Genomic DNA, 119,265 nt, shown 5'->3' with positions numbered 1-119,265 from the left:
ATTTATAAAATAAAAAAATCCATGTTTTGGTTATGAACATGTAGCCACAGCCATGTACAGTGTGTGTGTGTGTGTGTGTGTGCATGTGTGTGTGTGTTTGTGTGTATGAGTGTGTGTGTTCGTGTGTGTGTGTGTGTGTGTGTGTGTGTGTGTGTGTATGAGTGTGTGTGTTTGTGTGTGTTTGTGTGTATGTGTGTGTGTGTGTGTGTGTGTGTGTGTGTGTGTGTGTCTGTGTGTGTGTTTGTGTGTGTGTGTGTATGTGTGTCTGAAGGTATATCTGGGGTTTGGGGGGTATGCAGTCACTTTCCCTTCTCTGCGACCCATCGGCCCCTCTCAGCCTCATAAAAGTCAGAGAGTTTGAAGTCTGTCCAGCTCATCTCCTTCTCCATGCCCTGTGGTTGGTACAGGGAGAACACTCTGGTGGGGCAGTAGATGTATTTCCCCGGCACTCCGGGGAAGCTGGCGTGAATGTGGTGGCTGTGTGGGCTCTGCTTCAGCGGCTGGTGACAGAACCTGCACAGACGACCTGTAGGCAGCTGCACCGCTGACTTCCTCTTCGCTCTCTCTTCTACCACTCTCCTCCACTCTGCGCCTCGCTTTCTGGCACCCTCCAGCTCCCGCTCAAAGAATGGAGATGCTGCAAACTCCTCAAAAGGCATCCGCGGGTTTGTGAGGCCTTCATCTTTATATGTCTTAAAGACCCTCGTGGAGCAGTAAAAGTACTTCACGGCTGTTGCCTGATAGAAGAAATTAACTGAAGAGCCGTCGCAGAGATACCGGGACTTTGGCTGACCGCAGGCTAAACAGTTTCTGGTTGTTATCTTCTTCTGCTGCTGATGTTGCTGTTGTCTTTGGAGGACCTCACTCACAATCTTCTCCACTGTAGCCCGACTCAGTGACTCATCCTGGGGCGCAGCCACAGGTGGAGGGTTAACAGGTGCAGGAGGCAGGGTGATGACAGGCACACTGACCGTTTGACTGCCTGTGGTCAAACTCTGCCACAGCTGCTGTCTTTCAAGAACCTTCTCTGTGCTTGTGTTGATGGAGGAGCTGGTGTTTTTTAGCTTGGCCAGATGTTTTACATATCTTGAGATATGTTGCCATGTGGTTGGATGGAGAAGGCTGTTGGGGTCGGTGCAAGTCCTCTGGACCATGGCAGCATAGTCTGCATCCACCCGCTTCAGAGTGTCTTTCACGCCATGGTGTTTAATTAGAAGCCCGTCGATGGCGGCTCTCATGGCTTCTGGCCACCGGCCGTGATCCAGGACCTGAATAAGACCTCCAGTCTTTATGGGTCCGGTGCTGGTGGCCCTGGGAGACGAGGCAACAGGCAGCGGTGCTACCCCTGGCAGATTTAAACAACAAAGCATATGTTTATCATATTGTTTTTTGAGCTGTTCAATATGTCACATTTATTATATTTTCCCTTCATTTTCGCATTTTGCATACTTTAGCTTACTAATTCTTACTAATGGACAAAATCTAAATGATTGTCATGAACTCTATTCCGAGCAAACTGTTTCGAACTGTTTTTAAGTGTCACCCACCTCCCCTCCCTGTCTGAGGGAGGGGAGGTGGGTGGTATGAGTTACCTGTATCTGTCAAAGACTGAGTCTATAGTTTGGCTGTGGCAGGAGCTGGTGTCAACGGCTGCTGAAACATGGGAACTGCTTCTGATTGCTGCATAGACAACAGGACAGGTGCTAATCCTCCTGGATCCTCACTGTTCTCCTGAAAAACAGCATCAATACAGTGATTCAGTGGGCCAGTCTGCAGGTCAGTCAGTCAGTGACAGTGAGTCATAAACCTAGATTACCTGAGAGTCCGTGCTCACCACAGCGGCAGGGCAGGGATCCTCTGTCTCCATGGCTGCAGCAGCTGAGATGTTGGGCTGTGTCCTGTTCTTGTCCCAGTTTAAGAACACAGGACGACAGCCTGGCTCCACATACTGCAGTCCAAATCTCTCCCCTGTTTTCCTGTTGGTTGTCTGCAGCATTGAGTATTTTGGCCTCCCTGTCACCTTTACTGAGACTGCATTCATCTCTGAAATCAACAGGGGGTCAAACACAGCTGGCAGCTCCACATCAGGTAGCTTCAGGTCCACCAGCCTCTGGAAGTTCCAGCGCACCACTCCCGTCATTGCCTGAGCCTGGAACAGTTCACAGGACACCCGGTTGCCTGTGACCCAGTGAGCCTGGTGAAGGTGGAAGCCCTCCTGCTGAGACGTGCCTCTCACAGGGATCCAAACACGTACAGCAGCTCCTGCGCCCTTGGTGTAGTTGAGCTGCAAGGTTCCACCAAACCTGTACAGGGTTCCCTCCCCTACCTCTGGGTCGCTCAGGCAGCCTCTTAGGATGTGGACACGCTGGATCTGCCACACCTTCAACATGGAGGCCTTAAAGAGGAGCACATCATTGGCGTCCTTTGAGAGGTGGAAGTTATGCAGAACATCTTCCACTCTCTGCAGCAGTTCTCTGGGCTCCGGCACCCTGGTCCTACAGTGCTCCCGGATGTGCTGCTTGGTGGGATTAGCAGGGGATATGCCACAGAAGTTGTACGCCTCCCGGAACCTTCTCTGGTCTACGACAAGGAACGCTGCAGAAAGGAACTGGCAGAAAGAGCTGTACACAGGATGGTGTACAGCTGTATCCCAGGCTCTACAGAAGAACTGTGGGAGACTGGCTTTCCAGGTGCTTTGGAAAAAACAGACACCAGATGTTATCATTACTTCACATGAGTGTTAGACAGTATAACACATTGAAAAACTTGCTTCTGTTCATCAGAATAACAGGGATATGAATGTGGATATGAATGTGAGACACACATGTAGAGGATACATACTTGGTCTGAACACACTGGGTGGCTGCTCTTCTATCCCCAGCTGTGTGGCGAGGGCGAGCAGCTGAGGAGGGACAGGCAGCGGGGCCTTCTCCGTGGCTGTGGGATTAAAGCGCAAAGGCCACACTGTTTGGTCACAGAGCACGTGCAGTAATAACATCACACAACGTTCAGGGTGGTTTTAAGAAGTGAACACACAATAACCTTTGAGAGAAGTGACAGTCACAGAGGGGACGTCGGGGTCAGCAGGTGAGGGAACAGTCGCAGCAGCTGTGGGCTTCGTCCTGTGTGCTGTCAAACATATTCACTGTCAGTGTCATCACACCGTCAAGTTTGTTTCTGCTTCACAATGTTTCTGTCACTAACTGCTGCTACACACTGAAACTACAGCTGCTGTTGACTGTGAACTGTGATTTATTTCAAACGTAAAAGCACAGAAACATTATCAACAGATACTGTAATAATCACACCAGCTGTCCTTCAAGGATGTGGCATGGTAACCATAATACATCTTAGATAGATATTTCACATGCCAGATCCTTGAATGACAACCTGAGGAAAAGCATGCAAAAAAAGAAAACACTTACCCTCATCGCTGACATGTTATTTCCTTCAGTTAGTAGGAGAGTAAAAGAACACAAGCATCAGAACAGGCCAGAACACGGCCAAAATAACAAACGAGTTGACGGAGAACGGTAGTAGCAGGAGGATTCTGGTGAAACAGAATCCTCCCTCCACAGTGATGGAGAAAAACCTGTTGCTGGAGGCAAAGCCGGGGATCTGGAGACTGCTGCTGATGGCCCTGAAAGCACAGGGGACATAAGACTTTTATCATGTACAGTAAGACTTTAGAAAACTCTTTTTATTAAACTAGATCCACCTACTTGGTTCCGTGTCGTATTTAGACGGAGACATCTCTAACATCTCTCTCTCCAGCTCCTCGTCCTCCATCACTAGGGGATTAAACAATAACATTTATGACATGTTAGGTACATTAAATGTTCACATTAAATCAGTATGTGCATGGTTGTGAACTGACCAAGTGTGGTGGATGTCGCTGTGGAGGCAGCTGATGTGGTGGAGATAGGTGCTGGAGAAGACTCGGCCGTCTGCTGCCTCAGGATATACTGCTGAAGCATGTCCATCCTACTGTTCTTCACACACTTCACCCCCAGAATGAAGCCAGCAAACCCATCTGCCCTGCTCTCCCAGACCTGCCTCCAGGTGTCCTTGGCCCTCTGTCCGAAACCAACCACGTTGTCCCCCTCTGAGGCCACGGGGGGAGCAGGCTTCCTGGAGGACAGATACTCCTTCAGGTCCTCTACTTCCTGGAAGCTTCTGGCATAGTCCAGAAATGACAGCAGGCTGTCTTTGCTGGCTCCCTGAGGATTGAAGGTCCCACGTTGCTCCTCGTCTTCTACCTTTTGCATAAGGTAGATGGTGTAGCCAACGTCGTTCTGCAAAAGCCACCTGAATGACTTCCCCTTGTATTTTCCGAACTGAAGTTGATACTCCCCCATCACCTCCTGTCGGTCCGACACATCCCCGCCCCGCTGAAGGACCACAGTGAGGGCGTTGGTCCTCACTAGGTCCTGTCTCTGAGGTGGAGACTTGTCTTGCAGTGAGGGATGAGTCTTCATCCTCATGGCTTCATCAGAGGGGTCCTGACGCAGATGGCCTGATGGGCCCTTTCTGAAGGACACCGTCATCTTTCCTGGAAAGAAGCTGAAGATGTTCTTCTTCATTTTCTCCTGTGCATAGAAAACCACAGTGCATACTATATAGTAATGATTAAAAATGTATGCACACTATTGTAAACATGCACATTTATATATATATACACACACACACACACACACACAGAATTGTATCATCAATCATATAATCATTATTTAGCATTTGTTTTGACTAGGTAACAATAAACAGACAGACAGACAGATGATAACTAATTATGTGTTTCACATACAGTATTATCATTTATGTGTTACAGAGCAGTTCGACCTCCATCTTACATGTAAGCTTTATAACAGACACATACTGTAGTAACGTTATTTACACTGCTCATTCAAAGTGTGCACCTGTACAGTACAGCAGACAGACACAGACGTTATACACACTGCTCATTCAAAGTGTACTGTTATTCCCCAGTATCAGAAATATTAACGACAGTAATGAACTTACACAAGGAAAGCACGAAAGCCATTAGTTCCCAAACGTTTTAAATAGAAAAGACGATGAAAGAGTGTAGATAAAGTTAACTAACGTTAACTAACAAATGACAATTGATGAATTTAAATAAGGTCAACTAACGGTGACTGTAAATACAGTTACAACCTGTCGATGCTATCACAAAAAAAAACTGTTAAAAAAACATTTCCCGGTAATTATAACTGAAAAACGTTAATTTACTACTATGAAACATGAGCCCCACTTACCTTTGTCGAGTCAAACCGTCACTAACACTTTAGTTTGTGATAAAAGTCCGTGTTTATGCCAAAACTCCGTGCACTGATTGTTTTTCTGCTGCTGCTCCGTTTGAAAAAAAATCAAACTCCTGACTGTTCCCAAAGGGGGAAACAGCGCCCCCACAATCACGCTTGTGGCCACAAATATATGGCAGTCGTAGTGATAAGAACTACCATAGAGAATGAATGGGAAAAGATAAGAGAAATAAGGACTACTATACGCGGTGCCCAGGTTCATTGATGACTCTAAATTGCCCGTAGGTGTGAATGTGAGTGTGAATGGTTTTCTGTCTCTGTTTGTCTCTATGTGCCCTGTAATAGACTGGCGTCCTGTCCAGGGTGGACCCGCCTCACGCCTGATGTCAGCCTGGATCGGCTCCAGCCCCCCTGCGACCCCGACAAGGACAAGAGGTGTAAGCTGCAACACCTGCAAACTATAACTTTACGGAGAGCAAAAATAAATAACACTGTGAGTTGGACACCAATCTACTCGAAGCATTATTTGACAACAAAGGCTATAAAGGCATACACACACACTAACACACACGCTGGCACGCACGCACGCACGCACGCACGCACGCACGCACACACGTGTGTGTTAAGTCTGACTAAATAAAATTAATATATTAACCCTCTAAAGGGCACACATTGAAATCTTCTAAATTTGAACCTCAGAGAACTAATGGGGGGTGTTACAGGACATTTGTTTTTCTAAAAAATTATCAATATTTTTCCTCTTTGCATTGCAAATTAAGGTCAATGAAGTTACTGTATATGAGCACCTGTCTCAGGGAAAAAAAATTATAATTTATTATAATTATAATTTAATAAAAATATGAGAAACTGCATAAACATTTATTTAGCGACATCTTTGTCTGGAGGTTTTTATACTGGCTTGACTGTTCATACAAGAAAAACACATATTCAACAAATACACATACTGTACACAGTATCTGGAACCGATAACAAGCCCACTTGTTAGCCCACAAGTAAGGGTCAAAATATTGCAGAATAAGAAGTAAATACATATTTAATTTTAAATATAATAATAATATATACATATTTTTTATTTTTTTACATATTTTTTTTTCAATTTTACAAATTGTAAATAAATAATAACAACTGAAACAAACTTTAATATTGATCAAAGAAAAATTAAACAAATCATAAATACTTGATGAATACAAATAATCCCACAGAACATATAAAATATCATCAGGATCAGGGTTAAAAATAAAACACATTTTGTTTTTTAAAAAGTGCATATATAAAAATATAAGAACAGTTTCTCCTGAGGAACAAATGCTGATGTCAGCAGACATGGGGGTAGAGCCTTGGTCCTCAGTCTACAGCAGGGTTGCCCTATACTCCGCTCCTGGAGGGCCACTGTCCTGCATGTTTTAGGTTTCTTCCTAGTCTAACAACCCTGATTCTAAAGATTTTCAAACCTGTGACGAGTTTCAGCTGCTTGATAACAAGCAGAGCATTACTCAGGTGTGTCAGAGCAGGGAGAAACCTAAAACATGCAGGACAGTGGCTCTACAGGAGCAGGGTTGGGCACCCCTGGTCTACAGGTACTGCAGTGACACCAAGATAAAGGAACAAGTGAGCTGTCCATATCTCACCAAGAGCTATAACATAAACACGGGAGGGATTGACAAGAGTGACATGCCGGTCCCCCTCTTGTGCACTCCCTTGAGAGCCAAGAGATGGTACATGCAGCTTTTTGCATCAGCCTCACTGATGCCTTGATAATGTATAGGCGTGACAGCACGGCTCTAGGTGTGAATGATGGCCTGTCATGCACTTTTTAAAAAACAAAACAAAATGTGTTTTATTTTTAACCATGATCCTGCTGATATTTTATTTGTTCTTTGGAATTATTTGTATTCATCAAGTATTTATGATTTATGTAATTTTTCTTTGATCAATTATAAAGTTTGTTTCACTTGTTATTATTTATTTACAATTTCTATGCCAATTTTATTATGTATTTCTTATTCGGCAATATTTTGACCGTTACTTGTGGGCTAACAAGTGGGCTTGTTATCGGTTCCAGATACTGTGTACAGTATGTGTATTTGTTGAATATGTGTTTTTCTTGTATGACAGAAGACAAGACAGAGATGTCTCTACTGGAAAAAGTACTGACATAGAAAATATAAAAATACAATAAAAACAGAAAATACAATTATAATTACTGTGTGTACCACTTATATTTGCTCATAATTGTGTTTTATCCCAAACCAATATTGAATAATTAAAATCAATTCACACAGAACTAGGCCTCAGACTAACAGTAAGCACCTGTGTATCCCATTTAACTATAATAAAAAACATACATTCATAAGGCATATGTCTAAAAATAGACACTTGTGCCACTCATGCCAGTCTGAACGGGGCATATGATCAAATATGGTGCATTTAGTTTTCACTCAAACATTAAGCAAATTTTTAGAAATTATATGCAAATAATTAAACACTTAAAAACGATATACTTTTTATCATTACTTTTTTTTAAATTCTGACAGTCCTGGGCCATAAGATGTGCATCGGCCCATTGCCCGGTATGCATGAAGTACATTGTTCATTGAGTTCCAGAGACAAATAGTTAAACTTTTGGACACTGTAAATAAGCTATTTTTAGTATATATAAACTATTTAAATATAAAAGCCTATATTGTAATATATCATTTTAACACAGTGTTTGATGTTGTTAAAAAAGAACAGGGCACCACTGCTGTAGCTTACAGCATGATATACTATTAACAACATATGATTGATAATAATCATAATTATTATTATAATTATGTTAAAAATGATGATTCCATTTGAGCTATTTTAAGGCTATTTTCGATAAATATTTCAGTTTGGTGAGACACGTTGCTCTCCTAATGTTACCGTCATATTCACGGCGTAGACTGCGTACTTGACGGCTAGTTTTCACGTTTTCAGTCTATTTCAGTGACTAACGTTCTTTGTGTTGGTTCATTCATAGCTGAGCTATGGGCTAATGTTATGTTTTTGACACAGAGACCTGGGTGATCTGTAACGTTAACGTAAGTTATTTTGTGAAGTTTGAAGTTAGCCTGTGGCAGTCATTGTAGATCAAAGCTGGAGAAAATAACGATACTGTTCCATCATGTAGTCGTTGTAGCAATGACATCAGTTGCGTCGTTGTATAAATACCTTGGTATCCCCATAAATGAACAGAGGGGATGTAGCTCAGTGGTAGAGCGCATGCTTTGCATGTATGAGGCCCCGGGTTCAATCCCCGGCATCTCCACTCTTTTCACTCTGCTTGAACGTCCCGAGTCCAGTATTTTAAATTCTTCCACCAACAACCAAACGAACTTTACGGTAAATGTCGGCTCCGTCCGCGCTTAAATAGCAATGACCACCTAGCCTGACAGGAAAATGTCTGCTTTCATGTTGATATTTTACTACCAGTAGGTAGGTGAATTCGCCATGAATTTTATGAAAACAAACTCTCTACTATAAAATAACTTCATAACAATATTCAGGACACTCTCAAGAGTATGGAGGTAGGATTGTCTGAAAGACACACACACACACACACACACACACACACACACACACACACACACACACACACACACACACACACACACACACACACACACACACACACACACACACACACACACACACACACACACACACACACACACACACACACACACACACACACACACACACACACACACACACACACACACACACACACACACACACACACACACACACACACACACACACACACACACACACACACACACACACACACACACACACACACACACACACACACACACACACACACACACACACACACACACACACACACACACACACACACACACACACACACACACACACACACACACACACACACACACACACACACACAATCGTCCCCACAAATGTGATGCTCCAGATACTCAACTAGCCCAAAGGAAGGTCAGTTTTATAAATTCTCTAATCAGCTAAACTGTTTTCAGCTGTGCTAACATAATTGCACAAGGGTTTTCTAATCATCCATTAGCCTTCTGACCCAATGAGCAAACACATTGTACCATTAGAACACTGGAGTGATAGTTGCTGGAAATGGGCCTCTATACACCTATGTAGATATTGCACCAAAAAACAGACATTTGCATCTAGAATAGACATTTACCACATTAGCAATGTATAGATTAGTTTAAACTTAGATTAGTTCAATGCACTGTTTAAAAAACAGAACAGAAAGAAAAGCTTTTCTTTCAAAAATAAGGAAATTTCTAAGTGACCCCAAACTTTTGAACGGTATATATATATATATATATATATATATATATATATATATCAAAATTTCATGTATTAATAGAAAATATTAATACATATCAAAGTTATATGTATTCAAATATATTTATAAATAAACAAAATACAGATATAAAAATATAAAACGTGACATCCAAATAAATAAACTAATAGTAATAAAATAATAGTACAAATATAAAAATATAAAATACTTTTAAGATTTGAAAATAAATATGCTTTAATTTGTTTTTGTATTCTGCATTTTTTGATTTTTTGCTTTTCTCTGGATGACGTGATTTTTGAGACATCTTACCGCAGATCAGATTCACAAATAAATGCTGCTGGATTTGAACGTGAACCCACCCTCCCTGTTCAACCAGCAGGGGGCGGTGTTGGAAAGCTGTTGATTGTTGTTGTTAACCCCGATGATAAACCGTGATGAACATGGACGAAGCTCAAAATCAAGGATCCCCCAGCACACCACAGTGTAGAAGAGGACACTAATGACCACCTCCCGCCTGACATTAAAAAAAACCCTCCTCCTCCACCTCAACACAATCCCCACCTCACATCACCACAGACCAGTTCAGAGGACAGCTGAGGAAGCTCCGGCCCAGGAATGCAGCAGGCCCGGATAAAGTGTGTCCGAGAGACGACTGAAGACCTACACTGCAGAACTGGGGGAACCACTACAACGGATCTTCAACCTTAGCCTGCATCTAGGGAGAGTGCCTACCCTCTGGAATACATCCTGCATCGTTCCATGTAAATTTACCTCCCCCTACTCCTCCTCCTTACAGACTGTGGAGTTATCCCACATTTGTTGTAATGTCATAGCGACCTATCTCTAGCTCCGCGTTAGGTTATATGGGGCGGACGCCTATTTTTTAACTGATTTGAACTTTGAGCGCAGCAGCAGAGGGGCAAATCTGAGAAGTGCACGCCTACTGCCTCCTCCATGGGGAATGAATGGGACGGCCTGCGCAAAGTGTTTTTATCGCGTATCATGTGTAGGGGCCTTTATACTATGTCTCATGCTTTCAATACGTACAATACACATGCAATTAATACATGGAGTACACACAAATTAGTGTGCATTATTTTTCACAGCCTGGGTAGGAGCAGATCAGTGGCGATTGCTCTCAGACTGCAGTGGAAGCTCAGCTTCCCCCAAAATGTGGTGAAATATGTACTGCTATGAACATTTCCTTGACTAAATACGAGCTAGAAAGCCTTCATCTTTAGTTCAGAATCAGCTACTTATCACAGGTAACCAGAGCAACTTCCTTCTCATTCGTCCCCACAGCTCCACAGCACTTTACACAGTCGGACGCTCAGCTTCTACTGACTTCAATGGGGAAGCGTAGAGCGAGTTGTTCCACTGCAGCCAAACTAGATGATCATTGGATAAATGCTGGGCTTTGTCTCGCTCATCGGACGCTCAGCGTCTTTGGAGGTCCATGGGGCAGTGGGCTGGCCCGGACGCTCGGCTTCTGCATAATGATTCGATGAGCTGTTTGAGGCGGAATCCTTTTTTGATTGACAGCTAAATGAGCGAATCAGCGATCTTGCAGAATAAACATCCAGTGGAGCATTTTCCAAGTTTTTCATTCCGTTGTTCTGAACTGATCCGGAGACTTTACAGATCCCCAGAGACTTTGTCTTTGTTAAAAACGACTAGCGTTGTGTTTGGAGACTCTGTTCTGTCACGCTGCGGTTTCTTTCCCCAACGAGCAGCAGCAGCTGTGGAGCTTTTCCCCTCATCACTCACACTCACAGGCGGTCACACTTCACAGTAGCCTGGCCCAGCAGCTCCAGCTGGACCAAGGCCGTTTAAGCAGCCTAGCTCTGCTGCCTTTGAGAGGACACTGGTCAAGTCCCTGGAAAAGATCTTAGTTGATACAGCAAGGTCACAGATCATTTTCTAGAAAAGGAACGAAGGGTAGAATTTTGTTATAAATAAACAGGGTTAAACACATTTACGATGTTGGCCAGCTTCCCCTCCTTGAAAGACCAGCAGCCGCCACTGGAGAAAATGTCTCTCTCTGAGGGATTAGCTACTTACAGCACAGTTACATTGCTGCACTATGTGGTATACGAATGAGTAAGAATATCATCACTGCAGGCTTGGTCTAGCTAACTGTGTTTCCCCAGGTAGGAGAACATGTTTCCAGGGCATAAATGAAAATGTCAGCTGTCTTGTTCCTTTGATAGTCTGTTCTACGTCCATCATTAGATAGAGCATACAGTCTACCATAAGAGGTGAGAAATATGTTTTTGTCTAATGTTCTTTAATCCTTGTTTACATGATAATGCATGATAACCATCAGTACATCAAAGTCATTTTGTATAATGGAAGATGATCATAAGGTCCATGATCAAATTCCATCTGAATTCATTCTCAACTGATAATTGAGTAATTCCATAAATAAGACCACAGATGCACCTCATGGCTGTGCCCTCAGCTCTGACATCCACATTAGTGCTCACAGTTTAACACTGCTCTCTTTGTGGAGCAGCATCCTCAACCTCTTCTCTCCTCCACCCAAAGCTCTGGTGGTTCACCACCATCTGATCAGCAGCCACCACAGGTCAGCTTTGTTAGACCAACATCAGGGCGAGCCATTGTCAGTAACACTTGTGTACTAGCCTGTTAGCTCCTGGCAAATTGTTCTAGTTCTAAAATACAATTTTGGTGCACCTTAAGACACATCAGTGTTGACACCTGGGCTCATCGGGTGTATCAGGTCTCACAACAGACACCCTCGACCAGGGGACCCAGCCGGGGTGATCAAGTCCCGGCTTGTGTCTTAAGAGCATTCGCCCACGACTCGCCCCGCTTGATCCACAGCCATCTGGATGCCTTTTCTGCTGCGTCGCTGATGTTTTTGATGGCTCTCCTGTAGTGCAGCCCCTCCACACCTAGCATTTTGAGCGCCCTGATGAGAGACTGGCCAGCGAATCCTCTGCATCTGGCCTCAATGGGGTTGCATCGGGTCCTCCATACCCTGCTTCGGCATTCACCTGCCAGCTACTCATACTTGGCTCTCTTCCTCTCAAAGGCCTCCTCCATCCGGTCTTCCCATGGAACAGTCAACTCCAGTAGGACCACTTGCCTTGTTGTCTCCGACACCAGGACCATGTCTGGCCTGAGTGTGGTCACTGCGATGTTCTCCGGGAACTTGAGCTGTCTCACTAGGTCGACCTTCAGCTTCCAGTCTCGGGCTGTTGCCAGCAGCCCCCCTGCTTGACTCCTGAGCTGCTGTGGCTTCTCCCCAGCCCTCATAAAGGCGATGGACTGCCTTGATGGTTGTTGGTGTTTGCTAGAGGAAACGCTGTGCTGATTGCCTCCGCAATGACCCGTAGCACTTGGTCATGGCGCCAGCGGTAACGCCCCTCTCCTAGTGCTCTCGGGCAGCAGCTCAGGATATGTTCTAGCAATCCAGCTCTCTGGCAGAGAGGGCACATTGGGTTCTCAGCCAAGCCCCAGCGGTGGAGGTTGGACGGGCTTGGGAGGACATCGTAGACCGACTGGACGAGGAACTTGATCCGGTGTGGCTCAGATCGCCATAGCTCTGACCACGAAATCTTCCGGTCAGCTGCCTCCTCCCATCTGGTCCACGCCCCCTGCTGCCGCATCCCTACTGTCCTACTGCAGTGGGCTTCCTCCACCCCTGCCCGAACCTGCTCCTGGATCAGCTGACGCCTTTCTTTCTCCTGGGCCTTGTTGTAGGAAGGTCTTGGGTTGCTCCCGAGTCCTGCCCGTCTGGATGCAACTGTTCCTACCAGCTCATTGTGCCGCAGGCGGGACTCAGCCCGGTCGACTGCCTCTTGAGCACACCACTTCCTGCCGGTCCTCACGTCTATGCCAGCCGAGGAGACTTTGATGTCGCTACAGATACTTCACCATCAAATACCAAAGACATTTTCACTAAAATTAGAATTCTAGTAGAGACACTGTTTTTCCTCTTTTTTTCTTTAAAATGTTGTGTATTGGAGCTCCAACCTCTATCTAAGGGTACTTCCACACGCTCAAAACAGAACTTTTTTCCCCCATTGTTCTTAAAAAGTTTTCTGTCCACACTGCCTTGACTCAATAAATAACTTCATCCACAGGAAACCAGTGAAACCGACTCAAACCACTGTAATACACATGGATGTGGCACTGTAGCTGCCACAGAAATACACCAACAACGGAGAAGAAGAGACCGGGAGACGCTGTGGAGAATGCAAACACAAATCTGGAGACTTCCCAAATCCTCCTCCATCCTAGAGAGAAATGTGTCCCTGTTTCTGGTGTTAGTGGAGACTTTTGTGCTGTTTTGGACTCTGATGCACCAATCATTCTGCAGTTAGTGTCCTCAACGAGCAGAGGGTGCTGCTGGGAGCCCCTTCCCTGTCCCAAAGCACTCACAGGCTCCACTTTCTCACTACATTTAGAGACTTTTCACACCCTCTTAGAACTTGATTTAGAAAAAGAGACTAGAGAGCAGTTTAGTCCCTTATTCAGAGCATCAGGGAAAAGGGAGAAATCTGTGCTGGGCCTAATTCATTCCCATGCATGTGGCTCAGAGTCTATGGGTCGGTCTCTCTCCTCTCAGCAGCAGCACTGTTGTTATGTGACGCCGTGGGGAAGTGGGGCAATGACACCATTGTTTAACAAAGTATGAGGTTTCACCATCCAGACCACAACGGCATGGGGGGCGTTTTCAAATCTTCCCACTCAGGGACCTGGTTTCAAAAGATCCAGGTTCAGGCTCCGATAACGGCGGCTGCGTGTGGATGGTCGGCCAACACTATACTAAAGTTGTGCGGCTACAGGAAAACACGTCTCCGTGTGAACCGCCCTGATTGTCTCTTGCTCTGGCTCTTACAGCCCATTATGAGGCGAACTGTAAGACAGATGTGTACAGAGGGATCCTCTGGGGACAGGACTTCAGAGATGTTAACAGAGTCACCATGCAGTCCAAAAAGAGCATTTTTGTTGCTATGGACAACAGCAACACAAACCCACACAGTCCCAGACACACTGCTCCATTCATATATTTACCAAGATCCCCACCCAGCATCCATCATCCATTACCACCAAGTAACCTTTGACCTGTCCCAGTAGCTGCATTCATGAGGAAGTAGCCTGTTGTCAGGGTGACGGATGAAATGCTCCGTCTCCATTTACCCCAAGAAACTTTGATGTTATGTTTTCATATGGAGTTATTCTGAATAAAAAGGGAAACACAGAGTGGAATGTTTTAAAGAGTATCCCAGTTCTCAGTGACTTAAAAAAGAAAAGTGTTATTAACATAGATACAATTATACACGTAGGCTAGTAGCTGCCTTATTTCTCAGAATCTTGGCCATTTCCAAAATAAATTTGTTTAAAAGTCTGGGAAGTTTTTTATACAATATAATATATATTTGAAAGACCTTTTATCCTGACATTTCACAGTGAAAAGTTCTGTGAATATTATGCAATTAATCTTATTTCCATATTTATTTGGTATTTGGGCCTGGTTGTTTAACATTTTATTCTGAAAACTGAAAACCAGACGTTGACACAACAAAAATATTTTGGAAGCAGAGTTTTATACTGCAGAGTGAGACAGAATGACAGTAAAGTGTTTACCTTCATGCCAGAGTTTTTATACTGCAGAGTGAGACAGAATGACAGTAAAGTGTTTACCTTCATGCCAGAGTTTTTATACTGCAGAGTGAGACAGAATGACAGTAAAGTGTTTACCTTCATGCCAGAGTTTTTATACTGCAGAGTGAGACAGAATGACAGTAAAGTGTTTACCTTCATGTCAGAGTTTTATACTGCAGAGTGAGACAGAATGACAGTAAAGTGTTACCTTCATGTCAGAGTTTTATACTGCAGAGTGAGACAGAATGACAGTAAAGTGTTTACCTTCATGTCAGAGTTTTATACTGCAGAGTGAGACAGAATGACAGTAAAGTGTTACCTTCATGTCAGAGTTTTATACTGCAGAGTGAGACAGAATGACAGTAAAGTGTTACCTTCATGTCAGAGTTTTATACTGCAGAGTGAGACAGAATGACAGTAAAGTGTTTACCTTCATGTCAGAGTTTTATACTGCAGAGTGAGACAGAATGACAGTAAAGTGTTTACCTGCATGTCAGAGTTTTATACGGCAGAGTGAGACAGAATGACAGTAAAGTGTTTACCTGCATGTCAGAGTTTTATACTGCAGAGTGAGACAGAATGACAGTAAAGTGTTTACCTGCATGTCAGAGTTTTATACGGCAGAGTGAGACAGAATGATAGTAAAGTGTTTCCCTTCATGTCAGAGTTTTATACTGCAGCATGAGACAGAATGACAGTAAAGTGTTTACCTTAATGTCAGCTCCTCTGAACAGTTTCAATGCACCCTAAATGTCAGAATACGGTTGCACTACAAATATAGGGCCAGGAGGTTTTACCACGGAGAAGTGAATGACGGCTCTCTGGACCGCAGTAGGCGTTCGTAGTGTTGCCAAAGAACTTGACTTTCATTTTGCAAACCTTGCATATTGAATGAGTTGTGTCAGCTCCGTCTTCCCTAGACACTTGCCTTCAATGACAGTGCATGACTGCTGACGAACCGGAAGCTTCCTGCCATGCTCTACGGAAGCCGCGAAGTGCGCACGGAAACTTAGAAGATAGGAATCGCGGTTTTTACATGAATCAAATTTTTTTGCCCACTCCTGCTCTTGATCTGTCTCTATGTATTTGTGTGTAAGTGTGTTTGTGTGTGTGTATGTGTGTGTGTCTGTCTGTCTGTCTATCTGTCTGTCCTGCTACAGAAAGACAGGTCTCAGGTTTCCTGTAAATACATCACATTAGCCCAACATGTTTTTACAGTCATCAGTCATTGTCCCTCAGCAGACAAAGAGAAGATTAGGTGGAACCTAATGATCCCAGTGGGACGCCCCAGGAACAGCACTCAAGAAAGAAAGAATATTAGTATTGACCTGAATCAGCCTATGGCAATATGGGAATGTGAAGTAGTACAACATACACTTCTAATATACTCTTGTCAGTCTGTCCAACAGGTGATTGTGTGCTTTTTAGCTTTCTAGCTGATTTGGATTGATGACTGTATGAGAGTTGAGTAGAGTCAGTTGTACTTGGAGAGGGAGCTCATAATGTTGAGTCTCTAACAGTTGGTCCAATAGCTTAAACACAAAGAAAAACACGAGTATAAAAGAAACACAGATAGAGAGAGGCAAATCTGTTCGTCTTCATTTTAGTTTTTAATCTGTGGCGTTAAGAGGATTGTGTGTAAAATGTTTCTGCCATCATGAGAGAAGATACACATGAGCAGGCAGATGTTGCACACAGGGAAACACGCACACACAAAATCTAAACCCATCTTTTCTGTGTAACACTCAGTAATCCTCCCTGGGTCAAACGCAGGATGCCAGACTCAGAGAGTGCTGTGCCGGGACTAATTGTTTTCATTTTAGAGCAGAGGAACGATGTAAAAATCAAAGCATGTTAAAAATTTGTCGGGATGTGGAGCTTACAGATGGAAAGAGGGAGAGACAGAGCAAACTAAGTCTGAATCTTCTTAAGTGAAAGAAAGGCTGCTTCTGCAAACACGCAAGCTTACATTTGTCATGGCAGTGTGGCAGTGGGTTGGGTAGAGGGTGGGGAGTGGGGGCTAAGAGCTGAGCTTTGAGGGAAGAAGCAAGAGAATAGAAAGGACCCATCTGTTCCTTTAGTGGCAGATAAAGAGAGAGTGAGAGGGAGGACAGGGGCAGAGGACGAGCAGGAAGGTAAGCATGAAAACACTGTCTTGTTTAATGCCGTGTGCACTTTAGCATGTGTTGTAGAGAAAGGTGTTATATCTCTGAGGCTGGTGTGTATAGAGACTGGGCTTCTGTGTAGTCTCAAGTGAAAGAGGAAAGTGAACGTTTTGGAATCCGTGCGGTAGCCAGGGTTTTAGAAATACTTCATGTACTTCATGAGTCTGAACATCCCCAACACACCACTGGAGAATTTATTTTAGTCTTTTCAAAGAAAGTCTTTTAATTATCCCATTACACAGGATTTAGATTCAGTTTATAATGATCTTCTGATGCACCTAGAATCATTCATTTCATTCATCAATCTTTTTTTTTTTAATGAATTAATTGTCTAGGCCTAAGACTTGACAGTTTAAGCTCCATTGACTAAATACAATTGTGGAATCAGCCTAAAAGGACTCTTCTGTCTCTCAAAATTGCTCCAAAGTTTTGTTTTTTTTAGTGATATAAGGGGTCACTTTTCTTTGGTTTACGTGCTCATGTGAATGTGCTGCATGTTGCACGTTGAATGTTCTGTCTCTCATTCTGTATTCTTTATTTGGATCCCTGTTAACTTTTACGAGGTCATGAACATATACAGTAGATATCATGGATCCCAATCATCCATAGGTGAAACAGAATGACTTCCATGTTAGTTTTGTACTTTTATCCATGATTACTGGGATTCTCTATATATGGGGTTGACCCACACCACAGGGTCCAGACCTCAGAATTTGCCCACTCCACAGAGTTGACTGATCCGTCTGGCATCTTGAAAGGAAACTTTGGCTCCTCAGTTCAAAAAACATGCCACACCACGGGGGACTGATGATTAGCCAATTAGCGCCACGTGGTGGTGGAGGGGGGGACACCCACTGGCCAAATACATCCAAGTTAGCTAAACATGCTTACGCCATAGGCTCCGCCGTGATCTGCCGTAGCTGACTCCATTGCTACTATGGAGTCTATAATCACTACTGTTACAGCTGTAACGGTGGATAAATTGTTTTGAGTGTCTCAACCCCCGCAAAATGACTTGTTTCACTGATTGATTCAGTCACCGGATTTAATTACTTCCCCCCCATTCAAGTTAGCATAGCACTAAACCAGAAGTTAGCCTGCACGACCCAAAAGTCTCTTGTGATTGGATTGGAAAAATTAAACCCATATCAAAGTGCAGGCGATGTCAGACTATGCCTGTCAGGATGACAAATTTTGTGGGGAGATTACTTGTCCCAGAAATTATTGCGATAAGCAATAATATCGACGTTTTGAGACCATTTTCAACTGATATAATGATAATGGCATCATAATGCAAGTACACCCTTTCAAAGATCAATAAATGTTTATTTCTAAAGAATATTTAACATAAGCACTGGATACATTTTAAATATCCAAAATAAAAGCAAACACAACCAAAACAATAAATAAATTGGATGGTAACTAAATTGCACTTCAAAAAATATAAAACAATTAGGCTCAGACATAAAGAGTGATACATTCCTTAACAGGCAAAACTGCCAGTTAGGACTTTTGTAAACAGCTTACAAACCTGCAGAACCAGATGCAGCAGCCAAACGTTACAGACAAAATGTGTGTATCAGGTCTCTCTGATGGAGAGACACAAGGAAAAATGGAAATTATCGCGGCTGGCAAAGTTACCGAGAGAGAGAGTTGTTGCTATGGAGATGGAACACCGTCTAGTCTTGTCTCATCGGTGTAAACTGGCAGGAACTAGTTTGGAAAGTGAAAATCCCATTCATATTTTGCATCAGGATTTTAATTATAAGCAAAATGTAGACTAACCACGTTGAGAAAAAATGGTTTCTGTCGAAGCCACATGTCCGTATGATATGTACCTTGTGTTAAGGAAAACAATATTGCAATCTCATGGAGGATTACTACACTATCCACAATCCTAAGTGTTACAGCGACATCTCTGATTGGTGGAGCTGGCTGTTACCATGAAAATGTAAACCGCCCCTTGCAAACGGCTGGTGAGCTGCTACCACTGAACTCTACGGTCGTTTCTGTACAGTCTTGTCCCTTTGCCTTTTCTTCTGTTTTCCAAATGAATTGTTTCAGCTTGTTTCATCACTATCTTTGGTCTGAGCTGGGCTTTATTCCCGACCAAGCTTTTTCTGTTGTTGCTCCTGGACTCTGGTACAGCCTCCAGTCCCACATGAAAGTGAAATTCCAGCGTAAAATAATCCAATGGTCTTTTTCAATACTTTCACACATCAAATAAGCCATCGAGACAGTTTTTTTTGGTGTATGAAATATTATATCCTGGATAGTTGCTAACAGTTGCTAACAGTAGGACGTGGCTAACACTGATTAGCTCGGGGTAGTACGGTGAAGGCATTCAAACATCTTTTTTAACCACTAATACTGCTGAAAATAACAGCAAACCTCTGTAGCAGCATGAGAAGAGTCCCTACACAGAAAACAAAGCACCAACAACGTAGTTAGTGAACCCAGAGTTCATTAAAAGAGTGTTTTCAAGACTTACCTACTGGCCCCTGTACCAGCTCCTCTCATAGTAATGTTCATTCAAATGGATAACCAAAGTCAATCCAAAAGGAAGGAGCCCATTGGTGCTTTGTTTTCTGTGTAGGGACTCTCCTCATGCTGCTGCAGAGGTTTGCTGTTATTTTGAGCAGTATTAGTGATTAAAAAAGACGTTTTAATGCCTTCACCGTACTGCCCCGAGCTAATCACTGTTAGCCATGTCTGGCTGTTAGCCACTCTACTGGATATCTCCATTAATAGTTCATACATGAAAAAAAAAGTCTCGACTTATTTGATGTGTTCAAGTGACGAAAAAGACCATGGGATGATTTTACGGTATTACACTTTAAGTCATGCTCCTCCAATGATGATTTTAAATCAAGACCCACCTTTTTCCACAGTCTAAGGTTGTCCCTTTTGTCAAGTTCCTTCCAAAAAGTATTGCTAGTGTCCTCTTAATGCTTTTAAATCTGTTGTTAGCTCTATTCTATTTCTATAGAATATTCTAATTTTTAGTGGTACCTTCTCTTTCTTATTGGTTTAATACTGGAACCGTTTGTCTGGGATCAGGATCAACTCACTTGATATGTCCTCTGACAAAAAACTGCTGCTCTTTCACAAAATAAATGTGTATTATAAAAATCTATTTTGACGTATTAGGTTAATATTGCCTTTGATTTTAGCGAGCATGTTTGTTGGTTTATCAGTCTTCCCCCTTTTGACTCCTGCCCTCTACTCTCTTTGTTGCTTTAATCACATTACTCTAACACTGCCATACTCCTCCAGTCATCCTTTCTTCTCTGCCCCCCATTCTTTAACTGAATTAAATGAAGCATCTGATTGACACAGACACACACATTCACATCCAGCAGTGTCCTACAGCAGTCAGCAGGGCCCTCCCCTCCATATTTTATGGTAATTTCCATCCATCTTCTGATTGCATCTGGTATATTGTCTCCCCAGTGGGAATACAGTATGGATGTTTCCCGTCAACTTCATTCACTGACTGCATTAACTCATTCATGCTGTCGTGACACTGGATATCAAGGTGTTGGAGAAGAATAGAGAGATGTTGAGCCAAAAGATTAATTTGAGCACAAATAGTCAAAGCAGGTTAAAGACATTTTTTTATTATTTTTCTAATGTTACTGAAGCACTAGAGATGAGAACCGACTGAATAGTAAATCCCCTGGTTGGGCATATGTAGGGAAGGAACCCGGAGTTGTTGGGTAAAATTACATGTTTGCACAGATCTGTACATCAAAATGTTGTACTAAATAAAGCAGATTTTAAAGACAGCATTCAATGGTTGAGTGTGTAAAATCACACCATGGTCTTTTTCGAAATTTACATACATCAAATAAGCCATCGAGACAGTTCTTTTGTGTAACAACTATTAACGGAGAAATCCAGGAGAGTCGCTAACATTCTGACTTGGCTAACAGAGATTAGCTCGGGGCGGTACGGTGAAGGCATTCAAACGTCTTTTCTAACCACTAATAGTGCTCAAAATAACAGCAAACCTCTGCAGTAGCATGGGAAGAGTCCCTTCACAGAAAACAAAGCACTAATGGGCTCCTTCCTTTTGGATTGACTTTGGTAATCCACTTGAATGGACTTTACTATGAGAGGAGCGGGTACAGGGGCCAGTAGGTAAGTCTTTAAAACACTCTTTAATAAACTCTGGGTTCACTAACTACGTTGTTGGTGCTTTTGTTTTCTGTGTAGGGACTCTTCTCATGCTGCTGCAGAGGTTTGCTGTTATTTTCAGCAGTAATAGTGGTTAAAAAAGACGTTTGAATGCCTTCACCGTCCGGCTGTTAGAGACTGTCAGCGACTCTCCTGGATTTCGCTGTTAATAGTTTATACATTTGTAATATAGTTTACAAAAAAACTGTCTCCATGGCTTATTTGATGAGTGTAAGTGTCGAAAAAGGCAGTACAGTGGTGTGGTGGTTAGCACTGTCGCCTCACAGCAAGAGGGTTTCAGGCCCTGTGGAGTTTGCATGTTCTCCCTGACATCCAAAGATATGCAGGTGATACATGGAGATATAACGTTAATCCAAACAACGTGACACAACAGTGCTATAATACTCTGTATTTATAGCCTTATCTAGTTTTCTCTTGAGTGCTTTTATTTTTCAAGGGGACAGAGTGGAAGTGTCAGCGATGTGAGTTTGTCTGACTGTAGAAATAAAGTACATCGTCCCATTCAGTGAATGGAGTTTCCCTATCTTTTATTTCTTATTCTACCCAAGTATAGGCGACTATAACCCAGTAGTAAATAATAAAAATATAATAATAATCCAGCCTTAGTTGAACAACTCCACTGCGCTCCACAGTGGTCTGCTGATGTTTCTGAATGCTTCCAAGATGTACGCTGTTATACTTCTACAAGCGATCTGATTGGAGACGAAACAGCCAATCTGAATTGAGCTTTTCTGGTTGATATTGTGGCACATTTGTAATGCTGTAACACATGCAAATACATTGATTGAGCACAGAATAATTTTTATTTGCTCAAATGAAATGTAGTTTTTCTCGTATATAACTTTTTTTCAAAATAGAATTTATGTGCTCGAAAAAAAAATTCTGTGCTCAAACTCTCACATTGCTCCTTCACAAATATGGCTCAAATTTCTGACAAAAACTGATGTGAGAACTAGTCAATCGAGTAACAGAGTCTGCCTAGTTTGGCAGATTGATCAGAGTTTTGTGAGCCTGGTAAGCTACGCTGGACAAAGAGTCATCATCTTAAACCCGCCCCACATGAGATAAACAGTTGTGTTTGGCTTGCTAAGGCTCTGGGATCCTGCTGGAAATCTGTCTGAATGGGACAGGGGACAGCCGTACCTACTAGATGAAACATGACTTTTGCACAAGTGTCTGGTTCCCAGGCTAGTGACGTAGTATAATGAGGCCTAAACTTTGCTTATGGAGGAGGTCGGGGTGGATAGTTATACTTTCGCCCTTGGAGACCATGGTTTGTGTCCCATGTGAAAGTGAAACTTCATAATATAACAGACTTATTTGAATCCAAACCCCAGTCTTTTCATAAACCTAACCAGGTAGTTCTGTTGCCTAGACATAAGTAATAGTGAAGCATCAAAACATGGGCGAGTAGGGAATGAGAACAGGTTGCAGTGGTACATGAATGTTGACATTTAACATATCTGTGGTTGCAGATGTGTGTGTAACCCAGGTCCCATGTAGTTAAAAATAAAGCTAGAGTGGTTAATACTATGAGACTGGGCCTGGGCTCGTTGTAGGAAAATACAACTTTTTTTATGCTACTTTTAGAATGTGTACCTTTAATAATGTTTACTACTTTACTAATAATGACCACCACAACTGTACTTTAAATGCAAAAATAGTCCTTTCACAGGTATTTATTGACAGAAAATGAAATGAGTTGAATGATTTTTAGGAAAAATATATAAAATAAAAAAGCACAGAATTATTCACAACAACACAAAACCTCAACAATTGTACCTGTGGGCCAACACACTCATATGAAACACTTTAAATGAGAGTTAAACCCGTTGCAGGCCTGTTTATTGAAGCTTGTGTGCGGTGGGTCCTAAAAACTGTAATGGCCGCTTCACTCAAAGCTGAGCACAAAATAAAAGCATGTGTATGTTAGTACTCACGAATCCAGGGTTTTAGTTAGTAGGGGTAGAAGGGGAATTGGGGGTGAAAGTCTCATGATGATAATGGCAATGCCGGTGGCAGTGATGATCCAAACACACACTCGCGGGCAATGGCGTAGCGAAGGAAGAAAACACAGCAGCAGCAGGAAGAGGCACGACACAGCCGAACGCAGAACAGGGCAGAAGAACACACACACACACACAACAGGGCCATCGGCTGGAAACCCGTCTCTCTCTCCAACGTCCGTCTCCTTAAAGCATATTATCCGAATTGAGCCACAATATCAAAAGCTACCTCATGGCGAAATAGCATTAGCTTAGCTTTAGCTTCAGAAATATCACAATGCAAAAGCTACGATATGCAGGCACATTAGCACTGAATGCTACCGCTAGCTAGCACGTCGCTAACCTCGTTACACATTCAGTCTCGGTTCACTATAACAGTTAGATATAGCACAAAATACAGGCATACACATTATATTCTCCTCTTGCAGGTCACACATAAGTTTATATCAGGACCACGAGTAGTCGACCGCCACCATAAAACTTAATGCTTCCCACACAACACGATGCCTCCTCTCTTTAGCTCTCTGGTCGATAGCTTCTGGTTCTTTTTTCGCGCGTGCTCCTACTTCACACACTAACCTGCGGCACTAGTCCCGCCCCTTACACGGTGACTTTATTCTGATTGGCTCGTGAGTTTTAACCACCAAAGGTAAAACAGGAATGAAATGATTGACAGGTAACAGGTTAGGTTACACATATAAACACGGCTTCTTCCTCTCTCTTTTTATCTCGGATCACAGATATTTTACAGATTTACTGAACTTAAAGACCTTTATATGAATTTATCTTTTAACTGTAAATAGTCTTATTTATTAAACTGTACATATTATATTTATGCTTTTAACCAGAACACATTTTAACAGTTTTTAACTATTATAAACTCTATTTATTTATGAACTTTTTTAATAAAGCACATTATTATACTGTTAATTACTTTTTATGCTCTGTAACTTATATGATTTTTGTACAGGGCTACATGTGCAATGTCAACTTTTTTTCCCTGACGACTGAGATGCATAGTGTCATATAAGCCTACTGTACACTTCTTGCTCAGCCCCAAACAAGACAAATACTCCTCCAGTCATCCTTTCTTCTAAAGACAAATTATTTCCCTCAGGAGTTAGTAGAGACTAAAAACAAAGTTAAAAGGAAAGGACTTACATTAACCAGGTGGACACAAACATAACACTTACTACTACTTCACTACTTGAATTATCATGTTCCTCTGTAGGTGGCCTGTAATAACAATAATTTATTAAAGATTTTTTTTTCTGCTCTTCTTCATCCTGCAGGACTACTAAAAATATTGGCCTCAGTTGCTGCTACTTTTTCCAACCTTGAATTATGTCTCTTGAGAATGAGAGCCTGTGTCTCAGTGATATTTCAAGTGTAACTAAAGATATTTTCACAGTATCCAAATGTTCAATTTTCATTTCATTATTTGATTTCACTCCAGGGATGGAAATTCATCTCAGACTCTATTGGATTTATAAACGGCGTTGAAGATACCCAGCCAAGATGAAGATGTGGATTCTTTTTCTGTGTCTGAGCAATGGATGGATGCAAACAGCATCTACTGCTAACATAACCCCCACACCCCCCACTGCACCAGTGACACCAACTCAAGATGAGGGCACTCAACTGGTGGTAAAAGAGACAGCATGGACATTTATAGGAGACCAAGGGATGCAAATATTGAAATTGGGGCTGTCAGTAGATTCAAATATTTAATCGCAATTAATTGCATGATTCTGCGAAGTTAACTTGCAATTAATGACAAATTAATCACAAAATTTTATCTGTTCTAAATGTACCTTTAAAGTGTAATTCATACATCAAATAAGCCATCGAGACATTTTTTACCTTTAACTATTAATGGAGAAATCCTGGAGAGGCGCTAACATTCTGAGGTGGCAGTGATTAGCTCGGGACAGTACGTTGAAGGCATTAAAACGTCTTTTTTAACCACTAATACTGCTCAAAATAACAGCAAACCTCTGCAGCAGTATGAGAAGAGTCCCTACACAGAAAACAAAGCACCAACAATGTAGTTAGAGAACCCAGAGTTTATTAAAGAGTGTTTTAAAGACTTACCTACTGGCCCCTGTACCAGCTCCTGTGGATTACCAATGACAAATACAAAAATGCTGAAAGGGCATATTGACATGAATGTAACATTACTTAGTAATACTACCACAGTGTAGTCTGTATCAGCTGTATACTTTTCCAGCAGAGTGTTAATGGAGACTGGATGTACTCTGGTGGTCACTCAGTTCACATGGACAGAGTACCATCTGGCTTTGAAGCTCAACTTGACAAAAATATGAGTGACGTTAAGAGGAATTTACGAAACGTGTTATTAAGGCATGAACTTCGATGGCCATAGTTTTTACATATTATCTTATAAACTTACACATTCAAGTCTATAGTAACAGGTTCAGGGTGGAATGGCTTAGAACAGTGGTTCTCAAACTGTGGTACTTGTACCAATGGTGGTACATAAAGTCTCTCTGGTGGTACGCGAAGGAATCTCCAAAATAAAAAAAGGAAACAAATACTAAATAAATACAACACTTTAAAAAACTTTAAAGATCTGTGAAATGTTTTTTAAAATAAGTTTAGCGTCCCCTGTAATATTTTGTTTCAATATCAGCCTGCTAAACTGTGATGGTAGAAAGTAAGCAGAGGTAAAATGATTGGTTCAAAAACACTGTAATCGTGATTTCAAATGGGAACTATTTGGAAGAGAAGGGCGGAACATGAGGAGAATATTTAGAGCAGTCCTTCGGAAACTGAAGTCATGGCTGAAGACAGTCAACAATAAATAATCTTCTGATTAGGAATAAGCCTTCCTGTCTGTAGCTGAAGAGTGTCGGCCTAAGCTGCTGTATTTGGACATTGGTCTTAGTGGTGAGACTGGAGAGAGCCTGATATTTACTGAGGTGGGATGTCATGGACAGAGTTTGAAAACCACTTGCTTAAAGAAATTGTTCAAGGGTGAAACTGAAGCGGATCTTTTATATACACAGAAACAGATAAACATTTGGCTGATTTTGTCCTCTAATGTTTGAGTGTTACAAGCTTGATTCATACTGGCTGCTATTATAAGCTGCTATATAACCCATATGAATAAAATATCATCATAAAACATCCAGTTAAAAGGAGAAAGTCATAATTAAATACATAAATCATTGGCTATGATGTTTAGTTCAGTTTAAGAAATCTTAAAAGTATACCAGTACTGGCAGTGTAAAAAATCTTAAACTAGTAGTTTACCGACAGTAACTAAGTATGTATGTCATGTATCTTTCCTCAGAGGTACTGTATTTCGATGACTACCTGCTCTTCTTTACCCACAGGATTGGTTGATGAAGTACGGTTACCTTCCACCAACAGACCCCTCCACTGGTCAGCTACAGGCCTGGACAGCTGTCACCAGTGCTGTCAGGGCCATGCAGAGGTTTGCAGGCCTCAGAGAGAGTGGAGTTGTAGGTAAGGATTCCAGATGGTGTCTGTGGAAAGCTGTGTGCTTTACTTTAAGATCCACCACGATAATGTTCAGGCTACTACGTCCTGATCTGGTGCTCTATACTATGTGACTCATTGAGTCTCCTCCAGTTCTTCTGTGTTTGGTGTGTTCAGATGAGGAAACAATGGCATTGATGAATAGTCCACGCTGCTCCCTACCTGACCAGGGTCACCCATCTAAACCACAGGCCAACCAAGAGGGGAGCAACATGAGGAGGAGGAGGAGGAGAAGGGCTATCTCCATGTGGACACGCAGGAACATTAATTGGAGGTTGGACTCAGTTCTCCCAATCTATACCAGATTGTGATCTGTTAAACTGGAACCAATATGAATATTTTCTATTTCCAATAAGTAAAAAAACTTTTACACTTTTTAACAGATGCACATTTATTTCTCTTTCCTTCTGTCTCTCTCTTACACACAAAAACACACTGTCAACTCTTAGGTTGCGTTCATACCCCTCCTCTTCTAATCTGTCCCGGGAAACAATTCGCTCACTGGTCTTTTATGCTTTAAGAGTGTGGGCAGAGCCAACACCCCTGGAATTTCACGAGGTGGGTACATTTGTCATATGCTGCATTAATCACATATGAAAAGATGGTGGATATGAGTTCCCTACAGGCTTGTTATAAAGCCATGTGAGGACAGAACTAAGGCACAGCCACCCATGCCTAGGTGCACACACTGACTATCCTTCGCTGCAGTTTTCCCAAGGAGGTTGATCCCTGCAAGGCTTGATCACTACCAAGCATCCTTTCTATTGCCTTCTGTTTTCAGGTGGACAGCCCAGAGGCAGCTGACCTACAAGTAGACTTCCTCCACGGTTACCACGGTGATGGCTATCCTTTTGATGGAGCAGGTGGTGCAGTCGGCCATGCTTTCTTCCCATCAGACCCTACCCGGGCTGGAGGAGTTCATTTGGATGCAGAGGAGGAATGGGCATTCAGACAGCCAGGTGGAACAATGAATATAAAACTTCTGCAAAGTTCTCCTTCTAATATGATTACATCTTTATTGCAACGTGCCCAGGCTCTAACCACACTCTGACATGATCAAAGGGCTGTGACCAAGCATCCATATGTGATGATTTGGGAATGGGAGAACGGGTTGGTTATTCATACCAAATAGTATAATTTAATGTTTTTACAGTGTAGAGTTGGGTCATTACATAATCCTTCACTTCGTGCCACCTCCAGTCCAAATAATCGTGTTTGTACCAAGGATAAGCAATAGATTTCCATTTGCATAATATTCATGGTCCCTATAGAATTGTCACCTTTACATGTTTTTTCACCTCAACGACTCACTAAGTAATGTTGTCTGGCTGTTATAACATCCTTTCAAAATATGATTTCCAGGTCCAGGTTTCCAAGCCTCGTATTTCTACAACGTCCCAGTGCCGTGTTCCCTGTTGTTTGAACACATCTGAGTTTTTAAAAAACATCATAATTGTCATTTGACCTCTTTCTTATCGATGAAAAAGATGTCTAACTGACGAAAGAGGTGATCGTAATTGTTCACGTTCAGCAGTTGTTGCCTGTTTTGTTTCAACGGAGTGTTTGGAGCGTATTTTCATGGCATTTGTGTGTGTACATCCATGCTTTCCAGTAAAAAAACCTCCTTGAATGAGATTACTCAAACCTGTTCTGTAGTGGCATCCTGAGAAGATAAAAAGCAACACTGTCAGTATGTTTGTTCTGTCCAACACCTCCATCCTGTGTTGTGTAATGGACATCGCATCCTTTAGTAGCTGCTTGCAGGGATGCAGGTAAAATCAGGTTTGCCCCTCATCACAATGAAGTGATAGGAGAACTACAGCTTCTAATTAGCTTATCATTTTCTTATGTGATCGTTTTCTCTTCTTCTTTCCCAGCCTCTGAGGGTACTGACCTGTTTACAGTGCTGGTTCATGAATTTGGCCATGCACTGGGGCTTGCTCACTCCTCATCTCGCCACTCAGTGATGAGGCCGTACTATCAAGGTCCTGCTGGAGACCCTCTCCACTACCGCCTGGGACATCAAGATCTGGAGCTCATCACCCAGCTCTATGGTGAGGCATTTTTTCTCAGCTGTGTGTCTTTTTGGTCACATGATGATTAATACTGAGCATGTGATCGGAGTGGAATAGAGTGTAAGCGTGAGGATTTTGGATGCAGCATAGAGCGGAGGATTGCCTTCTCTCCTAGTCCATCCTGTTCCATATCGCTCTGGTACCGCTTACATCATAAGTTATGGTATCATCGGTCAGTGACCTTCAGCGGGTGCAAGCGGCCGAAATGGGTTCTCAGGAGGGTGGCTGGAGTCTCCCTTAGAGATAGGGTGAGAAGTTTAGCCATCCGTGAGGAATTAAGAGTAGATCCACTGCTCCTTTGCGTTGAAAGGAGCCGGTTGAGGTGGTTTGGGCATCTGGTAAGGATGCCCCCTGGGTGCCTGGAGGAGGCCTCGAGGAAGACCCAGGACTAGGTGGAGAGATTATACCTCCAGACTTGCCTGGGAATACCTTTGGGGTCCCCTGCTAGAGCTGTTTCCCCCACGACCCGGTCAGCGGTTGAAGATGAGTGAGTGAGATGCTGGGATAGCAAATCAGCCTGGAGTGGCTTTAAGCAAGGGAGAGGATGCAACATACTGCTCTGTAAGCAAAGGAGTGTAAATTCCACCACTCCACTCCACGTAAAGCATGTAGCACAAAAATCAAACTACAGCATGAGAAAATTATCAGAGAAAGAAGACATGATGACTTCATTATTATGACGTAAACATGCATAAAACTGGAGCTTTGATGAATAAATGTGGACAGCTGCAAACCACTTTTGTGGACGAACCACTGGTTTGTCATTGAAGAGGTACAGACAGACAGTGCCATTTCTTGTCTGTTTTATTACATAAAATGCTAAGATGAAAGCCTTGTATTGTAAAGAATCAAAGGATCAAAAGAAAGAAATTCTCTGTATTGAAATGTGTGACTGTGTTGTTTTTCAAAAAGACTGGTTCTGAATTCAGTTTTACTTTGCATAATGTATGCTTCCTCCAGACTATCAGCAGCTCTTGTGTATGTGGATATGCAAACCTCTTTTCACATGCATCAGTTTGAGCATCAAGCAGCTGCTTTGTTACTTATAAGTAACAAAGCAGCTGATAAAGTAAAAAGGGAAAAACCACACGAGCACGACACGTCAGCCTTCATCAGTGTATTCTCTTTCATCCACCGACTGCTTCTCCTCCAACACGGATAAACACAGGCATCTACAATCAATTGCTACGCAGCACAATCGCCACTGACTTGACGTAAAAAATAAAAATACAACTGCGGTTCCAAACATAACTTATGCAAGCGGGTTTTGATAAAAGGTAAGTAAAAGGTTGTAAATAAAAAGTGATATAAATATATTTTTTATCCATAAGTGTAGTTACTGTCTCTGTTGTTTTCAATACCTGAGAGGCAAAAGCAGTTGAACACAGAACCGATGATCAATCATTAATTTACACATTTTTAACTCTTTCTGTTATCATTAAGATGTTTAACTCTTTCTGTTATCATTCTCATTATAACCATCATTTTAACTATGACACAGTCCCCTACAGCACAGATGTCGTCCCCAACATCTCAACCAACAGCTGAGAAAATTTACACCATTTAGCTATTGTACGTAATGTCATCCAATCAATCATTCAGCAGTCTGTATACAATCACTCAGCTTATTCAAGCCATCATGGACCATAGTGTGTGTGAAACATCACTTTCAACAACTTGCACTGTGGCTTGCACTGAAGGGGAGGACATTTCCTCTGTGCATTTCTCCATCATCGTCTTTATGGCACAGGGCATTCTTGAAAGACCATCAACAATTTTCTTTGCCTGGACGATACTTGATAGTTAGCTAATTCTGTTACCCGCCTATGCTCTGTTACATTGAGTTTGGCTGTTGACAACAACGTTCAGTAACAGCCCACTTCAATGCTAAAAATTCAAGTTGTTTTCTGCTTTGGTCAGAGTGTGTGATGCATAGGCTATTACACATAGCATACCCTCCTGTTCTTTATATAACACAGCACCTAAACCTTGGAGTGAAGTGTCTGTGTGTAAGGTGAATTATTTGTGTAGGTCTGGGAATCCAGACAGTCAACCAGTCTCTCCAGTATCAGTTGATGTTCATCCGTCCATGTGATCGGCTTGTGTAGGGTGCCCCTATAAACGTTCCTTTCACTTTTCTTGTCATCTGTTGTGGTCATTGCGTTGTAAGAGCATAAAGTGGGCCAGCAATGCGGGAGAAGTCTCTGATATACTGACGGAGGTAGCTTAGAAGTACCATGACTGCTCTCAGTTCTCCCACAGTCTGTGCCCTCTTTTCCTTTAGAGCTCTCACTGCTATTGTCAGCAGGATCCATTTTACTGCCCTCCGCAGACACGATGCGCCCCAAATAGCGGACCTCACTTCTGAACTCTTCCCACTTACTAGGTTTCAACTTTATACCATGCTGACATAGGCGCTGTAGCACTGTCCTCACATGTTCAACGTGATCCTCAAAGGTTCTACTGAAGACCAGGGTCGCATCTCAATAAGGGATACATATGTCATCTCACAGCCCTTCCAAACAATTTTCCATACTGCGCTGGAAAGCAGCTGGAGCGTTCATAAGACCGCAGGGAATCATGATCCACTCATAGAGACCCCATGGTGTCACAAAAGCAGTCAGAGGTCTGCTCTCCCTCGCCATACATCCCTGATGGTACGCCTTCCCTTGGTCGAGGAGAGTGAACCATGAGTTGCCTCCTAAGCCATCCATTATATCTTGCACCCTGGGGATAGGCTGACGGTCAGGGAACGTCTTCCTGTTCACCTCACGGTAGTCAATGCAGTCGTAAACTGACGTATTTTTTCCAGATACACACGACTGGTGAAGCATAAGGGGAGTTAGACTTCTCAACCCAACCCTGAGCGATGAGGTCACTCAGGTAGTCGTTCATTTCCTGTTACAGTGGCTTAGGCACAGAGAGATGCATGCGATATCTGAGCAGCCAATATCATCATCTGTTTTTGAAAATGAGGCAGACTCCTCTCTTAACATCTTACAACTACCTCCTGCTCCGGCTCGCTGAGGTGACTCAGATTTATAGGTGGGTCCCAAACATTGCCATTAGTTTGATCCTTGACGGTGGTGGGTGGGGTGTCTCTAGCATGGAGGCGGGGTAGACTGCCTGCACATGTTGGACAGTCCCAACAACAGTTCTCCCTGCTAACACTATGTTGTGATATGTTTGGTTCTGCACACTTACAGTAATAGAGAGTTTTTTGGTGCCTCTGGCTTCCACAAACATTTGATAGATTGCAATGAAATATGGCACAGACATTCATACCACCCTCAGGATGATCCCTTACATTTTATCTAAAGTTTATGTTGTGCAATACTTTGTTTTATGGACAAATGCCTGCAAACTAATGACATCCAATCAACCTTAGCTGTACTTTGTATTTACTGCTAATTGGCAAATATCAGCATGCTAACATTCTAGGCTAAGATGATGAACATGGTAAACATTATACCTGCTAATAATAACTCACTCATCCCTCATCTTCAACCTCTTAACCAGGATCGGGTCGCAGGGGCAGCAGCTCTAGTAGGGGACCCCAAACTTCCCTTTCCCGGGCCACATAAACCAGCTCTAACTGGGGGATTCCGAGGCGTTGCCAGGCCAGTGTGGAGATATAATCTCTCCACCTAGTCCTGGGTCTTCCCCGAGGCCTCCTCCCAGCTCAGGGGCATCCTTACCAGATTCCCAAACCACCTCAACTGGCTCCTTTCAACACAAAGGAGCAGTGGCTCTACTCCACAGGGTTTCCCGCTGAAAATGTGTTAGTTTAGGTGGGAGGGGGGCACTTCATTATGTAACCTGCCTAAAATACGTCGATACTGATACTGAAACGATACCACGTGGAAAAGTAAAACATCATCACACTTAAACTTAAAAAGTCAGAATAATATTTTGTAAAAGCTGCTGAGATATTATACTGGATTAGATTTGTTTTGTTTTTGCATGACGATAGCAAAGCAAATGCTAACTTCTGGTTGGTTTCCAGTCAAGCTAGCAAGCTAGGCTAGCAAGCCAGTAATGTGTAGTTCATCTTTATTTAACTCTAAGAGCTAAATAAAGTTTTCACACACACAGGGAACTCGACATAACTAAAACAATAAATGATCATACATCTCAATGGATAAATGTCAACTTTTTGTCACTGTTATGACCGGAGTTCTGAGGATGTTGGCGACAAGTTGGCACTGTTTTCAAGACCTTTGCTGACCAGAGATCACTTCAGTTCATTTCAATACAATTTTATTTACAGTTTTAAATCATCAACAAAAGTTATCTCAAGACACTTTACGTATAGAGTAGGTCTAAACCACACTATGACTTTTCATGATTTACCGAGACCCAACAATTCCCCATGAGCAGCCGCAAGTCGCATCAATAATCCATGTAGAAATCCTGAAAAAATGATTGACAAAGAAAGTGGTGGGGGTCCCTACCACAAACACTTTTTGTCCACAAAATCTTTTCTGTCTGTATAATCATTGCTTTATCATTGTCAAAAGTATTTAGCTGCTTTATTGTCATTACGTTTAAATTGATTTCTTTTTGATTCAGGTAAACGTAACCAGCTGCTGGCAACTGACGCTCCTCGCCTCACCCAAGAGCCCCAGCTGCGCCATAGAGGCCACCACCATCATCACAGACATGGGTATGATTTACAAAATAAGCAATATTTTCAGCTTGAAGCAATTCTGTATGAATTTGTTTCATGAGCAGCAACATTTGAAAACTTTATAGTATGAATTAGAAAAGTGTTAATTTTGTCATATTTTGAGATTTAATCTTGAAAGTCCATTTTATGTTTAGTCAAAAAATGAAAATACTTGACACTCAATATTAGTTGACAAAAATGTTGTGAACCTTAGTTAGTGTAGTTTTAGTCAAGATTAAGAATGAGCATTTTAATCAAACTGCTTTCAAAAAAGATTTTGCTCAATTTAGATCAGTAGTTCTGAAAGTTAGCCCCAAAATGACACAAACAATGATACAGAAGAGTTGTATGATGAAGAAAAAAATGTCTTATCTGCTGTTCTTTATCTATGCAAAACATCCAGATATGAAACATTCTGATTTATTTTTGAAGACTTCAGGAGGAATGGAACATGCTATCTTCACAATCATCTTCAACAATCCTGTCACTAGTGATGTCCAAATGCTTCATGAACCATCATTTATATTTTTTTACCCCAAAGTTGGTGTTCAGTGTGTTTTCAATCACCTAATCGTGGTGGAGAGGTTTGTGTGTCCCTGTGAACCTGAGGGCTGTGTTAATTGGAGCCTAGTGCTCCTGGTAGGGTCTCCCATGGCAGAGTGGTCTCAGGCGAGGGGTCGGACTAAGAATGGTTCACAAAGACTCAATGGACAATCGAGGAAGAGGAAGAGAGACCCTGCCCGGAGGAAGCCCAGGGCCCCTGTCTGGAGCCAGGCCCAGATGGAGGGCTCGCTGGTGAGCGCCTGGTGGCCGGGTTTGCCACGGAGCCCAGCTGGTCACAGCCCGAAAAAGTGAGGTGGCACCACCCTCCTCTCCATCCTGTGGGCCAACCACTCGCAGGAGGAACCACTTGGGTTGGGTACGCTGCTGCATGGGTGGCAGTGTAGGTGAGGGGTCTCGACGGATCAGACACGGCCGCAGAGGCTGACTCTGGGGACGTGGAATGTCACCTCTCTGTCAGGGAAGGAGCCTTAGTTTGTGCGGGAGATGAAGCGCTACCAGTTAGATCTGGTGGGGCATACCTCCACACACAGTCTGGGTTCTGGAAGCGTACTCCTGGATAGGGGTTGGACCCTATTCTTCTCTGGGGTTGCCCAGGGTGTGAGGCGCTGGGCGGGTGTGGGGATACTCACAAACCCCCGGCTGAGGGTCGCGGTGTTGGAGTTCACCACAGTGGATGAGAGGGTCGCCTCCTTACGCCTGCGGGTGGTAGGGGGGAAAACTCTGACTGTTGATTGTGCATATGCACCGAACAGCAGTTCAGAGTATTCAGCCTTTTAAAGACCCTGAATGGAGTCCTGCATTGGGCTCCAGCAGGGGAGTCCATAGTTCTGCTGGGAGACTTCGACGCCCACATGGGCAATGATGGAGACATCTGGAGAGGCGTGATTGGGAGGAACGGCCTCCCTGATCTAAATCCGAGTGGTCGTCAGTTATTACATAAGGATGCTCATAAGTGTACGTGGTACAGAGCACCCTAGGCCAAAGGTCAATGATCGATTTTGTGATTGTATCATCTGATCTGAGGCCGTATGTTTCGGACACTCGAGTGAAGAGAGGGGCAGAGCTGCCAACTGATCACCATCTGGTGATGAGTTGGGTCCGAGGATGGGGGAAGATTCTGGACAGACCAGGTAAGCCCAAATCAGTAGTGCAGGTGAACTGGGAACGTCTGGAGGGGGCCCCTGTCCGAGAGACCTTCAACTCACACCTCCGGCGGAGCTTTTCTGGCATCCCTGTGGAGGTTGGGGGCATTCAACCGGAGTGGGCAATGTTCAAAGCTTCCATTGCTGAAGCTGCAGCGGTGAGCTGTGGCCTCAAGGTCTTAGGTGCCTCAAGGGGCAGTAACCCTCGAACACCCTGGTGGACACCGGTGGTCAGGGAAGCTGTCTGACTGAAGAAGGAGGCCTTCCGGGATATGTTATCCCAGAAGTCTCAGGAGGCAGTTGCAAGGTACCGACGGGCCAGAAGGGCTGGAGCCTCTGCTGTGTCAGAGGCAAAGCAGCGGATGTGGGAGGAGTTCGGAGAAGTCATGGAGAAGGACTTTCCGGGCGGCACCAAGGTGCTTCTGGAAAACCATTCGACATCTCAGGAGGGGGAAAAGGGGAACTGTCCAAGCTGTTTACAGTAAGGACGGGACGCTAGTGACCTCAGCCGATGAGGTAATCAGGCGGTGGAAGGAGCACTTTGAGGAACTCCTTAATCCGACTAACACACCCTGTTTTGTAGAGGCAGAGCTGGAGGTTGATGGGGAATCGTTGTCAATATCTCTGGCGGAAGACCCTGAGGTAGTCAAACAACTCCACAGTGGCAAAGCCCCAGACATTGATGAGATTCGTCCAGAAATGCTGGAAGCTTTGCGTTTGGAGGGGCTGTCTTGGTTGACACGTCTCTTCAACATTGCGAGGAAGTCTGGGACAGTGCCAAGGGAGTGGCAGACTGGGGTGGTGGTTCCCCTATTTAAAAAGGGGGACCAGAGGGTGTGTGCCAATTACAGGGGTATCACACTACTCAGCCTCCCTGGTAAAGTTTACTCTAAGGTGCTGGAAAGGAGGGTTTGTCCCATAGTCGAACCTCAGCTTGAAGAGGAAAAATTCGGATTCTGTCCTGGACGTGGAACAACGGACCAGCTCTTCACTCTCGCAAGGATCCTGGAGAGGGCCTGGGAGTATGCCCTTACAGTCTACATGTGTTTTGTGGATTTTGAGAAGGCATATGACTGGGTCCCTCTGGAGATACTGTGGGAGGTGCTGCGGGAGGATGGGATGAGGGGGTCACTTCTGTGGGCTATCCAATCTCTGTACACCCAAAGCATTACTGTATCCAGATCCTCGGCAGTAAGTCAAATTCGTTCCTGGTGGGGGTTGGCCTCGGCCAGCGGTGCGCTTTGTCACCAATCCTGTTCGGGATTTTCATGGACAGGATATCGAGGCGTAGTCGTGGTGGGGAGGGGTTGCAGTTCGGTGGGCTGGGGATCTCGTCTCTGCTTTTTGCAGATGATGTGGTCCTGATGGCATCGTCGGTCAGTGATCTTCAGCACTCACTGGATCGTTTTGCAGCCGAGTGTGAAACTTCTGGGATGAGGATCAGCACCTCTAAATCTGAGGCCACGGCTCTCAGCAGGAAACCGGTGGATTGCTTACTCCAGGTAGGGAATGAGTCCTTACCCCAAGTGAAGGAGTTCAAGTACCTCAGGATCATGTTCACGAGTGAGGTGACGATGGAGCATGAGTCTGGCCAGAGAATCGGAGCAGCGGGGGCGGTGTTGCAGTCGCTCTAGCGCAGTGTTGTGACGAAAAGAGAGTTGAGCCGGAAGGCAAAGCTCTCGATCTACCGCTCATCTTTGTTCCTACCCTCACCCATGGTCATGAAAGCTGGGTCATGACCGGAAGAACGAGGTCGCGGGTACAAGCGGGCGAAATGGATTTTTTCAGGAGTGTGGCTGGAGTCTCCCTTAGAGATAGGGTGAGAAGTTCCGCAATCTGTGAGGAACTCGGAGTAGAGCCACTGCTCCTTTGTGTTGAAAGGAGACAGTTGAGGTGGTTCGGGCATCTAGTAAGGATGCCCCCTGGCACGTCCAGCAGGCCTCAGGGAAGACCCAGGACTAGGTGGAGAGATTATATCTCCAAACTGGCGTGGGAATGCCTCGGGATCCCCCAGTTAGAGAAGGTTAATGTGGCCCGGGAAAGGGAAGTTTGGGGTCCCCTGCTAAAGCTGCTGCCCCTGCGACCCGACCCCGGATAAGCGGTTGAAGATGAGATGAGATGAGAATCCTTGTCAAAAAATAAAGAATATGCTTTATGAAGTTTCATTTGGACATCACTACCTGACACCTCTCAGACTGTGTCACTTTTAGGCCGCAGTAGTAGTGACGTCTTAGACTGAGTTATGTTATATGCATAACTATATTAATTTTTGCATAAAACACAAGTATGAGACAGTTCTGGACAGCATATTTTATCCAAACTTATATTCCACATAAAATGCTGTTTTAATAACTAGTAGATGTTGCAAATAGACTACATAGCAGCATGAAGTTATTCAAAATCAATCAATCTGACTATCAAATATGTGTAGCTGTTATATTGTGCATGCTTTAGCATGGATAACATGTGTACATTCCAAACTCATCAAGCTTGGTGACTTTCAGAAAAATTGTGTTAGCGACACCAGTGGCTGTTAGTTAACTGCTGTCAGCATCATGTTGCATGCTCCTGCATCATACTTTCCCTCCATACGAGCAAGCAGGACCTAAAAATGTTGGTTTAATGCTGTAAAATTATATTAACACTAGCTTGCTGTTCGCGAATCACTCCAGCAACCAAGGCCACAAAATAATCAACAGCAGATCCATTCTACACATCAGAGCCATAGCGAACTTACGTTTCCGTGCGCTCACATTACCAAACAAGCTAAAGTTAGCCAGCTAGCTGTAACTTGCCACAAGTCAAGTCAAGTCAAGATATCTTTATTGTCCCCGGAGGGCAATTTGCAGTGAAGCCAGCAAAAAAAACACCAGTAAAATGCACAATAGTGACACAAATGATAATATGGCGCTAATAATTAAAAGAGATGGGATACACAACAACATGGATGACATGGATGACATGGATGACGTGGGACAACATTAACAATCATCAATCCAACAAACAAAGTCCAACAGTGCCACACTCGAAAAAAACAAGAGTTAAAGTGAAGACAGTGCTATCAATTGTTAAGAAGGCAAATACCCAGTGAACACTGCATAGATCTGGCATGGGTTGCTTTGTAATGTTAGCTTATAAGGTAATTTGCGTGTGACAAGCCAGCCAGATCAGCTCCGGGAGCTGACGTTATCCACTCAAGGCAGTTCTAGTCGTCGGGGAGCATTTGCAAGCAAGCTAGCATCAGCTAACATTAGCAGCTGATACCACAATATATTTTGCATGCCAGCGTTTCCTCTTGGATTTATATCAACACCGGAGGAAAAGAGTCCACACATGCTGTGCCCCTGCTACACACACTCTGCCACTCAGCCTGCAGTCCGCAGACACTCAGCCAGCCTAAACCCCAGCACCAGGGGTCTGATCCTGGACTGCCCTGAGTCTGATTCCCCGCTGTTAAAGGACGGCCGCCAACCTTAGGTCCATCTCTGGGTTGTCGCTGCAGAATGTATAAAAGAAGAATAGCAAGTGTGGACTCAGGGAGCGTCCAAATGGTCACATCCTGTGGAGTTTCTCAGAAAATGCTAAGCAAGTCTCAATTTTTAATTTTCATAACAGCTTGTTCGCCTAATTGGCAATAAAAAACAAGTAAAACATGAAAAACATTGCACACAGGACCTATTAATAAGAGGTTATTTAAATCTGCTGGTCGAGCTACTGACTTTTCTATTTGGTAAATAATGTTCAGTTGTTGTAAGATGGCAATTGAAGATATCTCTGTAAAAGTGAAACTTTAACCAGCTCTGTGTCATCCCAATGTAAGCAATGTGTGCAGATGAACATTTAAGTAAGTCTCGCTGTGTGTTTCCTCCCTTCAGCCCCTTCATAGATCGCTGTAACACAAGTTTTGATGCTGTGGCAAGGATCCGAGGAGAGACTTTCTTCTTCAAAGGTCTGAAAACAGCATACACTGACTTTTGTCAAATTTTAAAAAGACATTAATAAGTTGTTTGTGAAATGACAGCTGACTGGCCCTGGTTATCAGGATCACTTCCATCCCCGTTGCATCACCCTTCTTCTACCGCTTTTCGTCCCTCAAGGTCTGACCATGTGGCGAGTCAATGGTGGGGGCTTGGTATCAGGACGGGGGGCTTCAGTCAGAAGGCTTTGGAGGGGACTACCTCCTGACCTGCCTCGGCTTCATGCTGTGCTGGAGAGACAGTCAGATCATGCCATCATCTTTATCAGTGGTATGATCCAATTATGACACAGTTTTTCCCCAATGGTTTGAACATGTTTTCTGAAAGTACAGCCCAGTTTCTCTAAACTCTAAACACAACACACATAACTGATTTTCTACTAAAACCATACACACAATTTGCATATGAATATCATGCCCCCCCCCCCCCCCCCAAAAAAAAATCATATCATCAGTCATCTATCATAAAGTCAAAGCTCTGTCGAGGCATAAAGAAAATGAACAAGTGAGGCTGTTATCAATGAAATACATTGACAGAGAAATTCTGGATCACATGCATGCATTTACTGTGGACCCCCTGTGTGTAGGATTTGAATCCGGTGAAGGAATGGTGGACTGCAACTAAAGAATGTTGACCATAAATAGTACTGGGGCAGCACTGTCGCCTCACAGCAAGAGGGTTCCTGGTTCAAATCCCAACTGGGGCCCTTCTGGAGTGGAGTTTGCATGTTCTCCATGTGTCTGTATGGGTTCTGCGGCTTACTCCCACAGTGCAAAGACATGCATGTTCATTGATGACTCTAAATTGCCCGTAGGTGTGAATGTGAGTGTGAATGGTTGTCTGTCTCTTTTTGTCTCTATGTGCCCTGTGATAGACTGGTGTCCTGGCCAGCGTGTACCTGTACTTACGCCCAATGTCAGTGGTGGATAAGGTTATTGCACAAAGAAAAGAAGAATACAAGTGTCCAGGTATGTAAGAGTAGATTATTAATTGCACAGTGAGTGGCTCCCACTCCTTCCCTTCTGTCCTCTTTATATCCTCCTTCCCCCCGAGTGAGGAGTTGTAGAGTGTAATGGCCTAAGGGACAAAGGAGTTCTTGAGCCTGTTGGTCCTACACTGCCTTCCACTGAACAGGCTCCTCTGGCTGCTGGTGACGGTGTGCAGGGGGTGGCTGGCATTGTCCATAATTCAATTCAATTCAATTTTATTTATAGTGTCAAATCATAACAAAAGTTATCTCAGGACACTTTACAGAGTAGGTAAAGACCACACTCTATAACTTATTTATGATTTACATAGACCCAACAATTCCTCCGTCGAGTACGGTGGCAACGAAAACCTTCCCTATAAAAGGCAGGAACGTCGGACAGACCCAGCTCTGTGGAGGACGGCCATCTGTCTTGACCGGTTGGGGAAGAAGAGAAGGAGAGAGAAAGATAGAAAAGACGCACAGATGGACAGAGAGAGACAGACAGACACACTTCCAGAGATGCAAGCAACCAAAGCGTAACAGTAACTTCAATAATATCTATAGTAATGTGAATATGACATAAATGTTATGATAGTTAATACAGCAGAAAAGTGGAAACAAGCACAGCTAAGGTGATAGATTATAAAAATGATAGTAATTATGGTGGCAAACATGATCAATGATGAGTAGTGGCAATAGCAGCTACGATACAGTGAGACATACCACTGATGGTGTTTTTATAGCTACAAATGTTATAATTTATAAACTAATGATAGTTTATATGAGTAACAGTGATAATAGCAGCAGGAAGCGTCCTTCAGCACCACGGCAGCAGGCACCACCACGATCAGCAGAGACCTTCGAGACGACAAAGCACAAACAACTCCGGGGAGGAAGTTGAATTAGTAACATGCATTGATGAGACATGAATGATACAGACAGAGAGGAGAGAAGCTCTATCAGGAAAAGTATTGTCCCCCGGCAGACTAGGCCTAAAGCAGCATAATTAAGCAGAACAAAATAATTAAAAGAATAACAACATTGTTATGGGATTGTAAGCCCTAGCTGTAAGCTTTATAAAAAAGGAAAGTTTTATGTTTACTCTTAAATATAGAGAAAGTGGCCCTCATTTATCAATCTTGCGTGAAAGAATTGGTCGTAGGAAAAGGGCTGACCAATCTCAGCGTACGAATGAGCGGGCCTTGATAAATGCGGCGGCTGAATTTGATCGTCATTAACATGTTACGCCCTTAAATATTCCTGTTTCGGAGGCCTCGCCCACTGAGGTCAAACATGGAGAGTAGAAACACTGGTAAGAAAAGAAATTTCTCCGACACAGAGATCGGCATCCTGACATCCGAGATGGAGCAAAATAAAGATGTACTTTTTGGCAGTCTTAAGAGTGGAATAAAAGGGGCCCATAAAAACACTGTATGGAAAAGAATAACAGAGGCAGTCAATCCGAAGCAGCGCTCCACTGTGACCCGTGTGTATGTGTGCGCACTGTTGGACAGGTGTTTTGCCCTATTCAGCACTCCTGCCGTGAAATGCACCCCCTCGCATTATAGGTGATATTCTGGATCAGAAGGCTGTTGTTTCCACCTATAGGAGTAGCTTATATACAGGTAACCCAATTAAAAGCACACACTTTTGAACCTATGAATTGCAAGAAAAACTGGGATTATATTTAGGAAACGCTAAGTCAAATACATTCAACTTGATCAAAAGATCCATTTATTTCATTTTGTAATCATGGCTGCAGTATATTTCCACAGAACATACAAAAAGTTCGCTATTATCCAAGTTTGTGAATTTAAACTCTTTAAAATAGTTTAAAGACTGTAAGTAACCAATGTTCTGACCGTTGTGGGTGACCTGTATATAAACTACTCCTATAGGTCGAAACAGCAGCCTTCTGATCCAGAATATCACCTTAATGGCTGGGGGTGCATTTCACGGCAGGGGTGCTGAATACGGCAAAACACTGGCGCTCTTGCTCTGTAGGGGGGTTTGCCAGCGGGGTTATTAGGTATACCATTAGAGGATACCTTTGTCACCTAGAAGAACCATTCCAATATGTTAATCATCTGATAATTTGTTTGATTTAATGCAATTTATCGAGGGTAGCCACTAACCGAGGAGATGACTTTGGCTCTGCAGTGCGTCTTGCTGCAGCCGCGCGCCAACACATTCATCCTGTCAGGGTCGCGGGGGGCTGGAGCCGAGCTGTTTTAAAATATAAAAGAATCGCGTGTGCCCCCCCCTGGCCACCACGTTTAAAAGCGATAGCTTGGCATCACAAATCACCTGTACATTTATCGAGTGGTAGTTTTTGCGATTGATGAATGCGTAATCATTCATGGATGGTGCCTTCAGACGCACATGAGTACAATCAATTGCTCCAACCACAATTTTTTTTTAAAATTCGTTTTAAGAATCCGTTTTGATCTGTTCTTAATATGTGACTGCTTATGCTTAATGACAGCTGAGGTTTGTTAATTATTTTCTGCCAGATTTTGCTGTGCTGCAGCGCAAGTACACAGGCTCAAATGTGCGTACACGGTCTCAGAACAGACGTGAGTTTTAATCGTAACTCCCGCTCAAGTCCAAATTGATAAATGCCGAAGTTTGCCAGGAAATGGTCGTACACACGTTTTTCTGCCGTACGTTCGTTTGATAAATGAGGGCCAGTGTCTGCCTCCCGAATAACACTTGGGAGTCGGTTCTACAGGAGAGGAGCTTGGTAGCTGAAGGCTCTGCCTCCCATTCTACTTTTGGAGACTCTAGGAATGACAAGTAGCCCTGCATTCTCAGAGCGCAGTGATCTAGTCGGGTAATACGGTACTATGAGCTCTTTAAGATAAGACGGAGCCTGACCAATAAGAGCTTTATAGGTAAGGAGAAGGATTTTAAATTATATTCTAGATTTCACAGGTAGCCAGTGCAAAGAAGCTAAAACAGGAGAAAGATGTTCTCAATTTCGAATTGTTAAAACAGTGAGTAGGTTTATGTACACTCTGACTAAAACCAATCGAATCTAATAGAGAGATAAAAGCAATACTAAGGCTATTATTATTATTATTAACGTCCACGTGTATATTAAAATCTCCTACAATGATTACTTTGACAGAAACTCTGATAATTCAGATAGAAATTCAGAGTACGGACAAGGAGCATGGTACACTATAACACGTATAATTGGCTGCACAGTTTTCCAGGTTGAATGTAAAAGACTAAGAACAAGACTTTCAAATGAATTATAATTTAGTTTAGGTTTAGGGTTAATTAATAGGCCTGAGTCATAAATAGGTGCAACACCTCCTCCTCGGCCACTGCCTCGAGGAATATTAGTATTAATATGACTGGGAGGAGAGGATTCATTTAGGTTAACATATTCTTCAGGACACAGCCATGTTTCAGTCAGACAGAGTAAATCAATATGGTTATCTGATATCAGATAATTTACTAATATAGCTCCTCTTCTGTTCATTTTTGATCTGGTTAATTTAAATGATCGTGGGGCAGACAGCGTTTGTATACTATACTGAGCTGGAAAATGCTCCACAGGGAGCGCAGAGAGGTGTGTAAGACTGCAACTCTGCTTCCTGGGCACCTGTGATAAGGGCAGCGCAGAGAGGTGTATTAAACTGCGACTCTGCTTCCTGATCCCAACAACTGGGTTGTCATGGTTTTACCAAATATCTACGAAGCCCACATTATTTACCGGGCACCATCCAGACAGCCAGCGACGGAATGATGACATGCGGCTATACATGTCATGGCAAGTCAAGTTGGGCAGGGGACCAGAGGAAATTACCAAGTCCGACATAGTTTTTGCATAAGCACACACCAACTCCACATTAATTTTAGTTACCTCCGATTGACGGACTCAATGTCGCCCGCTCTTGCTCCTGGGACGCATTTTACTATGGTCCCTGGTGTCACTAAGTTCACGTTTCTCAGAATGGAGCTGCCAATAACCAGTATTGTTTCCTCAGCAGGTTTGTCAGTGAGTGGAGAAAACTTATTTGAAACGTGAACGGGCGGATAGTTAACCATGGGCAATTTAGAGCTATGCTTTCCTCTCACAGTCACCCAGGAGGACCCTGGCTGCTCAGGGATTGCCAGGGGAGGGCTAGCAGAAGCTAACGCTACACTATGTGGCTTTGCACCGGCTTAAGTTATAGGTGGCCGGTTAACTACCGTAGCGTATGACTGAGCTTCCATGGTGTGGAGCCGTGCCTCTAACTCACTGAGCCTTGCCTCCAACGCTACAAATACACTACACTTATTATATTTACCATTATCACTAAAGGAGGCAGAGGAGTAGCTAAACATACGACAATCCGAGCAAGAGAGAGCAGGAGAGAGAGCGGGGGAAGCCATCACCAGCCGTGAAGCTAACTGCTAAGCTAAAGTGGCTAACAGCGTGTAACGTTTAACACTATAGAATTAGCGAGAAAGCAGCTGAAAGAAGGAGAGCTGTGAGTGCTTGAGTAGAACTAGTGGATGTTTAAATGTTAAGCAGTAGTTAGCCGCTGTGGTGAATATAATAGCAAAAACAGCTGAATTTAGTGAGATCAGCAAACTGTGAAACAACAAAGAGTGACTAACGCACAAGCACCGGAAATTACGTAATACGTCACCGTAACACGTCAGCATGTCTAGGATCGCTGAAGCATCAGAGGCGATAATCTCCAACAGTTTGCCCAGTATCCTCTTCTCTGCCACCATCACCAGCGAGTCCAGTCTCATGCTGACCACAGAGCCGGCCCTTCTGATCAGTTCATGCAGTCTGGAGGTGTCCTTCTTGGATATTCTGCCCCCCCAGCACACCACAGTGTAGAAAAGGACACTGGTGACCACAGATTGGTAAAACCTCCACAGCAGTTTGCTGCAGATGTTGAAGGACCGCAGTCTCCTCAGAAGTACAACCTGCTGTGTCTTCCTGTACAGGTGGCTGGTGTGTGTTGTCCAGTCCAGTTTATTGTCCAGCTACAGCCCGAGGTATTTGTACGAGTGCACAGCCTCCACCTCAGCTCCCTCTAGCAAGACTGGTCGCGGTCTTGGTCTTGACCTCCCACAATCAATGACCAGCTCCTTCATCTTGGAGGTGTTGAGCTGTAGGTGGTTAGTGTGGCACCAGAGAGCAAAGTCCCCAACCAGGCTCCGATACTCCTCCTCTTTGTCACCCCTGATACATCCCACAATGGCTCATCGGCGTACTTCTGTATGTGACACAGCTCCGATGTTGTAGCAGAAGTCCGAGGTGTACAGGGTGAAGAGAAGAGGGGCCAGCACCGTGCCCTTAGGGGCTCCAGTGCTGCACACCACAGTGTCAGACTTGGTGTCCTTCAGCCTGAAGTACTGTGGCCTGTCAGTGGGTAGTCTCTGACCCAGTCCACCAGATAGTGGTCCTGTTCAGTTTGTCCTGAAGTATAGGGGGCTGTATGGTATTAAAGGCACTGGAGAAGTCCAAGAAGAGAATCCTCGCTGTGCCACTTCCCTTATCCAGGTGGGAGTGGACTCGGTGCAGCATGTAGAGGATGGCATCCTCCACACCAACATCTGGCTGGTACGCAAACTTTATTCAACAAAGAGGGAAAGGCAAAAGCAGAGACGAGGCCAGGCAGGGAGTTGAGGAGCCGTTGCAGGGAGTCAAGGAGCCGTTGCAGGGACTCACCAAACAGCTCAGGAGAGAGGCAGACAGAAACCAGGAGGGATTGGACAAAGTTCGGGGACAGAAGGCTGAGGTGATATCCAGGAAGACGACAGGACAGGATAGTCAGGGGCAGGCAGATTAGAAACCATGTAGGCAGTCTGGAAATAACTTGAGAGTCTTGCATGAGAGCTCAGAACAATCTGGCAGAGTGAATTGTGAGGAGAGTCTATATCAGGGCTATTCAATTGGCGGCCCCATATTTACTGGCCCTTTGAGGAGAAGCCTATAAGAAAAAGTAATTCATGGCTGCTGTCCTCTCTCATATCTCAGCGCAACTGTCTCAGCACGTCAAATATCGGAGCGATAGGAGACTTGCTCCCTGTAGGTGCGCGGCCACAATGTAATGTAAATCATAAATAAGTCATAGAGTGTGGTCTTTACCTACTCTGTAAAGTGTCCTGAGTTAACTTTTGTTATGATTTGGCACCATGAATAAAATTGAATTGAATTGAATTATCTTTACTGCTCTTACAATAGAAACCTCGAGGTTACTAAGACAGAGAAGCACATCCTCCACGTAAAGTGAAATTTTGTGCTGCAGAGGACCCACCTGTATGCCACTCACTAGTGGATCAGTCCTAATGGCCCTTGCCAAGGGCTCCATGGCAAGAGCAAGCAAAGGGGGGAAGGTTGAACAGCCTTGTCTAGTGCTCCGCCTCACTGTGAATGCAGAGGATCTCATGCCATTTGTAATAACTGAGGCAAAAGGAGCGGCATATAGAAGCTATATCCATATAATAAAATTATCACCAAAGTTAAATTTAGAGAGAACATGTTACAGGTAAGGCCATTCAATCCTGCTGAAGGCCTTCTCTGCATCAAGGGAAAACACAAGAGATTTTACTTTTGACTGTGTGCCATGTTGTTGAGTCTCTTTACATTATTATAAGAGTTATGTCCTAAAATAAAACCAGCCTGGTCTAATGAAATAATATCCGGGAGAATACTTTCAAGCCTACTGGCCAGTATTTCAGTAAGTCATTTTCCGTCCACATCCATTGGAAGCACGGTCATCATAGTATTGGGAAGAGCTCCAGATTTCAAAGGAGCAGGACAGAATCTTGAGCAAGGGATGACCCAGCTCTGGAAAGCTTTATAGAATTCCGTGGTCAAACCCTCCAATCCTGGGGCCTTGTTATTTTGTAAATCCTTGATAGCATGCATTACTTCCGCTTTTGTTATCGGCCTGTTCAGCAGTCCTGTTTGTGTATCAGAAGCTCAAGGAAGATTGATGGATGACAAAAATGTATTCATCAGGGCCTCCGAATTACAACCTGATTCATCCATCCATCTTCAACCGCTTGTCCCTATCGGGGTCACGGGGGGCTGGAGCCGATCCCATTTTTTAACTGGTTAATTTAAATGATCGTGGGGCAGCATTTGTATACTATACTGAGCTGGAAAATGCTCCACAGGGAGCGCAGAGAGATGTGTAAGACTGCCACTCTAATTCCTGGACACCTGTGATAAGGGCAGCGCAGAGAGGTGTATTAAACTGCGACTCTGCTTCCTGATCCCAACACTGGGTTGTCATGTTTTTATTCCGCTAACAACTGCGTCCAGGTTCTTAGATATGAGAGCGGCACCCTCCAAATAAGGATGAATACCATCTCTCCTAATAAGACCAGGTTTTCCCCAGAAAGACTGTCGGGGTCACGGGGGGGCTGGAACCGAGCCCAGCTGACATCGGGCGTGAGGCGGGGTACACCCAGGACAGGATGCCAGTCTATTGCAGGGCACATAGAGACAAACAGAGACAGACAACCATTCACACTCACACCTACGGGCAATTTAGAGCAATCAATAAACCTAACAAATGCATGTCTTTGGGCGGAAGCCGGAGAAAACCCACACAGACAGGGGGAGAACATGCAAACTCCACACAGAAGGGCCCCAGAACCTGGAACCCTCTTGCTGTGAGGCAACAGCACTAACCACCACACCACCGTATTAGATAAATATTCATAGATATATGAGAATGAGTTGTTAATATTCTTAGTATCATGGACTTTTTTGCCTGATCTGTCTTTTATAACTGGGATGAGATTCACCATTTGCCTTAATTGAATTTGCTAAATATTTACTTGGTTTGTTCCCAAATTGGAGCATTCTTTGCTTTGCAATCAAAATGGAACTTTGAGCCTTCTTAGACAGGAGAGTATCCAGGGCCACAGTAGTGGCATCGATTTGAACTCTCAAATCCTCTGACGGGTTTAGGGAACCGCCACTTTGCCTTGGGGCACTGTCCTTTACTGGACATGACTAAAAATAGTGGTAAGAGAGGACAAATCAATCTGGCCCATCCATTCTCTCTTTAATTTTGGATTTTTGCTTTTATCCGAATGAGTCTCTTGGATCAGAGCTATCTGAACATTTTATCTTTGCTCCCCAGTTTTAACATCCGGATCAACTCAATACATTTTCCAAAACAATATCATTGGCCATTTAACTTACAGCTTGAGTTTTCTTTGATAAATGTGCAGGCAATCAGCAAACTGAGCAGCTAACCTCTCCACGGGCTGTCTTTCTTCAGGTTCCCAGTTCTGGCTGTTCAGGGATCTGTCCCTGCAGGAAGGCTACCCTCAGCCCCTGTCTGCCCTCAGGATGGGAGTGAGCTTAGCTGGAGCAGATGATAATGAAGATGAGGCAGCAGCAGGGAGGCGGGGCCTGGTCTGGGAGCCAGAGGATGGCCCCATGTGGGGGAACCTTGGAGACACTGAGAAGGAGAAGCAAGAAGACACATGGACTCGGCTGCTCAGAGAGGGCGTCAGTGGAATCACCACAGACAGAGATGGTAAGGACAGCAATATGATTGTGTTTGTGGCATGTTAGATGTGTCAGTCCTTCTGAGGACCAAACATGCTGCCAAGGATAGAAAGATGGGGCTGCTTCTCACTTATGTTGTAGTTTAGTTTGCATGGATCTAGCAAGAGTTTTCATATTAAAGATTGAATATGGAGAATGACCAGAACACCGCCATCCAGTGTCTCAAGATTGTAGTTTAGTAGATTATTTACAAAGTGTGCAAATAATATAGTCTATAATGTACATGAATATGGAATTTGGTACCGTCTTTGTGGATCAGAACGTCCTTCCCTTTCTTGAAGATCACAGTCACTCCGTTGGCAGTAGCTGCTTTCACAGATAAAATGTCTTGTGAGTAGGATGGGATATACAGCGCCTGCCTCAGCGTTACGTTCAGGTGTCTTCCTCTGCTGTCGATCAGATGGACTTCTGCATCACCTCTGCGCTCTGCCACGCCCTTGCACCGCGTGCTGTCTTCCAGCACCACGCAGTGTGTCTTGGCCTGGAACCTGTCATCAAACCTCTTTAACTTGGCGAGGTCTGTCACGATATGCGAGGTTGCCCCACAGTCAACCATCAGGCCCCTCACGTCGACTCCTGCTGCTTTCTCACTCACTCTGAAGGCATACTCCATGTCCTGGTAATCTGTCTCCCCGGAAACTTTTCTTGCGTCATCTCGATTCCGGCGCTGTTTCCGTCGGCAGGTCGTGTCCCGGTGTGTGGTGCTCTTGCAGTGACTGCACCATAGTTTACGCTGGCAGGCTCTGGCCAGGTGTCCCTTCAGACCGCATTTGAAGCACACCACATCCGCTGCGGCCCTCTCAGCTCCCCGGTCACCTGTATCGACTGGTCTCGCTCTCTGCTGCCGCACCCTCATTACGTTGTAATCTGTTGCTGCGGCACGCATCTTCTCCATGTCCCTGTAGCTGCGTAACTTTGTTTTAAATTCAGCAAAAGAGATCATCTCATCGCGTTGTGTGACATGGATCGTGAATGGTTTGAAGGACTCTGGCAAACCTTTCAAAACCATTGCTGCCAATAGTCCGTCACTTAATGTCTCACCGGCATTTCTTAGCGCTGTGATGGCGGTCTCTGCCGGATCACGTACTCCGTCACACTTGCACTGTCTGATTTCTGAAGTGAAGTCAGTTCTGTATACAGGCTTATGATGCGTGGCTTTCCTTTACCTTGATAATAGTCTCTTAAAATCTGTGGGCTACCCGTCCGTTATCGGCAGCCTCGCGCATCACCAGCGCCAAACTTTGATCGTCCAGAAACTGAATGAGTTCAGCATAGGCTTCTGCATTTTTCCTCACATCTTCTAGCAGCTCATCTGCGTCTTCAGTGTCGGGCTCTGTTAAAATAGTGTCCTTTAACCCTTGCAAATGAAGGTGGCCCAAGAATTTCGTCTCCCACAATTCATAACTCTTTTCATCTCCATCAAACAGAAGCCGCGACCAGCGGCTTGTATCTGCAGCCCGTCTGCTCATGGTGCCAACAGCATGCTAAACATCACTGGTACACCGGTGGGAACACGCTCTAAAAGTGTCTCTGGGTTTCTCTGGGCCCATAACCTGTTGGCAGAGCAGCACCTTACAGCAGCTACTCGTTGCAACCCAGTTTTCACGGCACCGACAGAACTTGGAGAGAAAACAAGAAACAAGACACATTCTGCTGCTTCTCATGGCAATCACTGCAACCAGACTCAGCTGCGTGCAGGCCTTTGATTAACCACACCCACTTAACAGGTGTCACAAATTAAATCATCATTAATGGAAACAAAATAAACAATCAATAATTGAGAGCACCATTCAACACACTCCCTCACTCATTAAGGGAATTTCTCATCCTCAACTCTACAAATTATTCTTGCGTTCACCATTTACCCCAAAATACAGTCCTAACTTTTGACCTGAATTTTCTGTATTAACAATTGCTCTTGTCAAATATGATCATTTTTAAAATTTGATAATTTTATTGGGAGATTTTAACCTGCATTTAAATGGCTGTTCATATTCTAGTTATAGTCATGCTAAGAATGCCAACAATGCTTATCTTTTTACAGGTTCTGGTTGCTCCAACATTTTTCCAATGAAGTGCTCACAACCTAATACAGTATATCCCTTTTGCTGTATTGACACTGAAGCTGGGTTTATACTGGCTGGGTGGACCTGATATACTTGATTCATGTCGTGCATTCTGATTCCCTTAATTATCTCACAGACTGAATAGCGGGTTGCTCAAAATGCTTGACTCTTGTCGCTCCTGTTTCAACCAGTCAACACACTTGGATTAAATCAGCCTCATGGTTTTTAGATGCATTAGTGCACTTCAACAGAGTTGGAACATACAGCCAAGAGATTTTGCACTTTGCCTGTGTTGAGAGTTTTAGAAAGTATAAACGTGCATTTTGAGCTGCTCGGACATATTTCTCTCACCTGACATACATAGACAAAACTCATCCAGTCTGTTTGACGCCCCCACACAGAAATCTTTGCAAATAGCTCTTTATTCTAATGGTGATAAAGTTCTGAAATTCTTCACATATAAGACTGACTCAACTGGAGATTAAGTCACTGGTCCACACTCCTCAGACCAGTGACGGCTGCCATATGTAAATTCTACCCTTCGTTCCTTTTCAAGAAAATGATCTGTGACCTTCTCGTACCAACTAGGCATCTTTTCCAGGGACTTGACTAGTGTCCTCTCAATGGCCAGCAGAGCTAGGCTGCCTAAACAGCCTTGGCACAGCTGGAGCTGCTGCCCCAGGCTACTGTGAAGTGTGACCGCCTGTGAGAGTGAGTGATCGTGACGGGGGGAGAAGCTCCACAGCTGCCGCTGCTCGTTGGGAAAAGAGCCCGCAGAGTGACAGTACAGAGTCTCCAAACACAACGCAAGTCGTTTTTAACAAAGACAAAGTCTCTGGGGATCAGTAACGTCTCCGGATCAGTTCAGAACAACGGAATGAAAAACTTGGAAAATGCTCAGCTGGATGTTTATTCTTCAAGATCGCTGATTCGCTCATTTAGCTGTCAATCAAAAAAGGATTTCGCCTCAGAAAGCTCATCCAATCATCACGCAGAAGCCGAGCGTCCGGGCCAGCCCACTGTCCCATAGACCCCCAGAGACGCTGAGCGTCCGATGGGCGGGAAAAAGCCCAGCATTTATCCAATGAGCATCTAGTTTGGCTGCAGTGGAACAACCCGCTCTACGCTTCCCCATTGAAGTCAGTAGAAGCTGAGCGTCCGACTGTGTAAAGTGCTGTGGAGCTGTGGGGATGAATGAGAAGGAAGTTGCTCTGGTTACCTGTGATAAGTAGCTGATTCTGAACTAAAGATGAAGGCTTTCTAGCGCGCATTTAGTCAATGAAATGTACAAACATCAGTACATATTTCACCAATTTTTTTTTTGTTTAGGGGAGTCATAGAGCAATCACCACTACCTCAGGCTACGAACTTTTCAATACTTTGGCTTACACAGGCCCTGTGACTCGGACAAGCTGCATCCTTTCACATTTTGAAATAATTTACCCTGAGGTCTTCAACAGCCTGGTAACTGCTTCCAAACTTACAACCGGCTGTAGGACTGCCGGTGATCTCAGCCAGCATTTCTGCCTTTCAGAGGCTTTTGCGGGCTCCATTTTAAAGCTAAATTGAAGGTATTGTGCGTGTGCAGTTAATCATTGATGACATCATGCCACAATGGTGTTTACAAATTTAATAAAAACGTCCCTCTCCCTCCAATGGCTGCCTGCTTCACTGCTGTCCTCCATGTTTGTTTTGATTCTGTTCTTGGCTCCCGTCTGTGGCACACTTTATTTTTCATCCACTTTATTTGTCATTCATTTACAAAACAGAGCAGCATGGGTCAGAATGATGTCAAAGTCCCATTACATGTGACCTGGCTTCAGATTGTGTTCACATAAAAAAAAAAAATCAGATATGTATGTGATTCAGTAGCACATTTAAAAGAGGCCTAATTCTGATTGGAAAACGTCAGATTCAATGGGACTTGTGCTGTTCACACTGTCCAAAGTAAATCAGATATGGGTCACATATGAGGGGAAAAATAGGATTCAGGTCACTTGGAACCTCAGTGGGAACGGATGAATTGTGACTGGCTTTGAGAAGTAACAGGAGGTAATGAGGAATGTCCAATAAATTAAGTAAAGTTAAACTCAAAATGGTTTTATTCCAGATCTCAGGCTCTTTAGATAAAAGTATGAGCATGGCATCAAACAGAACTCAGACTCAGACAACTTTATTAATCCCACCAGGGGCAATTGAGTTCAGCAGCTTGTATACTGGCACAGTACGAAAACACAATACACACAATACATACGTGGTGATAAGTTAATAAAGCAAGTAAAATAAAATGCCAAGGAGTACAGTGTCATCAAGGATCAGCCGAACCAAGTGAATAATACATACTGTAGGTTACACATGTTTGACCAATAAGGTGCACATGGTAAAAAGAATAAAATCATTATAAAGAATTTTAGAGACGGATAGCAGAGGGGATAAAATAATTTTTTTTAAACGGTTCGTCTTTTAGACAGGTGAGACATAGCGACGACCTGAGGGCAACAGGGGGAATTCACTTAAGAGCATGTGACCAGGAGAAGACAAAATATTGTTTACTTTCCACAAAGTTTGTTGGTCACAAAAACTGGTCAGGTCCCTAAATTTCACTCCTGTGATCTTAGAACATGTTTTTATAATGCTGTACAAGCTGTTTTTATCTTTCAGTGTAGGACTGGGAAACCAGCAGATGAAGGAGAAACACAGGAGACTTTCGATAAAAGACTGATTAAAAACGACACAGAATAACAGGGGTGACAGAGAAAGAGTTCAGTTTGCGGAGAAGATGGATTCTCTGTTGCCCTTGCTTCACAATCTCTGCAATGTTCACATCAAATTTCAGCTTTTCGTCAAAAAAGGTGCTGAGATATTTATATGAAGGAACTCTTTCCACAGTTTTGCCATGAATGGTGCTATCTACAGCTGGGATTTTGTTGCATTTAAAATCAATTATGAGCTCCTTAGTTTTAGACACATTTAGGTCTAAGAAGTTTTTGTCACACCATGAAACAAAATCAACAAGAGCCTCCCCATGTCCTGCTTCAGATCCCTGAAGAAGGGACAGCAGTGCAGTGTCGTCAGAGAATTTGACTAGGGAGCTGCCTCTCCTAACGCTTCTGCATTCATCAGTATATAAAATAAAAAGTAAGGGGGAAAAGGACACACCCTTGTGGTGAACCGGTGGACAGAACTAAGGATTCTGAAAGAGATCCATTTACAGAAACCCACTGCTTTCTGTTAGTTTAAAATCTGACAACCATAAAACAACCTGGTGGGGCAAATTATATAAGCCTCTTGAGTAAAAGATGCGGCGGCATCAAATTAAAAGCAGAGGAAAAATCAGCGAATAAGAGCCAAGCATGGGCTTGAGGTGTCTATAGAGACAGTTAAGGATAAAAAGCTTGGCGTCCTCCACGCCTTTCCCTGCCTGATAAGCAAACTGGAGTGGGTCGATGCTCCCCTCCATATTTGAAATAATCCTTTTTCCTCATAATTTTCTCAAAGACCTTCATACACAGTGATGTAAGAGCTACTGGTCTAAAATTATTGAGCCGTTTGGGGGATGAGTTTTTTGGAACAGGGATTATGATTCAGGATTTCCACAAATCAGGTACTTGACTGCATTTAAGGGCGCTCTCACACTGTCCTTTCGCACCGTGCCCCGTGCTTTAGGGTACTTGTCCCCCCCTCCCGTTTGTACTCACACTGCCTGGGCCTCGCGCAAATGCTTCTTGCCTGTCCATACGTCATCACGCCGTAACACGTCACGCGCATTGATGATGTCATCGCGATGCGTCTCTTTGTTTACAAATCTTTCCATAGACCTCGGAGTTTTTGTGCGTCTTGTCCGACTGTTTTTTCAATATTTTCATCCGACCAAATCTGCAGTAAACACTCCACCTCTGCATCACACCAACGTGAACCTTTCGCCACCATTGTTGTTGTAGTTAAATGTCCGCGCATGCTCCGTCTTTTTTTTTTTCTATGTCTGAACAAGCGCACATAAATTGACGTGAGAGCCGCCGTAGGCGTCGTGCTCGTACACGTGCGCATGCTCGTGCTTGTACATGTGCAAAGGCGCTCTACAAAAGCCAACCTCTCTTAAACGGGTTGTGGACAGCCAGCTGGCTGCAGCTAGGCGCGGAGCGGTTGCACTCACACTGGTCAAACGCACTAGGCTTTACCCGAAAAACCTGTTTTGGCGCTGTGCGGAAGGACAGTGTGAGTGCGCCCTAAGTGACCTGGTCAGCACAAAACCTTAATGTGCGTCCACAAATGTCATCTGGTCCACAGACCTTCCTTATATTGACCCTTCTCAGGAGGTTGTTTACATATTCCTCACTGATGACTATACTACAGTCAGTGACAGAGGAAGTACCCTGGAGAGAAAAATTGTCTGAAAGGTCATGGTATTCGTACAGGGAGTCGAAAAAATTAAAAGCATTTGGCAGATCTTCGTTGCTCCCATCTATTCTAATTGGTGCTCTGATCTTTGGATCTTGGATGTTAGTGACTGAGGACATGGATGTAATGCCTCTCCAGGCCGCCCACAGTTCACCACTGCTGTACTTGGGTTCTACCGTGTCTTTATAAGCTCTTTTGGCTTTTAGATTGTCAATACAGTCCTCTGACCAGCATTCCACTGTCTTTACAGTCTGCTCTAGTCATTTGCAGACTGGCCTGTAGGTCAGTAGAAGTAGGACACTGCTATGATTGAAACGAAGTGAGATACACAAAAGTTCAATATCCGAGGTACAGAGGACAGTCTTACAGTATCTCTCATTAATGTAAAAGCATACTCCGCCTCCCTTAGACTTGTTTGTAATTAGAGGAGAGCGGTCCAGACGGATAGGAAGGCCGAAGCTGGTTATGTGAAGATCCTCATTCCTGTCTCGTTCTCCCAACCACGTCTCAGTGATCGCGAGGTGACAGGTCTCTAAACTCGTAGACCTCAAGCTCGTCCATTTTGTTCCGAATGGACTGGACATTGGAGAGTAGGACTGTTGGGATCCTCTCAGCCTGCGCTGAACGCCATCTCTCCTTCATCTTTTGCTCCGGCGTTTCCCTAAAACCAATCCACTCACTGTGGCGTTAAAAGACCTCCATGGTGAGCAGGAGGGATGTGAGAGGTCAGATCCGGTTGCTGGTGAACAGAGAGCCAGTAGTAACTCCCGGCTGTAGTTGTTCCTTCCAGCATTCAAGTCTCCACCATCTTGGTGCCTGCTGGTGCATGGATACAGTCCAGAGAGTGGCGAAAATCCCAATGTAGACTCGCTTCATGGTTAAAAACGTGATTCCACTTGAACTCCAAGGCATTAAATGTCGGGAGTGTGAAAAGAGAACATCAAAAACACGCAAACAGTCAAACAAATAAACAAACAAGCCCTGCTGCAAGCTGCACGGTTCGCATAGGTGAGTGAGCATCCCCTCCATAAAAAGACCGGAAACTTCTGCACTGGCAATGTCTATTTTCAAAGTGGTCCCTTGACCTTTGTCCTCCAGATATGTAAACCTATCTCCCCTTTACAGACACACACACTTTAGGATCATCCAGACAGTTTGGGGCACAGACATGCAGTTTTTCTTCTGCAGTTTAAATGTGTTATTTACCCTTCAAAAACATGCAGGCTGTTGGTTGTGAAATCTTCTCTCCCTCTTCTCCAGGGTCTGTCTATCTCTTCAAGGAAGACTCCTACTGGAAGTTCACATTTCCCGGCTCCTCACTGCAGGACGGATACCCAAGATCATCTACTGCAGATTGGCTGGACTGCCCTGACTCATCCTCACCTGTGGTGGAAGACCTCTCCTTGTCTCTGTCTCCGCCTGCAGGAAGACAGGAGCTCAGGGAGAGATGGAGGGAGGAGAGAGAGAACGGGGAAGAAGGAGGAAGGAGGAGGGACCATGGAAATAAACATAAAGACATTCATGACAGAGGTCCACACATCTTGACACAGTGCACTTGCCAAAATGGAGCTCTTGGTGGCAGGACACCATCTCTTATTGCTGCCTTGCTGCTGATTACATGGACATGGTTTGCTATTTAAAGCTACACAAGACAAGACATATCTGTATACACTTATCTTAACTCAGCTACAAACATTCACCGCTTGCATTCACCACACTGGCCCGACTGTCCCCTTATTTCACAAGTGTCTGTCTGCAGCCGCCACTCTGAGGCAGGAAATGCACACAAAAAATACAAAATAAAATTCTACTGACACTACTGACACTAATTATAGCCGACTATCAGTACTTTATTTCAACGTGTTTATTTATTCTGTCAAAATAAGACAGAAACCTCGTCCATAGCACCTGATTCAGACGTAATCACTCCATTAAATGGCCGTGAATGGAGCGTGGACTGGTGGCTGGAGAGGTGCCAGTTCATCTCCTGGGCACTGCCGAGGTGCTGTTGAGCAAGGCACCTAACCCCCAACTGCACGGGGCGCCGGTCACTGGCAGCCCCCTCGCTCTAACATCTCTCCACTAGTTGCATGTACATAGGTCCTGTCTGTGCATGTGTGTGTATTTCGGGCCTGTGTGTGTGCAAAATGAAAAAATAGAGTGAAAATTGAATTTCCCCATTGCGGGATGAATAAAGGAATTCTTCTTCTTCTCAATCACAAATTATCAGCCTTATAGTTATGGGTCAGAAGATTCCTGCTACACCACCCAGCAGCTTCACAAGGCTGTTATCTATTCACATGATAACGGTCGCTGTTAAGCCCAGTTCAGACCAAAGATTTGCAACGGAACAAAACTGTTTTAGAACGTTGCAGGTGAAAGTTGCACCGGTGTGAGCTGACCCATCTCGTTTGGACTCTAACCGGCTGATGTTGTCTCCTCAGATTCAGCTTGTCAGATCTCCAGCGGCAGGTTTTAGAAAGAAAGACATGTCACCTCAACAGCCAATCAAGCCTTAGCAAAGTCCGCTGGTCAAGTCACTGACAAACTGTCCTTTTGGACGGGGGCTCAACGAGTGTGTGTGTGTGTGTGTGTGTGTGTGTGTGTGTGTGTGTGTGTGTGTGTGTGTGTGTGTGTGTGTGTGTGTGTGTGTGTGTGTGTGAGAGTGAGAGTGAGAGTGAGAGTGAGAGTGAGAGAGAGAGAGAGAGAGAGAGACAGAGAGAGAGAGAGAGAGAGAGAGAGAGAGAGAGAGACTCGTTGTCTCGGAATCTTTTGGTCTGAACTGGGCTTCATCATCATCATCGGTCTCCTGTGTGAAAGTCCTGTGTGTGTTTGACTCAACCACCTCCTTTCATGATACATCATCACACAGTGCTTTGGTTACGCTGTTCACAGCTACATTGATGGCTGATCCAGTTTACAATCACAATATAGGGTAACGGCCTTCTGAGGCAACTAGCAGGTAGAGTCAGGCCATACCGCCTCATATCTAACGTAGTGATAATAACTGGCTGGCCTAAATGTAGGCATATATGATGTGCGCATCACATGTAATGTGTTAAGTTGGCTAAAGTTTGCTTTATCAGAGGTTTTTGTGTACATTTCCTGCCTGAGAGTGGGGCTGCTTCAGAGTCCAGCTGTTTGCTAAAGATTAGCTCCAACACATAATTGACCCTAAAGCCAACAATAATTGCTTTTTTATCTCTGTTTGTGTATGGATTAGGCGAACAAGATATAATGTGATACAATGTGAGCTTTAGTGTTGTTGGTAAGTGTATTTTGATCACCATCCTGACTCCAGCTACGGAGTACTAAAGCAGCAGTTATACTCCAATTTAACTTCAACTTCTGCAGACTTGTGCAGGTTACGCGGATGCACAGCATTCATGTATAAAGAAACCTGGATACAGCATTTGAGGCTGAGTTTAGCGCTCTTAGTGGTAAATGTCTTACTTATTGAGGTCCGCTTGGTCTGCTGTTCCAAGCATGTACATTTGCTGATCTGTTCCAGAGGGTGGTGGTTTCTGGTGAAGTCTTTGTATTCCTTTAAAAACGGTGTATTTCCTCCTTTATCACCCTTAACACTCCTCAGCCTACGTTTCCTTTCGTCTCTACTTTCTTCTTCTTCTACTTGGCAAACCAGCTGGAGGTGCATACAGGTGCATCCACCACCTACTGGACCGGAGTGTGGAACAACTGGAGCATGCGCAGTACGCTTGCTTTGAGTACAGCCTGCACAGTCACTGCTTTTTGGGCTGCACACGGATAGTCCCCATGGGAGGGTTAAACGATTTACATCAGGCGGACCAAAGCAAACCCGCAGTATCATCTCGGCTTAATGACTAGACTCACAATTAACATCAAAATCGATGCCACGAGAACCAGGAACATCATATTATTTTACTCCACACATTCTGCTTTCTTGTTAAACCATGTGCCTACATTATCCACAATGCAACTCCAGTCGTTTGTTTGGAGATTTGATGTGTTATGCTAGCAGTAGCTAAAGTGGCCTTGAGCTGCTATCCCGCAGCAGAGATGAGCAGCAGGTTACAGAGGTCTCGAAGTCTGAAGTTATCAAGTCAGACTGCTTTAAGTTTGATTCTGAAGTTATCGAGTCAGTCTGCTTTAAGTTTGATTCTGAAGTAATCAAGTCTGTCTGCTTTAAGTTTGATTCTGAAGTTATTGAGTCAGTCTGCTTTAAGTTTGATTCTGAAGTTATCAAGTTAGTCTGCTTTAAGTTTGATTCTGAAGTTATCAAGTCAGTCTGCTTTAAGTTTGAGTCTGAAGTTATCAAGTCAGTCTGCTTTAAGTTTGATTCTGAAGTTATCAAGTCAGTCTCCTTAAAGTTTGATTCTGAAGTTATCGAGTCAGTCTGCTTTAAGTTTGAGTCTGAAGTTATCGAGTCAGTCTGCTTTAAGTTTGATTCTGAAGTTATCAAGTCTGTCTGCTTTAAGTTTGATGCTGAAGTTATTGAGTCAGTCTGCTTTAAGTTTGATTGTGAAGTGATCAAGTCTGTCTGCTTTAAGTTTGATTTAGAAGTTATCAAGTCAGTCTGCTTTAAGTTTGATTGTGAAGTTATCAAGTCAGTCTGCTTTAAGTTTGATTGTAAAGTTATCAAGTCAGTCTGCTTTAAGTGAGATTGTGAAGTTATCAAGTCAGTCTGCTTTAAGTATGATTGTGAAGTTATCAAGTCAGTCTGCTTTAAGTTTGATTCTGAAGTTATCAAGTCAGTCTGCATTAAGTTTGATTCTGAAGTTATCGAGTCAGTCTGCTTTAAGTTTGATTCTGAAGTGGTCAAGTCAGTCTGCATTAAGTTTGATTCTGAAGTTATCGAGTCAGTCTGCTTTAAGTTTGATTCTGAAGTAATCAAGTCAGTCTGCTTTAAGTTTGATTGTGAAGTTATCAAGTCAGTCTGCTTTAAGTTTGATTCTGAAGTTATCAAGTCAGTCTGCTTTAAGTTTGATTGTGAAGTTATCAAGTCAGTCTGCTTTAAGTTTGATTGTGAAGTTATCAAGTCAGGCTGCTTTAAGTTTGATTGTGAAGTGATCAAGTCAGTCTGCTATAAGTTTGATTTAGAAGTTATCAAGTTAGTCTGCTTTAAGTTTGATTCTGAAGTTATCAAGTCAGTCTGCTTTAAGTTTGAGTCTGAAGTTATCAAGTCAGTCTGCTTTAAGTTTGATTCTGAAGTTATCAAGTCAGTCTGCTTTAAGTTTGATTTGAAGTTATCAAGTCAGTCTGCTTTAAGTTTGATTCTGAAGTTATCGAGTCAGTCTGCTTTAAGTTTGAGTCTGAAGTTATCGAGTCAGTCTGCTTTAAGTTTGATTCTGAAGTTATCAAGTCAGTCTCCTTAAAGTTTGATTCTGAAGTTATCAAGTCAGTCTGCTTTAAGTTTGATTGTGAAGTTATCAAGTCAGTCTGCTTTAAGTTTGATTGTGAAGTTATCAAGTCAGTCTGCTTTAAGTTTGATTGTGAAGTGATCAAGTCAGTCTGCTTTAAGTTTGATTTAGAAGTTATCAAGTTAGTCTGCTTTAAGTTTGATTGTGAAGTTATCAAGTCAGTCTGCTTTAAGTTTGAGTCTGAAGTTATCAAGTCAGTCTGCTTTAAGTTTGATTCTGAAGTTATCAAGTCAGTCTGCTTTAAGTTTGATTTGAAGTTATCAAGTCAGTCTGCTTTAAGTTTGATTCTGAAGTTATCGAGTCAGTCTGCTTTAAGTTTGAGTCTGAAGTTATCGAGTCAGTCTGCTTTAAGTTTGATTCTGAAGTTATCGAGTCAGTCTGCTTTAAGTTTGATTCTGAAGTTATCAAGTCAGTCTGCTTTAAGTTTGATTTAGAAGTTATCAAGTCAGTCTGCTTTAAGTTTGATTCTGAAGTTATCAAGTCAGTCTGCTTTAAGTTTGATTCTGAAGTTATCAAGTCAGTCTGCTTTAAGTTTGATTTAGAAGTTATTAAGTCAGTCTGCTTTAAGTTTGATTCTGAAGTTATCAAGTCTGTCTGCTTTAAGTTTGATTCTGAAGTTATTGAGTCAGTCTGCTTTAAGTTTGATTCCGAAGTTATCGAGTCAGTCTGCTTTAAGTTTGATTCTGAAGTTATTGAGTCAGTCTGCTTTAAGTTTGATTCCGAAGTTATCGAGTCAGTCTGCTTTAAGTTTGATTTTGCTCTAAGTTTTTTCACTGCTACAATGTTTCATCTGTGGCTGCTGGTAATGCAGCCAAATAAAAGTACTGGGCTATTTTTATCATCATTATTATTTTTTTATTTATTTTTGAGAAGTTCGGGGCTTTTTCCAAGAGATCCAGGGCTATAGCTCTGAATGCCCAGGTCTAATGACGTGCCTGGCCATGATAGGTTTTTCCACACCAAAATTAAATCCCACAAAGACTTGAGACTTGACTTGGACTCGAGATGTACTACTCGTGCACAATCTTTTTATCTATGTGATTTTGGAGCATTAACATCAGGAGCAGAAAGTCATCTCTCCCACAGAGATGAGCGAGTGTTCACACTCCACAGATGACAGGGAGAGAAGATCACCTGCTGCTGACCGGGCGAAGTTAGCTCTAAGTTGGATATTCAACAGACCCACCCAACTTCAAACTAACCTCACCCTGCTCTGCTGCTGCAGTTTCATTACTGTTTGTCACAGTTTGGCTTTAATAACTTCACTCAAAGCTGAAACAAAAGAATCATCAAATGTGTTGTCTGTGTGTTAAGCTCAGCTGTCATCGTTAGCTTGTTAGTAACATTAGCTTTGTCAGGGATTAACTTTTAGATTGGTGTTCGTTGAATGACATATATTTAAAAAGGGTTTTCTAGCTGGTGCTGCCTCCATCTGCTGCTAACACCGTTTAAGCGGGAGAAATACTTAATTATTATTATAGTCAATTATTAATGTCAGCTAAAGGCAAGTTTACGTTACAGGTTTATTGTTGACCACATAAGGTTAATGTTACTGCCGTATTAGCTTTAACCATTACACTGCGTTTGAGCATCTGGAGGATTATTTATTTATTTAACAGGAAGAGCTCACTGACATTAAACATCTCTTTTTTCAGAGTGTCCTGAGACAGACAGCAACACGACTGACAACGTTTCTGACAAACATATTTTGCAGCTAATGCAAAATACATGACTATAATACAATAAAAGATATCAAATAACAAGTAAAACAGCAAATATACATCAAAATACATGACTATAATATAATAAAAATATATCAAATAACAAATAAAACAGCAAATATATATCAATATAATATAATAATATAAATCCACCATAATAATGAATATATCATGCAAATTACGTATATACAGCCATATGTGTCTGCTTCCAGGTTATTATCAAATGTCTTCAAATCCTCCAATGAGAGCAGGACCTGGAGTTTCAGCTGTGTCTGTAATTAGTTCAGGTAAAGGGAGCAGCTTACTTTCTGTATTTACACTAGATTATAAACTGTCATTAGTTGGGACTTCCCCTCAGAGACTAGAGACTTGACTTGGACTCGCAAAAAGTGACTTGTGACCATCTCAGCTGAATTGTCCCCCACCATAATGAATGTGGAAAACGATCTATTTGCACCAGATGTCAGCGAAACATGGGGTGCGACATTTGAGCATTTCATTTTTAATATTGTCTGGATCACAAGCGCGTTCGGTCAGCTCTTCCCAAATAATTGGGAAATAAAGTTCTTTTGGTTGTCTTTAATGGTTTCTTCTAATGTTCAGAGTTTTTTCTTTTATAATACATTGATCTAAACTTATTTGATATATTGGTATGGCTTTTGATTTTCAAAATGCACTGTCCAGATATCATTGTTTTGGATGGGTATTCATTGCCGTTGCTTCATGTTGAAGTTGTACCACATATCACATAATTTAATTTGATTAATGGTTCTCAATAACTTAAGGTTTCTTTTGTTTTTTGTTCTTAATTGTACATTTATCTTTGTTTAAAATCAGTAATTGTACCTAATGCGTAGGGACAGATTGATTGGTGTCTTTTCTGAAACCTGGTGTGTTATATCAGTTCATGCTGCCAGGTAACACCAATATTTATACAATGTGAGGTTTACAGAGTTGGACAGTGTACTGAATTTGAGAATAATATAATATCTTTGGCACACCACCGGATGGCACGGTGGTGTCATCCGGTGCTGGGGCCCTTCTGTGTGGAGTTTGCATGTTCTCCCCGTGTCTGCGTGGGTTTTCTCTGGGTTCTCTTGGTTCTTCCTCCCACAGTCCAAACTTGCAGGTGTTAGGTTCATTGATGACTCTAAATTGCCCGTAGGTGTGGTATCTATCAATCTGCCTGTCTATCTATCTATCTGTCAATCTATCAGTCTATCTATCTATCTATCAGTCTATCTATCTGTCTATCTATGTATAATACATACAACCATTACGTAGCATTACAGCTAGAGTTTAGATTCTCTGCCTGACCCGACCCGGCCCTATATTCAAATTTCATTCATTTCAAAAACGTCTGGGCAGTGACAACATATGTGTGAGCTATGTCCAGGGCATTAAACAGGTTCATGTTTCTTCATTCAGATCCTTCTGTGATCAATTCCATTCTGAAGTTTAAACAACTCCCAGTTTTATTTGAGAACGGCAAATAGAACAGCCCATTTATTTAAAAAGGTGTCAGGTGGAAACCGGGCTTGTGCTTATAATTACTGTTAATGTGTCGGGCCAAGCTCGGACCGTCAAAATGAATTATAGTGGGTGTAAATTTAGAACCCTGTTTATCCCAATCAGGAGCCATCAGGATTCTGGAACTGGACTATTTCTTATTTCTGTATGTCACGTCTAGTGTGTACAATGGGCATGAGATCGTGGGGTTCTCAGTATCAGAGCCTGAGGCTGAATGATGGAAACAGATGATAAAGGATGCTGTCAATCGTAAAAAATAAAATGTATGCAAGCCTACACATATTTAAGGTCAATGATTTATATCAAAGCAGTGACGTCCCAGACTGGGACTCCCCTAGTTGGATTACTTCATGATTGAAAAGGGGAATCATCAGATTCCACATCATCTACGTGATTTACTGAAAGTGCAGCAGAGGTAGCTGTGGTAGCCCCATTACACTCATAGAAGGACCTGACCATATAAAGATAAGCTGCATTCCTTTACAATCAATTCTACTTCAGCACTTTCAGATAACATTAAGGAAAACTGTGAGTCAATTTAAACATGGAACATACTGTACTTCACAGTTAGGCCACTCAAATGAAAAATCTGTATTTGAAATACCTATAACCTATGTAGTTCCTGCAGTTTCCGTTTATTATTGCATTAGGCAACACTAAGAAGCCCTAAAACACCTACGATTTTAATGACTTTAATGAGAAAGAGCCATTCTCATAAAGAGAATTGAGTGAAACAGTCTGAGAAAGTTCACAGGAACACCATGAATTTTCCCCTTCATTAACAGAGTGTGTTGTTGTGTTCAGACCTGTTGCAGCAGAGAGATAAGACACACCAGTGCTAGATAACCATCATTTTGTTGCAGGCCACATGAATCCCTTTGAAACTTTAAATTAGTCAGGCTGTCAGAGTTGAGAAATACAGACCTTTTTGAATTTTCAGATTGACTGACAGGTTCTTTTTAAATGGATTACAGGTTTCCAACACTTCTCAACCCATGGACCAAGTCACACCACAAGACAAACACAATGCAACCAGGGGCATTTAACTTGTACAAATACAATGACACACAGCCCTTCCCAGAGGCAGTGAAGAATTGAAATCAGCCTTAACACTTTTATTTGATTTAAAGTTAAATTTGAAAGAAATCTAAATTTTAAAGGACTTATGTCCTGACACTATACATTAAAAGTAAGTACTGAGCTGAGCTTCAAAATAAATGTACTTTCCATTTAGGTGTTCCGTCAAATAAAATGAATATTGCAGTCTGAAAATCTACTCCCAATTTCAAACTTGGAAATCAAATTTTAAAGGAAAAAAATGCAATTAGCGTTGGTTTTGAGGCGAGTCGAAATGTGACGAAATGAGAAGCGACTTTTCAGTGTAAACAATATGGAGGCTTCCACAGATGAGATGAGCAGCTATGGAGCAAGCCACTCACTAGCTCTTTTTTCTCTGGATCCTTCTGTTGAATATGGACCGGGATCCTGAAATTGGGCCTTTGATCCATAATTCACGTTACACAAACGTAAAATATCCTTTACCCACATGTTGTTTCCTTTCTGAGCTTTGCCTCCACGCTGTTAGTACGTCAGACGCTTCAGTGATCTGATTGGTTGATTTGGCCTGTTTGTTGGTGACAGATGGTTTATCTATTCCGCAACCAGTATTTTTACCCCTTCCCAAAAGATCTCCAAATGAGAGTTCCCAGATGGATATGCTGAGAAAATGAGAATCAATCCATCTGGTGGAGTCAGGTTAGTCTTTATTATCCCCGACGGGCAATTTAGTGTACAGCCAGCTGTAAAAGAGTCAAAGCAAACGACAAATATCAGTCAAAAAGCACAATAAAAACAACAACAAAAAATGATAAAAACAAATCACAATTTCAGTTAGTTTTACACAAAGGCAGCTTGTATCTGCACCCTGATGGCGGCAACATGAATTCACAGTGCAATGGATGAGATGATTCGGCAATGACAGAGCGTGCTTTTCTCAGTCCCCTGACTTTGTACAGGTCACCACACCATTGTGCCATTCCATTACCTTCTAACATAATTTAACAACCTTAACCTTAAAACCATAAAACCACAGACGTGTTAATGACTATTTTGGCATTAAAGTTAGGACCGACATGCCTCTTGTGCTGTCCTAACTCTACACCTGCTCTGGCCTTAAGACATTGTGAATATTGATAACTCCCTCTGCAAATCCAGGCATCTTATTGCTGTATTAAAGTCCCTGAACCCCCACACAGGTGTGTTCAGTTAACCTGGTTGATTAGACCTCTTCTTAGGACTGTATGAGTGTGTCTAATGTGATTGACTGACATCTTTCTGAGTCTCCTGTTAGCTTTGTTTCACCTGTTAAGGCAAAACAAAGTACACCTTTATCATTCTTAGTGGTAGACAGACATTTACGACCTCATAAATTCCCATCAAATTCTCATCAAAGCCCCGCCCATCTTCAACCCAAGCAGAGGTCTAAACAGTCAAAATAACTGAAAACACCTGTGTGGGTGTTCAGGGGCTTTAAAGTCTGGGTTTGGACGGTTGTTGTCTAATATCAATGTATCAATACCTGTTTATTTGTTCAGGTAATTCATAACAGAGGACAATAGTGTCATTACAAACCAATGCAGTATAATTAGTGGAATATTTTGTTGTGGTAATTGGCACCGGATCTGTTCTCTAATTCTATGATTTGCTGTGTTGGTACTGTGTTGGCCAATAATATCTGCAGACCTGCCACAAACAGACTGAGAGCCCTGGGAGTTTAAGTCAAGGGCCCTCAGAAGACCAGCTGAGGTTGAGAGAACAATGTAGGCTGCTAAAACCTTCTGTGTCAGAGGACCTGGAGCCAGGCAGAGTTTGGAAAAAAGAAACGTCTCAGCCATGTTGACTACACACAGACTTTGGTTCATTTTATCCACAGTAAAGTTCATCTGAAATTCTCAGATCTACCCTGATTCCCCTATATACTAGATCAGTCACTTGCTCTAAAGTACTTCAGCACTAGTTGGTGTGTAGATAGTAATTTCCCCACCCATATTTTCCAAGTGGTCCAAGGATGAACAGATAAAGTGGATGGGTTTGGCTCTATTTATAGCTTTAGACAGTAGAGGAGGCAAACCTTTTCTATCAAATCCCCTCTATTGACTCGGACAGCTCAGATGGGATGGTCACATCCAGACAATGTGGATGGGAACATCTTTGCTGGCCACAGGCCTTAGGAATACCCTGACTTTAACAAGGAGCTCACTTTTATTCACAACATCTTTGAAAAAGGGGATCTTCAAGAGGAAAATGTGCATTGCTTTTGTTTTTCATCTGACCTACCTTTAACAATCATTGAGGTAGACTTATGAAGGATTTTCCCCAGGATTGTCGAAGTTTGTGAATCTTTTGGCTGCACCAACCTGAAAAAGGGAAGTTAAAGGAGCCTGTGTTGGAACTGCTAATCAAGCAAGGACTCAACTTTTACATCTTCTTGCTTATGGATAGCTTCATTTTTTGGCATATACAACATAACAATTGATTTAACAAACCCAAGCCACCTGGGACAGTTGTAAGTGATTTCAGGATAAGACATTCAGTCAATTTAAGACAACCATTTGGGCATTGATCATGGGTCTTTGCACAAGCAAGTCCACCGTCACCCTGGATCCTAGTGCCCACACCTTGAGTGCAGACCGAGCCAGTCGTGCAGCAGGGGAGGGAGTCAGCGCCCGAAGGACCCCCATTTTGGATGAGGGCATCCTGATGGTTCAGCCTGTAAAAACCAAAGCTGAGGGTGGAGGAGGAGGTGGTACAAAGAGTGGTGGGGCAGTTAACCAAACATCCAAGGGCTACCTGGAGTTGGGGGGAAAGGGAGGAGGAGAGGGAGAGGCGCAGACTTCACAGGAGGCTGAGGAGGAAGACGAAGATGATGAGGAGGATGATGAGGTGGAGGAGCTGATTAACTTCTCAGACAGCGAGGGGAGTCTGAGGAGTGAGTTCCTGTAGTAGAGAGAGAGAAGATGGGAGGTGAGAGGAGAAAAAGGAAGAGACATTATTAAAGAGGAGAAGGATACGTGTTGTTTTCGGGTTGATCTTGTAATCGCTGAATGGTTTAAATAAATTTCATCTTCTGCTTTGGAACTAATGGTGGCTGACTTTTTTTGGGGGGAAGACATATGTATGTAAAGAAATTGACCATGTGACCATGGTAGGGGTTGAGCCAGTCATTGTGAATATTCAGGGCTTAGCCCCGAGGGGGGTCTGGGGTTTCTGCATTCTAGTCCATTTTAAGGTGACCTGCTGGACATTGTCAAAATCCTAAATCCCTTCGGATTCATAGCTTACATTTTGAGTTGCAGAGCCTGCAAAAGATAATACTATTTAACGGTAAGAAACAATAACCACCTAACTATTGACTTCTAGAGATTCTTGTGTAAATTACAATTGCAAAATTGACTCTTATAAATGTGAGAAAAACTTTCAGTAGATTCAAAGGAGGATTGCAGATATTTTCTTTGTTTGCTTTTCCATGTTTTAGAAATGGTATGCCCACTGTGTTTAGCCAACAATGGGCCCATGATTTGATGAAAATCTAGATCCACTGAGTGCATCTTTATTAATGCGTGTATTCTGCTCTCCGAATACATTGCAGGAAAAGCAGAATCCCGCAGCCCCCAGCATTTTAAAAGTTAAAACAAGAAATTACAGTATCAAAAGTAGTCTCAACTCCTAGAAAAGTCATGACTATATGCTTCTGCACACGTACACTCAACCACTCACTCAAGGGCATAAAGGTTCTCTGTGTAATGTTCATAAAAGTGAATATGGTAAATATAGGCAAAAAATTAAAATAACGAAAATGCTAAACAATGAACATGTAAAGTTGTGCACACTACTACTCACACAGACTAAAGCCAGCCAGAAGAAGCGCCGCCAGCCCAGAGCTCAGAGCAGAAGGCCCACCCCTGGTGACAGACAGTGAAGCCACTTAGGCCTATGTTTCAGGCCAATCCGAAAATTAAAAGGAAAGAGACAATATTAATGCATTGAATACATATTTGTCAGAAAATAGTTTTTAAGTACAACTTAAAATGTCAGAAGATGCATTGTTGATGTCACTGTTAAAAATGCACTTCCAATAAAGTGAGTATTGGCAAAACCAGGGACCATTCACAATAAGACATTAATATTGTACAAGAGGAGATATATCATGCCAGATTGTAGCTGTTTGCTATTTTCCCCACCCACATTAACATCACATTAGTTGTGCACATTAATGACAGAGAATAATAAATAAATTGCAGAGCCTGGTGAGTATAAGTAATTTGGTGATGATCCTCCTTCACAATAAAAATGTTTTCTCTTGTGTAGAATAAAGTGAATACAACTTATATTTGGTTGTGCAACCCTGTGTTGTAGAATCTTGTATAAATGACCATCCATTCATCATCACCACACATTTGAGAACTAAAAATGTTGTCCATACAGTCTCCCTTCTCTACAACCAGATGAATGACACCATATCTGCCCCTCCACAGATGAGCTCTTCCCTCTGTTGGTCCCGGTCACTCACTTTTCTCTATGTGGAGACCCTTTACAGGAGAAGCAAAAAGGCAAACAACATCAAATCAATAAATTATACCCTATATAATAAAGACATACCTCAAACATTACCGGATGTTAGTTTTTACATTCACCACTAAGTATTGATCCATTTAGTGTGTGATTAGTCCATCATAAAGCATCTGTCTACCTTCTTGTAAGAAGAACGGATCCTCCTCAGAGTGTGTACTGCACAGACCTGACATGTCTGATGGGTGCAGTTGTCTCCTCATGTACACAAACCACTGCATCAGCCTACCACCATCACCTAAAGGAAATCTGTTTGAAAAAACGTCTTTATTGTGCTTTCAGACTCTACATTATAGCATGTATATTCACATTAGATTTTTCCCACTAACATGTGATATCTGCATGAGGATTGTTTATGACAGTTGCATATCACAAAATGATGCAATAAACTGTGTAAAACTAACAACTTACTACATCTGCAATATGCATCTGCTATTAAATTGAACTTGTTTATTTTTATTTAAGACGTGGAAATTCATATACATTTATTTAAGCACTTGAATACATCATATAGATGTGACAGATTCAGCTTTACAGACTCATTTTTATTTGCGAAACATTAAACTGAAACTTACAACAGTGCATACTCACAGAAAAATAGTGAAACTGCAAGAATTACAGACAACAAGAAGCTATTAGCACAAAAATAATGTCCAAAGAGCTATCCTCAAAGCAATTTCAGTCAAAAGCAACTGGACCTGGTTATTTGTCCAGGAAGACGTTTCACCTCTCATCCAAGAGTCTTCATCAGTTCATGTACGCATCTGACCAGGCTGGGACTGGTCCAACTATCTGGTGTGGAGATCCAGGTATTTTAACCTCACAAGGCCAATGATGTCACTGGAACCCCTTGTGCTCCTAGTGCCAATGACTGTCGCTAGAGTGGCAGTCGTTGGTTGGAAGTAGGTTTGGACTTCGTTAGTGCTCTATTGAGTCTTGACGACAGTCGTTGGAGTCACAGGAGGCCATTTGTGAACAGTTGTTCTTTGATGTTAGATTGTTGAATCTCCTGGGAAGGGATGAAAGGGCCACATTGTAAATTGTGAGAGTTTAAATACCTGGATCTCCACACCAGATAGTTGGACCAGTCCCAGCCTGGTCAGATGCGTACATGAACTGATGAAGCCTCTTGGATGAGAGGTGAAACGTCTTCCTAGACAAATAACCAAGTACAGTTGCTTTTGACTGAAATTGCTTTGGGGATAACTATGACCTTGACAAATGAGAACATTCCCAGGCTACATATAGAGCTAGCATCAGGTAAGCACTTTTAGCTATTTTATGGAAGATGGACCAAAACCTCATCCACCTGCAGCCCCTGTATAAGCCCCAAGTCCAGCGGCTTCCTGCGACCACCAGGACTGTGAGGAGATGGTTACAGGAGACCGATGTAGCTTTACAGGGCTGCCTCGAACTTACAGACTGGGATTTGCTCTGTGATTCACAGGGAGAGGACCTTGATGATCTCACGGACTGCATAACTGGGTACGTACATCAATTTCTGTGTGGACAGTGTTGTTCCTACAGTTACTGTACCCTGTTTCCCCAATAACAAGCCGTGGGTCACCAGAGACATCAAGGTCCTGCTAAATGAGAAGAAGAGGGCCTTCAGAGATGGGGACAGAGAGCAGATGAGGCAGGTCCAGAGGGAGCTTAAGGAGAGGAGAGTGTCTGACACTGTGGTCAGCAGCACTGAGGCTCCACAGGGAACTGTTCTTTCCCCCTTTCTGTTCATCCTGTACACCTCAGACTTTCAGCTCCTCTTTGAGTCCTGCCACCTGCGGAAGTTTGCTGACGATTCTGCAATTGTTGGCTGTGTCAGTGAGGGGAAGGAGGAGAAGTACAGGGGCGTTGTGGACTCCTTCGTCGACTGGTAAGCAGCTAATCACCTGACTCTAAACCCCACCAAGATTAAGGAACTAGCGGTGGATTTCTGCAGGTGTAAATCTGCCCCCACACCCATCTCCATCAACGGTGTGACTGTTAATGTTGTCCAGAATTACAAATACCTTGGTGTATACCTGGATAACAAACTGGACTGGTCCAAGAACACTGAGGCTGTTTACAAGAAGGGCCAGAGTCATCTTGATTTCCTGAGGAGGCTCCGGTCATTTAATGTATGTAACACCATGCTGAGGATGTTCTACCAGTCGGTGGTAGCCAGTGCCATGTTCTTTGCTGTTGTGTGCTGGGGCAGCAGACTGAGGGCAGCAGACGCCAAGAGGATTAGTAAGATCATCAGGAAGGCTGGCTCTGTCCTGGGAGTCCAACTGGACTCTTTGGTGGTGGTGTCTGAGAGGAGGATGCTGTCTAAACTGTAGAGCATCCTGGACAACAACACTCACCCTCTCTTCCAGCTGCTGACCTCGAGCGGAAGCACCTTCAGCCACAGACTCATTCTCCCCCGGTGTAACACTGAACGCCGGAGGAAGTATTTTCTTCCGGTGGCAATCAAACTCTATAATTCATCTCCCCCCAGTCAGGTAAGGAACAGTGGAGGAACTGTGTCCTGAGAAAATGTCACTTTGTCACTCCATATCACTTTATATCATCACTTCATAATTTTATTTAGTTGTACTGTAACTTAGTTCAGTAAGAAATGCTGCTACACTTTTAACACTGTTTCTACTTATTTTATTTCAATATGCTGCTAAACTGCACAGTGCGTATTGTTGTATATTGTATAAACCGTTTAACCACAATGTCTGTTGCATTAGTTATTGTTTGATTTATTTTATGTTAGCTTTATTTTGTTTGGTTTATGTTAGCTTATTGTTACTCTGATCCTGTCCCATCTTTGTATTGAAACTGTTGCACAATCATTTCCCTCGGGATAAATAAAGCTTCTTGAATTTTGAATCTTGAATCTTAAATCTCATTGGTTTGTGAAGTGTACAAGCAGTTTGCTCGTGCGGACCAAAGAACCTGAATAGAAGAGGCCACGCCGATTTGGAAAGGGGAGTAGCTAACATTAGTTGCCTGAATTGGTGAGTGATGGTTTCAATAATGTGAATTATTTCAGGTATATCTAAGCAGCTCTGTTGACACAGACTTAACGTTACCTACAGGTATATCACCATAAGAATTAGAGCTGCTGAAAGAGGCATTGTGTCATTAAGGCATAACCCCACCCCCGCCCCCCGGCCTTCTCACAATCAGGTTGTTGCAGAAATGTTGGTGGTAAGGGAGAGTTGTTTGCCAAGTGTCACACCCAGGTTCCTTGGAGTCTGGGTTGGGGCTACCATAGTTATCAAGGGTGATAGTAAGGTCTTGGGTGGGAGAGTAACTTGTGTAGAACAAGTGTCAGAGTGGTTTTATTTTCTTTTTTTAGAGATAATTTTTTGGGGCCTTTTCATGCCTTTATTGGATAAGACAGCTTGAAGAATGAATAATATATAATAATGAATAATATGAGTGAGGCGGGGCATGCATTAAAAGGCTGCAGGTGTGTCGAGGACTTCCAGCCTCATTATTGGGCGCCCGCTCTCACCACTGAGCCACCAGGGTGTTTTTTTTCTAAGAAAAAGCACCACAGTTATTCATCCTGTTACCTGTCAACAGTATGTGGGGAAAGATTTGTTTATACTGTTTGATGTGGAAATAAGTAAGATTTGCTGTTTTTGGTCAATACAATTATCAACTTGAGAAATGACAGAAAAGAAAGTGACCTTTGGGAGTTTTGTCCTGTTATTACTTTCACATAGCACCTGGCACAACTTGAGGGGGAAATCGCTTTTTGTACTTCCACTCTTCTTAAAGGTTAAAGCGTAAATCAAAGTATCACATTTATTAATTTCATTCAGTATTTTACTGTTCCCCAGGTCAGCGTTGGTAAACTTGCTGAGCTTATCTAACAGCTCACTGTGGTTGCCCTTTTGTGCTCCATTACCGCCTCTAATGCCCCAAATGCCCATTATTTTGACAACACAGTCCACACTAACCCCATCAGCAAATACAAATGTTTGGCCAGTTGAACAGTGTTAATATAAAGCAGCAGCAGGAGACAACTTATAACATAATACCATTTAACATAATTATAACTTTGCTCTGTATTGTATGTATGCATTGTTTCCTGTAAATTGTGCATGTGAGATGTAATTTGAATCCAGCGTGAGAGTGGCGGCCTCTGCCACTACAAAATAAGAAACGTGTACAAACTACACTGTAAAGACACGTTTGTGTCTTCAGTATGGGGGTCTTGCTCTTTTGTAGGGGGACCTGAAACATGTCTCTGCTTAGGGGCTCATTGTCATATCCAGACATTTTTGACTGGTGTGCCAAAGTGAGGTACCGACTTAGGAAGGGGTAGCATTTACCATTTCTGTTTCCACTACTCATATCTAGTTTACCCTTAGAGGCCCACGATATACCTATTTTTGTCTTTGTTTCGAGTGCAAAATGTAGACATTTTTACCACATGAGAATTAAAAAAAATAAAGAATGGTCAAAAATTCCAAAATACCACATAAAGACACCAAGACCTTGAGGAACAAAATCTAGTTTCATATGATACCAACATCTTTCTCTATGCCCCCTGCCTTTCAAAGGCCCATCAGATTTAAAGGCTACCCCCTGGAAACGTCCGTGGGTAAAATGGGCAATTACCAAATGTAAAGTTTTACCGACTGAAATGTTCTGAATCTTGTAAAAAGGGGCCTCATCAAACCATTAACGTTTAATCAGTCAGGCTGAGGAGTATAGAATTAGTTCTCACCAGTCATGAAATGTTAAAATGTTCATTTATTTATGATATCTGTAAAATTATTTTGACACAAATATATTTTCACATGTCATGACATGACTGATGTACAGATATCTTCAGTTTAACTATAGAGATCAGTTATTCCTTTTTCACTGGTGACAATAACTATTACAGATCTACAGTTGAAGGAAATAGTTGGTGGAAATATATTTTTTGATATCTAGATTTCAGTTCTGTCTAGTTCTTAAAGAAAATGTAGCTTACTAGTTACAATTCTAAGCCTTTGAATTTTGACTAGTCAGTACTGAATATGAAATCTGCAATGTAAGAACAATTGTAGATCTCTAAAATAAACATTGCCACTTTAATTGAATCATATCAATACAATTAACATTTTGATGATTGACCGATTTACTGTAATCCGCTGAATGATCAATTGTGACGCTCCGCGGGGAAATTGCCCATGTTCTGTTCTGCAGGGCCGTTCATCTGAACACAATGCCCCCGTTGTCATGACACTGGAAGATACTGGACATGGATTCAAATGGGTAAAGTATCTCTTCAAGTAGAACTGCATCAAGTCAGAATGACTTATGTTGACTTATGTATAACCTAATTATATATTAAAGGAGCCACATCAAGCTGGTTTAATTCTTATTTATCAGCTAGATCTCAGTTTGTACATGTTAATGACAAATCCTCCATGAACACTAAAGTCAGTAACAGAGGTCCACAGGGTTCTATCCTTGGACCAATTCTATTTACCTTATATAGTATATGCTTCCCTTAGGAAATATTATAAGGAAGCACTCCATAAATTTTCATTGTTATGCTGATGATACACAATAATATTTGTACATCAACCCAGAAGAAACCAATCAGCTAGATAAACATTCAAATGTACATTAAGGAAATAAAAAGCTGGATGACCTGCAATTTTCTGATGTTAAACTCAGAAAAAACTGAAGTTATTGTACTTGGCCCCAAAGGCCTCCGAAACTCAATAGCTAAGGGATTGTTACTCTGGATGATATTGTGTTGTCCTCCAGCACCACAGTAAGGAATCTGGGTGTTATTGTTGATCAGGATATGTCCTTCGACTCTCACATAAAACTAATGACAAGGACTGCATATTTTCACCTGCGTAATATTGCAAGAAAATTAGAACAATTGTGTCTCAGAAAGATGCAGAAAAAATAGTTTTATGCATTTATTACTTCTAGGCTGGACTACTGCAACTCCTTATGCCTGTGTTTGTGTGTGTCCCTCTCTCTGTACCCCCCCCCCCCCCTAAACCGATCTAGACAGATGTCCGTCCTCCATAGAGCTGGGTCTGTTTGACGTTCCTGCCTGTTAAAGGGAAGGTTTTCCCACTGCCACTGTGGGCAAGATTGTTGGATAAAAACTGTATATTAATATTATTATTGTTACTATTGTACAGTAGATATAGTAGTAGAGTAGTCTCTGTAACTCATGAATAAGTCATAGAGTGTGGTCTAGACCTACTCTATAGTCTCTTGAGATAAATTGAATTGAATTGAATTTATTTGTATTTAATTGAAATGACTATCGAGGAATGAACCACCCTTTAAATAAGTTGGCCTAATTTCACTTGGCCCACAGGAAAGCTATAAGGGTCCAAAAAAGTGACATAGGAGTTGATCAGTTACCTAGCATTAAGATCTCATGTGGTGTACCCCAGCATTGCCACTTAAGGCACTCCTCACTCACAGGTGAGGCTAACATGACCCTGCTATGGATGTTGTGCTTGGATGGAAACATGACTTCACTTATATCCACTGCCTTTAAATTGCATTGGAGGAGGTTTCGTGCTTGCTTTCCTCTGTGCTGTTACAAGCAGGACTTCACAGAGCTGAGGAAATACCGTGACAGTCATAAACAGTCAGATCTCACTGATATGTGGCGAGCAACATCACACACATTTTGTATCACTCTTGCCACCATGTCAGGGTCCTGTTGAGTAAAGATGTCCTGTGTGGGAGCATCTTGAAAATCAACCAAACCATGGACAAAAATTCCCCATTAGTTTAGAAATGTCACATCCTAATGTTTTAAAAGCTGCAAACCTGTTGCCCATCCACTGATAAAGGTTCAGGCGTGTACCACAGGCAGCAAAACTTTGAGAAAGCTAATACTGGTGTAGACATAAATCACTAGCTGGACCTTTACAGTAAACTATTCTGGACTAGAAACACCTGCCAAGACATATACGTCACAGACATTTACGTTGTAAGCTAGGACTTCTGTAGTAATCAACTGGCCATAACTGGGTCCTCAACTACCTCAACAAGGATGCTGCCTCTACTGCTACTGCCTCTTTTCCTCTACTTTGATCCGGCCTCCTCTGGAAACATGTGCAGACACATGCACGAGTTCACCACTGAAATGAGGATTTTGGGAACGATTCTGAGTGAAGAGGTAAGGTGAACCTGATCAGATAGTCTATGTTTCACAGGTTCCATATTATGTTGCATTCCAGGGAATACTGTAGCATTTTGAGTCATTAAATATGGTGGAACTTTATTTCAATATTGTAGATAATAAAGATCTTAAGCTCATCTATTAAGGTTGACTGTTTTCAGCTGCCCGTATTATGTACACTGTGCAGCAAGTCTCAGAGTGGCAGGGTGGTTTTATTTTTTAAGAATAAAAGCACCACAGTTATTCATCTGATGCAACCCTGAGTCCTGTTACCTGTCAACAGTATGTGGGGTAAGATTTGCTTATACTGTTTGCTATGAAAATCAGTAAAATTGTTTTGGGCAATACAAGTATCACAATTATTCACACTATTATATCATTATTATTATTATTATTATTATTATTATTATTATCATTATTAGAAATAACGAGGCCTTTTGATCTTTCCAATCCCTGTTCATAATTCCATTTTTCTTTTTATCTCAATGAACAAATTCTGTACTGAAAAACAGAGATGCACATTTATTCATTCATTTCGTCTTTCAGCTGTAATCAGCTTAGTTTAGCTTGGCATCAATGTGGATGGTAAAAGAGCCCTGAAAAACCCTGAAGACTGTTTTCAGGCACGTTACACGTATATAAGCAGCACGGATAATGTTTTGTGGGTCAAGTAGATAAGAGATATGAGCAGCCTATTGGTTGTTGCTGCTAGGACTCCATTTGGCACTTTACTCATCTTGTGACGAGCTGATGTTGATGCTTTGGGTGATTTATTGACAGAATTGTTCCAAGAACTGCAACTCAGTCCTGAATCCTGTAAGTCTACCATGATGTTCTCTTCTCTTGCTCACTGTAACTCTGACTTGCTCTTTTTCTTTGCTTCATCGCTTTATGAATTTTAATGTTTTTTGATTGCATTGCTTACTTAATGAGGTTACACTCATATAGAGAGCACTAGCACTCGTTACATACCACTGCAAATAATCATGCCATGAATCCGATAACGCTCAGTCTCCTCAGACTCTCCACTCACTTTGAGCCAAAGCTGTCCATCTTAAGAAACTATGAGATGTGACTGTCACACATTGATAGTAATGATCTCCCTGTCTGCACTGCAGATGGCTAACATTAGTAATGGCAGCCTCTTGGATGAAAATACTTATTCAAATCTGCTGCTATGTAATACAATCTTAGAACACTAGTAATTATATGTAACATAATCTTATAACACTAGTTATTATATGTAATATAATCTTATAACACTAGTAATAATATGTAATATCATCTTATAACACTAGTAATAATATGTAATATCATCTTATAACACTAGTATTAATATGTACTAGTGTTAGCTGAAAAGAACTGAGAATAAGACTGCTCTATTCTGCAGTGCGCGCGCACACACACACACACACACACACACACACACACACACAGCATCAGCACCATATGTTCACCACTTCCTCTTGCTGTTATCTCATCTGAAACCATTTCAGTTCATGTATAACATTCTTGATTCTCTTTCATCTGTCTTGATCCACCTCAATATGAAGACACACCATATATAGAACATACACAATTTGCCATTATATATATTCATTTGTCTATAAAGATGAGACCATTTCAAGCATTTTAAAAGTTGCTTTCTAAAAAGTTCTATTGTTATTTGACATGGTAGTTGATGTAACGAACTTTGACATAATCTTTCTTCATATTATCTCCTCAGAACACAACATGCAGGTGTTTTAACGTGTCAGATGAGGTAAGTAGTGTGTGTTTGTATGTGTGAGTGTGAGAAAAAGAGATGATAATGATTATCAGTGGAATGGAAGATTCATTTTTGTCTATACTGTTTATCCTGATCCTTGGGGTGGACATTTAAAGTGTGTGCTACTCAAAGAGACTTTTTTTCTCTAATGTAATTAAAGTTGCAGTCGTCAAGATGTCAGTCCTGGTGGATTTGGACGCAGCCTGCAGCAGTTTACACAACACCTTGTCCTTTAAATACAAAAGCATCCATTGGCCTTTTTACAACATTCTGTTAGCAACCAGGATCTGATTATACGCTGCACACGGCATCAGCAGCCTGGTCCCTTAACTTAACTATCACCTTTTGTTGTTTAAACCTAACTGTCACCTTTGGTTGTTTAAACTTAACTGTCACCTTTTGTTGTTTAAACCTAACTGTCACCTTTGGTTGTTTAAACTTAACTGTCACCTTTTGTTGTTTAAACTTAACTGTCACCTTTGGTTGTTTAAACTTAACTTTCACCTTTTGTTGTATAAACTTAACTGTCACCTTTAGTCGTCTAAACTTAACTGTCACCTTTGGTTGTTTAAACTTAACTGTCACCTTTTGTTGTATAAACTTAACTGTCACCTTTAGTCGTCTAAACTTAACTGTCACTTTTTGTTGTTTAATTTTAACTGTCACCTTTTGTTGTCTAAACTTATCTGTCACCTTTGGTTGTTTAAACTTAACTGTCACCTTTTGTTGTCTAAACTTAACTGTCACCTTTAGTCGTCTAAACTTAACTGTCACCTTTGGTTGTTTAAACTTAACTGTCACCTTTTGTTGTCTAAACTTAACTGTCACCTTTAGTCGTCTAAACTTAACTGTCACTTTTTGTTGTTTAATCTTAACTGTCACCTTTTGTTGTTTAAACTTAACTGTCACCTTTGGTTGTTTAAACTTAACTGTCACCTTTAGTCGTCTAAACTTAACTGTCACCTTTGGTTGTTTAAACTTAACTGTCACCTTTTGTTGTCTAAACTTAACTGTCACCTTTAGTCGTCTAAACTTAACTGTCACTTTTTGTTGTTTAATCTTAACTGTCACCTTTTGTTGTTTAAACTTAACTGTCACCTTTGGTTGTTTAAACTTAACTGTCACCTTTTGTTGTATAAACTTAACTGTCACCTTTAGTCGTCTAAACTTAACTGTCACTTTTTGTTGTTTAAACTTAACTATCACCTTTTGTTGTTTAAACTTAACTGTCAACTTTGGTTGTTTAAACTTAACTGTCACCTTTTGTTGTTAAAACTTAACTTTCACCTTTGGTTGTTTAAGCTTAACTGTCACCTTTAGTCGTCTAAACTTAACTGTCACTTTTTGTTGTTTAAACTTAACTGTCACCTTTTGTTGTTTAACCTTAACTGTCACCTTTGGTTGTTTAAACTTAACTGTCACCTTTTGTTGTCTAAACTTAACCGTCACCTTTTGTTGTCTAAACTTAACCTTCCCCCTTTGTTGTCTAAACTTAACCTTCACATTTTGTTGTCTAAAATTAACCTTCTCCTTTTGTTGTCTAAACTTAACCTTCACGTTTTGTATTCTAAACTTAACCTTCTTCTTTTGTTGTCTAAACTTAACCTTCACCTTTTGATGTCTAAACTTAACCTTCACATTTTGTTGTCTAAATTTAATGTCACCTTTTGTCGTCTAAACTTACCGTCACCTTTTGTTGCCTGTTTCTTGTTCCCCTTTCAGTGTATTGAATCCTGACCCATAGTTTCCCTCATTTTAGCCAGAATCCAATGTAGTAGCAGCAGCAAACAGCCGATGTCAAGCTAACAAAGTGCTCTGATATCAGCAATGCGCGCAGTGCATTCCTGTGTACTGACGTTGCTGTGTGTGCTCTCTCGACAGGAGTGTGGCTCTCCTGATTATTTCATTAAAGGCCTGCTGATCCTGCACTCCCAGCTCCCCAGCGCTTCCAGTCACATCACAAAGCTGATCGGGGCACTGAAAATTATGGCACCACCTTGTCAGGTAAATGATCATGGTTGATGATTTGTGTTTGTAATAAATTGTAGTAGGTGTGTGTAAATATCATAACAAAGATACATTACAGTTATATTGTTTGTATCAACCTGCAGCTCACTCCGTTTATCACAGACTCAATATCTGAAAAACAGTTGAGCCTCTGAGACAGATTTGAAAACAGAACTCCATGGTAACAGAAGCTCCGGTAGCTAAGCTGCTAAGCTAATCACTAGCTGCTCACAGTTTACAGAGAGGGAGGGGGAGTGGGAGGGGACGAGGAGCAGGGGAGACGAGGGGAGAGGAGAAGATTGGAATGAGGGTACGGGCAATTTCTATGCAGGCCTACAGCTGATAGACTGGATGGATTTTTTTGGGTTCTTTTTGCTATTGATATTGTGATGATCGGAGTACAGGACAGTAATCGCCATATAAACAATGATAATTATAGTTACCAATATTCCAAATCGTAGACCATGGCTTTAAAATATTATTATATGTTCGTATCATTGACATACTGACTGATTGACAAGAGTGGTAAGACTGCACAATACTGTACAACAAAACTGGTCTGTGTTCTCATCATCACTGCAAGTGATCCATTTCACAATACACATTTAATTCATTGTTTAAATATATATATATACAATATTAAAAATATTGATTAGTGCCTCTTTATATAGAAGATTAATGTCACATCATGTGCTTCTCCCTTCAGATAAAGATGAAATGTCTGCTGCCTGTGACGATTTCACCAATTATCTTCCATGAAACACTGGGAGAGCTGGCACAGCAGCTCAGCTCCACTCAGTGATCGGTGTGACCTGCAGCTGAGCCATTCAGACTCAGCAATCATCGGTGGAATCACTGTATGACAAAGCATATTTGTTTGATTTCTTTAGCATCACAGAGGTTCTCACTGGACAGCTATTTGACTCACAGAAATGGTGTTTTCAAACATAAGAAGTCAAGTTTAAAAAAATGGATTATATGTAAATGATTTTCTGGGATAGTCCTTAGTCAGTTTTTCAGACTGATGAGATATGAAAAAAACCTAAATAATCAAAACCAGCATATGCTGGTGACCCTTCAGGCCCTGCTGACTGATGATATTTTTGAAATGTTTCAAAAGGAAGACAAATCAGAATCAGATATTGAGTCAAATCATATTAATAAATGAAATATGCAGAAATGGGTTCTCAATGAATAACAGTGATCACAATGAATTCATTTCATGAATATGCATCATACATTTGATCAATCATTATTCACTGGCAGATTTACTGTATTATAAATAACCCAATATATCGATCAGTGGTTGTTGAAACCCGAAAGTAAAAGCTAAATCAAACATTTTTTCTTAATATGCTGCATGATTCATATTTACATGATAATATTGATGCTAAAAATGAAATTTGATGTATGTTTGCAAATGTATTGTTTTAGACCAAGTATTTATTCTATTTATTATTAATTTATCACAGTTAAGGATACATGTCAACTGATGTAGCTTTGTATTATTATTCGTTTCCATATGGATGTGGGGAAACAGCAGCTGAACTTATTTTAATAAATAATGCAAACAATACACAGATCCATGTTATCACATTCTACCCCGATGTCTTATGTAACCTTCTGTTTCTTTCTGCCAGAAATAAATTTGGTACTGTCATGGATCTATGTTGGTTTGTTGGTATTGTCACTTCGCACCCTAACTTGAGTTCATGTGTTAAAATATTCAGCCAGTAATCATCCCCAGGGCGTCACATACTGCTGTTTTGTCACAGTCCGGGCGTGAACTCTAAACCTGTCCGCAGGCAACCAAACTCTGCGTAAGCAGTTAGGTTGGGTCGATGAATGAGTCAAACAAACACCAGACTTTCACCAACGACATTGCTGTTCATGTCCCATGTGTCCCTGTAGTTACACTACAAATGCCCCAAAATGTTTTCCTAACCCTTACCAATTGGTTTTGTTGCCTAAACATCTGCATCATCCGGTCGACAGACAACCATTCACACTCACATTCACACCTACGGGCAATTTAGAGTCATCAATGAATCTTGGACTGTGGGAGGATGAACCAGAAGAACCCGGAGAAATCCCACGTAGACACGGGAAGAACATGCAAACTCCAGACAGAAGGGCCCCAGCCGGGATTCAAACCTGTAACTCCTTTGCTGTGAGGCGACAGTGCTAACCACCACACCACCATGCCACCCGCCCAAACATCACCACTTAGTTTTATTTGAATTCACAACATTAACCATGACCCTGTTTCCATTTGGTATCAACGACCCACCACTGTTGTGTCACCTGGAAACTTGATGATGACACAACAGTGGTGGGTCTCATCAGCCACGATGGCGCCTACAGAGAGGAGGTACAACACCTCATCAACTGGTGTGACATCAGTAACCTTCAACACAATGTAAAAAAAACACAAAAGAATTAACTGTGGACTTCAGGAAGAAACAGACGCCCCACACCCCACCATCAGGGGCAGTGCAGTGGAGTCCGTCAAAGGCACCAAGTTCCTGGGAGTGCACATCACAGATGACCTGACATGGTCCACCAACACCACCTAGTCATCAGATGAGGAGATCCAGTGATATAGCTACATATTCATTCATATTCATGATTGCAGGTCCATTTTATCAACATTAAAATAAGGTGATCATCCACCAGAGGGCCCTGGGGCGGCCTGCAACTGAATAAGGAGCAGACAGACACATCGCCAACAGTCTGGTTATAACATCCGGAATACACGTTACACTTTCAGGAGTTTCTGTGACATGAGAAATACTTTCAAAATAATAATGTTTAAAAATACCCAGAGCTACAGGCTCAGATGTTGTGGACATAGCCATTGAATAAGGACATACTTCCATATATGCAGAGGGCTCAGTCGAGTAGGCAGTCCCTAATGTGGACAGTCTCATACCTGTTCTCACTACTATCTGAATGTGGACACATGCAGCCTGAACCACCTCCCAATGTGGCTTCCGACATCTGATCTCAATGCATCTTGAGAGTGTTTTCACCTGTAGTTAGAGCTCTTCACTTGGGATCAGATCACTCAGATCAGATGATGCTGCTACATGGTAACTGGGTCTGAGTGATCCGAACACAAGAAGACAGCTCTAAATACTGGCTGTACACATTTTTATGATGAAAAATAATGATCATGGTACATATGTCAGTGTGATGATGTGTTTTCAATTTTACAATAAAGTCAGAATTTGATCATTTAACAGCTGATTCAGCCATTTTTAGACTCTATCTCATGGGCACTTATCACTACCATAAATATGAGGCAAAATTGCACTACTCTACCTCCTATTTGAATCAGTAGGCCATTACCATCTAAACCTAACCATGTAGTTGTGTTGCCTAAACTTAACCAAGTAACTTTTGTTTTGTTTGAATACACACTGGGACTCTCAGAGAGTTACCTTAAAAAGTGACTCCAAGGGGTCCTGACAAGGTTGACGGCAACTGTTAGAATGTGAATAGATAATAGCAGCCTTCTTAACCTACTGGTAGGTGTAGTAAGCTTCTTCTAACCCGTATCTATGAGGCTTATAACAAGTGCTGTCCAAATGAAGCTTCATGAAGCATTTTCTTTATTTCCTGAGTCCACTGGATGGAGGTCTCAGTTCAACAAAGGGTTGAAAACACACTGAATCACCATTTATTGAGCCATTTATTTTAAAACAAGAGCTCCATCTAGTGGACTCATGAAGCTTTGTTTGGACATCACTACTGATTATGGCCATTCAAGCAAGTGATAACATATAAATCATGAATGACTGAAAATTAATTTGAACAATAAACTATTCAAAATGTTAAACTGTGAGAAACATACTTGATTTGTCCAAGTCCCACAGCTAAAGCCCGAGTTAGCTTCAAACTAATTTAATCTGAACGGTTGTTCCCAATCACTTAAACTGAAATAACTTTAAGGTTGTCTTTGTGGCCATGATGACAACAAGAACTAGCCCTCTTTCAATGTGCATATGGGCATGTGAATATTGTTTTAGGACAGACCTAAAAAAACGAACATTATATTGAATTTTTACACCGAATTTTGCAGCTGAATATGGCCTGTTGAATTGTTTTAATTTGAATTCATAACATTGAATTGTATACATATATTGTATTTTGCATCTGAATTTGTTATATTGAAATTGTATGTTAGTTATGAACATTTAAAAAATTAACTCATGGACATTGAAAAACAAAGAGTTAAATTCACAGTCAAAACATTTAGATACATTAGTTTTCAAAATCTGATGACAGATTTACTTTACCTTACTTTGTCACTTATCTTTGCAGTCTGCTGCCCTCTCCAGGCATTTTCCAACACAGCACCACAGAGAGACAGGAAGACAGAGAGAGAGAGAGAGAGAGAGAGAGAGAGAGAGAGAGAGAGAGAGAGAGAGAAAGAAATAGAGGGAGAGATTTTTAGCTTAACTTTATTTGGCATTTTTCAACCATTTTTCAAGTTAATGCCCAATAAAATATTTTTTAAAAAAAACAGACAGACAGAGAGAGAGAGTGAGTGAGTGAGTGTGTGTGTGTGTGTGTGAGTGTGTGAGAGTGAGAGAGAGAGAGAGAGTGTGTGTGTGTGTGTTTGTGTGTGAGAGAGAGTGAGAGAGGGAGAGAGTGAGTGTGTGTGCGAGAGAGAGGAAGAGAGTGAGTGTGTGTGCGAGAGAGAGGAAGAGAGTGAGTGTGTGTGTGAGAGAGAGAGGGAGAGTGTGTGTGTATGTGTGTGTGAGAGAGAGAGAGAGAGAGAGAGAGAGAGAGAGAGAGAGAGAGAGAGAGAGAGAGAGAGAGAGAGTTGTGCATGCCCAAATATTGAGGAAGTAGCAGAAACAGAGGTTAACACAATAGCACATGGTAACAGAGAGAATAACGGACACGATCAGCATCCAACCATGCAGCCACCACCCAGAAAGGTAAGGCACTGTAGTCTTATAATGTGGAAGCAGTGCTTACTGCAGACACACACTTTCTCTACTCCACTTCATGTTTCCAAATGTGTCTGAGCTATAGTATATGATGTTTTATTTACTATATAACTGTATATACAAATGTTCTTTTTTAGATAGTGGATGCATTTCCTGTATTTTAGCTCAGTGTGAATGATTCTTCAAGGTTTTTGTTAAATGTTATAAATAAAATAAAATATGTACTGCCCAAGCTCATTTAGTGCGTATATTGTTGGAGACCTTACTAACATCTTGCACTCCAGTCCGAGTTGGGCTTAATATTACTCACTTAAAAGCAAATGTTTTCTCTGTTTATTCTGCAACCAATAACTAATTTACAATTTATGATTGGAAACATTTGTCATTCTACTGCAAAGTGAATAGCTTTAATGGAGAGTAAGCAATTCACAGTTGGTATTCCACTTGGTTGTGTTACTGGAGACCAACTCCAGTCAGGTCTGCTAGTTGTCAGTGCTTTTTTGGTGACATAATAATTGATATTACCTCTCCAAGAATGCAGAATTTTGACTCATTTTGAATATCAAAACTAGTTGAATGAAAAAGAACTTCAGTATTTAGAATTAGGAAACAGGAAAAAACTTTTTATTACTGAAGACGTGACTGGATTTGTTAGAACATTAATTTGCTGTCTGCTAAAGTCAATCTGTGGTGTGGGAGGGTTTGTCTTCTACCATCAAGTGTTGCCATGGCAGACATTTTCCCATGTTGTTGCAGGAATGTGTAACAAATCAGTGCAGGGGTGTAATCTATTACTTTAATGAAGGCTACATTCCAACCAGTCTCTGATATTTGACATGCTGGCACACTGACATGATGGGAATTGGAACAGGGGAATAATGACGTGATGTTATTAGTTACATCAGATTAAATCAAGTCTACGTACAGTTTGACAGTGGACCTTTGAAGAACCTAAAATGGAGGAATCTTTTCTCGGATCTAATGGTCTCTGAAACACCTGCTCATAAAAAAGTGTGGTGGTGTGGTCAGTCATGACATGAAAGTGGTTGGGGTCGATGCTTGATCAAATAGCTCATGCTATCTCTACTGCTAGCTAGTACTCAAAGGTTTTTGGTAATGTAGCTAGGAAGTTAGGTAACTTTTGGTCCTTCCTATAATGTGCTCCATACAAAGGAAGTACACTCTCCTACTCTGTGGTGTGACCAGGCCCTCAGCTCTACTTCAGTAATATGCTATAAGGCTAACAGTTACTAATGACTGAAAGCCTTGACTTGCTCATAATATGTGACATTAAGGCAAAACTGTTTTCATGTTGACATTAGCATTCTAAAGGTTTATGTGCACTTTTAGAATATAACCCTATCCCCTTACCCTAACCCGAGAAGATAACATGTACAGTATTATTAACATGTGTGAATCAGAAAGCAGAAACGTAGTTAAGAGAATGTAGCAAGGCCTAGCTTAAAGTTAGAGTGTATATCTTGAAAATCTTACTCAAGTGTAAGTATAAAAGTATCATCATCAAATTATCCTTTAAAGTTGTAACCCCTAAGAGTTCAATCTAATTAATTGTCTGTTAAGTTCCTGTCTATCACAGAGTGAGTTCAAAAAATGGTGATTGATCACATGACCCACTAATGAAAACACTTGTTGTCTTTTTGCTGAGTATTCACATCTGTGTGTCTGTGGAGACATTCACTCTCTAGATGGAAATAATCCTCCATGTTGATGATGACTCTGCTGACAGAGGTTGGTCTGTTGGCCTAGATCATCACCAACAGTTATGCTGTGTTCACTTGCAATCGGGAAATTGTGAACTTCCTTCTGAGTCAGGCTTGTAGTAAGAGCAAAAGTGTAATAGGAACATGTATGTGTGTGTGGATTTAAGAGGGGAACATATAGGGGAACGGACCAGAAGTAGAGCGGTGAATGTGTTTCAATCAAGTTTACAAAAGAGCAAAAAAAAAAAGAGAATACAATTGTCAACACACACAGTAACCGTGAACGTGAAAAGATGGAGGCTCTGAAAGAACAGACTCACCTGCAGTTACTTCTTACTGCCAAAGAGGCCGCTGGAAACAAGGGATCACAATCTTATGGAATACAACTTTAAGCACCAAAAGTCAAGGATTGATTATGCAAAATGGCACACTTCAGACATATTCATAGATATTATTGGATTACAATTTTGATGCACCAATATGTTCATCATGTTACAACATATAGTTATTCATATAATTTATTTGTATAATAAATCTCAATCTAAAAAAAAGGATTTGGCTACTAACTAAAGTTATCAACTAAGTAATGCAGTAAATATGTTTCAGTTATTGCCAATAAAATAGTAATCCATGTGTGTGTGCAGGTAAAGGAGAGTCAGCAGGTAAAACTGGTGTTCTCAGAGCAGCTCAGCAGATTGCAGAACAAACAACATCAGGACACTGAGCTGCTGGAGGAGATCAGGTACAATACTCACCATGTATCTGCATGGAATCCTCCTAATGGATTCATGAGACAAAGGGCGTTAGGATGAGAGATCAATACAGAAACTGAGAGTGAAAGCATGTAAAATGACATGTCTGTTGATGTTGTGTGTTCCCCAAGGACCTTCACAAAGCAACGAGCAGCCATAGAGAAAGAGTATGGTCAGGTGAGTATAAGCTATTCTAGTCCACTATTAGTCCTTTTACTGGAACTTTTGTTGTTTTTTGCTTACTGGAAATGCTCATGATTTATTGATTTGAGGTCCCATAGCTGTACCTGAGTGCTGTGTCTTTGTTGGGGTTGTTGTTGTTGTTGTGTTGCCTGTTGTGTGTCTGTGTGTTGCAAAGTGTGTGTTTCAACACAGGGTTATTCCTTTTTAACTAGGGTTTATGTCTATTTTTGCTGTTGTTCAGTGGAACCAAGCGTGAACACTGACAGATCAAGGTGAAGTTAAGACAGTTTATTGTAGGGCACAAGGGTGTGAAGTGGGAGTTGATAGAAAAAAAAGATGGCTAACTGAGGGAGAGGGGCAATGGTGGATGAATTCACTTCTATGTTATTTGAACTCTGGACAATGTCAGAATCAGATCAGGTGCACACATGGTCTGGAGTTTCTCTCCAGGCAGGGACACATCAAGTCAAGTTTCAAGACTTCGAGACTTTTGTTTACTTTCCTAGCTTCCGTTTCGCCTCTCATGCAACGATAGAACTACCAATCAGAGTGATTTCTCTCATGACAGCTCCGACGGCACCTTTGGCTTAAGCCCCCACCACAGCGACTTCCTGTTGATCCAATCAGGAAGTGCCAAAATCAAAATCTGCAGTTCTCTGAGAGGTTTCATAACAGAGCAGTTTCTCATTGACCCTTTTTTACAGCATCATTAAACCTGTTTAAGACCTGGGACAAAAAATCATTCTAGTCTGTATGTTTAGGTCATATCTCCATGACAACACTGAGGGGGTGAATTTTTTGTACCAGGCTAGTATTTATTTTATTGGAGGTTAAAGCTTATGAATAATTAGGGGCGTGTCTTGAGTGACAGCTAGCCACTGGCCCTCACTTCTCTTCGGAGGTAAACGTCAGCCAGATGGATGTATCTCCCTCCCCAAAACGTCACAAACATGCCCTTTTTTGGCAAGAGGAAATGAGGAGGAGTCAAAGTCTGACAAGATGGCGACTCCCGTCAGCAGTTATGATTGGGTCAAGTTGGGAGAACGGATGCTAAGTCCATTTTTTATACAGTCTATGCTACAGCTCTGAAAACAGCCAGCAAGGGACAGCTAGTGTCAACCACACAGGACACACTGCAAGAACTAGAGCTCACTGTGGGCTTGGCCCGGCTGACTTCAACCAGTAGCTGACCACTGGCTTGGTGTGTCCCACACAGGTAGAGGGCAGGGACACACAAGCCTGGTCAGAGTGTGCAGGTGGCAGGACATGACAGTCACGTGGTCAGTTTATATTTTGGTCATAAACAACTGAGTCTCTGGCTGTTCCATGAATGTGTCTGTTCTGTCCTTACCGAATCTCGTCATTAGCCATTTTGTTGACATCTTAACCCTCAGATGTTCTTTCGGTTTCATGCTATCTGAATAATAGAAATGTCAACAGGCCCACTTAATCTCCGCACATAACCTGCTCTATTCACACATGGTAAATAATAAATGGACGTGTACTTCTATAGTGCCTTTCTAGTTTTCTGACCACTCAAGGTGCTTTTACACTACTTTCACTTCTCATCAGCTGTTCACATTCACACATTCACTCAGACATTCACACACTGATGGCAGAGGTTATCTGAAACCACATTCACACAATGTTTGAGGTTGAATGTCTTGCCCAGGAACCAGGGATCGGGGAAACCTTCAATCTTCCGAATGGAGGACAACCAACTCTAACTCTCAGCTGCCTACCCAAGGGTTCAATGTGACATCAAACAGACTTTGTACTTAAGAGCTTAGAGGGTGAAGTCTATTTGATGTCATTTCTACCTGATTCAGACATTTGCGTTTTAACATACAGGGTTGCATGTGCATACAGAGAGACCAACAGGGGAGCACAGGGAGTAGGAAACACAAGGGAACTACTGTGGCATGGCTGTAGCTGTGATAATTGTTCTTGCTGTTCCATGTTTGAAATGAAATCTCTCACTCTATCAACCGAGTGCTCACTTTCTCAGGAAAGTTTCCTATGTTCTGTTTGCACCATGGTGGAGAATGTGTCACTTACGTGTGTGTGTGTGTGTGTGTGTGTGTGTGTGTGTGTGTGTGTGTGTGTGTGAACATCTGACACGTGTATGTGTGTGTGTGTGTGTGTGTGTGTGTGTGTGTGTGTGTGTGTGTGTGTGTGTGCCAAAAGCGATGGAGCTTGTGTGATGGATTTTTCTGGATTTCTGTCAGAAAAAAACGCCTAAAGACCCGTCGCTGCCATCAACAGTTCATAGTTATATCCATTATATTATATCCATAGGAACACAAGATTACGCTTACCGCAATCTCAACGCTGATTGGCTGCGCAGCTTCACACGATGTCTGCGCACACATAACAACGCACACAAGCACACACGTGTAACAAATTCTCCAAATAATCAAACGGGAACGTACTTCAGCTGCTGTGCGCGCATTATCACTAAAAGATACCGATGGAACCTCATAGAGTGTGTGTGTGAGTGTGTGTGTGTGTGTGTGTGTGTGTGTGTGTGTTTGCCAATGCTTACGAATGCATTCCCAACTACAGTGACGTGACATAACCCTAACCCTTAAATATGAGTCTTCAATGGCACGATACTGCCATCTTTTGGGGTCTAGGTAGTGGGCTAGCATTGCATTACCTGCTGTACAATGAAACAACAAAAGGCTGTGGTTTACAGGGATTCAAAAAGCATCAATTACAGCAGTGTAAAACCTGTTCTTACAGGTCTTCAGTTTACTCTCTGGCTCTATGACAGAATAATGAAAGGCAGCTTTCAGTTTCTGACTGCTAGCACCGCTCTATATATGGCTGATCTTTTCTTTTGTACCAGCCTGTTATAAAAGATTGTTAGCTTACACTTTTCTGTGTATTTTGTTGATGTAGGTTGGTTAAGGCTGGAGTAGGCCTACTCACTATAACTTTTTTTTTGCTTTGAAAATTCACTTTTGTGTGTGTTGTGATGTTCAGCTCTGAGATCTCTGCGGCTGCCATGATGACATGTTTATTTACATCAGTTACAACGAGCTCCGAACAATCAAATCCAACAGTGCACATTTCCAGTATGGAATCTCCATTTTCATGTAACAAAAATAATTCCTGATACATTTGCACAAAGAGGCACAGAAGAATTCTGTATTGACATTAATGTTGTAGAAGGGTCAAAGAGTGTATGCGCAACGTGTTCTTTCAGCTTGTATTCACAATGAATGGACACTTAGAGGCACTGATTATTCTCCTGATTATTGTCTCATCATTATGTCTATTCCATTGAAGTCATACACAAATGTCATATGGAAACACACTTACACTTTAAATCCTTTACATTGACCAATTCTCCAACAATAATTTTTAGATTTAATTTTTGTTGTTTATTGCAAGCATATACCCACAAGTTGTACAAGGTGTTAGAGCCATGATACTAAAGAGGAATATAATTGTCAGGTACTTTTAACAAGTCTTCAGCCATGCTAAAGATTCTGTGAGGCTGTACTTCAACATAGTTGTGCTTTGAGCTAAATGCTAAGTAGCACTAAAGTATGCTTAGCACAGCTGATATACAGTTGAAGGTAATAACAAGGCCAATGTAATCATGACTGTGAGCTGGTGACAAAAGGATGGAAGAGAGGTTGCTTTTCCACAACAACTGTCCTTTTATAAAGCACAGACAGCCACATATTAAATTAAAGTCACACAAAATCAATCACAAAAGAACAGCTCTGACGGCTGAGTTTTCAAAGAAATTCTTGCCTCTTCTGCCTGTCCAGCCCTGGACCCAGTCTACTGCCAAGAGACAAAAAACAGGTTACAAACCTGCTTATATATGATTCTGTCGAGCTGTCTGATCACTGGCTGAGTCACTCCTCCCTCTCAGCAGCCGACGCCTTAACCACACCCCACTGCCACAATGACAAGAGCAAGTCAAAGAAGTTACAAATAATTCAATTAAAAAACTGAACACACAATGCAAGCAGCTTAATGAAAGTTTAGAGACAAAGAGCTCCGAACCAAACATTCTCATGAGATGTAGGATTTAATAAACAATAATGCATCACATCATCATGAGCTTAATTAATGATGAGAAAGCCCAATGTATATGTTGTCGCACTAGTTATTAAACTGTGTGTTGACAATAAAAGAGAAGAATTGAACCCCCTGGTTGTCAGTTACATCACCGCCATTGCTTCTTCAATAAACTACATTTAACCATTTGACTGTCTGTTTTCTTTGGGTAGTGATCCAATAGTAAACTCTGCATTTTCAGGCTCTTCAGAGGTTAGCTGTGCAGTACCAGAAAAGAGACTGGCAAAGAGGAAATACAGAGGCTACTACTTCTGGGTAACCACACACACACACAAACAAACACACACACACACACACATACACACTGTATTCTCATCAGCTGTTATCTGAGGGTGACTTTATGTTCCAAAGACTGGTGTATCTGATTAGCTCTTCTGACGTAATTTCCAGTCAGTACAGAGTTGCGTTAAGTATAGTTAGTATCATTATAAGCAGTTTGCTAAGAACAGTGGTTGATGTTTGTAATAGATGTTGTTTATTTATATCCCATATGTTTCTTTTATGTTTCTCATGATAACATAAGAAATATTATGGAGTAAGGCCTGTAGCAGGAACATAACTAAAGCTCCAAGTTAGCTTGTGCAGCTAGTTAGAAAACATTAGCCATGTAGATGGCACAAGACCTCTTGGTCCATGGACTACATTGGAGATGCTGTGCAATAACTAGGCTATGGTACTCACATAGAGAACAAACATTAGTTATTTTAGATGAAACTAATAATTCTTATTTTTAGATATGTCTTATTCGTTTGTTAGTAATGAGGTTGCAGCAAAGGCCTCTTCATTGACAAATTTAGCAAATACAGTACATTGTTCAGTGTAGAAATTGAAGTATGCATACAGCAGGTATATATCCAAATGTGCATTGTGGCTATTTACATTCTAATATACTAAGAACATAGTACAGGGTTGTGTCTTCACAACCACGCTTAAGCGCAATTGTCCCCCCTCCCTCCTCCCCTACTTCAAAGGATCCAGGTAAAGGCCCGATTGCTTCTTGCTAATACACATACCTGTGTATGGTCCTTCTATGCTCATGCTCGTACATGTGCAATCGTGCCATGCCAAACCAACATGTATGCCAAGTGTGACTGCACCCTCAGTGTTGATTATGATCAGTTTAGAGACATGTGTAAAGTACACTTAATCAGTGGTTGTCAGCCCATTGGTATTGGTGTCTGGGTTTCAGGAGTGTGTTTGGTGTATGGCGGTCAGTGGTAGATGCTACAGCTCAGTCTGCTGGATCACGACTAGCTGCTGCAGAGGAATACCGCCGACTGATCGGACAAGTCTCCAGAAGTCTTCGAAATGCAAAGGACATACGAGCAAAGAGAGTGAGAACTGTGCATTGCAATACACCACAATGATACCCTCAATTAGGATGGCTAAAGGTATAATGTGTGTGTGTGTGTGTGTGTGTGTGTGTGCGTGCGTGCGTGCGTGCGTGTGTGTGTGTGTGTGTGTTAGGGCCTGGAGCGACTCCAGAGGGTGCAGGGGGAAGTGGTGGATGCTCTGCGGGAGCTGCACAGGATCAAGAAGAGCTACCACCAACTCAGTAACATTGCCAATATTGCCAGAGAAAAAGCTGCTGATGCACAGACCAGGTCACTATGTGTGAAAGAAGTAAAACTAACACACTAACAGAGAGGATGAAGTTAACTCACGAAAGGATCAGTGGCTTCATTTAAGAAGGTTGTGCCTAGATGCCAACCCTAGATTTGGGAAAACCTCCAATAACTATTGCGAACCGTGTTTTCCAATTTCCTACTAGCCCTTAACATTAACCATCAATGTCTAACCCTCATGTGAAATTCCGGCTTAAAATCATCCCATGGTCTTTTTCGGCACTTACACTCATAAAATAAGCCATTGACAACGTTTTTTTGTGTAACAACTATTAATGTAGAAATCTGGGAGAGTCGCTAACAGTCGCTAACAGCCGGACGTGGCTAACAATGATTAGCTCGGGGCTGTACGGTGAAGGCATTACATTGTCTTTTTTAACCACTAATACTGCTGAAAATAACAGCAAACCTCTGCAGTAGCATGAGAAGAGTTCCTCCACAGAAAACAAAGCATCAACAACGTAGTTAGTGAACCCAGAGTTTATTAAAAGAGTGTTTTAAAGACTTACCAACTGGCCCCTGTACCAGCTCCTCTTCTTTTGAAGCATTTTTTTTTGTTGGGTTTAGTAAATTAATGCATTTTGGGTTTTTTTTAATGATTCAATACAAAAAATTAATGACCAATCTCAGAGTGGACAATATCTACAATATGAACTGCTGATCATTTTGACTTTAGCCTATAAGCGGTTGAAAATGAGATGAGATGAGATGGTATCTGTTCTGACACAGTGTGAAAGCATTTGTAAATGTGGCAGTAAAATTCTATTGTTTTGGTCTTGGTTGAGCTTGTGTGAAAAGATTTCAAATGTGTGTTAACTGTATGCATTTTGTGTCAAAGCAACAAGAAGTGTGTTAATTGTACAGCCTACACAGACGATGTTCTGCTAACGGTGTTAAGAGTTTGGGAAATCGTTAAAGTATAAAACAGTGTCGCAGCATATGTAAAAAACTGTAAAGGTCTGTAGATCTCAAGCCAGGCATTTGTTCACAAAGATCTGGGATGTACAGTAAAGTCATTTAAAGCCCCTGAACCCCCACACAGGTGTGTTCAGTTAACCTGGTTGATTAGACCTCTTCTCAGGACTGTACTGTGATTGACTGACATCTTCCTGAGTCTCCTGTTAGCTTTGTTTCACCTGTTAAGGCGGGACAAAGTACACCTTTATCATTCTTAGTGGATGATTCTTTATGACCCCATAAATTCCCATCAAATTCTCATCAAAGCCCCACCCACCTTCAGCCAAAGCAGAGGTCTAATCAGTCAAAATAACTGAAAACATCTGTGTGGGTGTTCAGGGGCTTTAAAGTCTGGTCTAAGGCTTTGGAAAACATTGAAAGTGTGTGGTGTTTGGTGCTTATACATTCTGTATAGGCTATAGAGGTAAATTGGAGGAAAAGTTTTTGACTGGTGCTAGTATTGAGCACATTGGCCAGACTTTTAAGAAGAAGAAGAAGAAGAAGAATTACTTTATTAATCCCACACGGGGAAATTGGATTTTTTTTCACTCTTATTATTATACATGTTACACACACAGACCCGAAATACACACATGCACAAACAGGGCCTATACATGCAATTAAGGAGAGATGTTAGAGCGAGGGGGCTGCCAGTGACCAGCGCCCCGAGCAGTTGGGGGTTCGGTGCCTTGCTCAACAGCACCTCGGAAGTGCCCAGGAGATGAACTGGCACCTCTCCAGCCACCAGTCCATGCTCCATACATGGTTCACACGGGGACTTGAACCAGCGACCCTACGGTTCCCAGCCAAGTCACCTATGGACTGAGCTACTTTGGAGACTAGTTTTAACTAATAAAGAGCTCCATATATATATATTTTAAAAAAGGCATCAAAATATTGCACCAATTGAGCTACATTGGCAAATTAATTGTAAAGTCCAATGATATCTCAGGTCAACATTGAGTTCAAAGTTCATATATGAAACAGAGGTTCCATATAAGGTTTCAACACTGTTGTGCTGTGTTATTGTATTGGTTGGTGTTATCAATGTGTTTTAACTGTCTTCCAGAGCCAGAAAGAGTGAACATGGCATTTTCCACTTTAAAACAGGTCTACATAAGATGACTGCTAAGGTATGAATCTGAAATTAACGTCAATTAATGTCATAGTAGCTTGTGCATGTCGCTCTGACATAACAGACAAGTAAGGGCGCACTCTCACGTCCGTACCGTGCCCTGTGCTTTAGGGTACTTGCCCCCCCCCCCCCTCCTCCCTCTCCCCCCACGGCCCAGGCCCGTTTGTACTCACACTACCTGGGCCTCGGCAAATGCTTCTTGCTGCCTATACGTCATCACACCGTAACACGACACACGCATTGATGACATCATCGCGATGCGTCGCGTTGGTTCTGTTTATCCTCTTCCAATCCTACATAATCCTTCAAATGGAAGTTACAGTAATAACTCTCTTCCTCATGTGCTATGAACTCATATATGCCGGATATGAGTCCAGTTGACTTTAGCTATACAGTATACTGTAGCCCAAAGTCACACATTTGCCTCCAAGGTGGATATATCAACATCATAATGAGCACACTATTTCCTTTTAATATTATACAGGGCTGTAATTAATGTGGCATGCCCAAAAGCAGGGCATTATGGGACCTTCTCCTCACCTCATGGATAAAAACACATCCAAACAAACTGACAGTCAGGCACCAAATGTTTTCAGCCTCTTTTGGTCTCTACCAACACTTTAGAAAAATATCTGTCTCTATAGCTGCTAAATGCTCCTGTGTCTGCTGTTTGGAGCTGAGAAGATAGTTAGCACTGTTAGCAGTGGAATGATTGTGGAGTAATGTCATAGCAGCACTGTTAAAAATCACTGATAAAGGCTTGTTCACCAAAAGGTACACAGTTTAACAAGTTCCAGCAGGAATTAGATCTAAAATTGGAGGGAAATAAACAACATCTTTCACCAAGAATATAGCTTTTCCTGACATTAGCATGTTGCTTCATGTAGCAGTGTATGAAAAATGTATACAACAGTAGGCTACGTCTGTTTTTTAGATCACATTCCTGCTGGAACATGTTTGATTGTAGTTTTTGGATTATTTATTGGCATTTTCTCATGGTAAATTGTTTTCGCTACAACAGTCTAAGTATTGACACTTCAAGTCTGGAATATTTATGAGCATCTACGGATTGCTATCTGTCAGTTAGCTTGTTAGCTTAAATTGGTCGCTAATGGGAGAATATGTTCAGTTTTTACAAATGTGTACCGTCAACTCCTGTCTCATAACTGTCTGCAAACCATTGCTGCTTTGTGAAGCAGTTTTTGCAGACGATGAATGACTTGAATGATGTTACACAGCTTAGAAGCTCTCTGTCTTCTCAAAGGGCAGGTATTGTTCATTGGTGCAAATTTGAGTGGATTCATTTCACCTACTGGAACGGATCTTCTGATCATGCAGATTCCACTGGAAAGAAAAACCCTGGTGTTTCCAGGCCCATAAGACAAACCAAAAAGCTTAATAGGCTGTGTATCAGAGCTGGATCTGTTTCAATTATATGGCAGCTTAGTACATTACACACTGGAATTGTGTCCATTATCATCGTCTTAAAACAACACTCAGACCCTGAAGTGACTTTAAGTGGTCCTGAATGCAGTTGTACTGTACGATCATAGAGGTTTAGTTTGACTGGCTTACAGTAGTTTCTACTGTATATATTTATTACACTTGTTAAAGTTTGTGATATTTGTTGCATGTCTCATTTTAACTAAACTATCCAATTTTGTATGTGTGTGTGCAGCTCAGTGCCAGGCTGAGAGAGTGTGACGACCGTTTGACTGAAGTTCGTAATGAGTATCTGCTGGCGTTATCAGCAGTCAATGGCCATCACCAACACTACTATACTAACGACTTACCACATATTATGGAGGTAAAAACACATACACACACACTCACACTCACACACACACACACACACACACACACACACACACACACACACACACACACACACACACACACACACACACACACACACACACACACACACACACACACACACACACACACACACACACACACACACACAACTGGAGAAAAGGGAGCTAAAGCAGTTTGTGTATCTGATAAAACACCAACCACATAATGTAGCAGGCTGTTGCAATGCACAAGCAGATTAAGCATGCACTCAATCTGTACATTTCTGTTTCAAGAATTACATTTCTGTCGTTATTTCTTAATGTTAAATCTTCCAAACAAAAAAAATCTCACCCCCTTTTCTGATAATAAGCTGTGTGAACCAAAAAGGCCAATATACAATAACAGATTAACAAGCGATGTCAGTTACTGAATGTGTCGGAATACTGCATTGACGCAACACCGAAAGGACTAGACTCATGGTCATTTGATTGACTGACAATTTGCTAGTTTGCACCACTCAAGTACAATTTAAACACCTCAAAATACCATTTTTATGTTGTGCTGATGTGGTACGTTTTCCTAAAAATGTTTATCAAATTACCACAAATTAATCAACAACACAGAAAACCTGGGGCCAAGCAGTATTATTCAAGAATTGGTTGATTTTTGCATTTCTGATGGTAGAATGAAACTGTGGCTGTTTAAGAAGATCTGGATAGTGTATTCCAAGTTGGTGCCCATTCTTTCTGTTAAAAAGTTACTTAGACTCATTTAAGTGTTTTTGGGCCCCTAGAGAAGGCCCATCCAGCTGTTCAGTCTGACATAACACCCTTTCATAATACAATTTACGGGTCCAAACGCTCAGTTGAAACAAAACAGACACAACAGCCGAACATGTGAACACTTACGATCACCTTTTTCATCAGTTAGACATGTTTTTCATCCATAAGAGAATATACTGTACATAATACACTTAGGACTGCAGATGGAGAATAGGGGGTCGGATTTTCAGTAGGGGCAGTAATTTTGCCGTGGGGTCACCTGCAGAGTGCTGCAGAGATGATGTATTTTTATAGTGCAGCCCTGAAGTTAGCATCATCCTGGTTCCCTGACAAGCTTTTGGAATATTGCACAAAATAAGTTCAGTGGTGAATAAACTCTTATGATACTTAATCTTCACAAATGAGCACCACTTTTATAATTTTTTTTAAAACTAGGAAGGAAGTAAAAAGCTAACAGAGTATAAAATTCACCCACTAGCTTCTGACTCATTCCTCTTTTAGCCTCCTGTTAGCAGCCACCTTTATAAAGACATGTACAAGCTTCAAATTCATGAGTGGAGTATTTACTGATGTATTTTATGTCATAGATCTAAACATTAACATCTCTTCAGCCCGTGTAAACCACAGGCCTTATTTAAGAACTCTAACAAAAAACCTAAAAAAAAAAAAAAGAACACTGAGACGAAGAAATCCGAAGCAAAAAAATGCGCGAGCGTACCTATGTTCCCCAGGTCCTATGTTCCCCAGGTCCTATGTTCCCCGGGTCCTATGTTCCGGGTGTGGTAACCCGAGGGCAATAATGCACGCACACTTTCAATGTAGTTCTGTGTACTTTACTGAACTTCGGTGGAGCCAGCCATGCCATGCATAGACATATAAAGACATAAACTCTTTATGTCTATGATGCCATGTGTACAAGTGGGGAGCAACCACAATAACAGTCCCACAGGGTTCAAAAACCCGACACAAAGGTTCCGGGATGCAAACCTCTAATAAAGTACTGACACACCATTAAGACACTTCTCCCCCTTTAAGTGAGAACATATAAGGTAAAAATGAAAACCACATACCTTGACTTACAGTTCCCAGTATAGGCAACTTTGTAAACAATTAACTAAAACTTGGTCAGTCATTTAGCTGCATCTTTAGAATTCAACAGAACAGAGTATGACAAACTGATGCTCACATACAATGACAAAAACATTGTCTTCTGTATTGCACAGCATTTCTTTTTAACAGTTCAGTCTATCGAGAGGCTTATGCTGCCTCTTTGATTTCCTCAGCCCTGCTGTAGTGTCCACAGGTTCTGGAGCAGCCCGTGCTTCCTGAGCAGAGTTTGAGACAGGAGCAGGTGGGTAGTCTGCACTAATAGTCCATCAGATGAAATAGACAGTCCATCAGTGTGCTCAGGTGATGCAGGCTCCACCCAATAGTCCACAGGGCTTCTCACACTGTCCTTGCGTGAAACACTCTGTAAATCCTCCCCACCCATATTAAGGCAGAGTCGCACGTGATCCTGGTGGCGGCAAACTTGCCTGCCATCCTTTAAATCCACCACAAAAGACACCGGACCTGTCCGTCGGTGAATAATCCCTGGTAACCAGGGCGGGCCCCTGGCAAAGTTCTTGACATAAACAGTCCCCTGGCTTAAAGAACCGTTCTTTGGCATGTTGGTCTCGCCTCATCTTCTGCTTCTCCTGCGATCGAGCCATTTTTGCTGCCACGTCTGGTCGGAGGAGATCCAGATGAGATTTAGGTTTTCTCCTCAGTAACATGTCTGCTGGCGGTAAACACGTTGTTGTGTGAGGGGTAAGCCAATACTGGCACAGGAAACGTGCAAGCTTAGCTTCCAGTGAGTGCCCTGACATTTTTTTCAGACCCTCTTTCAGAGTCTCCACCGCAGGTTCTGCTAAGCCGTTGGAGGCAGGGTGATAAGGTGCAGTGAGGATGTGGCGTATACCGTTTCTCTCCATGAAGTCCTTGAAAACCTCACTAGTGAAAGTGGGCCCATTGTCAGTTACAACAGCATCTGGCAGTCCATGTATAGCAAACACGCTTCTGAGCCTGTCAGTGGTGACTGGAGCTGTGATGTTTGTCATGATATGTACATCCATCCACTTTGAATGCGAGTCCACCAGCACTAGGAACATATGACCCATAAAAGGACCAGCAAGATCCAAGTGGAGCCTTGACCACGGGCGGCTGGGCCACTCCCATGGGTGGAGGGGAGCAGGTGCTGGCATCTTTTGATTACTTTGACACCGTGAACATGCTTTTACCTTTTCCTCTAAGGCGCAGTCCATCCCAGGCCACCACACAAATGACCTAGCGAGGCTTTTCATCCGGGAGACTCCGGGGCGGGCCTCATGCAGTTCGTCCACAATCTGGGCTCGTACTGGGGGTGGAACCACCACCCTGGATCCCCAGAGGATATATCCATCAAGAACACTCAGCTCCTGCTGCCGCTTGGCATAAGGTTTGAGCTCCTTCTGCTCAACCATTGCAATGCATCAGCATTCTCTTCACCTGCGACAACACCAGGTCTCTTTCCGTCCACAGTTTGATTTTCACTGTCACAGGAGAGTTAGACAGTCTTTCCAACAAAAATACATTTTCTGGAGGTAGGCTCGTTTGGCTTGGTGTCTCTGGGCGAGGAAGACGGCTGAAAGCATCAGCATTTGCATTGTCACTGCCTGCTTTGTACACTATGTGATACTGGTACGCTGACAAAGTTAATGCCCAGCATTGCACTCTTGCTGCAGCCATGGGTGGAATGCCTTTTGATTCACTGAACAGACCTAGTAGGGGCTTATGGTCCGTAAAGATAGTAAAAGGGCATCCGTACAGGTACTCTTGGAAACGTTTTACAGCAAAAACTACAGCTAGCCCTTCCTTCTCTAACTGCAAATACCCTTTTTCTGCTGCTGTGAGAGTGCGTGACACATACCCAACAGGCTGTTCAGCTGCATCCTTCATGCAATGCGACAAAGCGGCTCCCACGCCATAAGGGGATGCTTCACAGGATAAGATGACTTCTTTGTCTGGATCAAAATGCACAAGTAGTGGTGCAGAGTGTAATAGTTTTTTAACCTGCTCAAACGCTTTCTATTGAGCCTGCTGCCACGTCCATGAGCTGTCTTTGTGCAGCAGCTGGCAGAGAGGGGCGAGTACCGTGGAGAGCTCGGGTAAGAACTTCCTGTAGTAGTTCACTAAGCCCAAGAAAGACCTGAGCTCTGCTACATTCTTTGGACTTGGAGCCTCCTTTATTGCCCTCATCTTCTCTTCCACCGGAGATATGCCCTGAGCCGAAATCTGGTGGCCCAGGTAGGTTACACTCGGAGCTTGGAACACACACTTACTGCGCTTCAAACGCAGCCTGCCGTCTGCCAGTCTTTTTAACACCTGGTCAAGATTTTTCCGATGCTCCTCTTCTGTTTTACCTGTGACCAAAATGTCATCTAAATAGACTGCCACGTGTGGGATATTCTGTAGCAGGTTGCGTTGGAAGATAGCTGGACTGGACGCGACGCCGAACACTAGGCGGTTTCTACTTAAACAGTCCCTTGTGGGTGTTGATGGTCACATATTGTTTAGAATCCTCATCCAGTAATAGCTGCTGGTATGCATGACTCATGTCCAGCTTGGTAAATGTTTGTCCACCTGCCAGTGTGGAAAACAGGTCCTCCACACGAGGCAAAGGATAGGTGTCAAGTTGTGAGGCTTGGTTTATTGTTTGTAATCACCACATATGCGTACCCCACCATCACCTTCAGCACTGGCACAATCTGGGCTGCCCAGTCTGAGAACTCAATAGGCTCAATGACACCAATCTGCTGCAGCCTGTCCAGCTCAGCCTCACCTTTAGCCTTCATGGCGTACAGGACTGTGCGCGGTTCGAAAAAGCGTGGTGGTGCTTTGGGGTCCACACACAGCTTCGCTGTAGTGCCACGTAGGGTGCCAAGCTCATCTGCATATTTTTCTAGGATGTCTCCAATCACTGCCAAATACCTGATTTCTCTCCAATTCAGGCAGATTTTCTGTCCAGCCCCTTTAACCACAAGCAGTCTCACTGTAGCCTCCTGGCCTTGATACAGCACCTCTGGCTCTAAAGCCCCAAGAAGTGGAATGCACTTACCCGTATATTGTTGCAGTCTGATATTAGTCTTTTTAAGCGCAGGTGCCTCTCCTGAGCACCACAAACTGCAGTAGGTTGCTTGACTTATCACTGAAGCTGAGGCGCCTGTGTCCACCTCCATTTTCAGGTCTTTTCCATTCACCTGCAATGTTTAATAGATGGGCTCCGCCCATCAGCTCACTGAGGTTGAACATGCTGAAGGAACACTGCTCCTAAGGCTCCACGCTCTGCAGGTGATGTGTTGCCCTGGGTTTTTCCAAACAAACACAAATAAAGGACTGCACAGGCACACAGTTTTAACAAATTATTTAACATTTTATTTATTTTATATATACATTTTTTTATTGTTGATATGAGTGATACAATGGCACCTCATATTATCTTACACAGAAAGGTTAGCAATTGTGCCAGAAGGAGGGAATTTTAATAACTAAACCATCTCTGGTTGACTTCTCTGGCCAGTGACACCCTTAATCTGTTTTTAAGCCTAAATTTACATTTTTAACCATCATTTTAACCTTTAATAACCGACCCAGGTCTTTTTTAAGCAGGTTTGTAAAGTGTTTTTATGACATAGAAAGTCCCCTTGTGCCCGTGCCCGTGCCCATCTAGGGTTTGTTTCATGCTTAAACTAACCCCTAACAAAAGCTGAATTAAATCAGCGAAGGCACAGGCTTATGCGACTAGGGAACATAGGAACCATTTGCCCGAGCGGGGAACAAAGGATCCGGAAATAGGGATGACCCCCAAAATTGCTTACTCCCTTCTGGGTGTAGGCCTCATTCCTTCAGCACTATATATGTTATTCTGGTCATGCACTATTGGAGTGGAGCTGGTGGTAGAATTATTGTAAATAATGAAAACAGACTCTTGTTCTCTATATCTCTTATCAGCAAATGGACGGTGATGTTTATGATGATTTGAGAAGCCATTTTACCCTGCTGTGTGGGACAGAGATGGAAACCTGTCTCACCACGCACAAACAGCACAGCACCATATGGGAAAGTGTTGCTAAGGTATGTGTGAGTATGTGCATACAATGCTTTTTGTGTCTCAAATTGGAAGCTCTTGATTCAAACCTATCCTAATCCCTTTCAAGAGTTTTATACCTGCAAAGTATCCCACAGTGGCTTCTGAGAAGCCAGACATGAGACATTTCTCACCTTGTCCTGTGAAAAGATGAGGGCGGGGGCAGAGGGGTTACAGGGAGGTTAGCAGACAGACAGAACGCATATAATAGAGACACATTTGTTGATGTTCTGGGAAGAAAAAGGGGGCAATAGCTTAGAGGCTGACTACATCGAGTTTTAAGGTTTACATGAAACAGAAGTTTACAGAAAGAAATTATGTAGCAACTAGATGAAATCCGAGGTGGGTCACAGCTGTTCCAAATGTGAGTGGGTCGAAAGCACACACTGAGATTCAGGGACCGTCCACACGAACGTGTGTATTCTTGAAACCATGTGTTTCTCTGCACGGTTTGGCCTTTCATCCACATGTAACCACAGTTGGCTCCTGAAACCAGAGTGTTTTGTAACCGGAGTCCAGGGGGAACTTTTTGGAGAGGCCCGGTTTCAGCAGTCATGTGTGGATAGGAAAACCAAGGAAAACCGCAATTTCTTGTCAACATTGTTTGATGTCCCACTGTACGACGGTAAACAGTCAGTTGTATCCATGGAGACATGTGGAGCACTCTAGACGTGACCAGCTGACGGAGTTGCTGTTTTTGAAGACCGAGGCAAATTACTGCTGCTAATTTTGTTTTTAACCGGGGGCTATAAAAGTTCAGTTTCAAAAATACTCGTGTTTGTGTGTACTAGGCCTTAGTTCACATGCACCTGTTTGATCATTTCATTGTTCAAAAGAAATTCCCCTACACCCCAGTGACACTAGGGCCTGACCTAGATAAGATTTTTGAGGCTGATGATGATTCCGATTTCAGAGAGGAAAAAATTGACATACCTGTGTTGAGCACCGACTCTGCAAATACACTCAGAGGGCTGCTCTCCTAAACAAATAACTGTATTGAAGAAATTTTTCATTCATTTACATATATAAAATGTATAATATCATCAACCAATTCTAGAAAAGGACACAGAGAAAATAAAGAATGGATAAAAATAAATGAAATAGCTAAATATTATTGTATGTTCAGTATCAGTCCGTGGCCTAACATTTAATTAAAGAATTAATAAAATAAAATATCTATATGACACCGTTTCTATATCCCCCCAAGCCTTGTTTTCTGTATTATGTAAAAAAAGGTTTTCATGGGGCGGCCGGTGGCCCAGTGGTTAGAGTGGTCGCCCCATGTAAAGAGGCTGAAGGTCCTCGAGGCAGCGGCCGTGGGTTTGACTCAGACCTGCGGCCCTTTGCTGCATGCCTCTCTCTCTCTCACCCAATTTCCTGTCCTGTTGAAAAACTGCCAAAAAAATCATCTTTAAAAAAAAGAAAAATAAAGGGTTTTCAAACCGGTGCATATCAGAAAATACATTAGCTGATATCGATAGATACCAATATGTCTGTGATTGGCCAGTATCGGCCGATAAGATAGTCAGACCAACATATTTAACATAACATAATTCAAGTAAATTTTATTTATAGTGACAATTCATAACAAACGTTATCTCAAAACACTTTACATATACAGTAGATCTAGCCCACACTATGACTTATATATGATTTACAGAGACCCAACAATTCCTCCATGAGAGGCATATTATAATAATAATATTAATAATAATAATAATAATAATAATATTTTTTTATTTTTTTATTTTTAAAGAACGGCGGCATGGTGTAGTTTGCATGTTCTCCCTGTGTCTGCGCAGGTTTTCTCCGGGTTCTCCTGGTTCTTCCTCCCACAGTCCAAAGACATGCAGGTGTTAGGTTCATTAATGACTCTCATTTGCCCGTAGGTGTGAATGTGAGTGTGAATGGTTGTCTGTCTCTGTTTGTCTCTATGTGCCCCGTGATAGACTGTCGTCCTGTGCAGGGTGGTCCCTGCCTCACGCCCAATGTCAACTGGGATCAGCTCCCGCCCCCCCGCGACCCTGATAGGGACAAGCAGTTGAAGATGGATGGATTAATGATGATGATGATGATAATAATGATAATTATAATGATGATAATATTAATAATAATAATAATAATAATAATAATAATATCTATATACAGTTTTAATCCAGCAAGCTTGTGCACACAGTGAGAGGAGCTTGGTAGCTGAAGGCTCTGCCTCCCATTCTACTTTTGGAGACTCTAGGAACGACGAGTAGCCCTGCATTCTCAGAGCGCAGAGATCTAGTCGGGTAATACGGTACTATGAGCTCTTTAAGATACGACGGAGCCTGACCAATAAGAGCTTTGTACGTAAGGAGAAGGATTTTAAATTCTACTCTAGATTTTACAGGTAGCCAGTGCAGAGAAGCTAATACAGGAGAAATATGTTCTCTTCTATTTGTTTTAGTTAGTACACGGGCTGCAGCATTTTGGACCAACACAAGACTCTTAACAGACTTATTGGAGCAGCCTGATAATAATGAGTTGCAATAGTCCAGCCTAGAAGTAACAAATGCATGGACAAGTTTCTCTGCATCTTTCTGAGACACAATGTTCCTAATTTTCGCAATATTACTCAGGTGAAAATATGCAATCCTTGTTGTTAATTTTATGTGAGAATCGAAGGACATATCCTGATCAAAAATAACACCCAGATTCCTTACTGGGGTGCTGGAGGACAACCAGAGTAACGATATCAGTCTGGCTCTAAGTGACACAGCGATTTTAGTGTTCTGTTTTGTTTGAAACTTTTCCTGCATTGTCATGTTGTTTTTAAGGTGCACCCACGGAATCATTTTCTTCTTGTAGGGTAGAAGGAAATGGTTTGTTTGTTCCCGGTTAACAGTGATTGGCTACTGTGTTGTCAGGTGACCAGAGAGAAAAATGTTCTGCAGTTTCTTCAAGAATCTGTCTCCTTCAGCAAAACCCCTGAATTCACCTTTCAACCAGCTCCACGTGACAAGGTGAGCCTGCTGTGTGTGTGTGTGTGTGTGTGTGTGTGTGTGTGTGTGTGTGTGTGTGTGTGTGTGTGTGTGTGTGTGTGTGTGTGTGTGTTTGTGTGTGTGTGTGTGTGTGTTTGAACAAGGTAATTTTGTATATTAACAAAAAAAAAAATACATCAGCATGGTGCGTGTGTTTGTACAGGGCTTGAAATAATAACATTTAAAGTATACAATAATTTATAATATAATGCAGTCCGTTTTGAAGTCAGAAGCTTGCATTTTGGCCATCGCAATCTTGCATTCCTGAAACCGGGCGTGACAAAATTTATACAAAAGAGCGGGGCTGGGGAGGAGCGCTAAGCAGTCCAGTGCAGTGTCGTTTCAATGACGCTGCACTAAGCTAAATGCTAAAGAGGGGATCTGACCGTTATTCAGCTGGTTGATGTGAGTCATCTGGTGGACTATTCCTGGAAGGTGAGCCCGGAACTCAGGTTGCTGGAGCTGTTTGCTGTATTGGCATAGAGCCAGTTGAAAATCGCCATTTTCCAATAAGTTATTAGCTAAGGGTAACGCTAGCTGGTTAACGTTAGCATTGTTACAAAAACTTTTAAAGAAGTGAGAACAAACTGTGAGAGGGTCAAAGTCCTGAGACTTTAACACAGACACCCAAAAACAAGTCCACTACTATTTGATTGTACACAGTGCCATGTAAATGTATCACTAAACCTCTATCCTGTCACTATTACAGTGACCTGTCATTCACAAGGTAGCCACACCCCGAAGCATTCCCTGCTTTATCATCTATTTTTCTCTAAATGGGACGTAATAATAATCATTTACAAAATGCAGATCGTGCTGTACTGAAGAAGACTTGAAACTAGAGACTGAGACCATAAACTCATTCAGAACATGTTTACTGAGGTAATAAATCAAGTGAGAATCGCTTCAAGTCATTTTCTCATTGACTTCTATACAGACTTCTTTTTGCAACCAGTGGAGTCGCCTCCTGCTGGACATTAGAAAGAATGAAGGTTAAAGGCACTTCACTTTTCAGACCTGGAAGCTAGTGATGTCCAAAAGAAGCTTTGTGAAGCATTGGTTGTTTTTGTTAAGTCCACTAGATGGAGTTCTTGGTTTAAAAAAAAGGCTCAAAGAATGGTGATTCAGTGTGTTTTCAACCCTTTGTTGAACCGAGAGCTCCATCCAGTGGAAAAATAATGAAAACTCTTCAAGAAGCTTCATCTGGACAGCACTACTGTAAAAATACATCCATCTTTATTATACAGTCCATGGTGTAACAACACCCATGTCAATAAAACTGTAATGTACACTCAAAGGGCTGTTATGTTGAGTTACATTATGCTGATGTATACATGACTGAAGACTAAAGAACACAGGGACTGTCTCTCTCTTGTGCAGGTGTCTGCTCTACAGGAAGTTTGTGCCTCAGAGGCGGAGGGCTGTCTGGTAAAGGAGGCAAAGAAATGGGCTACAAAAGCTGCTAAAGACTACAAGATCATCACCCATGGAGAGAGGGTTGGAATGCCAAGATACGCCTGAGCTAATTAATGCTTGTCGCATGGCCTTCAGTGTTTCAGAATGTTCTCTTTTCAAAATACAGTTCCTCTCAAAGTAACATCATTTTTACTGAATTTATAGTTTGGGCAGAATTTGGTGTTTATCTCTGTCTGTTGATTTGTCAGGCTCTACAGACGTTAGAGAGTCGGTTGAAGCTCTTATCAGGGGAGACGGGGCTCAGTGTGGAGCAGAAGATCACAGAGGTGCAGGACAGTGTCAGGAAAGCCAAGGTAATTATTTTATCAACAGGTAAAAGGTCCAACATGTGAGTTAGCCACTACTCCTCTTCACCTTATTCAGTTACTATTTTGCTCTCAGCCTTACCTTCCTTCTGTAATTAATAGAAGACAGTTAATAAAGCATATAAAGACATGATGTTTGGAGGAGGCTGCTACGCTCTACCATTTTCCTTCTCATTCTTAGTTTTCTCCATAATCTGACTTACTCCCTATTTTAACCACCAAAGCCCTGCTCAATATATAATATATGTCTATTCCGAAACTGCTCCTCGTCAGCTTTGCAACTGTAGGTCTTCACGTCTACTGTTTGGTCTGTTGCCAACTCAGTGCCAACTCAGTGCCAACTACCTGTGACACTAGATCTGACACTAGAATCACAGACGGCATCAATCAGCTTGCCAGCTGCCATGTGTTGTTCCATGCTGTTCTGCCAAGACTTCTCTGTTTTCTTCTGCGCCTAGCTTGTGGCCACAAGTTTCATGTCTTATTGTCCATGATGCTAGGCTAACAACTGTCCTGACTCACGAGTACTCCACTTCCAGTCTCCTTAGTGTACTATTGGAGCTCCACAGATAAATTTGTGCTTTGTTTGACTTACACAGTACTCTTCAGGCCCCTACACATGATACGTGGTAAAAACGCTGGATCCTCACCAGTCCCATTCATTCCCTATGGAAGAGGCGGTAGCACCCAATGCAGCGCCGTGCACCGCTCAGATTTGCCTCAAAGTTCAAATCAGTTGACATTTGACCTTGTTGCCGCTGACCTTTCAAAAGCGCAACCAATGAGATAGAAGCTTTGAGTGTGATGTGTACGTTTCCTAGGCAATGAGAGAGCGACATCGAGCCGGCTACAAAGATGGAGTTACCCAAACTATCTAATGTTACATTAAAGTCGTATCAGGATCTGGGAAGAAAACGTAATGATGGAGGTTCATAAGCATCACAGCAGGATTGTGAATAGTCAGTTTACAAGCTAACGGTTGTTATAATGCTAACATTGATTTAGCCGTTTACTGGGTCTCTGCGCCCAACCTCGCAGTGAGCCAAGCACAAAAAGCTTATTAGGTGAAGGCCCCATTACTGTGAAACATTAACAGTCATGCCTCTCTTCTAATAACTTCCTGTGACTGTAACCTACTATCGCCTCTAGACCGCCCATGGACGCAACGGTAGCCGATGACCCATGATGTCATCTTATCACACACCTATTAGCACCACCATCCTCGTTAATGCCCTGGTCACCTCCCATATAGTTTACTGTAACTCTCTCCAATCTGATCTACCGCTCAAGTTTCTCCATAAACTCCAACTGGTCCAGAACTCAGCTGCCTGGATCATCACCAGAACCCCCTCCATAGATCACATTACTCCTGTCCACTGACTCCCTAACCAATATTGCATCGACTATATCTCCTTCTCACTTTCAAGGCTCTCCACGACCTCCCTCCTCTGTTCTGACCTCCTTCACACCTACACACCCTAACAGACCCTCCGATCTTCCCCCTGCGTGCTCATGGGGTCTCTGGAACTCTCTCCCACAAACCATCCATGAAATTAACTCTCTCCCTACCTTCAGATCACAACTTATTACATAAATTCTTAAGTGAGACAGGATTGTCAGTCAATAAACAGATTATTTATTCTTGCAAGAAGAACTAGTGTTATATAACGTACAGTTATGTTCACAACTCAGTAATGTTCAAAGCTTTTCCCTTGTAGCTCAGTTTTATGCATAGTGATAAACACCCCTTATTATTATTATATGTGTCAGCAAGTCCTGCTCAAACCAGGTTGTAGTTATCTTCATGTCGCAGGCAACCTTGCTCCACCAGTCTATACACATTCTAAAAAGAAGAAGAAGCTCTAACAAAAAACAAAACCATATGAGGACAAAGTTTCCTGTGTACTGAACTGTGTAGTCTCCCAATTCACATGAAGTTGGGATGTTGTGTTAAATGTAAATAAAAACAGAATACAATGATTTGGAAATCCTTTTCAACCTTATTCAATTGAATACACTAAAAATACAAGACATTTAATATTCAACTGATAAACTTTATTGTTTTTATGCAAATATTCACTCACTTTGAATTTGATGCCTGCAACACATTGAAAAAAAGCTGGGACAGGGGTGACAAAAGGCTGGGAAGGTTGAGGAAAAAAGCAAGCAAGGATGGGGCGAGGTTTACCACTTTGAGAACAACTGTGTGAGCAAATAGTCCAACATTTTAAGAACAACGTTTCTCAATGTACAGTTGTAAGGAATTTAAGGATTTCATCATCTACAGTCCATAATATCATCAAGATTCAGAGAATCTGGAGAAATCTCTGCACGTAAACAGCAAGGCTGAAAACCAACACTGAATAACCGTGACCTTTGATCCCTCAGGGGGCATTGCATTAAAAACTGACTTCTTTCTGTAAAGGATATTACCACTTGGGCTCAGGACCACTTCAGAAAACAATTCAGTCAGTTAACACAGTTCATGAAAGCGGTGTCCTCCAGGCCAAAGAGGAAAAGGACCATCAAGATTGTTATTACAATTCTAAAGTTTAAAAGCCAGCATCTGTGATGGTATAGGGGTGTGTTAGCACCAAGGGTGGATTACCAGTGCCTCTTTATTTTATTTTTTTTAATTTCAATTAAATACATTTTTATTTACTGTGCCATATCATAACAAAAGTTAAAAAAACAAACGTAAGTATTGGCCTAGTTATTACTATTTTTATTAACTTTCTCTTAATTGTTATGTGATGTTGTATGTAAATTCTCAGTTTTCCCATGCTGAGCAGGTCCTTGAAGGCAGTTCAAATGTTATAGTTGTCCTTCTTTTTAATTTCTTAAAATTGTAATGGGCCATTTAAGAGTCTGGGCCCAGTTAGTCTCATGGCATCATGGGTAACTTGCACATCTGTGAAGGCACCATTAATGCTGAAAGAATCGTACAGGGTTTGGAGCAACATAGGCTGCCATCCAAGCAACGTCTTTTTCAGGTACGTCCCTGCTTATTTCAGCAAGACAATGACAGGACACATTCTGCACGTGTTCCAACAGCGTGGCTTCGTAGTAAAAGAGTGCAGGTACTAGACTGACCTGCTGCAGTCCACACCTGTCTCCACTGAAAATGTGTGGAGCATTATGAAGCTCAAAATACGACAACAGAGACCTCGGACTGTTGGGCAACTGAAGTTGAACATCAAGCAAGAATGGGAAAGAATTCCAACTCCAAAACTTCTACAACTAGTGTCCTCAGTTCCCAAACACTTATTAATGTTGTTAAAGGAAAGATGATGTAACACAGTGGTAAACATGCCCCTGACCCAGTTTGAGAACGTTATGCAGGCATCAAATTCAAAGTGAGTGAATATTTGAAAAAAACAATATAGTGTATCAGTTTGAACATTAAATATCTTGTCTTTGTAGTGGATTCAATTGAATAAAGGTTGAAAATGATTTGCAAACCATTGTATTCTGTTTTTATTTACGTTTTACACAACGTCCCAACTTCATTACTGCCCCGTTATTGAACTCTAGAAAATGTAACCAGTGGATCCCATCCAATCCTTCACCTATGAAGGTAAAAGGGTGATATATACATATAGGTCTCAACAAGAACATCAGTTTTTGTAATATAGCCAGTTGGCTTAATGTAGAGGTTTGCAAAGTCTGACACTGTGGGTCCTTCTTCAGATGAAATTGAGGGGCGATTTTTATCATTTGACTGAGTTAGGACAGTTTTTGATGATAAAACCCTTGACTTAATGCAAGCATGCTCATTTAAGTCAGTTATCATCAAACTAAGCTCACATATAAATCTGATGCAAAAGAACCGTTGTTCTCAGCTGCGGTGATGTTTCAGAGAGGATACAGTTGGAGAAGACCTTCACCAGCACAGAAGAAAGACTTCACATACTGTAGTGCTGTTATATTGACATCAATGTGTGTGTGTGTGTGTGTGTGTGTGTGTGTGTTTGTGTGTGTGTGTGTGCGTTCGTGCGTGTGTGTGTGTGTGTGTGCGTGCGTGTGTGCGTATGCGTGTGTGTGTGTGTGTGTGTGTATGTGTGTGTGTGTGTGTGTGTGTGTGTGTGTGTGTGTGTGTGTGTGTGTGTGTGTGTGTGTGTCTAAATGAGTGTCTTTTTTTTCTTCCTGTCTCAGCTCAGCAGGGTGAAGGCAGAAGCCCGTCTGGCTCTGCTGTCAGAGAGTGTCCCAGGAATTGAGCTCTGGCTTCACAATGCCATGAGCCAGGCAGAGGAGGAGTTGGAGAGAGAGAGACGCCTCAGTGAACAGAGGAAGTCTACTGAGGACTTTTCAGTATGCAAAACACACACATACACACACACACACACATACACACACACACACACACACACACACACACACACTGAGAAGGTAGAGGTCTGAGGTCAAGCTAATGTCACATCCCATTTCCATTTGTTCCTGTTGAAGACATGGATCTTTAAACATGGATCACAAATATATATTTTTTATTTGTTTAAAGAAAGACTGAGTAATTCCCAGAGACAGCTAGTCACCGTAATTTTTATCAAACACTACTCAAACAGGAGGAAGTAGTGCATCTGTTGCGGACTATATTCAGCGGCGGATTAATCCACATTTGGTGCTTTGGTCAGTAATTGTAGCAGCAGGATTGGGTATGTGGGACTGAGTCAAAATAAACTACAGTGTGTATCATCCAGGCCTGTAACATGTTGTAACATGCATGTGCTCTCAAATTAGGGATTAATAAACAACACATCAAAGAAATCTAAAACCTTTTCTGCTGCTAGCATGTAGCTACATGTAGTAAACAGCAGCCCGTTGTAGCTACCAGAGCTGTTTCAGCTGTACTTCATGGCCACTGTACTTCTGGAGCAGATGACCATATTTGAAAATCTGAGAAGACTTGGTGTCAGACCACAAAGAAAGTAGAAAAACAGTGGCCTGTCCTGAGCAGATCTGCTCATGGGGGGTGGGACTGGTTACCCATACACATGTCTACCTCATTATTTGAGACTTTGGTCATGTTTAACGTGACCATCCCACATCATAACAATATACATGTGACAGAAACTAAGAGCATAATAGGTTCATCCATGGTAATAAAGCAAGTAACCCAGTGCAACAGTGTCACTGATGTGTTTTTACCACCATGGAGCTCTATGGTACAGCGGAAGAAGAGATCTCAGGCTCTGATACACACAAAACTTAGTAGAAATAATCACTGGGGGTTTTGGCTTTGAATGGGATTTGTTGATAACAAGGAAAATGCAGAATTTCAACAGGCTTTTCCTTCAAAAGTCAAAACTGTCAAGAACTGGAAACATGCCAGTCAACGATTAAATGAATAGAGAGAAAAATGAAATGTTAACATTCCACTGAGGTGGACTGTGGGTATGGGTGAAAATGAACAAAAGAACCATTGGGGAGGAACTATACTGTGACGAATGTGTAATATAGCGTTCCTACTTATGCCACACTGATGTGTTTATGTCTTAGGAGGATGAGTTTGAGCTGACTGACTTTGAGGACTACGATGATGACAACGGAGACATCTTTGCAGATCCAGTGTCAGCATCTGGAGTGTGTATCTACCCTGCAGCCTGCAGAGTGATCTACAGCTATCAGGTAGGAAGAATAGAAATGAACACATGTGCAAAAGTATTAGAGCAGACCTTCTTTAATCATAGGGTCAGGGCTTTACAGGGTCCCATTCATGATTTCCTCCATGCTTTTGAAATGAACAAAACCACACAGCTCTCATATGTCAAAATGACAACTTTCTAATTGTGGCTATTGAAAATTTGGAGGAAGTAGGTGGAAGAGTAAGATATTAATCTTTCTAAATATATATTATTTATATAACTAGATAAAGTATATCTGAGAAGGTCATGTTTATCCTACAGTGTTGATCTTATCTGAAATCAGTGGAACCTGTTGGTACATTCAGAAAGGACTGAAAAACAAATACTGTATTCTTCAATTCAACAAAGACAATGGACAGTGTTACACCCTGTATATAGTACTGTGTTTTTATAATGTTAATATGAGAATGTGTCATAAAAAAATGTTACTTCCTGAAGGCTAGCCAGTCAGATGAGCTGTCAATCATGGAAGGGGAGGAGCTTCAAGTGATTGAGGATGGCGACATGGAGGACTGGCTGAAGGTAAGGTCATGCACATGTCTCATCTGTGTCTCTATCATCTATAATAACACCTGTTCATGTGTCTGTCCAGGTGTGTAACTCGTGTGGTCAGGTGGGGTATGTCCCTGAGCGTTATGTGCAGTTCCTGTGTCTACCAGCAGAGGACGCCGCTCAGCTAGACAGTTCTTTCAGCTCCGCCTCATCCACTGGGAATAGAGAGAGGGCTGGGAGCAGAGGTCAGTCTTGTGTGTCTTGTGTGTGTGTGTGTGTGTGTGTGTGTGTGTGTGTGTGTGTGTGTGTGTGTGTGTGTGTGTGTGTGTGTGTGTGTGTGTGTGTGTGTGTGTGATTGTGTGTGTGTGTGTGTGTGTGTGTGTGTGTGTGTGTGTGTGAACTCCAAGTTTGCACAAGGTAATTTTGTATATATTGACAAAAAAAAACAATAAATCAGTGCTTGTACAGGGCTGGAAATAATAACATTTAAAGTATACAATAATTTATAATATAATGCAGTTTGTTTTGAAGGCAGGAGGAGGAGCGCTGTTATTACATTACTGAATACAGCTGTACTAATTGTATTTAAAACACAGACCCATGTAAGCATGTATATGTATATGTATACACAAATGATTGATAATGAGGTGATGTCATGTGGGCATGTGTTAATAATTTGACTTGGATCCTGTGTCAGGTGTAGCCAGAGCTCTGTACTCCTACCAGGCCCAGAGTGCAGAGGAGCTTTCCTTCAAGGAGGGGGCACTAATTCACCTGATCCGCTGTCGACACGCAGAGGTGTGTGTTGTAAAATTAGAGACCTGAAGTCATGGCGTCACCAATGAGCTCACCTCTGTCCTACTCCAATCCAGTGTTGCCAACGTAATGACTCACTGCTAGATTCTGCGACTTTTTAGAGCCTCTAAGCACTTTTATTTCTCAAGAAGACATAATCTAAACAACATATTAAGTGACTTATTCTGGCCATCAGGGAAATATATATACAGTGGAGATCAAAATTAGAGAACAACGTTATAATTCTTGATTTATTCTGAAATACTGTTATTTTTTACTGTTCATCATTTGATAGAATATCCTCTGTGGCTATACAAGTGCTGTACTAGCATATTTTTTTAAATAACCAAGGCACTTCAACAAAAACCTTTATTTAGTGAAAAAAAAGCAGTGAGCAAAATTAGAGAACACTTTCAGATCCCTCCTACTTATTGTTGTTAAAGTGAAATTCCGGCGCATAATCATCCTGTGGTCTTTTTTGGCACTTACATAAATCAAAAAGGCCATCAAGACAGTTTTTTTCGTGTAACATCTATTAAGGAGAAATCCCGGAGAGTCGCTGACAGCTGGACGTGGCTAACAGTGATTAGCTCGGGGCAGTACGGTGACATTCAAACGTCTTTTTTAACCACTAATACTGCTCAAAATAACAGCAAACCTCTGCAGTATAATGAGAAGGGTCCCTACACAGAAAACAAAGCACCAACAACGTAGTTAGAGAACACAGATTTTATTAAAAGAGTGTTTTAAAGACTTACCTACTGGCCCCTGTACCAGCTCCTCTCATAGTAAAGTCCATTCAAGTCGATTACCAAAGTAAATCCAAAAGGAAGGAGCCCATTGGTGGTTTTCTGTGTCGAAAGAAATATAGCAGTTCAGGATCTATAGATAGAGAATGTATTGTTCAGCATTTGCACCTTGCTAACAAAGCTAATGTTAGCTAGCTAGCATTCATGTATGTGAATGTTCTCTTCTGCAGGTGGATGATGGGTTTTGGGAGGGAGAGCTGAACGGACGTATCGGTGTCTTTCCGTCATTGGTGGTGGAGCTCATCCATAAGGAAGGGGAGGAGGAGGATAAGGAGGAGGAGGTGAGACTGTATTCTCTGCATGGTGTCATGAATAATCCTGCAAATTATGACATTTTTAGATGATGTTACAGATTTCACATAACACAAACATTTGATCCCTAACTCGTCTTACTGTTTATTTAATTTCTGAATGACCTTGTTGCTCCTATGTAAATACTTTTTTCTCCAGCCTCTCCCCACCCATACCACACCTCCCTTCTCTCCCTCCATCCCAATCCCTTCCAAGCCTGGCAGCTGTTCAGCACTTTGTGTTACCCCCCCAAGGGGTGTGGAGGACCAACAGCAGGTCTTTCCTCCAAGGCTCACTGACAGTACAATAGGTAAGTGGTGTCAAACTTGACTCCAGCTAGACCACATGTATTGACTCTTTATCTCCTTCCATTACAACGTCAGTATTGCTACATGTAACGTGGTTCTTTAGATGTTGGTCAGTGTGTCTGTTGTCCCATCAGAGACCGCAGGCAGCAGCAGCAATTCTCCAGACCTCTCCAGCAGTCGACTGAGACCAGTATGTGCCCTTTCAAAAAAGAATATTCTTATTATTTATGAATATAGTTTTGGGCATAACAGCATGCCCCGATGACAAAATGTAGAAATTAGGATTGGTGAATGTTAAGTTTAATTGTAGAAATGATCTTTGAAGTGACAGATCAGAGGATGAGTGATAATCAGCACTCCTCACTCTTCCCTCTGTACGGTTTCAGTGTCGAGCACCTCCTCCTCCTCCAACACAGAAGCCTTCACCTCAGCCTTAAGATGCAGACTGGAGTTACTGTCAGTGTTCACAAGAATACATGCCTTGTGAGGACCAAAGGAACAGTGCTTTGTGCTTTTTATTGTTGTATTAAAAATGCTGTACTCATCAAATGCCAACGTTTGATATTGAGGCACAAGGAACTCACATTCTGACCGTCTATCACCACAAAGAACAGAGAAACTCAGATTACAACGTACACAGAGGAAAAGCCTTCTGGGCAGTCTGTCGGAGGGCATTAATCCAAAACACAGATAATCTGAAAAATATCCAACTGGACTAAAAGCCCAGCAGTCCAACGGACCGTTATCCAGAAAACAAGGGCTCAGACCTGCTCTGAAGATACACACTGGAGTGGGGTGACAGCCAGCCTGACGTTACCTTCAGACTGTTGATATCTCAATGTTAAACAGTAGATTTTTCTAGAAAAGTCTTTCTTTGTGTGACACCCAAAGAAAGACTTTTCATTTGGGCTGATATTCAACACCATTTGCTATTAATCTCTGACCATGTGAAAAAATGTGATGTTTTCCAGATAATGCTTGTCTAACATGTAGTTTGCACATTTTGATAGCTGCTGCACAGAGTCTTAATGTCCTTGTTTGAACATTACTGTCAGTTATTTACTTTTTTAAATTATTCTGCATTCTTTAGTGATAAAGAGGAATGAGCTGCTGCACCCATCTCCCCTCCCAGTTACTGTACACTCCACCTTAGGCCACGGCAGCTCTTCTTGGCCCATGAGTAAACAGTAGGCTATGTTCACCTGGAAACTGGCCCGACATGGTTTTAGACCAAAAGTGTCAATGGATCATCGACTGGCTCAAGCTCGCTAATGGAAAGACGGCAGTTGGGCCCTTCCCTACTTTCAACGGCCCTACTTCTGGCCCCAAGATCGCACCCATTTTCAAAGCCCGTCTTCATCAACAAACCTTTAAAGTGTTGTGACTGTATCTTGCATGGTTGTTGTGTCACAGCGACAAAATCTGTCCACAGACGGACATACAGCATAAACACCTGGCTATATGGTTTCTGCTACAGTAGGTTTCTCCTGTAGGGGTGTGCCATATTTTATCATTCACGATAATCCGGATAAGATACAATAAAAAAGGAGCCACTTCAATAGTGTTGAAATATTTTGGTTTTAAATGAGCAGATGTTGCTCAGACCATAGGTGGAAATACGTCCAATTTATTCAGCCACCTTAAAAAAAATAAACACATCGTTCAACATGAAGCGTGAGACACCTATTCATAGCATCTGTGGAAGAAGCTGCAAAATATGCCCTGGGGGAGAAATAGGTACCTAAATGCAACTGCAGGCTCCTATATGTTTAACAAAGGGCCAGCGCCAATGGGTAACAGACACACACTCAGAGCTGTAATATGTACTACAGACTGTTGGCTTTTAGTTGAAAGCAAATGATTACATTCATGCTGGCCTATTGAACAAGTCTGTTTTTGAAAATGCTGCCGCAACTGGTATTCTGTCACGTAAGAAAAGTCTAGCAGTGTGTATATCTTTAACATTACAGGAAGCTGAGCTTTTACTACATTAGCTCTCAGCATGACCCTTCACAAGCTACTGTATATTTGTAGAGCAGGTTAAATAGCAGCCAGCACAGATGTGTGACACATTGTGTCAATAGCATCAAATACTGCTGTTAAATTGTAAATGTTTCATTATATTCTGTGGCTCCCTGATGAACTGCTAAAAACTATCTGAAGGAACAGTGAAAGAATAGTACAGTAAAGAT

General features: G+C 42.2%; 2 protein-coding genes and 1 long non-coding RNA gene across 4 annotated transcripts; 2 read left to right on the top strand and 1 right to left on the bottom strand.

Annotated features, from left to right (window-relative positions):
* Positions 1-2,541: 2,541 nt before the first annotated feature.
* On the bottom strand, positions 2,542-3,511 carry LOC310948585. The gene is made up of 3 exons (XR_014593250.1): positions 3,043-3,511; positions 2,842-2,937; positions 2,542-2,693 (listed from the first exon to the last, which is right to left on the bottom strand). It is a non-coding gene; the product is annotated as an uncharacterized lncRNA (long non-coding RNA).
* Positions 3,512-25,153: 21,642 nt separating this feature from the next.
* On the top strand, positions 25,154-57,209 carry mmp17b (matrix metallopeptidase 17b; the record flags this gene model as incomplete). Its single annotated transcript, XM_083915466.1, has 11 exons — positions 25,154-25,282; positions 26,995-27,127; positions 27,278-27,434; positions 27,610-27,718; positions 27,942-28,119; positions 29,038-29,214; positions 33,808-33,901; positions 39,486-39,559; positions 39,708-39,857; positions 48,813-49,073; positions 56,830-57,209. 11 exons carry the CDS (start codon positions 25,154-25,156, stop codon positions 57,207-57,209), a joined length of 1,842 nt encoding a protein of 613 aa, XP_083771592.1.
* A 28,409-nt stretch (positions 57,210-85,618) lies between these two features.
* On the top strand, positions 85,619-118,084 carry LOC310947864 (F-BAR and double SH3 domains protein 1-like). Of its 2 annotated transcripts, none has more exons than XM_083914837.1 (21): positions 85,619-85,715; positions 88,093-88,190; positions 88,332-88,377; positions 92,666-92,739; positions 93,674-93,818; positions 93,952-94,088; positions 96,136-96,199; positions 97,880-98,008; positions 103,809-103,931; positions 106,842-106,937; positions 108,336-108,452; positions 108,620-108,724; positions 112,892-113,047; positions 114,233-114,361; positions 114,817-114,900; positions 114,971-115,115; positions 115,568-115,668; positions 116,645-116,755; positions 116,925-117,075; positions 117,208-117,263; positions 117,460-118,084. In XM_083914837.1, the coding sequence occupies exons 1-21, from the start codon at positions 85,695-85,697 to the stop codon at positions 117,508-117,510; spliced, it is 2,139 nt and encodes a 712-aa protein (XP_083770963.1). In that variant the 5' UTR covers positions 85,619-85,694; the 3' UTR covers positions 117,511-118,084. The 2 variants fall into 2 exon arrangements, with proteins under 2 accessions (XP_083770963.1, XP_083770962.1); XM_083914836.1 differs by having other exon boundaries at positions 117,177-117,263.
* The last annotated feature ends 1,181 nt before the right edge of the window (positions 118,085-119,265 follow it).

This window comes from Echiichthys vipera (assembly GCF_963691815.1).
Source record: "Echiichthys vipera genome assembly, chromosome: 6".
NCBI lineage: Eukaryota > Metazoa > Chordata > Actinopteri > Perciformes > Trachinidae > Echiichthys > Echiichthys vipera.
Note: the sequence above shows the minus strand (reverse complement) of the source record. Positions and strands in the feature narration are given on the sequence as shown.

Bases quoted from the DNA above. Each gene is read 5' to 3' on its own strand.
- LOC310947864 (XM_083914836.1), top strand. From the start codon at position 85,695: ATGCAGCCACCACCCAGAAAG. The intron at 88,191-88,331 runs GTACAATACTCA...GTGTTCCCCAAG, and splicing joins GAGCTGCTGGAGGAGATCAG to GACCTTCACAAAGCAACGAG. The intron at 113,048-114,232 runs GTATGCAAAACA...TTTATGTCTTAG, and splicing joins AGTCTACTGAGGACTTTTCA to GAGGATGAGTTTGAGCTGAC.